Source organism: Aspergillus pseudotamarii, assembly GCF_009193445.1.
Source record: "Aspergillus pseudotamarii strain CBS 117625 unplaced genomic scaffold BDV38scaffold_6, whole genome shotgun sequence".
Taxonomy (NCBI): Eukaryota; Fungi; Ascomycota; class Eurotiomycetes; order Eurotiales; family Aspergillaceae; genus Aspergillus; species Aspergillus pseudotamarii.
Genome location: NW_022475020.1, coordinates 249,452 through 382,864, shown reverse-complemented (window position 1 = coordinate 382,864; position 133,413 = coordinate 249,452). Strand labels below are relative to the sequence as shown.

Here is a 133,413-nt window from a genome sequence, read left to right as displayed (position 1 = left end):
CCGCTCACGGGAGTTGTGAGGTATATAGCAAATGCCTTTCATGATTTCTATCGTTGCAATATCATTTAGAATATCAGCTCACTGTGGGAATTGGCAGGGTTGCTGTTGTGTTGGTCGACTTTCCTGATCAGAAGATGTCCAGCAACGCGGTGCAGCGTTTTTGGAAGTTATTTTTCTCGTACGGGAAGGTTCCTACTGGAAGTGTCACGGAATACTTCTCTGAGGTTAGTAACAAGAATATATCCTTGGATGGTGAGGTAGTCGGTCCATTTGGTATGCCGCGAACACTTCGCGAGTACGCCAATAACAACAATGGGACATCGTCAATGCCTCCAAATGCTAGAACACTAGCCGCCGATGCTCTCGATGCAGCAAAGAGCAAAATTACTAACCTTAAGCAATATGACAATGACGGGAACGGTTATGTTGATGCGTTTATTGTCGTCCATGCTGGAAGAGGGGCAGAAGTGACGGGTACCCGTAACGATATCTGGTCCCTAAAGTGGGTTTTGCCCAGCGTTGTCTCCGCCAATGGAGTCAATATATATGGGTTTCTCACCATTCCAGAAGATGCATATATTGGTGTTTGCGCCCATGAGCTTGGTCATCTCTTGTTTGGTTGGCCTGACCTCTACGATATTGACCAGAGCTCTGAGGGTATTGGAAATTGGTGTCTCATGGCCGGTGGCTCATGGGGAGGCTCGCCACCTGGTGTTCAGCCTTGCCACCCATCTGCCTGGTGTAAAGTGTTGCAGAAATGGGTTACGGTCCAGACCCCTACTACGGCCGAGAGTATTACGTTGCGAGACGTAGCAACCAGTCATGAGGTCTACCGATTATGGACAGCAGGAAGTGCTACCAGCAAGGAATACTTTCTGCTGGAAAACCGCGCTTTTAGTGGCTTTGACCGCTCTCTACCAGGGTTCGGTCTGATAAGTGTGTATTCCATTCAGGCTACTGCATACTCAGTGCTAATACCCCGGCACAGTCTGGCATATAGATGATTCAAAACAGGACAACAGTGATGAAACACATTATTTGGTTGCCATGAAGCAGGCCGATGGTCTCAACCAACTTGCAACATCGACTGCAGGCAGAGGCGACCCTGGCGACCCTTACCCTGGGACGGCTGATAACCGATCATTTACAAACACTTCCAATCCGAATAGTCAGTCATATTCAGGGCGAGCGACCCGGGTCTCAGTGACCAATATTTCCGATGCTGGAGCAACCATGACAATGGATATTAAAGTTTAGTGTATTTAGGTAGGGTTAGAGGTACGGTGTGGACGTTTAGTGGGTTCTAGTAGTAACCGTACTGACACTGTTGCTTTTGATTGTGCGTGGTAATATGTAATCCAAAAGGTTATTCGGACTTCACAATAGTCAAAATTGAGTACAGGTATCGTGTAGGACATATCCATATTGCACACACTAAGTATGTATCTGTTTTTCATGATATACATTGGATCAACCACAACATATCAAGTCAAATCCATAGCGACAGAAGCATATATGTTCCTTGGAATAAGTATATATATTCTATATATTTACCATTTGACTGCATATTCAAATAGAATTATATTATTTAGTCTACTACGGAGCAGATCGAACCGCCAAATGGAGATAAGAATGACCTCACCACCCCCCTGAGCTTGCGAATCCATCAGATACCTTGTTTAGCCCAATATGAACCACACGATTACCTAGAATCACATGTCTTTATATTCTTTTATAAGTTAGATTGTCTAGATTCTGTACTTTTGTATTATACTGTAACAAACTTTCTTGGACTACTCCAATTTGACCGCAAACGGCCGTCTCTTCCACCGACCAAAGAAAGCACGAAAGGCCGACAAACCTTAAGTCTGCAGTTATGATAATGATCTAATTCTTTTCGCTAGCTGGATCTCGTGGCTAGCTATTCAAAAGGTATGTTATATAATACTCAATCCTGGTTTCACAGTTTTACATCAATATTAGATCTGTTTCTATGGTTTTAATACCAAAAACAAGGATATTTTAATAAATAGTAAATTACTTTAGTAGACTTGACTGTGATTGCGTACTATTTTTATTAATATATTTATAGTCATTTACTTTGGGGGAACAGACTACAGTATTTCTGCTATTTCAGTTATGCTTTTACTTGTAAGTGTTCATGAGTTGCACTTTATGGCCTCCAAGAAAAGGCCTGCCTAGTCCAATCGACAAACTGTATTAGCGAAAGCTTTTAGAATTTCTGATTATCTCCAAATATACTGCTCAGACAGAATAAAATATAATGTATTTATACTGAATAGACTTGTCCAGTATAGTTTTCTTGAGCTGGTGCAATAAAATAAGTTACTATTGTTCTATACCTATTTGTTATGTATCAAACACTCCCCTCCCCTGGTCAACAAATATACACAGTATATTATCAGTGAGCTAACCTATTGCAAAATATCTCACAAACAAATATAGTAGATTCGGCAAGTAAATACTGTCTTTCTTTACCTAGCTGTATTAGATAATATTGGACCAGGATCAATCACTGAGCAAAAAGCGGCCGTCAGCTACCTAGTCTTATTCTGGAAAGTCGCAAAGTTTCCCAAGTCTACACAAGAACCATTCACAAGTATGTACGTATACATACATTGATATGATATATTGCTTATAGGTGTAGTTCTGTTATTGATAAAAACCTTGTCCTGTCCTGTAGCCATACGCCTTAAATACATTGCCATCCCAATGTCCGTGCATTACGGCCACCTATAAACTCCATGTACTGCTTCACTCTCGATACAATTCCATTTGCGTCTAAGCCGAAGCGCTCATAGTTGCTCTGATTTGAAGCAGAATAGCCATAAGTCTTCATCCCAATGCTGGCCGTGACGTATCGGGCCCATGTGGTTGCGACATACTCCTCGACACTCACGATAGGTTTACCATCCAAGGGAAAGACAGATTGCCGATACTCTGCATTTTGGTGGTCAAACAAATCAAAACTGGGACAGCTTACCACTCGACTTCGGATTGAATCGTCTCGCAGCTGCCTCGCAGCGGTGACAACGTGGTGTAAGTTGGATCCACAGCTGACTAGGGTTATGTCTGCTTCTTCATCCTCCTGGATCACATAGGCCCCTAGTAATGTTCGGAATCTATCGGTATTAGGTACCTTTCCAACTGGATCGCGAGCGAGGGATATCATTGTCGGAGCCTTCTTCGACCCCATTGCGTGAATCCAGGCGCCCAGAACTTCTTCGGCATCACAGGGGCGGATATATGTAAGATTAGGCATAGCCCTATAGAGTGAGTCGAGTTCGACTGGCTGATGAGTGGGCCCGTTTTGGCCCTCAGCTAAACAGAGTTAGCTATGCCCATTCTATTGCTCCTAAGTGAACCATCCCTACCGAAGGAATCATGTGTGGCGATGTGGATCGCGGGAAGGTTACTGAGAGCTCCCATTCGGACTCCGGGCGCAGCCTGTATCGATTTGTTATTAGCTTGACTCCATCGAATCCAAACCTCCGAATAAGGGTATCTCGTACGTAAATGTAAAACATCAAGAAGGTTGCGGTAACGGGGATGAAGGTTCCTGGGCTGAAGGCTGCTATGCCGTTGGAAACCGAAGCCATTGCATGTTCTCTAATGCCATATCTGATGTATCGGCCATGGTAGCTAACGGTCGGATGGAAGACATCAGAGTCGGAATAAACTATTTTGTTTGAATTCACGAGGTCCGCTCCTCCTCCAATGAGTGGAAGACATTCAGCCCACAATTTATGGAGGATTAAACCGTTCGACTCGCGAGTGGGCATACCACTGAAAAGGTTGGTATCCATCTTGCGGAGAAGCTCATCGTATCCAGTGACTGTGCCCTGACGTCGAGCAGTAAACTCCCGTGCTTTCTCCGGGTGAGCTTTAGAATAGTCATCCAGAAGCTTCAGCCATTTATTCTCTAACCACTTCCCATGCTCTTTTCGCTCCCGGAAGAACTCTAGGCCCTTTTCCGGCACGACATGGGTAGTCGAAGGGTCTAGTCCCGCCAGGATCTTTGAACGGGCAACGCTATCTTGGTCAAATGCACCGTGATGTGCCTTAGCCGTTCCTGCTGTATTGGTCCCAACACCGATAACTGTCCGAATATTAATAAATACCGGCTTTCCGCGCAGGGTTCTAGCATGCTGTAAAGCTGCACATATGGCCTGGACATCGTGGGAACCATCTATAACATCCAAGACATGCCATCCAGAGGATCGCATTTTGCCGTTGACATCTTCAGCGTTGATCCATGAGAGCGGACCGTCACATGTCACTCCGTTGTTGTCATATATTAAGACCATGTTATCGAGTTGAAGATGTCCCGCGAGCGAAATGGCTAGGGAAGCTTAGTATGATGTGATGTGCTTAAACCTGTCAACAACAAACCTTCAAGTGCAACGCCCTCCATCAAACATCCATCGCCAGTCATACAATAGATCCGAGAAGTCACGACATCATAACCAGGTTCATTATACAAGGCACCCAAATTTTTCGATGCAATAGCAAGTCCGACTGCGTTTGCAATACCCTGTCCCAGGGGCCCTGTAGTGACCTCCACACCGGGACACTCGATTTCAGGATGCCCATGGGCAAGGGTACGAATACCATTTAGCTTTGCGTCCCCGTAGTGCCTTAACTCCTCCATCTTCCAGGCATCAAAGCCTGTAAGGTGATTGAGAGCATAGAGGAACATCGCACAATGACCTGCTCAAATTAGCAACATCCCCTTAGTGAAGGCCTATAGAAATAGTGTTTTACCGTTTGATAGCACAAATCGGTCCCGATCAAACCAGTCTGGGTTTGAGGGACTGTAACGCATGATGTATTTCCATAACGCGACACCTATAGCAGCCATTCCAATGGCTGATCCACCATGTCCACCCCCATTTTGGTTACATATATCAAAAACTAGATTCCGGAGCGTCAGCACGGCGAGGTCGTCCTCTGCCATGCCTCCTGAACATGAGTGGTCTCCCATGGTGGCCGGCAGGTATGCTAGTTAGGAGTATTATGGAATGGCGCGCGGATACTGCTTTGGGACAAGATGCAGGGGTGAATGGATACAGGAACTTGCCAGTAGAGTTAGGCGCAATGGATCTTTAGATATAGATGCTCAAGAGCAAGGAGGACCTGATCCGTGGTAGACAAAGGGGTCTATCTTCTCCGGAACTATTTTCCCGGGTATCGGGGGTAGCACCCCGGTTAATACGAATTGAACAGACCTAGAAAATCTATGGTGAACTTATGCCTGAATCGGAACTCTCGCCCGAAGCAATTGATGTATTCTCTTTGTCTTCAAAGAGGGGTAGACTGGTAACTTTCGTTCGTCTCAGCATCAAACTCTACAAGTGGACCATGGCTGCAATGGGTAGAAGGCACGAATAGGACTTAACTGAGCTTTCGTATAGATAGGTGCTGCGCTGGACTATACGTACTAGGGTACAGATGTACCATAGCACATGTATGAAATGGATTTATAGTGTTATCTAGTCTAAGAATGCCTTGTAGAGAAAGTGCGCCTCTACCTTCAATGTAAACGCTATCAAGTTATAGTATACCACTCTCGGCTAACATTCAGGATCATATAATTGTTACTCTATAGATTGACTACAGCCTTAATGACTAACTTCGAACCTTCGTCCCGTGTCTTACTCGCCATGTCATATGCATTGGGGATTGACTCAAGCCCACAAAACCGGTGCGTGATAATCTTCCTGATGTCTGGCCCAATTTCATGCCGTGCTACTGCCTCCATAATTTCGATGGCCCGTGGATAACAATTTGCATAGCGCCAAACGGAGATAATATCAATTTCTCGTCCGGTAATCTCTGAAATGGGCCAAGACTGAACGGGCGAGCCCATACCGACAAGAATAACCTTGCCCCCGCCGTCGACGGCCTGGAAAAGTTAGCCCTAGATTTCTAGCGAATGTGATAAAGAGGTGGGTGGCTCACATAGATAGATGCCTGTACACAGGTCTCGACACCGGTACATTCGAAAACAACGTCCGGGCGATCGACTAATGTTTCATCCGGCCATTTGGTCTTGCTAATCGCTGCAGCCATTGCTTTGGCCTGGCTGAATTTGTCAGTGGACAGGGAGCTCATTGGAGTAACAATGAATCCAGCGTCAGCATAGCCCTCATCAAGAGCGAATTGTACCCGGCCAGGATCGATGTCGGCAATGACAACTCTACATTGGTGCTCAATCTTTGTTACAGCGGCGCACATCAAACCCACAGCACCAGCTCCGAGAACTAGGCATGATGATCTGTCCTGAAGAGTAGCCTTTCGAGTCGCATGGATACTAACGGCAAGGGGTTCCAGAAGCGCTCCATCATCACATGAGAGTGCACCAGGCAGCCTGAAGATGTTATTAATGATAGGAAGCAGATGTCGCAAACTAGGACTCACTTATAACACCAACGTGCAGGATGATCAACGAACTCTTGAAGTGTTCCCTGAAAGTGTGGAAAGGAAGCACCACTGCTTCGAAAACGCAACTTGGAACAAACATTGTAGCGCCCATTCTTGCACTTAGCACATTCCTCGCAAGGTACCCCACTCTCTATAGCAACAATGTCACGTATCTGTAGATCTCCACTCTCAAGGATGGATTGACCAGCGGCAACAATGACGCCTGCTGCCTCATGTCCACCACACAGGGGCTCTTTAATCTTGATGGACCCATTTTGACCGTATTTGAAGTAATGGACGTCAGATCCACAAAGAGTTGTAGATCGTATCTGAATGCGTACATTATCTGGGGATAAAGCGCCTAATTCTCGAGCTTCAAGCCGAAGGTCCTTAGGGCCATGAAGATATTGTCCCCTGCTCTGAGAGATTGTAGACTCCATCGTCAAGAATGGAACACGTGAAAGACTGCAGTTACCTATTGTATGAGCTTGCTCTAGTTATCGAAGGTATAAAAGCTGAGGAGAATGGACTCAGCGCCTTGAAACCGTGAAATGAATCCCGGGGCGGATGGGCATATCACAGCAGGTATGGCATATGGAAAGGCAACGCCGGAATTAAAATTCCTGCTCCCTTTGATACATATGTGGGATTGATAAAGAGGACACAAAGAAAGCACATTTGTTAACTGCTATAATTTCTCCTCAAGCACAGCGGCGGAACTTACCGTTTCTCCGAGTGACAAAGGTGTACCGAGCATGGCAACAGCGTATTCTCCTAGTGCAATCATTATCGGGGCGGGCCCTAGCGGTATTTCACTTGCGTATCGACTGAGGCACGAACTGGGGTTTGACGACTTTTTGGTAAGTTATGGCTATTCTCTCGACACATATGAGAGATCCGATATCTAAAAAAAAACTGTTAGATATATGAAAAGCTAGATGGTGTTGGAGGCACTTGGAGGACGAACACTTACCCTGGATGGTAGCTACCCAGTCCTGGTGTCAATTCAGAACAAGAGAATTGCTAACATGCTTGACTACTAGCGGATGTGACCTCCCATCCCACTTGTACTCGTTTAGTTTCAACCTGAATCCGAACTGGTCGAAGGAGCTATGCGAGCAGCCAGAGATTCTGCAGTGTAAGCTTGTCCAAGAACGCGTCCAAATGTGCTTCACTAACTGCAATATATTAGATATTGAGGATACTGTGGACAAATTCGACCTCCGCAAGCATGTCATCACCTCGGTGGAGTGCTCCGGCGCCGTATGGGATGAATGTCGCGAAGAATGGGCTGTCTCTTTACGTGATCTCAAAACAGGACTGAGCTTTGTGCGGTATGCGACCATTTTTGTGTCAGCCGTCGGGGCAATTTCCTTCCCTCGGGATGTGAGGTTCCCGAATATGAACCAATTCCGAGGCCCGATATTTCACACAGCTCGATGGGACCACTCAGTCGACTACAGTGGCAAGCGAGTGGTAGTTGAAGCCTTCCATCCCTGAGTGCAAGGCTTTCGGTTGACACTATACTAGGCAGTTATTGGAAACGGCTGTAGCGCCGCTCAAGTCGTACCTGCGATGGCTGAGAAGGCCTCTTTCGTGCAACAGTATGCTCGTAGCGCTCAGTGGTACCATCCTCGTGTATGAACCTCCGTTGATCCATGTGAAGCAAAGGGTGTGTACTAGAGTAATACTGACGAGTATACTACAGCCAAATCATCATTTTTCCAGAGTGGAAAAATGGGCTTTCCGCTGGATTCCCTTGTTACAACGCTGGCTCCGCTTACGAATTTTTCTCAAGGCAGAGACGGAGTCAAACACCTATTTCCCGTCCCCTGAAGGGGTGAAAGCCCGTATTGAGGCAGAAAAAGAATCAAAAGAGTATATACTTTCTAAAACGCCAGAGAGATACTGGGACTTTATTGTGCCCAACTTTCCGCTTGGTATGGCATATATCGCACGGTTTTATTGGCACGAGGGAGTAACTGATTGGGCCGATCATAGGATGTAAGAGAAGAATATTTGACCCAGGCTATCTTGAATCTCTCCACCGGAGCAATGTCTCGCTCCGAAATGAGGGAATCAAGGAGTTCACTGAATCAGGAATTATTGGTTCCTCCGGTGACGAGTATCGTATGTAGCATGGTCCTTGGAAGTTCACATTCAATCGCCCTAACCTGCTTATTAGATGCGGATATTATCGTCCTCGCGACAGGCTTCCAGGTGTCCCAGTTCCTAACTCCAATGGAGATAGTGGGAAGACGCGGAGTTTCATTGAATAAACAGTGGGAAGAGTCCAGAGGGGCACAGGCATACTACGGTACACACGTGCACAACTTCCCGAACATGGGCATAATGTAAGTAGAACTGTGTCCCAAGCAGCATATCCTAGACCTGACAATGAACCTAGCTTTGGACCCAACGTTTTTCCAGCGAACAACTCAGCCTTGTTTGCCTGCGAAACACAGGTTTCATATGCAGTCAAGTCGCTTTTCATACCTATCCTGGACCGCAGGGCTCGTGTACTAGAAGTGAAACAATCAGCAGAGGAAAAGCACACGAACCTTATGCAACTGCGACTAAAGGACACTGTGTTTTCTGGTGATTGCTCAAACTGGTACATGGGTAAGTATGGCCGGAACGCAGCATCATGGCCGGCTAAGGCGGGTAGATTTTGGTATGAAACCTACTTCCCTGATTGGGATTCATTCACTTGGAGGGGTGGTTTCTCTCTTTGGCCAGTCTACCGGATACAGAGATGGCTGAGGGCATATCCACGGTCGTCCAAGATACTCTTGATAGTCGCAGCACTCGCTATATATTCAGCCCACAGTGATCAGGCAATATCATATGCGTTCAGTGCTCGGAGCCTGTGGGCGTAGGGATATGGATGCCCTCCTTGCTCATTTGTCATTTTAGTATAGCTTTGAAATGCCAGTTCAATTCGTTGTGTGTTGTCTCTGGGAATAGCCCTTGGTAATGAGTAGTCTTTGATGTAACCAAGGAGTGGATAAATATGCTACCATATATAACCATTTGTGCCCGACATTCTTTGCTGCTCTCGATCAGTCTTCCCTATATTGGTTCGGTAAGTGGCTCTAATTGCTTCTAGCCCAAGTATGTAGCCAAACGGTGCTCGAGCTTTGGATACTTGACATGTAGGCTTAAAAGACCGTCGTTTCCGACAGCTTGGCTATCAGTGGCTTAGAACTGTATGCACCACCCAGCCAACTTGTTCTAAATGGACAGTTCCAATAGTGCAGACAAGACTACCATAGTTGGAAGACCGTTGTGCTGAAGGGTATGGCCCAAGTAACCCCGGACAAGAATAGGTGATCGGGCATTGTATTCTTCTTAAGCATTGAGTGGCAAAGGAACGTTGGTAGGAAATGGAGGGTAACAAATCTAAGACAATATGGGATGATATAGTATCAGGTCCTGAACTGTGTATTATTGGAAGGATTCATAGGTAAATATATAAGGAAACTCAAGATACAGGCCACCGTGTGTGACACATCTTTTACCCAAATTTGTGTTTTCATGTTTCGAGCGAGTGTACACTGTTGTGCCAAGCAAGACTGGCCAAGTTCATCCTTAGAAGCTTCAAGTCGCATGTATACATGTGTGACTTTCGAATTATAAAAAGAGACAAAAGAAAAAAAAGAGACAGGAGCGTAACGACTGTTATAAACAAACATAGTTCGACAAGATCGACAGAAACAGCAATGTAAAGGCGTTGGTTTCCAGTCAGGTATATCACCGATTTATACATAGCAAATCACGACGAGGGGATATATTGAACATAGTAGATAATTCCGGGTATGAAAATAGCAAAGCGACATATCGGTTCCAGCGTATTAAGGGTGTAAGATAAGAGTGTCGGGTAAGGTGCGTTCTGATTATGACGATTGGTAAACTAATTGGCACTCTGGAGTTTGAATCCAGTCTGACTGAGGGAAGGACGTAAAGTGGGCTGGCTGGTGCACGAACATGCCGGAGGGTGAAGTAGTGTAGAGCCGCGTAGCAGAGTCATGGGCCACATCCTCTGGTAGCATGCCGTAGCTCATAGTCATAGGCCATTGTGATGATGCCAATTCCGCTCTTGGCCGCTCTATGGCTGGGTTGTAAAAGTCGAAAGTGGGATGTGAAAACCTGAAATTAGGCGTTAGCCACCATTTTGCGTTTGGAAGTTTGCTGCCCAACCTGGGTACTCCATAAGAGTGACCCAGATTTCACAGTATCTAATGACATACCGTGGATAGTATCCAGGGGAAACTTCATGATACTCCCATGATGGGTTGACTGCTGACATGGCTGTTGCAGAAGAATGGAAAGAATCATGTGGTATAATTCCACTTGAGGTTTGCGTGTCAGGCATGATATCGCCTCGTTCAGGTGTATAGAAATCTTCCTTCGTCGTAGAATGGCTCATGGTTGTTGAATGTGCCGTCTCGTCACCACTATAAACTGGCGACTTGAAGCAACCTTCATTGCTCAGACCTTCATGATGGCTCATGATGAATTTGTTCTGACTGCGACGACGAGATAGCTTGGTGACACCCCATTTTTTCAAGCGACTCCGCAGCTGAGTCTCACTGTGGAAGAGCAGTCGATCGGTCAGGGCATTTGTCTTTCTCAGGGCCCTCTGGAATGCCTCACCTTGGATTGAATGTGTCGGAGCGAATCCTTTTAAGCACTTGTTTCAGAGGCCACTCTTCTTCTTGGTAAAGCTTTATGATCAGGCCTCTCTTCATCTCCCACATTCTAAAAGAGATTGTATGTTTCATATTGGATGATTATCGTTCGAATGCTCAATCTATGCGAGGCTGAATGTCAGCAAAGCATAGTGCGATATCAATGGGTTCCCTTGAAACATATATAGAACTCTGAGCTTGGAACACTTCGGGGAACGGAAGATGGGGACTAGATAAAAGCCCCCCTTGAGCCACAAGCCACCAGGGTTACAGGCCGATCGCGCAGGCACAAAGTCTAAAGCAAGGTTGTTGACCAGGGTAAGGGTATGGCTCGCCACGTGTGATGAGCAATTCAACTGTGATAATCCCGGGGCCCACCCTTGGATGAACGGCCCCCGTTTCATCTCCAAGTTTTAGACTTCCTGGATGCCCTACTCTAACAGTCTTGTCCGGGACGTTACCCACTTTCGTTCACACGGCGCCTCGCCCCTAAGTCTCGTAACTCTTGAGGTGGGTACGCACTCCATCACGATTTAGTGGATTGCTTTTCGATCTTGAGCCCTTTTTTTGCCCTTCAAATTATACCGAAATCAAGTCGTATGAGACGGTGATCCCCCGGTAGATCCGTGGACAATACTCCCATGATCGCCCGGATGTCCCCATTATGAAGGGTTACCAATGAGACATATCTGTGATCGAGTCGTCTGCTGACCTTTCGGCCGGAATTGACGATGTACGCTTGACGACACTAAGGGTGTTAGAGTGGGTCATTGAACCATGGAATACTTTTCCTCTATTGTCCTCGGCTAAGTCGCATTAGAACATGGTTCAGCATGCGGGTGATTGGCTACTTCACACTTTTCACGCATCACTCTAATGTGGGGGTCTTCGGGCACGGTTATCTGTCCACCCAAATGATACTCCTGTCAAGGCTTCTCGGCTGCCCTTTTCCGGATATGTTCGGATTCCGTCCGCAACTTAGTCACACAAACCATATCCTGTCCATGTCGCTAACAAAGCATCCATGGTGTACTGCTATCTTTCGACCTTCCAAAACTGTAATACGTAAGGTTTGCCGGGGTTTGGTGCGCGTGGGGGGGGGAGGGGGTTTACGCGGGATGGGGTGAAAGTTGGGACAGTATCTTCTGCCTAGTTTCAACAATAAACATACGGCACATCTCGCTAGATAGACTTCAGCCCAGATTTAGCACGACTACCTAGGTCTAGAAGCCATGTAGGAAGATGTACTAAAAATGTAACTATCTTATTGGTGTTTCAGGAAGTAAGAAGGAAGTCTTTGCGAGTGGGAATGGTGCATAATGATTCATATCCTGTAGAATCAATTAATTATACCAGCTATGCAACGAGGGTCTTCCCACTCTACTTCCAAAACGATCTAGGCTTATTTGACTTCATGTGGTGTACAGTATTATGGGACTTATTTGCGCGATTCCCCCGCCTACTCTACTCTTACTGGTCTGTCCAATCCTTGGCCTTCTCACACCAAGGCAAATAGCATTATCAAGATAGATGAAGTAAGACAAAATGTTCTATGGTACACTACTCCGAAAGAGGCTGTGTCCAAGCGGTTAGCATTTGGTAAACTAAGAATAGTCCAGGAGCTACTGTATTAGTCTCGCAGTCGAGGAATGTTCAACCATACGAATTCAATACGCTCGCAACGTACGATCCATATCAATCGTGTGATGTAGACCTTGCCATAATCCCTAGAACCTTCTATATTGTACAGCTATTTAAACCAAATAAATGGCACATTGAATAGGATACATGGTAAGTATTCAGTCAAATCACCACAGCAGCGTACCACTCATCTTCTATCTTTTGGCAGCGGTGGCAGAGGAGGCAAATTGTCCTGGACAAAGGGTCTTGGGCTTGTTACAACGCGAACACTGGTTGTCTTCATTATTTTCATGTCCTCAGTCTCGAACCCCTGTTGTCGTAGCTGGGCGAACTGCATATGCCTCAAATTCCTCTTTTCTCTTACCTCATCATCGCACTTGATATAATGACTTTGTGAGTTGAACCGGGTCGGGAGGTTCATTGATGCTTCATGGATTTCATTGTTAATGTTGCTTTCCCGGGCAAGCTTGCGGATGAGTGAAGCCATTTTCAACTCGATGTTCAGCTTCACGATGTAGGTGACTGGATGGAATTGGATGTAGACCATCGGGTTGGGCAGGAACATGAGTCCAATGAGGATAGCCTGGGCATAAGATGTGAGAATTATTCCAGAAACAGGACAGCAAATTGCCTCATTGTGCGGTGGCCTTACGTCCATGAGTACGGAAATGAACATCATTCGCATGTTGAACCGAACTAAGGGCCCGTATTTCTTTAGTCCATTTTGGCGAACCAGTCGCACACGGACAACCCGTAGGAACCAAACATTCAAACATGCATCGACGATGCATATTAGTAATTTGGAGATTGGGTCCCAGAAACGATTAATCATGACAAACCTACACAGCAAGGTCAGCGGTATACCCGGAACGAACAAGAAGAAGACACTCACGTATGATTAACCGGGGGAGTCATATGTGCAGGGATCCAAATGCAGAACACCGCAATATTGATTGCTGTGATGAGACAGGCAGTGCCCCATTTGACTTTTCTCGCGGTCTTCTTCTTTTCCACCACGACATAGATGCGGTTAATGATGATTTGCATACAACATTGGATCTGAAGGGCCCAGCAAAATAGTAGCAGTGCCAGAACAGGTGCACTGGGGAAGACTGTCAGTGCTACAGCGAATTGCATCATATCGCCATGTCGCAGGGGGCTTACATGACCGGTACAATGCCTTCCAGCACAAGCCACCCCATTACTCCGATTACCACATTAGACAGTATCTCAATCCAGATAAGAATAACGAAAGGGCTCTTGTAGGGCTTCTCAACTTCCGAAGTCTGCTTAATTGCATTCCAGACTGTAAGGAAACCAAAGCCTAGTGTGAAACCTGCCGCCAGTCCGACCAGCTTGAAGTCGCTGACCGAAGGCTCCATTGTTTGACAGGGGCTGAATTAGCACTATGGTGTGCTGTATGTAAATAGGATCAAAGTCCGACGTATAGTAACTACGTCTTGGATAAATGTAGACTGATACTGATGGGGTTTATGTGTCGCATACTGACTCAAGTCTGCCGGGTTCCCGTGGACCCTCCAATCTTAGTTTACTAACTTTTGTAGTACGATCCTGCTATCCCTGGCATCGTTCCTCAAGGGCCTCTGGTGAGGCAAGAATCGAGAAAAGTCAATTAGCATGAAGTAACAGTATGAAGACGACGAATGAGTTATCCACAAAATGAGACCTACCAGAATTGAGGAAAAAGAACCACCTGGGAAAAAATAACCGAGGTGGTATTCCTTCGATAGTACACGTGGGAAGTAGGTCTTACAGGACTGTGTTTATGCCTGACGAAGATTTGATCTGCAAAAATGAGCCATTATTTGGAAACTTAAATCCTTAGCGAATGCCAGGTGATAGATTGCACCAGACCGTTAAAGCCCAACAAGCTATCTGCAGGTATGAACGGGAAATCGGCATGAAGAACCTCACACCTGTTCAACTCGAAACCCATTTTTCCGACTCATTCAAAAATGATAGGAAAAATGGGGCTGCCTTGTAAGGCCTGTTGACGGTTGGAAACACGTGCCGTTGACTGTATACCCTCTAGGAAGGGTAACTGATGATCTCTCTGTTCATGTCCCATTTAACCTTGCTGTAGATACTTCACACTAGAGAGTTAGGATGGAAAAGCCGGATGAGCTTAAGGGTGGAAAATGAATCCATAACCATGGAATCCAAACCGACCTGCCAAATCGATAACGAACTATCCCATAAAATATGGTAAACAATTAAACCACGCACAACTTCCTTGTTTTCGAAGTGGATATGCTGCGCGTGTCTTTAATACGCTAAGTTCTGTGTAGAGTTTATGTCCAAAAAAAGCAACCGGCCTCAGAATCCATCCATGGCTGTACCGGTGGATCTCGGGGGATTGACTGGTGGGTTAGACTTTTCCGCTGAGGGTCCAGAACACGGACGTTGGTCTGTCTCCGTTCCTTCAACCCACCAGGGCTTGGAGTTCGAACAAATCACAATTAAATGCCTTGGAATGATTTGCTTCATAATCCAATGTCAGCCCCATTGTGGCAAAACGATCGACCACACCTCCTATCATACTTACTATCTATTGTGGACATATTAGCACCTTCCAGTATAAGGAAAGGCCAAGGAGCCAGACCCACTGACCTAGTACTTTCTCAGTTAACGGTCGAATCTACCTTATCACTGAAGGGCAAACGATACACGGGGGTTGTCCGTTGGAATCTTGGACCTTTGACTGATACTGCCTACGCTACCTGTCGGACATGCAGTTGATCACCAAAACCCACAAACTAGGCTATTATGGAGTATACTCCGTAACTAACTTCTTCGGTCTTCATACTAACGCCTTGAAAAAAATAAGAAAACAGCAAAAAAGCAGGAGAATAAGCTAGCTAGGCGAGTAGCAATGCCGATAACAAATTTAATTACATTTTGAAATGGAAAAGCGAAACCTCACGAAAGCTATAATCAGTATCAAAAAAATTAAAATAGAATACGTAGGTAAATACATAAATAAAAATAGAATCTCAAAAAGAATGAAAAGAAACTGACAAGAAGAAAAAAGACAACAAGACAGCCAACTTCGATACATGGAGTTAGTTTGTCCACCCCAACACTGTAGAACTATTATCGACCCATTCGCCTACAGCTTCGACACTCGAGACCCAAATACTTCCCCACGGGCGAGCTTCATATGGCTCATAGTAAATGTATCGTTAGCAATTGCTGCGCTTGTGCTGGCATCCAATGCCACTGCAAAGGCAGCAATCATGCCAGCCAGCCTTCTCTTCCCCGAGGGCTCCGCACACCCCAGCATATCCAGACACTCCTTCTGCGATGGGTACAGGGTCCCCCCACCCACGGTACCCACCGGTAAGGAGGGAAAATACAGAGTCATTTTTAATTCTTTGGTCTCGTAATCGTATTCAGATGTGAGATGACTCCAGGAAGCCTCTGCTACGCTGCCCGCATCCTGCCCCGTCGACACGAAGATAGCGGCTATAATATTGGCGGTATTGATATTGCAGCCGAACTGGCCATTGCGTATTCCTCCTTCCTTTAGAGCCATTTGGGTCCGATATAGACGTTCCGTGCTGCAGCCTAGGATATCTTGGCAGGCAGCGTTGGTAATAGTGCCCCACGCTAGCACTTCAACTCCCCTAGCTCTCTGCACATTGCCCCAAGAAGGCTTCTTGTCCGACGCCAATTGACCCTCAATGAGGAAGTCTTGGATCTGGAATTGCTTTGCACATCTGTGGGTCCGCAGCACCTCGCACGCATGCTGTGTGGCCTTGCTGACCATATTCTGACCTGCAGCATTGCCACAAAAGTAGCTGCAAAAAAGATGAACACTGGAGCCAATAACCGAAGCTTGCAGCTCCTGTAGCCGAACGTATCGGCTAGTCGACTCGGCCCATCGGGCAAACTCGTTTCGGAATGATGGGACTGCCCGCGCAAACGCTACCGCATGCGCCGGACTGGCGAAAAGAAACATCGGCGCACGAGACATGGCCTCATTGAGAACCTCGAACTGTAGGCCTCCGCATGCATTGAAGACTTTACAGCCCCGACTGCAGCTAGCGACCAAGGTCGGCTCACACGTAGCCAATGGGGCATAGTATTCACCGGTCGTCTCAGGGCCGGTGATGCGCAGTGGCCCGGCGATGCCAACCGGGACTTGCACGAAGCCTATGCAGTTCTCGATGCGGACATGTTCGGCCTCATCGATGTGGCGTGTAAGATGTTGCAGTTGGGGGCTGTCAATATCCAAATCAAATTTGACCCGTCCATCTGGCCGCCGTTTGATGGGCTGATCCTTAGACATAACGAAGAACTAGTGATAAAACAATTATTTGAGGTACGATCTTTGATATAGTGTGCTTAAAGCCTAATTCATAATTTGGATGTGTTACAGATATACTGCTGGGAGCCCCGTTGTAGAAATAAGATGCCTTGTCTCAATCTACGCTGGCATAATTATTATCCAAGAGCCCCCAAGCCATTCTCCAGTTCTTGGACCTGGAAGGATTGTCATTGCCGACAATCGCCAAATAAACTTTCTGTTTTATGGAGCCTGTTACCCACAAATGTCCCGAGGATGCTTAGTCTTGGACCCTGGGTCTAGCCACACCGTTCACAACGGGTAAAAGGTACCCGTTAACAAAACTAATGCAAAAAAAGGAGAAGTATTCTACCAATCACACTGCAGGAGCTTAGTGTTTCCGGTAGGGTGGGCCTGGGCATAAAAAGCAGCTGGCGACATAGTGATGGGAAGTAGAGCGACGTATGGTAGCTCAAACCTATTCAGATCGCCAGGCTGACCTCAACAAATCAATGATGCTGCTCCCTTCGCCCCACCCATGGTTCCAAACGCCCTTGACGTTCCGCCAGTTGCAATCAGCGGCAGAAGATTCCGGTTCCAGCCATCCAATGTCTGGCTCGTCGTCCCTTTCACCTCGGAGCCGTGTCGGAGCCGCCAAGAGGCTCAAAAATGAGTTCCAAAGACGCCAATCCTCTTGTGATGTCGTATATACCTTCACATGAAGCTAACTATTTTAGTTGAGTCAGTGGCTGACGCCTCAATATTCACCTCATGCGCCTCAAGCTCTACCGAACTTCTTCTGAATGTCAATGCAGATCGTCAATTCTGGGATCGATGGTCATCATGAACGGTTCAAAACATACATATCTTGGTACCATGGTTAGTAAGACATTGATCTGCACGCAGAGCTTATTTTCTTTTCTCAGCCGGTAACTCTGAATCCAAAATTGAAATATGTCTCTCCATAGTATTTGGTACTGGGATTAAGATTCAGAAATTGAGCTGCCTATTTGGGACAGTGATAAACCAAAAAGAGACATTACAAATCCCTGACTAATACTAGAGACCATAGTTTGGACTGAATGATTCTCAGAACTTGAGGTAATACTACGTTGGACTTCGCATGTCTAATTACTCTAGTTACACTAACTAGCACTGGATGTCATCCTGTCTGCTCTCATGTTTCAGATTATCCATATTGGCAGCAAGACACAGCCTATCCACGAACATGAAATCGGGCCCCAATGTGGTTAAAAAGCAACACCATATTAAGTTTTAAGGTATATAGGGATAGATCGTAGGGCTGGCACCATAACGGCGTTCCCCGATCCCAGTTGACCCAAATCCATTGTTTTTTGGTTGATGTTCCCTGGTACGCATTCAATATTCTGCGTTCACAACGCGGCGCAACGCCTCTTGGGACCCAATAGCATACACGGGATCGGGGATGAGGAGAATTAGATCGATCGCGTCAAAGAGAGTGAAGACTCAGATCGATGATCGATCGGCGGCCGAAAAACTGTCACAGAAGAAAACAAGGTTGTTCTTCGCCACACCCTCTTCTGGCTGGGTGTCTAAACAGCTCGTTCCATGTTACCGACAGGAGTGCTGCTATGCCAGCCTCTAGGCATTTACACGTGGACTATCAGTAGCCTACATAGGTAATGCTCCGACTTCTGGCTAAATAAAACAATGACGGTGCTGGAATTTATGTCAACGTTTAGGAAGTCTGATATAAACATAGAAGAGAACAATAGCTATATCGGTGGTAGCCTCCACATCAACAATAGATAACGATAAGCAGCTGGCGGACCACATTAACTAGCACACATAGCGCCTTGCCTGCGAAGGGATACATAGTCTCCCTCAATCAAACCAATAGGTATTCCATCGTAAACAGGTTTTGAATTGCTCAGCTGCATGACTTTTACCAAGCGCGACTGGTGTCTCCTGGTCCGCATTAGCTTCGTACATCAGGAAGGACGTAGCGGTTTAACTCACCTGGAAGTAAGCCACCTAGCTTCTCTATTATGCATTCATCATCATCCAAATCGGGTAGCTCCATATTCTCGATGGCTCTCGCAATAAGGTCTGGGGTTACGTCTCTTCGAAGCAGCCCACCTAGACCACCTAGGCCACCGAGGAGGTTACCAATGCTGCCCAGGCCGCCAGCAGCATTACTAATAAGACTTGTGAGATCTCCAAGTCCACCGCCAGCGTCGCCTGCAGCGCCAGCAAGGCTACTGAGGCCCTTGACCCCTTCACCAATGAGGTTGGTCAGGTCACCTCCTCCACTACTTTGGCCTCCTCCACCACTCTCGCCGCCGCCACCGCCGGCAGCCCCAGCAATAGTGCTAATTAGTTTGGTGATCCCTTGTACACCCTGTCCTATGAGGTTCGCGAGATCACCCAGTCCACCGCCAGCAGCGCTACCACCTCCCGATTGCCCTCCAGGGGCAGGTGCTTGAGGGGGAGCGCTGGGGGCGGGAGCTGCCATCGCTTTGACACCAACGCTCACCTCGGACGGTGCAGAAGGAATCACACTGTTCGGCTGGCGGCGGTCGAGCGTCTGTGTGGGCGCTGCCAGGATGGACGTAACGAGAGTAAAGATGACGAAGACCCTCATGGTTTGATAGAGCTTCTTACCAGAAGTACAATAGTAAATAAAAGAGAGGGTAAAAAGAAAGACTAGAGCACAGCTCTGAAGAACGATATCGGGTTGAAGAGAATGAACGATAAACGAGTGATTTTTGGTATACTAATATCCGGTGAGAACGCTCTTTTATATACCATCATCAGCCAGACTCAAAAATCAGACTTCGTATTGTTCACCCCTCAATATAACATATCAGTTTCATATCCCTCAGGGTTGCATTTATCTAGCGAAAGTCCATCTGCGACGTAAGTTCATAGTGAATTAGATATACCGCAGTTGGCCTCTCAATGAGAAGAAAGCCAAAAAGAGATGCAGACCCTGTTTCACTATTAGATGGGGTTACTTCTTCCAACGGACCATACATAATGGGGTATGTATCAGTGCACGGCTCGGCACCATAACAGCTTAGGAACTACCATGTGCTTTGCCCTGGCAGCTGATGAACTTGCATTCATGCAGGTGATTCACCTAGTCCGTGGGTAGCTCGACCAAGTCCGTCTTTCTGTAAGTCACCATGACCCGGGGGTTGGCGATGTTTCAGGATGAGACGGGACATGTACAACATCGCCGCCTGGCCCAGTGGAACGAACCTAATGTGACTGATTTTCGTGACTCGATTTTCGTGATTTCGCCAGAAGCATATTGTCCATGTGGTGAGCAAAGGCACCAAGCATAGATCGTCGTTTCAACCCAGTTCTTCTTAGAGTTTGTAGGGCTCGGACACAGGGGTCGCATAGTTCTGAGCATAGTATTAGTTAGCCTTTGGTTACTTTAAAACCAATAGTTGGTTTTATCTCCTGTGTGCTTATCAAGACACATTCTCTTTCTCACGTGGCACAACGACCCCTTTTTTTTGTGAGTACTATGTTTGTTTCAGTCACCGGAACCTAGTAGCTCTTAATGGACTGTAACTATCCACCACAGACCCTTGCTGCTGCTTGTACATTGTGTGGTGTATGAGTGTGGATGCCACTGCGAAGCTAGCGAGGATTGGTAGTCTCTCAAGAGGCCCTAGCAGTAAGTGAGAATGATAAATGAGCATGAAGGAGTAAGGGTATCGCGTATTGCAATATTGACTGATCATGATGGCAAATGACTCACATGAGCTGAACATTTGCCGACTTTTCCGATGGCATTTTCAAGGAGGGCCCGGGCGGGGGGGTGTTCTACACAAAGTGAAGCCCTTTTGATCCCGGCATATATTCACACAATTGAGAGATATCACCATATCTGGACATAGTTTGTTGTCACCATGCAAGAGTCATCCCTTTCCTTTCTGATCCTAGTTAATCGACTGTCCCAGTTGCAATGACTAGGCTCCCTGATCTCCAAGTAAGACATTAATCGACATAGGTTAGCGGTTAGTTGCAGGGAACATAAGATGTATAGTTTGCCAAGGCCCAAGATCCATGACAACCCCCTAGTGCATCGGTGCGTAAATCATACTGGGGGCATGAAATGATTGCCTTGGAATGTCAACTGACAGCCGTTGCCCTAATCTTGCCCATGGTTCTGTACTCCGAATAGGGTACGCCAAGCCCACAGGAATTGAACTATATGATACTAACCATGTTGACTCGAACTCAATTGCCTTTTGGTCCCACCTGAATGCAACCCTACTTACTAGTCTTTTAACAGTTAGTCTGGTTCCTGCCCATTTGATCATAGGGCACTAGCTCAGGAAGGGATGCTGTGCGAAATGATGCCCGAAAAGGTGTATAAGGCAGATGAGTGTTCAAATCCGTGGAAGCTGGCCAACAACAAACGAAATTATTCCTAGCAAGGGCCCAAAGCTTAAGCTTCCTCATGAAAAGGGCCCAATATAAACAGTACGATTCATCATTTAACTTCCCGGAGTCGGATTTAATTCTCCGGCCCCTCAAACCGGATGTGCCGGTTAAGCCATAGTCCAGCCAAAAACCGTTTGGGCTGAATAACCAATTTTTGGGCACCTTTGAGAGTCTACTTTGAAGTAGACGCTCGTTCAGAAACTTTAACTTCGGGGGCCCTACGCTAGGACATCGATGCTCCACGGATCCACCTAATCATAGTATCCACAATTGCCTGACAGCATCATATGGTTACATTTCATGTGTCATTGGACTCCTTGGAATCCCTTTCTGGTCGTGGTCTGTGGGTATCGGCAAAACGGTGATAGCCTACTAGCGGAAAACCTAAACGCCGTCCTCCCTTTGGTGCCCTGGTCGAGATCTCCACTGACGCACGAGGGTACCCTTAGCCTTCTCCAGAGACGATCTTGTTCTGTCCTTGGTTGTTGTTCCGAACTATGGTTTTCTAGTCTCGGTGATCCTTTGCTAACTGGATATGCTAGGCCTTTTCAGCTGAAGATACCGATTGTTATGTTTGACCAGTGCCTCACCTTTTCTTTTGGCCTCCATTCTATTCATATGTCAAAAGATATGTATACCTGATGTGTATCCAGGTACGTTTGATATTGTAAAATGCTGAAACTCACTAAACTAGTCTCAGGCTAGTCCTTCTTTCCTGATGTTAATTATCGGCGGATTTTATTGGCTTCGCATGACGATCATGAAACAGGGTGTCGCGTCCAATACGGGACTTACATGCCATCACGGCTATCACACCTCCACAACTCAGGAAGTTACTGTATAGTAAAAGTGTTGAGAAGGGCCTATGTGTCTAACTTGTTCATATCATTTCCCAACGGGCTTAGTGAGGACCTGGGCCAGTGTGAGACTGTATTTATAGTAGCGTTGATTCAATCATACCATGCAGCGGAGGGTTTTCTGGCGCTAGAGTAGATGGCTTCGGTTAATCTCCTTAGCGATCGGCGTGATATAAATGGAAAGAAACACACAGCTACCAGACCCGAAATGGTTAACACGATAAGTCCACACCCGATGAAACATCATCATTGCTGCCATGGAATAACCCCCTGGCAAATGAAGTTTGTCTCGATATGGCCTAGTACAACGAAGATAGTCGATCCTCAGACCTTCGTAGTTACTCCGGAAATACGGCATCATATGAACTTGGTGTGTCAATTGTCGCCCCTTGATGTCTATTTCGAAAACGATTTATGAATGCATTTCTTGATAATTGCGCAACGTTGGCCAGGCCCGTCTTAACCGTCTTATCTCTAGAACAAATAGAAAGCTCGGCACCAAAGTGATGCGATACCGCTACACGAAGTGTGCAAGCAAGTGGAACGGGGAAAGATTAGCGAGCGCCAACTAGCGCCCGAAGGATCAATCGAAGAATTTACATTTCAATAAGTCAGCCACTTTTGGTATTTGTTTCCCCTAGTTAAAGTGGGCCTTTCCTGCGGAGCGTTTGGCTCGCTTAAGAGAAACGATGCAATTAAACGAAAACGAAGCTGTTGGAGGCAGCCCATGGGCAGTAGGAACGCCACAACAATACTTGTGAGAAAAGAAACTAGGAACCAATAGGAACCAAGCAATGCAGGTCAGGAGTTAAAGGCGTGCCCCCAGGAGTAGGAAAGAAGCGATCAGCGGGAAGGTGCCGTAGAATCTTCCTTTGCCTGAGGCATCAGAGACATGCTCATAGAAACACATAGATCAATTATAGGGGGATATAGATGCAATCCACAAATATATTTGGGATGTGGCTTTCTGTCAAAGCTCAGAATGCCCCATGTCGGGTGGTTACTTTCTCCAAGATATCCTTCCTGCAGGATGAACTAGTTAGGGCATCAAAATACCCCTGACACTACGCATCCGCCGAGTGACATTGCAACACACAAAGGCAGATATCTATCGTTCGGCTTCAATTCATATATTTAGTCTTAAGCCTGTTATCAATAGTATGTAGATACATAAACAGCCCGTTACTTTATACAGTGTCACGGTAGTGATCATGTTCGGTGAGCTGAAAATAATACCAATTCTTCTGGTATTCCAGTTGCTAGGCTTAGCTATATTGGCCCAGGGGCGCTTTGTGACACCTAGGTGTATGTATCAGAAAAGCATTTCTCTTCTATTGTAAAGGTAATGAGAACAACATACTAACGGCCGCGAGTCTATAGCTCTTTCGAATGACCATCTGGCCAAAATTCAACTGTTTGCGCAGTACTCTGCTGCCGCTTACTGTGACCATAACAACGACGACGGTATCCTTGGAAGCGTACGGTGTCTGGAAGGGGTTTGTCCGCTGGTCGAAGCTGCTGGTGCCCGAACAATAGCAGAGTTCAATGAAGAGGACATCCGCGGCTTCGTAGCTGTGGACGACACCCACCGACTTCTTATCGTATCGTTTCGCGGTAGCAATTCTGTGCGAAACTGGATCAAGAACTTCCAATTCTGGAAGATAGACGAGCCAGGACCAAGGGGATTCTGGGACAAGCTCTTCGGGTCAGACAAGCCTCAGCGTGGTAACGACATCTGCTCGTGCGGAATACACTCTGGATTCTATCGGTCCTGGCAGCTCCTGAAAGCTGAAGTTATGGACGCACTCACCCGGGCTAGACAGACGCACAGTGACTATCATGTGGTCGTTACTGGTCACTCTCTGGGTGCTGCTATTGCTACTATCGCTGGCGCGTACCTTCGCACGATGCAGATACCCTGCGATATATATTCCTATGGTTCCCCACGCGTCGGGGACACGCGGTTTGCAGAGTTCGTCTCTGCTCAGCCAGGCTTCACAGCACGGATAACTCACGGATATGACCCAGTGCCATCACTACCCCCAATGAGCCTGTTCGGGGTTTATGATCTTGGTTATAGACATATCTGGCCTGAGTACTGGATTTCCGGTACATCCCAAAATAGCACTGATATCATCCAGGTGTGTCGTGGGCTGGAGAATCTATCATGCAATGGCACACGCCAAACAGGGTTCAGCTTTAATATTGAAGATCATCGATATTACCTAGGCCATATAACCGCATGTGGACCGAAGTTCACATACCGTGATATGGAGGAAAGCTGGAGCGCCGAGGATCTAGATCGTCTCCGAATGCTCGCCGGCAACGATAGCTTCTTCGCAACCCATTATATCTCCAACAGAACCAGCGCTTAACCTTATATCTGCTCTAGGTGCCGGATATTGGAAATTCGAGTACTGCATGGTTTGCTCAGAATGAGCCTCTCATTCTGATTTGTTGTGATGTTTCCGATATCCTCTTCATCATTTAAGCTTCATGGCATCCGGTAGACGTGAAGATAGCATATACTACATAATGTAAATTACTCAATATTGCTATGTTTTTATTAGCATTTATCACCACCAAATCTTCTACCATACGGCTACTATAGGTATACAGGTTACATCATATTTTCATAGTATGTATTTTGGATATTATCACGTACGACATATGACAAAAGTTGCGTTTCGTGAACGCGAGTTGAAGGATATATCACCGCCACGAGTTAACAACGCAGCATTGGTGAATGCACCATTGAGTGAGTGGTCTTATTATATATGTTGCTAATTCAATTCTTTAGCAGCATATTTCAGGCAGGTATACTCAAGGCTCCTCTCTATTACTAAATGAAGTCAGCCTTTCTTCACCTGTTGACAGAGCCGCGGGATTTGAAACCCGGCGTTCAATGAGCGCTTCAATATCCCACCAGATACGGCTCAAAATTTAAAAGGGTCCAGATGTGCTTTACATGGAGATATCTGTCTTACTATTGTTCTGTCACTTTCCGCAGCAATCACGATGAAGAGTTCAACAGACCCAGCTTCCCTTAGAGTGCCACCACAACTGAGCCTAGATGGACGAGTGATTATTGTTACAGGTAACCCCTATGATTCTATGTTCACCTGGAAATACATGTCAAATGACCGGATTCAAATAGGCGGTGCTCGTGGGATTGGTCTATCTCTTTCCAAAGCGTGTCTAGAAGCTGGCGCAGTAGTGGCCGTCACAGATATTCAGGATCATCCAGCTCCTGAATTTACGCTCACCAGCGCGAAATTTCCTGATCGCCTCTATTACTACCGGTAAGCTGACATTATGCACAGAATGGCAGTAAGAGGTTTGAGATGTTGATCAACTCAGTTGCGATCTCACCAACGAGGAAGAATTGAACCAAACGTTCACCCGAGTCTACAATGATCTAAATCATGTGGAAGGAATGTAAGAAATCACATCACTGCACATTCACCATGATGGTTAGGCTATTAACCTCCTAGAAATACTCAGTATTACCGCAGCAGGAATTTGCATTGACAAGCCCTTCATCGAGCATACTTGGGAAGATATTCGGAGGCAGCAGTTGGTCAATGTATGACATAAATACCATACTCATACCTCAGCGACCGGGTTTCTCTGATGCTGAATTTATACAGGAGACGGCCACTTTCTTCGCAGTGCAGCATGTCACCCGAAAAATGAAAGAACTGAACAAGAAGGGAAGCATAGTGATGGTCTGCTCTCAAACCGCGCAACATGTTTCCCCCGGACACGAGCTTTCCGGCTATGCTGGCACAAAAGGATTCATTTGGTCGTTCGCAAGGAATATCGCACACGAGCTTTCCGCTTATGGCATTAGAGTGAACACAATATCTCCAGGGTAAATACTCGCTATGGGTACCAAGGTCTTATGGCTGTGTTGATATTCTAACATTTTCTGGTCTAGGTATATTGCAACCGATATGAACCTGAGTATCGCAGCCCATAGGCCGAACCTGCTTCGGATCTTTCGTGAAGCTCCTCCCCTTGGTCGAGTTGGCAGCCCGGAAGACCTGAACATGGCGGCGCTGTACCTACTGAGCGATGGATCGTCATATGTTACTGGCCAAGATCTAGTTGTTGACGGAGGTATGCAGGTCTCCTCAGGAAATTACAAGTCCCAGCTCTAGGTCAATGTCTATAGTGAATGGTCCCAAACGGCCCAGGCTATACTTGGGCCACCAGGAAACTCTGTGTTAATTACCTCTAAAGTATTAACATAGGTGCAGACATCAAAGCCTTGATCTCAGCGGTAGATATTTTTCATGCACACAGCTTGCACAGACAATGCCATCCATAGTTTCCATCACCGCGCGAACTGTAGCCATTTTTTTCCCTGCCTCAATTACTGTACAGGTGAGCTTCACGCTCAAGCCCGCAGGCAGAGGGCGATGGAACCACACTGCCAATGAGCGGCTCACTCCGAGGCTCTCCCAGTACCCAGGTTTGCCAATAGTGAACAGCGAGGTTGAGCTGAGGTTGTCGAAGAGGGTCGAAGCAGCACCACCGTGTAGAACGCCATCTTTGTTGCACATGCAGTCGGCAACTTCGAAGTGAAATGTCGTTCTCCTTCTCTCAACGTCAGCGCCGATATAGCTAACAGCTGCCAGCATATGAGTGTCAAATCCGGAGTAATCGGTATCTGATGTAACGCTGCCAAGATAGGCACGAATGCGATCGTCTAATGGTAAACTGAAGTCTGTCTTCCGATACGCATCTGGAGCCATGGTTGATGTGATAGGCGACTAGTATACGTTACATTCAACGTAAGCTTTGCACTGGGAATTAGTTGGAAGAATAACCTACTCGCTCTGGATATATGCTGTTTGTGACTTCGTACGCTTTTGCGTCTTTGTGCTCGTTTTTTACATCTCCATATAGCTTTCCCCCTCTCTTCCTTTATGCCATCGCACGGAATTACACTTCCAGCCAACTCAGAGTTCATTCCGGACTACATTTAGGACAAAACATCACATGATGCTATAAGGCTACGCTTTAGAAATCCTCGGGTATTCCTAGGATGAAGGTTCCATTGCTCCACCTTCCTACTCTCTTCGAACACCATTCTCGTCGAATTCAATCTTGCGTCCTGTTCTGAGGCTTTCCTGCAGGGCAAGTGCTATATGCAGTCCAGAATATGCGGATTCTAGCCGCAGAGGAAGCTTTTTGCCTTCTAAAATCGCATCCGTAAACTGGTTCAGCTCCGTTACAAATGCTTCACGATACCGATCAATCCAGCCCGGGGTCGCGTCCTGCACAATTCCCGAGGAATTCGATATTTGTACCCTGTTGCTATGCGGCACGAGATTGATCGAGATTTTACCTTTTGTGCCGATAATTTCAGTACAGTTGTCGTACCCATGAGCCGTAGTTCGCGAGTGATAATAGTGTGCAATCCTTCCACCCCAGAATTCCACCACCCCTACTGCATTATCTGCGTCCTGACAATCTTTCAGCTCATGATGGTGTACTATGAGACCCGTTGCCCAGAGCGCTTTGGGCTTGATATCCTCACCCAGGAAAGACAAAGTAAGATCAATGTCATGGACAACTGTATCGACAAAGATCCCGCCGCTTTGTCGAGCATATTCAATGAAAAACCCAGACTTGTCTAATTTTTCGGCCCCTTGTGAGCGAACAATAATGGGATCACCAATGGCACCTTCTTGAATCTTTTGAAGAGCTGCTTGATACTGTTCATCAAATCGTCGAACAAAGCCGACCATCACTTTTGTGTTCGGGCTTGTCTCCGCGACCTCAACTAGCCCCCGCATCTAAAAGCACAAGGTGTTAGCCTTCTGGCCCAAACAGCCTCTGCCACGCGAATGTAAGACAGGACTCACTGATGAGAGATCTGTGGTAACTGGTTTCTCGCATAATGCATGAACTCCTTGCTCAACTGCAGCCAAGGTATGCTCAACGTGCAAAGCCGTAGGCGAAGCGATTACTACAGCCTCCAAGCCTTTCATGCGTATCATCTGGTCGTAATCACTGAATATAATGACTCCTTCGGGTTGTAAATGATCCTTGGCCCACTGAATCTCATGCGGAGCGACGGAACACACACTATGGAGTCGCGCCCGGGGAACATGATGCAGGATATTCAGGGCATGGCGTTGCCCCATCCGGCCCAAGCCTACAACTCCAATGTTGAGTTTTCTTGATGGGACAGCCATAGCCGATTTGTGGGTTCCTACTCAAAGACTATGCCTTTAGGAAAGAATTATCTTGTTTGGCTCTGAGAGAAATTGCAATATGGACGTAAGCACTTAAAAATGAATTGAAGCCAAGCCAAGACGACTACTGGAATTTGAATCCCGGTATGGCTGGCCACAATCCGCTATTCATAATCAAGGGCTGTTTGATTGCATCGGGCGGGGTATACATAGTAGCTTTTGCTTTAGACTATAATTATTCCATATTTTCTACGTTACTGTTGAACATGATGTGGTAGTTTGATCATACACTTTGACTGCAGTGCTGGGAGATACCACTCAAATGTACCCTATTGACCTATCGTCTAAACTTCGTACTCCTTGTGATTTGTCTATGTATTTAGCCTAATAGTTCGGACAAGAAAGAATGCTTGGACTATATTTAAGTTAGAGAAACTGCGTTATCATCGCCTGTAGAAATATTTCAAAAGGAATATTTTAAACTACGATGTATGATTATAGTATCCTTGGCGGAGAAGTCATCCTAATGATAAATTTAACAATCTTCCTTGTATCGTTGCTGTCATATTTCCCATACTAAATCTAACAAACTCATTCTCTTCTCAGGAATGAACCGATGGTATTATATTCGCCTGAACCATGCGATCAAACACCGTTGTGTACCCGACAACTGTGGCTATTGACTCCTTAAAGCCAACGTCACGGGCCTTCTCAAGAGAGTATTCCCTGTCAAAGTCAAAATCAACCAGCATAAACTGAGTGTGTCCCCAATTCTGGTTTTCAATAAGCCCTCTTTTCAAGCCATGTCTCTCCATCAGACGGTTCCAAGTACCATGGTGCTCATGTACAAATTCCTTCATACTGGCCTGGCCGTCACGGGGTTCAGTGCCCACGAGGCCAAAATAGGAGCATATACCAGGCCATACCTGCTCCCACGACACCGTCTCACCGTCTGCACTGTTAAAGGATGATCCATTCGGACATTTGTCTCGGTTCAGGGCGGCGAAAATCTCCATCTTGGAAAGAATGTCTTGGAAAGTGTCGCTATGTGTGGATCGGTATCCATGGGGCTTGCCGGGGAACGCAACAGCTGCTCCGGCCCCATAGATCTCCCGGTAGAGGGTTAGATAGAAAGCAATTCCATACGCCATGTTCATGGCATTCGAGCTGGGAGCAAATCCCACGATACCATCAGGTCGGATTTCCGAAAAGGTCCATCTGGAGCCCTTGGAAAGCTCCATCAGGAGATCATACTGGTCGTAGTAGAAGATATTGCTTTGCCAAGGCTCAGGAATCCGAGGCATTTGTTCATGGAGAGGTGGCTGAATGTTAATCTCTTTAGGAAATTCCAGTCCGTAGCCTTTGCCGCCAGTCTGGAGGATGACGGCCTCGAGGTTCGGCGCGGCGGCACTGATGGCAAGGATGGCAGCGCGGAGAAGGTCGGTGTTGACTTTCTTCAGGGACTGAAAGTCGTTTGTTTGGATGTATGCTTTGGAGTTCGTTAGAAAGACATATTTCTGGTAGCCCTGAATGAATCATACCGCAAAAGAACACAATATCGACCGTCTCTACCTCCTCGACTTTCGACTTCAGCTGGTCGATGATCTCCTCAACTGAACTGGTCAGGTCAATCCCACTGATGATATTAAGGCGCGGATCATTGGCCAGGAGAGTATCTTTCTTGGACAATGGTCGATTGCACAGGCCAGTTATCCGTCGGAATGTTGTTGGAGTGGGATAGGTAAGAGTCTGGTTCATCAGAGACCAACCCGATATCCCCGACGCGCCAAAGATTAAAGCATGCTTCCCTGTGGCTGACATAGTGAAGTGATATTTGCTTGACTCGCGCGTTGATTCACAATCCATGTTGTCTGTCGATCTGCCGCAAATTTCTATTCTTTATCCGGGATTCATTTCCCGGTACCGATTCCGCTCATTAGTAATTCGCCTCCAAAAGGCACATCAAGAATATGCGGAATCGCGGAAAGAGTGTTACTTTCATACGATCAATTAATAATGGCTCGTCCAATCCTTATACTAAATCTAACTGGTTGATAATTGCTGTAACACTATAGAACTCATGGTTAAGTCCAGTATACTTAGGTTCAATACACGAGAAAGTAGGGAAAAGGACCAATAAAGGCTAGTTCTATCATAGGATTGTAAAAATGATCTGCATCAGTTTACAAAGACATACATTGCTGGTGCCTGAGGTTGGTAGGCTCGGCTCACTTCATTACTCTACATGATTAAGAAAGGCATAAGTGGTGCACTAAAACAAGAAGACAACGGGTAGGTTTCATAGGAGAGTTTCCAAGAAGATGCGCCATGAGTCAGCAAGTTCAATATTCTTAACTTAGCCAGCTTCTTCATATTCAGTTCGTCATACAAGCTTACTCATTCATGAAGCACAAAGGCTGGAAGTGAATTGCATGGTTTCTTCAACATCAATTCAGAAGGCAACGGCCTTGGTGAAGGCTAAACCGTACAGCAATCACGGCGTACTTATTTTTTAGATCAGCATTTGACATCTTCCTAGAGCATTACATGAGACTCACCAATGCCAGTTTCAATTGCCAAAGCTAGCAAATCGACATATTGTTGCCGATTGGCCGTCGAATAAAAGGGGTGAAGATCTAGTCATCCTACTTTCTCTTGTCCTCCAGATGTTGTTTTGTAGGTAGTGCTTGGGTACCAGGATCTATCGACTCGTTGATTGTTGAGTCTTGATAATCATCGACAGGTGCAGTACGTGGCTTAGCCAAGTTTCCTGTATCCGACCTCACATTTTCCGCTGGCCCTTCTTTGCCGGCGCCAAATTCACCCTCTTTTCTGAGCTGTCCAAGCCCGACCTCACCCTCAAAGTGAAGCTTTTTCTCCGTTGACCATGCCGGACGACCTGTCGGCCTGTCTAGTACTGAATCTAGCTTATCTTGGGCATATGTGGCGTCTCGAATGTGCCAGTCGGACTCCGATTCCACATACCCATGACTAGCGATATGGGTCCCCTTACCTATCATTTCCGTGTCTTTAAAACATAGAGTTAAGTGCGCTCCTCTCGGATCCTTCTGATATCTTCCGCCGATCCAGGTGGTTTGATAAATTCCACACTTATCACTTGATCATCGTCAGAAGCCGGGTCATTTCCAGAACGGATGAAAATGGCCATTGGATTAAGCCCCTGGTCCGTCGCGGTTTGGTATGCAAGAGCTGTGTATTGCTTGATCAGGTCAACGCTCTTGGGTCTAATTAAGACGTAAATCTTGACCAGGTTAATGGTTGATATGGCAAGAGACAAATTCGACATTATTTCTCGATAATAATCTGGTCTTGAGAACAACAGGGTTCTTATTTACTTGAATAAACTTTCTTTCCTTTCGGCTGTCCTGTATATTTGCAGCGTACTTTCAAAGTAGATATCGTTCCCCCCGTTATGGTATTTGTTCTTCATTCTACAGACAGGTCTATCAACCTATCTTTGTTTCTTGTGCAACTTTGTGCTCCAGTACACCTCTGCATTCGTAAGCACCAATCCCTGTGCACGACAGATAGACACGCTAGCATAAGTCTAAGGTAGGCAGGACAAAAGATTATCGAGACCGTACTACAAAGCCTGGCTAAAATTATGTTATTGCCCATTCAATGTTCCTTCTTTTTCGTTCTTTTCTTTTTACCCTTTGACCATATAAAACGACAATGCCTGCGATGTGTTCCTCAGACTCACCCTGAGAGGCCCGTCGCGTTCGGATGTCAAAAAATCTTTCTGTCAAAGCTTGTGAACTTATCTAGTAGCACGCGAAACTGTGTATGGCTACCTTGGAGATTGGATTCCTATGTTCCTCGTAGCGATCAGCTCTTTTAGATTGTAGTAGGCGCGATGATGCCTGATATATATTTACACATAAGTCCATAGCACACATGGACATTTCGATCCCTTGTTGGACCAATTGCTACGGCCGTAGAGGTAGAAGGAAAGTCTGAGGTAGATAGTTGATTTCTTTCTGACTAGCTACTGTTTGACAAAAATCTATCGTTCACCATTGGATGTCGAAGGTGCGTCTAACATGAACGTGTGAACGGTACACCAATTAACTAGCCAACAACTGTAGAGCCTACAAGACACAATATCCCTTGAATTTTTTATCTTCAGATTCCATGCATGAGCCGGCCACTTCTCATGTCCGGGTTCCGGGAGAGGTGGGGCTTGGAGAGTACGAAATAGAGCATTGAATAGTCCATCCAGAATTTAAATGTGGGGCCATCAAATCGAGACAAGACGTGAGAAACGATGGCAGTTTCACCATATTTAAAAATATCCGTGGTCGGAACGAGGATTAGGGCTTCTTTTCCGGGGATCGGCACTCCGAGCATTCCTCGTCGCATGTTCCGGGGAGGGAGCCCCAAGACTCCGTATATGCCGGCAGTTAAGTAGTACTCTAGCTCATCCCGGTTCTTGTAGTTTTAGATCCAGCGTAGGATTTCATGCATCCTGAGCCTCCAGGTGCTTGGGACAATCAGCCCATCTCGATATTGGTTTCACATGCCAAAAAGGTCTGGACTTGGCAGTTAGCCCTAAGCCGAGATGATGGCGAGGAACTAACAGGAAACCATCGCTTGTTCCGAGGCGAGGAAATGGAGGAAATTGTGAAATTGCTATGCTCTTGGTGTATCTTGACCGCCTACCGTAAATAGTAATTGAACAACACATGTTCAGCGCTAGTTCCTCTATTTTTAGGTGTCGCGTACGGAGGAGGCAAATCCCGTTTCTAGCTTCGACTCTGTTAGATTAAGAGTTCACCAGGCCTCGGCTTAATAGATTGATTAAAGCATTTCTCTTCTCCTCAAGCTAAGCTGTTAATCTCGTTGGAGGAAGAAGCAGGTCGAATTCCAGGGCATAAACACAACGCGACCTAAAACTGGTGCTCTCTCGACCACCATTATATATTTGAGTCTTCATCTACGCAGTTGTTTGAGTCTACCAGCAATCACACCCAAATTTCATAACGCGGAGAAGCCAAGCGGACATATTACCTCCAAGAGACTAGCTGCCTATCCTACAACAACGGTGTCCTTATCTTATTACCTGTAGGAAACAGTACAGCCAATAGCCATTTGCAAAAGATGGGCCACCAACGGCTGACGGGGTCATAATCCGGCCGAAGAGCGGGGGCAGCCGATAGACAGTTCAACGGTCTCAAGGCTAGTGCTTAGCGGGCTGCATCAGCAATGGTGACACTTGTACAGAGTACCCTCACTCGAAAAGCCAATAGGGGCTGTGGAATTACCTTATGCTTTTCCTGCCACTGGCAGGGACCGACCCCCTGCTACAAAATAGAAAAAATAATAATAATAGTAATAATAATAACTGACTCAGTAAGAATTTTGTTGTTCCTTCATCTTTCTCTGCAAGTAATGCAACCGTCATCATGGCCGTGTTGGTGATATTAGGGATAGGTCTAATTACGTATTTGGTGATTCAGAGCATCTACCGCCTGTATTTTCACCCATTGAGCCATATTCCCGGCCCAAAGCTGGCTGCGATTACTCATGGCTACGAATTTTACCACAATATCATCAGAGGCGGCTTGTTTATCTGGGAGCTCGAACGTCTGCATGAAGTTTACGGTAAGCTTATTGAATTCCTTCACTTACGTTGTAGGTCCAAGGCTGATCGCAAACAGGCCCCATTGTCCGTATAAACCCCCGTGAAGTCCACATCAAGGACTCCGATTACTACGATGAAATCTACGCCTCCAGCGCTCGCAAACGCGAAAAGGACCCGGTCCTCGTCGCTCAGTTCGGCCTGGAAGGATCCGGATTCTCAGCAATCGACCAGGAAAGTCACCAGCAGCGGCGCGCACCGGTGGCAAAATTCTTTTCCAAGCGCGCGATCGAGAACCAGGAGCACCTGATCCGTGACAGTCTGGGTAAGCTCGTGGGTCATTTCCAGGAGGCTTGTCGTGCGCACACGGTTGTCAGTCTGGACGCGGCCTTCGCGGCGTTAACCTCTGATGTCATCCACCAGTATGCCTACGGGTTTAACCCCAATAACCTTGATAAGGAGGGGTTCAATGCCAAGGTCCGAGATGGTATCAATGGTCTTTTCCAGCTGGCGCATCTGCTGTATTTCTTTCCCATTCTGCAGACGCTTATGAATGTCATGCCGCTTCCCCTTTTGCAGCTGTTGAACCCCCCTGCGTTCGCGCTGGCGAGCCAGAAGAAGGAACTTTATGAGCGGGGCGCGGCTGCGCTGGAAAAGGCGAATGCTAAGGCTGGGAGTGGGACTTTGATCGACACGCTTGCCGCGCCATCCATGCCGGAACATATGCGATCCGCGCATAGGCTCATGAATGAGGGCTTTGCTTTGGTGATTGGAGGTACCGAGACAACTGCCAGATCGCTTGCGCTTGGGGCGTGGCATTTGTTCACGAGGGAGGATATCCGAAACAAGCTCCGCGAGGAACTGAAGCAAGTGATGCCGACACCGGATTCTCAGCCGACATGGAATGACTTGGAGAAACTGCCGTACATGGTATGTCTGACCTTGCTCTCGCTAAATCTTGCAAGCTAATGCCAGTTCAGTCCGGCGTTATCAGCGAATCCCTGCGTCTTTCAACCGGAATTGCGAATCGATCATCGAGAGTGGCGCCTACCGAAGCGCTGGTGTATAAAGACTATACTATCCCACCTGGAGTGAGTTAGACCCCGTTTAAGTGGGGAAAATGTGACGACACTGACAGCAATCTAGACCCCAGTCAGCGAAACAAATTACTTCACCCTTATGGACCCCGAAATCTTCCCGGATCCGCACGCCTTTGATCCGGAAAGATGGATCCGAGCCGCTGCTAAGGGACAGCGATTGGACCGCTATCTGGTGAACTTCTCAAAAGGGAGTCGGATGTGCGTAGGCTTGAAGTAAGATGCGAAGTACCCCTCTACCGTGTTTGTATTTGCTAATTGTGGTATAGCTTGGCCTATGCGGAGCTCTTCCTCGTCATCGCTACGATCGTGCGTCGCTTTGATATTGAGCTGTATGAGACACCGAAGAGCAATATTGATTTTGCTCGCGATTTCGGTACTCCATACCCGGATAAGGGTAACTTTAGTGTACGGGCATTGATTACGGGCGTTGTTAGCGAATAAACGTGTAAATAAGTAGTAATTTGAATGCAGTAAGGGGAATCAACAAGGGCTAGATGACAACACATGACCTGACAAAAGTAGACTATCCATGCGGCTAACTATCTCACGGTTACGATGATACAAACTTTTCAGAAACGGCCCGCCTATTGAAAAAAAGTAAAGAAGAAAGAACAAAGGAAAAACTCGATATTTATAGATGGGTATACAGTCATAAGACATATGATAGAGATGACAATGACCAGACAGAGGTAGCCGGCTCCATCACCTGAAAACAAATTGCGCAGCGCGAGGTCAAAGGTCAGACACTGCGTCGTAGATCATGGGTGGTCCTCTCTCCAATCGAAGTTCTGCTTCACCCTAATTTGCATGGCGATAGGTTCCTGGCTGGAAGCAGTGGAGCCGTTGGACGGGATCACGCCTTCCTCTCTGCGAGGACTGCTAGCACGCCCTACGTCGGTAGTCAGGTAGACTTCATCCTCTTCCGGCCAAAATCGATGCTTCTTACCATTCGAAGGCCGATAGGCTGACTGGTTGCCGGTACTCTGCAGCCCCGTGCCCGAAGTGCCCTCGCCGCTCATTTTATAGTCCCGCGTGAGGCCACTGCTGCTGAAAAGCCCCCAGAGCCTCAGTTGGGGAATTTGGCGCAGTAGTGGGCGAAGGGTTGGTAGACAGGCGCTGACAATACCGATGCAGGGCTCGACGTTGGACCAGATCATGGCGTCGCCAATCACCCAGGTGATGTCGACGGAATCTTTCATTTTGGTGATGGCGCAGATGCGAACAATTGTCGCTACGCAGACGCTGCAAGAACAGTTCTGTTAACTTCTTGTTTAGATGACGATGGGGCGCGTAGCTTACAATCCACCGAGCAAGAAGATACCGCTAATGGCCCATTTTTGACCCTTGGGCATCTGCAGGCTCCAAACGATCGGCATGGGCAGGCATAGAATGATGACATCGGTGAACAGGTTGGCGACACCGTTCCACAGATAGAATTGGTACAGATTGATCCGACAGTGCCCTCCACTCAAAGGATACACCCATTGAGTCCAGAAGAAAGATGATGGGACGCAAGCGACTGAGATGGTGGTAGAGACTGAGATAGCATATCCGATGGAGAGAAACGCACAGACATACAACGACCAAGTGAGGCGGAAAATTCGGCGATAGAGAAGAAGCACGGATAATTTGACCATGGGCACGGTTATGGCATACAGGATAACATAGGCGAAAATAATCTGTGAATTTTCCCCATTAGTTTCATAGGAAGGTATTATAGGCGAAAGCGCGGAGGCATTTACTTTCATGCTCATTAGCACATCATTGTCCTCCACCACCCATATGTGTTTCCCTATCCCATATGCGCCTCCTGGAAACACTCTTTGTTAGTTTCAACGTTCTCGGGGGATTTAAGTAGGCAGCTGGCAGTGATATTACCTAAAATACAACAAACGCCTGTCCCATATGCGAATGCCTATGCAGAATGTTCAGTCAAAAGTTCAATGACTCCCATGAAAAATCTGGGATACATACCAATGCTACCAAAACAAACCAGTCATCATATGCTAAATTAGCACTTTTATTTGTCGTTCGGGCCCAAAATCGCAAGCCCACAAAAATTGTGGCAATTGCCATGACAGCCCCAACCGTGCCGTCATTCTGAGCGATTCTGTCGGCGGACAAGTCTAGACCCTCCGGCGCAGTCCCGATGACAAGGCTTGACATATTGTTTCACAGAGAGGTCAGTTCATGGTCCAGTGAAGTGGTGATGAGAATCTGGACTGCCGAGGTAGTGCTGAAGTGTCGATAGTACGGCGACACGAAGAAGAGAGAGGGAGTGTGTGTGTATGTAGCTGAAGGCGAAAGGAATAACCCTATCACACCCCAGGTAAGAACCAAAGAGCGTATAGCTATCCTGTCGCAAGAAGAAAAGCGAAAAGATCCGTTTTACATGGCAACCAGAGGGGAAATAAGGATACAAATGACAATGACAGAAACAGGTTGGGATCTACAACGATGCTGAGCTTTCACGAGCCATGAAACTGCTAGGGATCGAAACATTCTTAGCCTGTGGACGGCACAGATCGAGTCATGAAGGAATGGTTCCGGTGGGGAACGAAGCCTCCCCGGGGGCAGATCTAGCCCTACCATGGCTGAGAAGCGAGGTTGCCATTCCTGCCATCCATGGCTTTCCAAGAATTCAGCTACCGAAATCTTCTCGATTATAGAATTAAGATTATAGCGGACAGGGGTCTTCTATTTTTCTAAAATAAAATTAATTTGACATACCCCCACTTGTCAACGTCGAAAGTTAAGTAGACAGCATATGATCTGTCAACGGACATACACCAGACTCTTCCTGTTGCCCTAAATCTGCTGTCATTTACTAGTCCCCATCCTTCGACTGGGCCTATTTTAGTGCTGGTGAGATTTTCCGACGTTGCAAATCAAAATTAGGGAATTTTTTCGAGTCTGGCCCGCGTGTAATCCGTATGTACTCCGAGGTACTGAGTAATGCGAATCCCCACATCTCCACCCAGGCGAAGTAGCGTCACCAATAGCCGAAATCGCTAAAAGTCTCAGGTACCAAGCGGGCCCTAACCTTTCATGAGACGCCCACTGGCCGAAACATTTTCTGATCTAAGTTGAAAGAGGAAAGTCCTGCTCTAGCTCAGAGCCTTCAAGGGTCCACACTTATGATTCGAGTCAATATCTTGACTAAAAGCCCACAGCGTAATTTCCCATTCTCTCGGTAGCTGCCTCAGCCCCCTCAAATTCCAACAAGGTTAGCTAGGTCAGGACACAAGAGTTAGAGCATGGCTCATGCTGAGTAGTTATCATGGAGTGGAATCAAATTATCAATGCAAGCAACTACCGAGTACCGACATCTACATCTAATATTGTGGGACCGCGGCAAGAGGGCCCTCGGCATTCTACCTCTCGATGGTCCCCGACACCCAACACTAGGAGTACGTACTTTATCTCTTACATGGACAGGCAAGGGTAGTTTGACGAGGTAACCGGAATGCGGCTCTCGAACGAGCGCAAGTTGTCCAACCACGCAGTAAAGTACTCTTGCATTAAGTAAATTCTCTGAGTTCGGCAGTTAAGGCGAAAGTAAGGCTTTTTGTGCTACAGTTTCCTTAAGTTTGGAGGGTACTATTCATTTTGACCCTCTTCAAAACCAAGTGATGTCTCAAACAGCAAGTCGCTTGTCGGGATTTGGAGAGACTATACGTGGCTGCGCCGATAGGAGGATTTCCGGGGCACCTAGCTCGATGTCATACTGCGGACATTCTCAACTCGCTGCTACGGAGCAGAACTCCTTCCCTTTCGGTTGTCAAGTGGTACTTTCTTTCGACAAGTTCTTTCGAGGCGGCGTGTTGAAAAACTGCAAGCCCAAAACTGGCCAAAATGCAGCTCCAATTCGATGCAGTGCTTTGTTTCCTCTGGTAAGAAGCACAGTATCCAAAATGATTAACCCTTTTTGGTGATTTCCTTGCATCGGAGACAAGGAGTATGGGAGTGTTATGATCTTCATTGAGCATCGCATCCGCGGAAAGTGATTGCTCTCTTTTTCATACACCCTAGAATAAAGTTTCATAGTCCATTCGCTTAAAATACCATAGGATATTGTGTACTCCGGAGTTGAATTCCGGTCTATATATACTCATCGAAAGTTCTGCAGCCCTCGGCTAGGAGTTCTTGCCCCACTGAGCCCCACGATGAAGCTCTCTGGGTCAATGAGTTTCCATGAAAATACAGGCCACCCTCGTTTCCAGCCCTACAGCTTGTGGAAAGCTCTTTAGTTTTGCAGTATTGGGGGAATCGGTATCCTACATAAATCTTGAAAACTAAATTATGTTGCGGCAAGGGAGAAGATTTAGTTTCCAAGCCTCATCCAGAACGCTGGCTTGCCGAAAGGCTGAAGGTTGAAGAAAAGGAAAGAAAAACCTAAGCATGCCTATATATTCCTGTCCGAGAAAAACCGTAACCACGCAAAGATCCTCAAAAATGTGTGATGGAGATGGCAATTCCCACGTGGCAAAAGCCTACCTCGATTGATATACTCGGAGACCCGGCCGGTGGGTTCTTATGATGTTAGCCATTCAACAGCTGGACCATATAAACAGATTAAATCTTGTAACTTCTTCATATCGTCTCAGCGATTCCCCACTTGCCGCTTTCCTCTACCATCTCAGCACCGATAAACGCATAGGTCTGGTTGAACCATGCAAATTTTCCTCAATCTACATTAATCTCACCTCGGAACTTGGTTCGTGCCAAGCTCTATAGACGAGCTTCTCGGTGGGCTTATGGAGTACAATGCCTGTGGCAGGCTGGCAGCATTTGCAGTAGCGCTGTAAAGTCTGAAATTAAAGGGCCATGTGGAGAACAACCGAGACTGAACCTGCATCATTAGAACAGGGAAACTTAAACCCATATTGCTGAGGGATGTCATAGAAAATAATTGCATGGGCCCAACACTTGTTGGCCTTATACACAGTACACGCTTATGAGGCTCTAACACAACAATCCAAATTCTTCATGACGAAGCTCACTAAAACTTGAGTAATTTCAGTGTGGCAAGCCGGATTGGGATGATATCCTTGCCGTAGTATGCTTCAGAAAGCTGAATATGGCGATTGTGGTGTGGTTATAAGTTTATAGAGATTTTTTCTGGATAGCAGACTCTCGAATATGTGCACGATATCCGGGGAATATATTTTTGGATGCAGTACTAGTACCGCAGGACACCACAACACATTTAGTAAGATAGAGTGACCGGACAACATAATATTGGGGATAAGTCTTTCAGATTGTAATATTATTTAATCGTCCTATTATTGGAAATTATAAGTTATGAATCCTCTTTTCAAATATATTTAGTATGTTACCTCCTCGCGCTCAAGGAACGTGTCATCACATGACCATGGTCAACGACTATTATAAGAGTCATCGATAATCTCCAAAGCGCCGGGATTATATGGGCTAGGATGACTTGAAGAGTCGTGCTTATCTAGAATTAGGATAGCAGTGTATCAGTATTTCGAAAGAGCAAGCAATCGACAAAGTTCGCGTACTTCCACGCCATTTCGTCCGGAGAAATGATTCTTCCGGTATCATATCCTGTATATTAGACTTTATCTTTAGTAAACAAGCACATACGACCACAGGGTGTGGAGAACAGGGCTTCCCGTCCGCTCAGCCGTACTTAAGCCACACGCCGGGAGGTTAGTAGTTGGGTGGGTGACCACCAGCGAATCCCTCCTGTTGTATGTTTTTTTATCCCTTTGCAGGCAGTAAGTAGTACTTGGCGATTTGATCTGAATTGCGTGTACGGTGTATGATTGAACATGTTCGATAGTCTCCAGACAATCACTCTTTGCGAAATATGCACGCTTTTCACAGCGTTGATACTAATGACTGTGTTTTGACATATTTAGCTCGGTGCTGGCAAATGGCCTACTCCGTAGCTCCTGTCAAGCCTCATGTCACTCATCACATTGCAGATCGTGGTGAAAATCCCCCCGGAATCCGGGAAGATCAACAACCTACCGACTGATAGTTCAGCCACTGAATCTTTGAAGGAAGCATAGTGTGTGGATAATGAATCCTTGTATACGTAGTATGCTGCCTATAACTTAATACATCAGGAAACATCCTGCAATAGTAACAAAGATTGTGAAGCTGGTTGCTGGGCCGGCGAATAACATAACCTAGAAGAAGGGCAACATTGATTTCATGTGCCGGTTGGATAACCTATAGAATTTAGAAAGGGTTCTTTACGCTACGTGTTCTAGAGTTATAATAGTAGTCGGGAGGGATAGTGTGTGTGAAATCAGTTATCTTGCCTACGCTGTCTTCACTGACGGATCCTAATACTGCCAACGACAGGTGTAGGAACTATCGAGTTAGAGAGTAGGAAGATATGGTTCAGGATCACCTTGAAGTGGCTTGAATCGAGTTAAATTGTTCATAGGTATACCTTGAAGTATGGTTTTATTCAAATTCCCATGATTCGATTGCAATACAGGCAAAGCGTATATTGAGGCTATTGGCAGTTATGCCTATCCAGACGAAAAGAAAATAATGGGTATAAATTCCAAAACACGTGTATACGCACTTTCATTCGTATCTGTCCCTGATGTGGGTATTTACACTGTCTCCTCCCCGGCGGCAGTTTCCACTAAAACCTTCATACGGCAGTTAAGTTAGGAGTCATGATAATTTCTATTAATCTAACCATGAGTTTCTTCCTAATGTCGCGTACGGGAAAGAATATTGTGGGACTAGTGGAGGTGTTCGTGGTATCACTTCCTTCCTAAGCAGATAGATGCTAATACAGGCAGTGATCGCTTGCCACAATCGACCTGTCGCCATGTATCCACAGACGATCTTTTCGCAACCTGCTACGGGGCACAAATGTCAGTGGGGCGCAGTACTTTTAACTGTTGGTATTAGAAATACCCAAGTCGGTACCGAGGGCTGTGTAGATCAAAGTCCTGGATAAGAACAGGCTCTTGTACAATTCCCGAAAAGCCACGTAACCCCCGGAGGAGAGATATATTCCTATATAGTGAGTTGGATATTTTAGTATATTTTGCTGAGGTGGCAGGCGGGTTACTGCTAGGTACTAGATACTCGTATTGTTCAGGGCTGCTGCTTGGGTAAACCCATGTCACTTCATGCATATCAGATGTGCCTAGAAAACCTGTGGATGTGATCATCTAATGTTGTATAGAATAATAGAATATCTTAACGTACACCCTAATATCTCCTTTTATCATGTATTAATGTTGAGACACTGTGGCTCATTGAGCCTCGAGAGGTGAGTGTTCATGAATTGTGCGTAGCAGGAACAAGCCACAATCTAGCCAGCCTCAATTTAGAGGAGTTGCTGTTGCGTGGTTGAGACCCTACCCAAACCCTATCTGATTCCCTGAGATTGGCGATTATATAGGAAAGGTATAGAAAACGGATTGGTCTTACCATTGGTGGGCTCTAGTCGGATTAGCGCTGGTACTATCGAGCTGATGGACGGCTCAGCTTAATAAAGAAAAATTGCTCGAGACAGGTGGGATGCCTCGGGTTTGGCAATGAAGTACAGCTAGTCTGGTATTTCATTCTGGCGTTTGCTTTGGGCAGTTGTAAAGTACACAGAACCCATATCTTTGGAACTAATAGGTGGAGAGCACGTAGATTCTGTATCTCGAGGGTGTCGCTCTGATCATTCTCTATGTGCTGTGGGCTCGATGGTGGTTCCTCTTCATAAACATCTTTTCTCTGGATGAGTACACTTCCGATCAGATAATTTTTGGGACGCTGAGGAATTTGTTAGACGATTATGCGTTGTGCGTGGCGTCTTTTGTTGGATTAGAATGGCTGTCTTTGTTGTCTCGGTGTATGGGGATTTGATCATTTGATATTATCTTCCGCTGTACCTATTATTAAAAAGAACTGCATAGCAGTTGTGGCTCTTAATAGTCTTTGGGAAGGAAGTCGATCATATCTTGCTCCGGTGGGTTTAGATCAGAAATCAGATGGCCTGAAAATTAGGGGACCCAACGATTTCAATATGATAAAAGGACTATGAAAGACTGGAAACATTGTGATACAATCAAATAAAACGCCAGATTAATCTGTATGTCGCCAACGGAGAACATGTAGTTGAGCCCCAGAAGTGAAAGAACCCGACACTGCGCCAGCACTTAGACCATCGCTAGATTGCTGTTGTCTACCTGCAGATTTGAAGAGTTATCAATGAGGAACGATTCGATCTATATATTGACCATCCTGCGCTCCTCAGGGCTAGCACAGCTGGCTTTGTGCTCCTGCCAATGGCGGCGCTGGCACTCCTACACAGGATCAGTCATGGACTTAAACCAGAGATTGGGGGCTGGATTGTGCTTGCTCTTACCTTGTCACAGTAGTAGGCAACATAGCATCTTGCGCATTGGACTAGGTCGTGTTCGATATCAGCCTTAACCTGTCCACACTGAAAGCAGCTGCGACAATGCCATCAGCACACAATACTACCTCCCCACAACCTATCCGAAGAATGATGACCTACCTTGGCTCCTGATAGTTGCGTGGCACACCGGCCTGGTAATGGTCTAGAGCCGCGAGAAACTGAGCCCGACCGGGAGTACGGAACCCTTCGTCGAATGATGGCGACACAAACTGTGAGTTGCAATGAACCTGCGGGACCAGGTCCTTCAGGTGTTGGAGATCCTCAGGCCTGATTCTGGCCCCAGCACGCATCATGAGCGCTCCCAGGACGATCGTCCTATATTTTGCGGTGGAAGGGACTGATTGACCGTTCTCCTGGGTGCGTGAAGTAGCAAAGAGCCTGTAGCCAAGGTTGTCAGTGTCTAGTTTCGCGCGGACATAGGGCAGGATATCGTTCTCCAGCTCGCGTTTGTACTCCTCTGTCCTGTAGAACGCGCGTGCAGCCTCACCAGCCAGCATATCGGTCTGGTGCACCATTGAGCTCATTGAGTATTCCCAGTCGTTGGTTTCAAATCCCAGGGATGCTGCCAGGCAACAGGCGACATCCAGATCCTGATCGCCCTCGAAAAGGCCTATCGATGAACAGGGGTCAGTCAAGCTGTAGCTTCACGGCAAGGTGATAGTAGTTGGTGGCAAGACTTACGCCAACCCCAGCGACCCATGGTGGTATTCTTGGGAAATTGAATGAGAGACGTCAGTCCACAGCGCCAGTAGCTTTCAAAGGTTTTTGGTCTCTGGGGATGTGGCTGATGTGCTTGATATGTCAACATATGAGGGTATTTGATAGTACTCAATCGGGCAGGTAGGGAGAGAGCGATGAGTGAGATCGGGATCATGAGAGAAGAAAATAGACGAAAAGAGAGGAAGTGAGGAAAAGAAGAGGGTGAGCCAGTTTGTCTGGCTCAAACAAAACCCACAGACAAAGAATAACAAAGAACCCATGACAGTGAATATGCATCCTCCCGCTCCTTTTGGATTCACTTGGAGACGTGATTCCCGCAAGCAGTACAGCAGTCAGCACTACCACACCAGAATAGCTAAAGTTTCATATGTAGGATATCTCACAGTGCTGGCTATATGTAGGGTTAGTGGGAAGACATAATATCGACAATAAAAAAAGGAATGTATCCCTTGGCAGGATATATAATGTCCGAAACATAGACAGCAGCGCAATATGACCACAAGGAGAAGGCAGCGCTTCCAGGAAGGCCTGCCAGGCTGGTTCGCTCTGCGGACTATTTGAGCGACCTCTTTCCTGAGCTGACATGCCGAACATAGACTTTGGGATACTGTCTCATTCTAGAACTACGAGTACCTAGTAGACTGATTCAATGATTTCACGCTGTCACCTCCTTGTTTAGAAAAGGTGCAGAATTTGCCTACCGACTCTCTGGCGAACATTCCACAAGCGGTAATCCGGCTCTGTTAAGGGTCTCTGCCGACTGGAACCCTAAACGTTTAACAGCTTAACTTTATCTCAAGGGCAGGGCCGCAGGGGGATATCGGGCCGCCCAGATAATTGCCAAAGCCCTACTATAGGGTCGCAACCCGACCGAGTTCGGGGATTTGACGCGACTTCTCCTCTTATCACTGGGCCGATTTTGCTCGAATCATCCGCACATGTGTTGTTATCGGGCTTAGCAGTGAGTGGGTTTGGAGACATTACATTAGCTCACGGTATTGAATTGACCACTTTTCTAAATATTATGATGTTGCTAGCATAGGTGCTCGAGACCCACCGCTAAAACCAAGTCCCAGACTCGCAACAGCGTCGAAATAGTAAGCGACAAAATTATAGTATATAGTACAAAGGCTGCTTGGCAAGAATGGTGTGGACTTTTGGCCTTAGGTCAAGCTTTACTAGCGGTGTGTTGCTAGAACCCAGCACAGTGGGCGGAATTATCAACATATGAGGACATTTTGCAGGTTTGTTTAATGTCCATGGAAAGCCGATTGGGCTCAGAAACCTGGTAATTTGGAGTAAATCGCTCCACGGATATTCACTGGAGCCACACGTTCATAGCCGTATATGGCATTTGTCTTGCTGGGCGAAGTTGACTATACTCAAAGGGGAACGTGCTATTGAAGGAGAATCGAGAAACTAAGTATTAGCATTAAAATATACGAGCGATCCGTTATCTCTCAGAACTACTAGTATCTACAAAAGATATAGAAGATATATAGACCAGTGGATCTGGTAAATAATAAACCATAGTGCATAGTGAGGTAGTGATATATGATGGGAGCGAACTGTGTGAACATACCGAAAGTTGGGTTTTCCTATGTTGACAATGCCCCATGCCTTGATGCCTCAGGCTATAAAGGAGATATTGGATGTTCTAAACAGGATTAGCGCTAGAAATAGGTCACGTGGATAACGATCGCATCGCCATCGACGGACAAACAAGTTCGAGGTCAATGAACCGACCATTTCGACCATTTTACAATGCGAGCCCTTCCGATTCCGGGGTTTGTTCACCCCTGGGGCTACCATGCCTCCCCTTTAGTCCCCCGTTCTCCCCCGTATTCTGAAAAGTAAATATACACACAATATGTGAGAATAAGATGTTCTCACCAAGTACTACCCACCACGTATCATCATCCTCCCAACGCCTCTCCAGACTTCGCTCCCAGCTAGACCAACCACCAAAGATGGCCCCGAATCTGGCGTCATGGCACTTCAAACTGCCCGTCACATGAGCCCATTCTCTATGCGATGCGACAGGTGTGGCGAATACAACAAATGACTTGAGTAGAACTGCCATTCCATCCCAATATACCGCTTCTACATTTGGTGCACTTGCTAATCGGCCGAATTCACGTTCAGGTCTGACCCCAAACAAACGGACTGCAAGCGCGAGCGCGACGTCAAACCATGATTTCAAGCACTGGCGCGAAGGGAGTCTAGCGAGGGAGATCGGGGAAGAGCAGAGCACTTAGACTGGTTAGAGCGAGATGTGGGCCAGCCAACGTGATGGCGTATCTGGAATAGAAAATACTAGATGGCACGTGTATGTGGTATGCCCCGGGTTGACCACCAAGAAATACGTGCTGCGGAACGGGGAATTGGATTTTGAAGAGGCTGCTGGATATAATGTGTAGTAAACTTCCGATCTACTCAAAGGTATCTATTTCCAGGCAGTACTAAGCCAACGAGGCCCTCAGACCTACAGGGGTAAGCTAACAGCTACGGGATAGTCATACGCGTAGTGATAAGCAAGGTTGATTTATCCGTAACAGACTATTTAATATGCGTTTCCTATGCTTCATTGATAATCTCATAAAGAGTGACAGGAAAAAGGAAAGAATGGGCAGCAATGCTGGTGGAGTTCCTATCGTCTTTATTGAGTAGGTCAGCACTATTCGTTCCAGTATGAAGCTTAGCCTTAGTATAGTTTACTGCCCGTCCGAAATCCTGTTTCTTAAGGTGGTTGGCTCATTGGTGGCTGATCTAAACCGCCACTATAAATTAGATTGTCTCATGACAGTTCTTCAAGCACCGGTATTGGCTATTATTGTGGATCACTGCTATTAGCTATGAAATCGAACCAAAGGCTGGAACGAGCACCAGACTTTTTAGATAATCTGATGTGATAAGGTGACATGGAGATGCAGAAAATCACAGGAAATCAACCACCCCGGACACATTACTCAAACCAGGTAGCTCCTCCGACAAACCAAGGGCGAGAGGAGACGTTTCAGTTAGAAGGTGAAATCATGCAGCATGCAGTGCCATGGTGCCTTGGCCATGGACCAATTGAAATAATGGGATAACCTGTCAGGTGGAACTTTTGACAGTAGACCATACTAGTGGGCAAACCCCGCACGACATACGCTTGCTTATAAGAAGCCACATATTGGGCTGGTCGTGTTTCGTTTCTAAATTCGTACTGGAGACCAGAAGATGCGTCCGCCAGCCACGGTGTAGCACCATGACTCTACCCTTGTTTTGGACCGGGCTGTTTACTACCGTCAGCTACCTGGTCGCCAGGAGCATCTATCGCCTTTACTTTCACCCTCTTAGCAAGTTTCCCGGGCCAAAGCTAGCTGCTCTGACACATCTGTATGAATTCTACTACGATGTCGTTAAAGGTGGGAAGTATCTCTGGGAGGTGCAGAGAATGCACGATCAGTATGGTAGGTGCCTCGGCCAGGGGGTTCTTTAAGCTATACACATGTCTAACAACAGAATGAAAAGGCCCCATTGTGAGAATCAATCCTCGTGAGCTTCATATCAAGGATCCATATTATTTTGACCCTATCTATACCTCAAAAGGGCAGGCGAAAGATCCTTATATAGTCCGAACATTTGCTACTCCCCTGTCTACCGCCGCCACAGTCGAACATGATCGTCACCGCTACCGCCGAGAATTAATGAACCCATTCTTCTCAAAGCGGTCTGTAATGGGTATGGATCATATTGTCCAGGATAAAGTCGAGAAAGTATGCCAGCGACTCACGCAGGCGCACGAAACGGGAAGCGTGGTCTCTCTGGACGACATATTCGCTGCTTTAACGGCAGATGTTATCTCACACTATGCATACGGGGAGAGTCTGGGGTTTCTAGATACAAAGGATCTGAAAAATGAGTTCCGAGACGCTGTTGCTTCTGCGGGATTCTTGTGTCACTTCGCACGTTTCTTCTTCTTCGTGCAGATGGTTGCGGATGCCGTCCCAGGACTGGTAGAATGGGCGCAGCCGAGTTCAAAGGGACTGTGGGAAGCTAAACGCATGATAGAACAGATGGCCAAATCTGCTCTGGAAACAGACCAGGGGAAGGATGCCAATTCGAGGAAAACAATTTTTGATGCCCTCTGTGCCGAGTCAGTGCGACCGGAGGAAAGGACGGTTCCAAGGGTCCGGGATGAGGCCATGGTTGTTTTCGGTGCAGGTACGGAGACGACAGCAAGAGTGTTGACAACCGGGTCCTACTACCTCTACCGAGATGGACCACGTCTAGAGAAATTACGAGCGGAGCTAAAGACGGTCATATTGGACTCGACCGGCCACGCCTCTCTAGCTCAGCTAGAAGCTTTGCCATATCTAGTATGCCTCTTTCAAAATAGCTCGAGAGTATTGATAGGGAACACTGATATCATGTGCCCCAGACCGCGGTTATAAACGAGTCTCTCCGCATGGCGCATAGCGTAACGCTGCGATTGCCGCGGATTTCGCCAACAGCACTGGCATATAAGGGCTATACTATTCCTCCAGGGGTAAGCTGCCCAGAGCCTATGGAACTGCTGTGATCTAACACGATATATTTAGACACCAGTCAGCCAGTCAATATATTTCATGCATATCGACCCGACTATCTTCCCTAACCCAGAAGTCTTCAATCCTGAACGGTGGTTAGAAGCATCGAGCAGGGGTGAACGACTGACCAAATTCTTGGTTCCTTTCTCGAAAGGCTCCAGAATTTGCCTGGGGATGAAGTAAGTCCTCCAGTCATTAATGGGTATCACATAAAACTGACTTTCACAGCCTAGCATACTCTGAGCTGTACCAGATGTTCGCTGCCTTAGTTCGTCGCTTTGACCTTGAGATCTACAACACACCACCAGAGAGCATGCGTATAACGCGAGACTTCATGATCGGATTGCCAGATTCGGATGCCCTCAAAGTGCATAGTCTGGTCACTAATGCTCTGTGACTAATATATGCGATCACTGAGGGTTTAAGAGAAATGTTTCCTTTAGGCACGCGTTTTTCAAGTCAACCAAAGTACCGTAGTATACCATGCGACCAGTTGCATACCGAAAGCATATCTTCAAATAACCTGATCTGGGGTTTAATTCATATTATTCTTTCTTTTGTGTGTATTTCTTCATGATCATGTCAATCAATCAATCAATCAATCAAGATTCTATTAACCTGTTCGAGCCTAACTATTGTACATCTAGCTATGCAGGTGCTTCAAAAGAGCCTAGAATCTAAGCGTAAAACGCCATATGCCCACAAGGAAGTAATTGAAAGCTTTTATCACAACTAGACCTGTCCGCCACCTAACAGTCTGCTGAATCCTATCTTTCCAATCCCCATCCTGCGTCTCTGGCCCCTTCTAGTGTCTTCTGGTACGTAGATACTGGTGCGCGTGCTGAGAGGGTTTGACCACATCCTCCCTGGTGTGACCGTTTACGCGTCATCTTCCACATCTGTCCCCCTTTTGTAGTGACCAGGTTGCTCGACGTCTCAAAACTGACTGAGCAATCCTGTTTGGTGCATAAATTCGGCGACGTAGCGCATCGCCTGCAGATGGGATAGAATCCTGTTGTAGTCCATCTTCTTCATGAACATGCCTAAGCATTACGGATACACCGTGGAAAATTATATAGCCTGGATCCAGAGTAACACCGAATACCCCTAGAATACATTAGCATCAGCAGAGAGTCACTTCGTGTACAGGTATCGATTTTCTCGTGCTTGATGGAGGATTTCAACACCTGTGACAAGGCCAGGAGCGCTATATGTCCTATCTCAATATAGAATACCTGAAGGCGAGATATATAGACTCCGCTCCGAAGCTCATTAACTTAATAGAAACACGGCGGCACATGACCCTTGGCCTTTCATCTTGCAATATATTCATCCAATGAAGCAGTTGCTAGGAGACTGATTCAACAGTGGATATTATATACCGGGTAATATTAAATAACCAATGACCAGGATCCACGACCATTCTACAAGCCTTGGATTGCCGAATATTTCGAATTAAGCCAGGTCCTGCTTTTTACCCTTTATCGCGGCCCTGCATGTTAAATTACCCCAGGCATAATTGCTTAAATAATTAACACGAACGTGGTGGGCCTTGGAAAAAAAGAAGGGTCAAACATGCGGTCCCTTTGTCTGCTGGACGACCCTGCGCGATCCCTGAGCATCTTCTGATCTGGCCAAGCATTACACGTTATCTCATCCCAAATATCACCTAAGCTATGACGTACTCAGAAGTGTACAACAGCTGTCGAGTCAAGTAGCCCATTTTCATAACATGGTCGTGTCACACAACATCTGATATGCGTGCCTTATTGGCCACATAGGCGGGGATGGGTAGCCTTAACCAATTGATACGTATCCTGCCCCAGACCGCTATGTAGTAAAAAAGCAGTAAGAAGCTACAGGAGTCTTGGTTGTTCTTGTGCCTTCCGTATCCTCAGGCATGTCTTGCATTGGAAGAAAGTATCGGAAATGGTTATTTCTAGGTTGCTGTTGCCCTTTGACCCAGCTGTTGAAGGGTATAGCCCTTGGCGGGACCACGACTAAGAGCCGACATATAGCGTCCACCTCGATGGAATAAGCTCTATGCGGTTCAAAATAGTATTCGAGCCTGATGTATCGAGGGGCGATCCTTAAATTTTACCCACAAGTCTGATAAGCAACTGCAGTGTGTAAGATTTAAGTTCTCGTATGGCTCCGCATCGCCGGATTGCTTAAAAAAGGGTTACTTTTACTATAATTCATTCTAGATACCGTGATTACCAAGGGGTATTTAGCAAGCAGAAGAGTAACTCACCCTACCTTAGCCTACCAAGGAAAGGTTAGGCCTCCAGCATAGATCATGGTTTCTTAAAAGTCACCAATAGCAATCTCACAGTTCACACACAGTCATCAGTGTAGAAAGGATGATCCTTGTACGAGGTTACATACTCCCTAAAAGGATCCTAGCCAAGGCCTGCTGGTGACGTGTGATTTAACAATATATACTGTCTTGTGTGTACTTTCAAATGGCCACGTTAAATACAAAAGGACCGGCTTACCGTAAATTTTAAGTAGAACTCGAATCGCGCAACAATGAATCCAGGTCTTGAGATCCCAAATATTATCTTTCTCATCGCCTTTGGTGTGGGAGGGTGTGCCTGGTTGAGGTACCTAAAGGTTCGAACTATTGGTTCGCGTGTGATACTATTTGTTGTTGACATCGCTCAGCGTCCTTTGCCTCGCACGCCACCAATTGTATCGCTTACAGTCCGTGTTCTCCCCCGTCCATTGCCTGTGCTTGTATAACCTTCATATAGCGGGACGAGAGGAAGAACAGCCTCGTCGAAGCATTGGAAAGGAAAATTAAACAACATGGTCCAGTGATTGGGTTGCATAGAGACGGGAGAGTATGTTCATTCCTTAGGTATTACTGATATATACTTTCAAATACTCACAACCCTGCAGGTTGAATACCTTGTGTCCGATGAACTAACCCCAAGAGTCCTAACAGATGAGGCAACGTTTAGCTTTGAGCTTGGGATAGCGAAGGTTGGCCTATTTTATAAACACATCAAAACTAATCACAAGATAAGTACAGTTGCTAAAATGTTCCCTAGATCTTGAATCTTGAATTTCTACCCAAGTTGTTCGGCAATTCCATTTTCCAGGATATCGACTCTGTGGTTAACACTCTCTTGACAAAACATTTGGACACGATGATTCATCGCGGTAGAGTATTCATGCTCGCCTATCTGCCCCAATCTAACCCTGAAGTAGTGTCTCCTATATTCGAAAGAAATGCAGCCGAGATCTTAAAATGCCATTTAGGAGATCCCGTCAACTTGCTACCTCACCTGCAGAGAACAGTCGCAGAGGCAATGATGACAATAACTTTTGGCGATGAATGTACCTCAACCCGACACTTTACTTTAATGAGGCTAACTATCATCTAAAGGACATATTACCATCGTTCGAGAGAGACACTGTAGTTGACACTGCTGAAGGCGTTGCAGAGCTGATAGGGACCTTTCGGAGCCGCTCGATGCTAGCCCAATATTTCCCCATCCTATGGCAAAAAGTAACATGGTACGTTTAAGAAACTCACTTTGGTCACCGACACAAGTAACCCCAGACCAGTATAAAGGTTGTGATATACACGATCGTGATTCGGTTCGGGATCGCCTTTGGACCTCTCATCTGGAAGCAGATATCGGCCGCTTTACAGGACTCCAGCAAGAAGCCTTCTAAGAACGATGTAAGAGAACACTTTTATCATGATATTCATCATCTATTACGGCATACATTAACTTCTCATTATCAAGGTATCTCTGCTTCGAATCCTGGTTCAAACAAGTGCAGCCACGAATGGCCACATAACCTTCAGATCCCGACTTTGGATATTCGGACTAGTTGTCATGTTCATTTTCGCCTCTGTACATCAGACGTGAGCACCCCCACAGCTTTGTTCATACGTACGCTAATTAATAAACGCCAGTGTCTCAATCACAATGTGGACAGTATTCCAATTAGCGCTGCACCCCGAATATCAAGACATCATACGACAGGAAATCCACGATCTCACCAGCCGCGACACTTCACCGATCCCTATCTCCGAGCTCGACATGCAAACGCTCAGGAAGGCTTCACGCACGGACTCCTTTATCCGCGAAGTCCTCCGGATGAAAGGTGACGCCGTGAACCTAGTACGAATGGCGCGCAAGGATGTCCAATTAGGAGACTACATCGTTCCCAAAGGTGCGTTGATACGTAAACTCTCCACATACAGGCTCCTAAGACAGGTGGCAGGGTCCCTCATCTTACCACTGGTATCATTATCCAATCGGTCCCCGCGTTATAATGAAGGAGATCCGAAGAAATTCGATGGTATACGCTGGGTAGAGAAGCAGAAAGCGGCTTCCACTACTGATCCCGGCCATCTTTCATTCGGGCTGGGCAGGTGGGCTTGTCCGGGGAGGTTTCTGGCCGTTGCCGGTATGTTCTGGAGAGGATTGGAGTCGATGGGGAAATGCTGATCTTGCTTTTGCAGAAATCAAATTGGCGGTTTTCGCACTGCTTGCGGATACCCGTTTGGAACTTGTTGGTGGGAGATACGATGTAGCTGACAAGTTCAATATAACTGGTAATCCGCCTGAAGGGAAATTAGTGTTTAAGAGGATTAACGCTTGTTGAAACGAAAGGTGGTCTATATGTTTGTGCCTTTATCTGGGTAATAGGATGGTTGTGCATCAATGTGGATTTTGTCGAAATGCTTGTGGCCAAGGTTGATACTGTGCGAGTGCCACTCCCAAGATAGTCTGGCAGCTAAAGAATATGCTGTTGATGTAGAATATGTCGATGGCGTTTATTGAGTTTTTCTATAATGATCTATTAAATCAATTACAATCTATGCTATTTAGTTCTATACAATAAGTCTGTTATATAGTGGGCAGAAGCTATATTCAATATTCAAAAAGAACATATTCAAAATAGGTTAACCTTCACAATCCTTCTTTGTATGTTGACTATATTATTAGACTAATTCAAGAACCAGAGAATTAGAGACATGTTATAGCAAAACTTGAAGAAACGGGCCTGTACGAAGAGCGCCGGTCTCATTGCAAGGATCAGGAGTTAAAAGTCGAAGACACAAGCTCCATTAACCAGCTATCAAAAAGGTTATCATCTCCAAAGAATGAAGCATCCGGCATACGAATCCCATTGATATCGTGTGGAGAAGGCTCAACAGAGCCTATATCATCGGAGCCCAGCTGCGCTTCCCATTCAGGGCGAACAGATCGAAGAATCTCGACAGACCGAGAAAAGATGTCCCCATTAGGATAACTGCTATTGTTAATGCCAACAACGGCAGGAACTTGCTCTAGAACATTGACGAGCCGATCCAAAATAGAAAGGGGATTTGCAGTCTGTTGAACATGATTCTTATCCCAGTTTGGAGCATCGAGTGTTGCAAGGCGGTAGAGGGCGAGAAGGCAGCGAGAGATCTGGGAAAAAATAGCGAAAGTGAACGAAACATATTCTGCTGGGGGTATCATCAGAAAAATATTGAACCACGAATTAATAGATGTGAGAGCCTGATAAAGATGGTCTTGTTGGGATGTTTTGACATCGCTGGGAGTGAAAGATAAGAAGGAGGCGGTGATTTCGAGCTCATTACTATAAAGATGGAGTAAAACCACTGGCTGGGGAGTTAGCTTCGGGTGAAACGTAGGGATGAAGAATATAAGGCGTAAAGTGCGTACCGTCTTTCGGTGAAGATCTGAATATTTCAACCTTCACGTCAGAGAACAGGGCGGTTGCGTCTTCAGCGAGTCCAACAGCTCCGGGTGTATCATTCAACCATGCCCACTGAGCTCTTTTTTTCTCAACTATGAGACGCATTCGAACCAGTTGGACCAGGATCTCATCGTTGGCACATTGCTTTTGTTCGTCTAGAATTTGCAAGGATTCCTCCAAATGTGGTGTCCATCGAAATATTTCGATCTGTTGAAGAAATGAAGATATTCTGTTCAGATAGGTCAAAGAAATATTCGTGTTGTCCTGGGAATGTATTCACCATACATCGATGTCACCAGGTAGCAACCCAGTGCTGCTCTGCGCTCTTCCATAGTACGAGGTGTGGAAGGTCGCGGGCACTGGTTAAGATTGAAGGTCGATGTCGTTACTTGGACTGGTTTGTTCAGACCAAGGTCAAAGACCAATGATGTCGCAAGATGTGTGAAGACAGATAGAAAAGGCTTTGGATGGAATTGGTGGAACTGATAGCTCGCCCTTTTGCTCAAGAGTCAGACCATGAACTTCTTCGGATATTGATATGGCCATCTTACCAGCCAATAAATGTGAGCAGTCCTAATAAAAGATCAATACTTTTATCAGATTGAACTACGATCTCCTGTGCTACTATTTGACGTATTCTAAGACCAAGATCATGTTGACGAGCGGTGGACTTGGTACTGATGGCCATGACACAAAGCCAAAGAAAAGGTCGCTCTTTGTGAAGTTGCACAGCACTCTTTTCGGAGGGAATGTAAACGAATGGAAAGTATTGTAACTTAAACGTCCGGAAGTGATTGAGGCATTCTTCTGACTCATGTGAGGTGAGCTCACTTATACCTGGTGAGCATATTGAGCCTATCGTAGCTGGTGTACATGTGTTATTTTGGTCCCCATCGGGGTGGTTTAAGGGATATCCATGTTCCGAAGTTGGTACCGGATCATTCTTCTGGTTGATGCCTTGCTTTGAAGAGGCCTTTGCATCATTCATCAGAGATACGAGGTAGTCTATCTTTTCTTCCAGTCGATTTGCTTTCGAGGTAGCGGCAGGCTTTTTCGTAATTCCTCGCCGTCGTACCGTCTTTGCCGGTGTACATTCTTTCTTCGTTTGATGGCACCTGGCGAGATCAGTCTCAATGCTTGCTTGCTACTATAGTAATTAGGGTGTTCGGCCTACCGTTGACACGGGCCGCCCGCGGCGCGAACAACGCATTTGCGCTTGGACTGGGCGCAGGTGGCGCAAGAATAGCCATATGCAGCTGGCTTGCCAGCCACAGAGGGAGGTTTCGGATCCATGGAGAGAGATAGGAGTTCCCCTTCAAAAGCTACGTGGAAAGACTTTATACCGCATCCTTTCCCCAGACTACTGATTTAATCCACGTCACATCGGATCTATGATCTTCCGCGCCCATGACTTGAATCACGTGCAACTGGTATTTAGCCCTGGACTGGAATGGAATCTCTGGTCTGAATGGTAGTAAATAGCCCAAAAAAATCTATTTCAGGCCGTGGGCAAGTAAAATTAGATGAGTTGTGATATTGTTGTATCAATAATTTGAACAACTGGTAGTAAGAGCCTGGTAATGCAGGTGGGGGAGGGTTATCTACGACATTTATATATCCTTTCACGACGAATTCAAACAAAGTTGTGAACAGAATGAATTGACCGAATCAAGCCTTTGAAATTGCCTTCTTCTTCCGAATGTCCTTCCAGCCCATGAAGCAAGAAAAGAAAAAGCATCCGCAAGCCGTTCCAGTCGTCAAATAAAAAACTCTATCGACGCTCTTGGCGTAGGCCAGAACTACTCCTGCTAGTTGCGATTCGGGGACGTATGAGCGGAACTCGGTGGCTCCTGCATGGCTAATTGTCTGAGGATCCACAGAAGGGGCATATGTGGGAATCAGTGTTGAAAGGCTGTTGGTGAATATAGTATCTGAGAAGCTGAGGAATATGGCGCCCGCAAGGGTTTGACTGAACATCACCAATGCAGTGGCTATAGGGATCTGTGAAGGTGGAAGCTCATTCTGGACCGCAATAACGGGCTTGGATGAAAGTTAGCGCCATCGGATTTCGCAAGAAACATAATGTCGTTTGCGGACTTACTATCTGCACGCCCAAGCTACGAGATGCCCCGAGAAGGATCTGGTATCCGACCCATTTCCCTGTTGATGTATGAGGTGCCAATGTTGACAGCAGACCATTGGACACCGCCGTGAGTGATGCAGAACAAAGCATTACCGGGAGATAGTAGCCAACTCTTTCAACTAGACACAAAGTTAACGAATAGAGTGGAGGTGAAAAGAGCCTGAAACCTACTAATCTTGCCCGAAATAACGGCGCCGCATAAATGAGCAAGAATACTGGGGAGAAGATGGACACCGCTGATTAATGGGCTGTCGTTTTTCACCCCCTGGAAATACTGAGGAAGATACCATAACACACAAAAGACCTGAGCCATGAGTAGTCCGTAGGATAGGCTGCTTGACCATATGATCCTTTTGCGAATCATCGAAAATGGTATCATAGCGTTATCTCCCTGCCTGTAATCCCAGAGAAGAAAAACAATAAACGTGGCACCGGCTCCGCAGAAAAGTCCGATCACCTGGGAGCTATGCCAAGTATATCGATTACCACCATATTGAAGCGCGAGCAGTAGTTGGATTGCGGATGAAGCAAACAGAGCAAAGCCAATAAGATCCAGCTGACCTGGTAAAACTCGGATAGCGGTGGTGAATTTCTGATTAGGAAGAACCTCGGGGATCTTGACAAAGGCGAGCATGATTGCAACTAAGCCTCCAACTGGAAGATTGATGTAGAAGCCTGTGATGTAAGTATTAGCCTGAGAATTCCCTTCCATATGCTTTCTGAACGTACACCACCGCCATGATGTATGCTCCGTCAGTGCACCTCCAATCAGTGGACCAGCTGCCAAGCCCACCTGCGAAACTTCAATGTAAATCAGTATGGATACAAGAGCCCTAGGATAGGTGAGCGCTTACCTCCCATAACAAGGCCTATCATTGTGGGGCGCTTAGACATGGGTACGCATCCAGAGACTATCATGAAAGCTCCATTCAAGATGCCCGCGCCACCCATTCCAGCGACGGCTCGTCCAACAATCAACATTTTTGACGAGGTAGAGATAGCACATAGTAGAGAACCTAGCTCAAACACGAAAAAGAAGCCAACAAAGGTCCACTATCGAAAGTATTGGATTAGCAGAGAAAAGAGATACAATGGTGAGAAGAAAATGGAGAAGGTTACCTTTGTGCTAAGGTTCATATAAACTCTGCCTGTGAGAGGTTGAAGAGCGGCACTTTAAAGACTTAGTCTACATACGAAGAAATACAATCTGAGAATAGTACACACCTGGCAAGTTGATATGCGCTTCCATACCAACCAACGTCGGCAAGGGAATGAAATTCGCTCGTGATTCGAGGAATTGCCTGTCCTTCTTGATTAGCAAAGAGCTGCACTTCAGCATATCTGTGTTGACTGACCGTCGAAACAATTGACGTATCCAACAGCATCAGAAGGCATACGAGTGCGACGGCAGTGATGATAGTGAAAAGTTTGAACCCGGTTACCCACTCCTCCTTCTGCGTGTTCGGGCTAGATGCCGCTATCACTTCCAAATCAGTAGCCAGCTCTGGCTTGCAAATAATATATTCTTTGTCTTCCTCACGGAGATTTTGAGTTTGTGTTTTGTCTGAAGACGCGGTTCTGCGGGATGACATTTCCATATCAGTCGGACAACGAAAATGTCACCTTTAAATGTTTGAAATTGTAACTATGAATGTTGATCTTGTAGACTATATTAAGTGGGAGTCAGGGGAGGGAATAGAGAAAGGTGGAGGGTATTTATTGTCATTTATAGTACCAGTTGACTCAGACCAATGCTCTGTGGATTTTGGTGCGTGCGGAATTCAGCGAAGCCCGCAACCCCGAAACCCGCATCGCAGTGTGTTTATTGCTCTACTCAGGTCTTGCTTACTTGTCTTCGGGGGCAATCTTCTTCCAATTAGCTGGGGAAAGCATATTAGGGATGGTAGACTGGATATGTACCCTCTGGCCAATATTCCCATGCAGACAACTCTTGAAAATAGCCATGGTTGCGTGAAGCCGGGCGAAATGCTACTTGTCCATGGTCGGCTTGGGTCAGGGTACACAACCTTACTAAAAATGCTGTCAAACAACCGTACAGGATATGATCAAATATCCGGTGACATCTCATTCGGCAGCATGACGCATGAAGAGGCAGCGAATTACCGCGGCCAAATTATCATGAATTGGAGGAAGAAGTTTTTCTTTCCAACCCTCAGTGTGGGTGATACTATGTTGTTCGCCACCCGATCCAAGGTCCCTTCCCACCTCCCAGATGGAGTATCCTCAGCACAGCAATATAGTGCTGAAACTGTTGATTTTTACTAGAGTCCCTAGCTATGCTACACACAAAAGATACGAAGATCGGAACTGAACATATTAGGGGTGTTTCTGGTGGTGACAGGAAGCGTGTTTCAATACACGGAGTGCCTGGCCTCTCGAGCATCAATCTATTGCTGGGACAACAGTACCCGAGGCCTTAATGCAAGCAACGCAGCTCGTCGCTTTCTGGAAATACTGGATGTATTGGCTCAACCCCGTGACGTATCTGGTTGGGAGTATCCTCACGTTCACTATTTTCGACGTTAATATTGTTTGCTCGGGGGAAGAGCTTGCTGTGTTTGATCCCCCCGCCAATATGACTTGCAGTGACTACCTTGCAGCGTTTCTTCGCGAAACGGGCGCCAATCTGGTTAACCCAGACGACTCTGCGGACTGTCGGGCATGTCAGTATACAAAGGGTAGCGACTACCTCCGCACTATTAATTTAAACGATTGGTACTACGGATGGAGAGCCGCTGCGATCATTGTTCTTTTCGTCCTTAGTTCCTTCAGTCTTTTGTATGTGTTCATGAACCTGAAGACAAAAACCTCCAAGAGAGCAGAGTGAAAAGAGGGACGGACAGAGTCATTTGTATTTCGACTGATGATCTGACGCTATTCTACTCAATAGAGCAACAGAAGGAACGTGTATGGAACCGTTGGTGGAACGGGGTGGATGGTGTTTTTTTCCCTTTTTTCTCTGTTTTTTTTTTCTTTTGGTTTCTTCTGATCGTTTCCTCATTCGCCCCAAGAAAGCAGTTATATATTCAGACGTAATAGTTAGACCGTATACACTAAAATGCACTTATTATTTCCATCATTCCTGTGTATTATCTCTTATCCCCTATATTTTTGTCATTCTATATATAAATGCAAGAACTAGACGAACCTCGAAAAGAGTATATCCTCCAGGCTAATAATCTGCCACCGCCACAGACTTGCATCGACCGTGAAAGCTCCGTCCGATGAAAGATCCTCTCTCAGGCCAGAGTTAACTCCCCGAGATGGTGAAAAGAGCCCATCCGTCGAACTCACATTCCCAAATCTCAATTAACCTAGCGTCGGAGAACATATCCGCACCGTCTGATGAAGATCGGCATACTGGCTGGTCTAGCAAGACCTTTGAAGAAGAAGAAGATGCATGATTTTGGCCCCAGCCGCCGGGCTTTGCATTAGGACTGGAGCGGCAGAGCTCTACGATTTCTGGCCGTGTGAATTGCTGGTTAAAATGGGTGGAACCGACATATATGTCATAGAGCATCTGAGCTAGTCGACTACATACAAGGAAAAAGAATAAAGAATGTGTCCCTGTCATGGATTATGCTAGATATGAACCAACATACCATCGCTCTATTGGCAATTGGAATGGAACTCGGGATACGATTCTCGGTTTGGGGGCTCCTTTGTTGATCATCAGAACGGATTCAAGCAAGCCCCCAAAATTTGCACGGAAGCCATGAAAGCTATTTTGCTATAAAAAGATAAAATAGAACACTAAAAATGGTTTGAATACAATGACTGTATCGACTAAGGATGAAGAAATATGGCTGTAAATATACTGGGATCATTTTCGTTCCTGATGAAAGCTCGGTGGATAGAACATAATAGTCAAGGCAAAAAAAGGTGCCTGCTGCTAAACCCCCAAACCCTGTCCCTGCCACTCTTAATACCCTTTCCTATGTTCCTCATCCGTCCTTTGGCCATCAACCGGTGCCCAAGACCACAACTCCCGCAGATGCGTCACGGTAGACACCATCAATATCACTCCTATCAGGGAGGACACGACTAATCCTACCGGAAAAGCGACCAAACATATATATCGACCAAAACTTCCCTGGATATCATGGGGATCTGGCACAGTCTTCCATGCCAGCAACAATATTCGATAGAGTTCCGTCAAGATCCAGTATCCTTCTACGGGTTCTAAAACCAAGAGGATGAGATGAATAATGAAAAGGCGGCATGCATCTTTCTTTGTATGCAGATATCCTTTCTTTTCAAGCCACGAGATTGCGCGCGGTGGAGGCTCTAGTCTTGAACGATGATTTATTGTCGACTCGTCCCACCAGGACGCGTAGATCCAGATGAGGATCCAGTGCCAGCTATAATATACTAGCCAGTACAGCACATACTGGTTGAAGGTGCAATCGTCGCAGTTCGAGTACATGGCTCTTTAAAGGATATATGTGATATAAACCTTGCTTTGGGTGTGGAGTAGACGGGAGGAATCCAAGGTAAATTTCAGAAAGATGGTGATGATGATGATGGTGAGAGACACGCCACCTTTTATGTCGGGGCGCCATCACGTGGGTGATTATCCCTGTCGTTTGATGTAGCATCGCTTTGCTGCCGAGCACCAATGGTCAGTTCAAGTAGGTGTTGGTGTCGAATTCAAAAAGTTGCTCATGAGGTTGTTCCACCGTTATCTCATAATAAACCTCCGCCATATAGTCTGGTTACCACAGACTCAAAGCCATTATATGTATTCCAATAGTGGCTACTAATACATAGCCGCAACGACTGGATGCAATATTCACAGCACTATTAGGTACCCATGCAAGAGTCTGGTTGCCTTGTTGAAGATTCAGAGCGTGGGTTGAATTGCCACTGTCAAATTGCCCAGAAAAGGTAACCGTAAAATTAACTTTCAAGTCCTCATCACGACCAGCGTATGATTGATATTGAGTTGAATTCATATCAACCGAACCAGAAAACTTGAGCTCCAAAGTGGTGTTCGTGACAGACCCTTGCATCACCGTCGTGGCTGGCCAGTGCATATCTGTATCATGCGAAGTACAGCTCTCCGCTTGGAGACGGAACAAACCATCGGAATCACTGATCCGAGGATTCAGGTCAGCAACTGTTGTAGCGTTGAAGTCGACAGCACCCGCTGTTGTCATATTAGTTGAGACATTCATGATCATTGTGTCTGACGCTTCGGTGCGAGAAGCTGAACCTCTAGTTGTGACGATGCCAAAGAGATCAGGCTCTGAAGAGCACAAGTCTCCTTCCCACTTGATCTGCGTATAGGATGTGTGGATTTCGCTCACAGCCTTGGTAGATTCCCATGCCTTGAACCCTATGATGAAAGGGTTCTCAGGTCCAGTCGGGTAGGGAGGCTGTGGCCCTATCCACGCATATCCTAGCAACCGGAGTTGCTTCGTACTTTGACATTGGTTTGCACTCGTCATATTGTATGACAGATACCCTTCTCCTTGGAAGTATGACCCGTCGTATATGGTTGGGCTGTCGGTCGAGTACGCGCCGCTTTGTGATGTCCAATTCCACGCATGTCTAGGGACAAGATATGTCGTGCTAAGTGCATTGCTTGTACCTCCACTTCCACACCCTGAAGAACTTGAGCTGTCGTCACTTCCACCGCTGCCGCTATCGTTGTTCCCATCGCTGCTACTGTCACTATTGCTGTCGCTGTCATGGCCCCCTCCCCCACCTCTCCTAGCGACGACTTCCCCGTGGAAGCTGGCAAGCAGAAGGAGGAACCAGGCGAGAAACACGTGAGACACCATTGGAACTAGTCCAATCTATAGATACTACTGTGCACAGTATGGTGCTGCAGGGTAGAGGAAAAAATCCTATCGTCCCCACCGACGGGAGATTAAGAAATTATATGGTTTTGAGAACACCCGAATTTAGAATGCCAAGTGCATGTCCTCGTATTACTTGATCAGGCTGGACACTGCAGTGTGTGCCATTGGTGGAACAGGTTCTCTGGAAGATTATCAAAGTTCAAACTAAGCATAGCTTCTCCTTGGCGGGCTCTGGTAATTAAGAGTGAGGATGTGAGGTTGTAGAAATGTAGGCCTCAAATTTATAGATAGGGAACTTCATTAATAATGATTATAAGAAACATACTCTACTAAGGGTTGATGCTGGCAAAGCCACGTGTAATACATACGATATACGGACGACAGATAAAACACAATATCTTCATTAATGTGGCGCATACAAACAATGTTAACCTGATCTACAGAAAATTACCTAGATTGGCCAATTCGGGTCATATGACTCAGCATTCTCCTGGCGCTAGACTGAATCAAGATTTGAAGTCTTGAAAGAACGGGCAATGGGGGCTCGAGTGATCTTAATGAAGGTTGGTGTTAGGGTTAAACCTCCATGGTCCAGTGTTTCTCAGCACGGGTTGATCCGAAACCCCCTTGTTAAATTGGGAGCCTTTTCTTCGAACCTGTTATATAATCTAAATCATGGACCTCTCAATGGAAGACTGCGAGATCTGGTTAGCGAAAAAAGTGTTACTTTCTATAAAAATTTGTCTTGCCGTCTATTTTCAAATGATATCTGTCTAGCATCGTCAAGGTTGTTTCACTCAACGCTCTTCAACTCGAACCTTCTTGGGCACCCGCAATCGGTTACGAGGATGTAGTTCATGCGACGGCCATAGAGGTTCAAAGAGCTCCGCCAAGGCAGGGCTTCACTCTCAATAACCTGATGCCGAAAGCCATGTCTACTGTGTGGGTATACTCGTTAGCTAAGATAGTACAAACGGTCAATCTCGTACTCTAGAGGTAAATAAAAGTCATATCCTGGGTATTGAAATGAAGCCCTATTATTAACACCTTATGATTGTATGTCTTGGACTGACTGATAGGTCAATAACTTAGATCAGTCAAATTTGTATAGTATCCACATCTAAACATTGACAATTGATTTTCGTGCTTAATATTCAGCTTCATGGAAGCATCCCAGTTACCGGATGTGCTCAAACTCAAAAGGAAAAAAGCGGATAACTATGGATGATCGTTATTGGCCCTAACCAACATTCCATCGCGCGATGGTTTTGAAGAAGCGCACACTTTATTTCCACCACGGACCAATGACGTACACGACTCGCTTGACTTGTCCACACTTGACTTCATATTGCTGATGGTCCGCGGAGATAGCTATGCTGCTGAGACTCTTGATGCGTCGATCTGAATCGTTCTGCACTGCTGCTGGTCAATTACTATATCCAAATTCGGGAGGTGTATACTTTGGCTGATGGAAGTTTTTGCTGGTCCTTAAATCTGCGATCTGTGCAGGTATAAGTATTTATACACGTTCCATATCTACGCTTAAACATGCTTTTGGTGCCTGTTTGTGTATGATTAGTATTTCATTGAAGTGCTTGAGTTGCAATGTCAGCTTTCCACAAATAATAATAGAGCAGGAGAAGTATATAACTCACATGCTGTCAATTTTCACGAAGTGAAACATTTGCTAAGTGAAGATCTAGCTATCGTGCCGCAAAGTGATTCCCACAAGGGAGCCCTCCAGCTCGCCAAAATGGATCCGACTTTTGATCCTACCAAAGAGACGCTGAACCTACTAGTTAGCTCAGGTGTCGCAAAAGCACGATTACCCTGGCCAGACTTACTTCTCAAATCGTTTCTTGCCGGGGCTTTCCTATCCATCGGTGCTCTTTTCAGCCTAATCGTTGCGGGAGGCTCTCCCTCTTTGCGCGCCGATAATCCTGGACTTGCTACACTGTTATCCAGCTTTGCCTTTCCAACTGGCTTCGTCATTCTCACCATCGTCAATACCGAGCTCTTCACAGCCAATGTGTTTGTATTGATACTAACCACGTTCATGCGGAGGACCACGTGGCTCGACCTTCTACGAAACCTAGTCTTATCCTATGTCTTCAACCTAGCTGGCTGCCTATTCGTGGCGGGCTTTCTCTGTTGGTGGTCTGATACCCTATCTACAGATACACTGAAGAGTTTCGCAGTCACGCAAGCCGAGGGCCGGGTCAACGTGCAATGGTCCGTCAACTTTCTAAGAGGGGTTGGATGCAACTGGCTCGTGGGGTTGGCGATTTTCCTCTCAATATCGTGCAAAGATAAGGTGTCGAAGATCTACGCCATTTGGATTCCGATATGGACTTTCGTTGCAGTTGGCTACCAGCATTGCATTGCGAACTTTTTCCTCGTGCCGATTGGGATGTTCTACGGGACGAACTTTGGTGTTGGCAAGTTTATTTACCAGAGTGTGATTCCCGTTACACTGGGTGATATTGTTGGCGGTGCTGTTCTTGATGGGGTGTTTATTTGGTTTTTGTATGGGCATAGGATTATGAAAAAGCGGGCGGATGGGGAGAACGATAGGAGGGACCAGCTCCCGTCTTGATATGAGGTTCTATTGAGGAGATCATTCTGCGGTTTATGAATGTGCAAGAATTATTACGTGTGGAATTTTATACTGATTTCATTAATCTCATGGCTAACATTTCACTTGCTCAATTGCAGCAACAGAGGGGGATGAATAGCAGATAATGAAATACATTACAGCTTGCTGCTAGAAGAAGCAGCCTTTGGAATCCCAAACTTTGAAATATCCTCCTTAGTCTTTCCGTCTATTGCTAGTTCAGCCAGCGCGCGACCAAAGGCAGGGGCAAACTTAAAGGCATGTGCAGCGCCCAAGCCCACGATTATATCCTTATTGTTTTCCAGGGGACTGATGATGAACTGTCGATCTGGTGTGATCGTATACTGACAAGTCACTGTGCGAAGCGGCTGGCGTTCCTTGTCGGGTATAAAGCTCCCCATGAATGAGGAGAGCTGCTCGAACAACTGGGGCGATGGTACATAGGTCCGTTGCTCAGGAGTCATGAAGTTGTTCGAAGAATCACGACCGGCTTTGATCGTCGGCTCGCCATAAGATGGGAACCCATAGAAAGCTGGATCGCCGCCCCAGATCCATACGGGGAATCGGTCTGGCTGGAAAGCAGCTGGATCGGTGGGCTTGAAGTAGGTTACTTGTTCCTGCATCACTGACAGAGGAATGTGCACTCCCAAGGGCGCGAGTAGCTTATTCGTCCACGCATCGGTGGTGAGAATCACCTTCGCTGCGTAGAATTCTCCCTTCGGTGTCTGGATAGTGACTCCTCCCGCCTTCTTCGGAATCACACGATCGACAGGAGTATTCTCCTTCAGGACTGCACCATTCGAACGTGCCAAATACTGCATGGCAGCAACTGTTTTGGAAGCATGGGCTATACCCGTATCGGCCGTGTACACTGCATCGACCGTGTCGGGGATGTCGAACTGGGGCCAGCGCGTTTTCACTTCAGTGGCATTCAGAATCTCGTGGGGTAAGTTCGTGATATCCAGAGTCTTGATTAAACTTTCGAATGGTGAGGCATTATCCCGAGGGACGAAAACGAGACCACCGGTGATGGTAAGCAGCTTTTGGCCGGTCGCTTTTTCCAATTCAGCCCAGTCCTTATAGGCCGACTGAGCAAGCTTGACATATTCGGGTAAGGCGTTGGAAGTTCTAACAATGCGCGATGTGTCGTGCGAGGCCCCGTGTACGTGCCCAAATTCGAACTGTTCAAATGCGATGACTTTCTTTCCTTTCTGTGCGGCTTGGTAGGCTGCTGCACTTCCGAGGACACCAAGTCCGACAACTGCTACGTCGTATTGCTCCATTTGGAATCGTAATTCGCCAGTAATAATTTCTGCCCTTCTGGTAGTAGCTTTGGCATGTCATGCTTCCAATTTATATTCGTCTGTGTCGGTACACACGGAACGAAAGCCGCTCACGTGGTTCTTGAGGAAGGGTTCCAGGCCTTCATTGATTGACTTTGGCCAGCAGGAAGAGTAAAATTAAATTGAAGTGATTCTATTGATCAATTATATGCATTTCATGTACGGTGAAGTGGTCTGACATAAAGTCGAGCATACATTTGCCTCACATCGTCCTCTCCTCCAAATGAATAGAAGATACTAGTAGATCTACTAGCTACTGGACCCACTATATTCGACCGCCAATCAACTCTGATCCGTTAAGCATAGTTGCTACCACGTTTGACTGTTCAAGGGAGTAAGTTGTTACTGGAATATGTCGCAGTCAGTTGACCCGGGGCAACATCCGGGCCCAGTGTTCAACCCCGCTATAGTATCGGGTCGATCACCCGTCGTTATCAAAATCCACTCAACACGGGCCGCTTCCGTCTCGAGTACATGGTACTACCATTGGACGAAAGGGTATCACTCGGAGATCCCTAGCACTAAAACCTTGCGTACTCGGATATGATCCGTGTCAGAGTAGGTGGTCGGGTTTGCCGCTGTTTTGCTGGGTGGTTATTCATGTATTATTTTTGCGTCGGACACATTCTCGGTACTTAGTATAAATGCAAGTCAGGTACACAGGTACCGCAGGTCAATGTATCGAGGCTCGTCTGGAGCGATGAGCAAAGCGTTGCCATATTCTGGCTGGAGGTATTTGATGGAGCATTCGAGGCCGCTATGCATCTTGCTAGTGGGGAATACGATGCGAAAGTCCGCCAGAGGAGTGGATAGAAGTATCTGAAGGAGTTGATGTTCATTTCGAGCGTACTTAAACCGATTAGATGCCGATATATAGATGTCATGAGTACTAGTGGTCAATTGTGTTATTGCGGTAGGGAGAAGTGCAACAATAGAAAAATACAAACGTTCATAAAATCGGGAGCATGGAATAAATTTAAAAGATCCAACAGGTGTGGTAACATAATCAGAATCACTATTGCACGCCGTGTTATCCCAGGTCATAGGTCATGAACATAGGAGCCGGAGGGCCTATTGACAGATGGTGCACAGAGCACATATAAACTTTGTCTCATCCATTACCACCCCAAAAAAGGTGTGGATGGTTTAGCAAAGTATCGTACAAGATGCAACGGCAAAATTAGCCTCCACCACAAGCTACTCTGTCAATACCCCTTCCAGTTCGTTCATCGCGAATATGGTAGCCAATACCGAGGTTAAGCCACTCCTATCTGTCTCCCATCCTGTGGGACCTGGGCTACCAAGTCCCTCGCAGTAATCAAGCCTTTCCAAGCCTCAGTCCGTATTTAACCGGATGAAATGATCAGTACGTTTAAGCCCTGGGAGCCGTTGAGTCAATCGTTCCAAGGCACCATTGTTGAACTGCGGTTCATTATCAAAACGTATTTCTTCTACTTGAGGAAAGGCAGTCTGTAGTTGATAACACGTAACTCAGTTTATGTCGATGGAAGGCTAGTCGAGAGGACGTTGTTTAGCACTTACTGGGATCTGATCGAGAACCTGATCCATTTCATCTGGTGTTAATCCAGCCTTCCCTACACAACAGTAGTCGAATATCAGTGTCTTAATGCCATGCGACTCTAATCGAGGGATATGACATTCCCAATTTTGACTTTCTTTATTCTCAATCATCATATGGAGACATAGACAAGTGAGTCTTGGAAATCGTATTCCGCGTAGCATTGCATCGTAATGAGAGATGCTATGGTCTTTTATGACACACATTAGTGCTTGCTCGACAAAATTGGCGTAAAATTGTCGACGTTGTGGAGTGACCTTCTCAAGTAACTTCGGAAGGTCGCGGCAGATGGGCGACTTCCAGAGATAGCGCATGGCTTGATGAAACCATACCCAATTGACGAGTCCACAATCCAGCAGAGGAAGTCCTTGGTCGAGAACTTGCCACCCGCACTCCCAAGGGTTCCAGAATCTAGAGTCAAAATAAATGAATTCAAGAATAATGGAAACGACCTCTGGCAAGGCGAGGGCATGTTGCGCGGTTCTTGTCTCATTGTTGTCATTCATTGTGGGAACGAGGTGCTGTGATTGACGTGGTGATGTTGGTGTCTGTGGCCTCTCTCATAGGAAAGGCAAAGTGTGTTGTGTACCTTCTTTCTCTTTGATTCACTGACTGGTTGCTAGGGGAGCCTTACAACAACAGCTTTCAGGCATGAAAGGCTGGATGTCGCAGTAGCCTGTCCCTGGATTACCTTATGCAACACCACATGTCACGTTTTGGATCGTCCTCTCAATAGAAACTTAGCTAAAGTTTGAACATGTACAAATGTACAGGAGATGTGAATACACATGAATGTGTTTATTGTCGAGGCGCTATGATTACCCTGATCTACAACCTTGCTTGAAATCTGATACTGATTCAACTATTTCATAGTAACACACTATCAGGTACCATGCAGAAAGCCTCATTGACACTAAGACTAGTCTTCTTTCATCAACATCCTAATTTACTCCAATAATCCTCCATTCGCCTTCTTCACCATTACAAACGGCTCCCCGACCCTCTTCAACAACTTGACCTCTCTGGGCTTCACAAATAACGGCTCCGTCACAGCAAAATAATCATGGTAATATGGCTTTTTCAATTGTACCTGTTTTGCCATCAGTCATCTACCGCTTTACTTCTCGATGCCAAATGAACACGAAAGGATACTGTTAAGGTGTGAGTGGGGGTGGGTAGATGATATACGTACCTCCATAAGCCATTCTTTCGACGCAGACCTAAGAAAGTCTCATTTAGTCAAGGAAGTTCAACCCGGATACCTTTTTCTTGATTGCAAAGAGGGGAAAATAGGAAGATGCTAGGAGGAAGCTAAGCAGGGAAATGTACCAATTTTCCACCCACGAGATTGTGCCGGGGGAGTCTGGCTCCTGGTATAATTCGAAAAAAGTACATTCGGGTTCGCCGATGACGGCCTCGTAGGCAGGTTTCATTGCGGTCCAGAATTTTGGCAGGTCCTCGGGATTGAGGTGGATTGTTACTTGAAGGGAGATAGATTCTGAAGGGGTCGGCATTGTGGGTTTACTATGGACAGCTGGTCGAAGGGATGTAGTACGTAGGGTGGGTTGAGCGTAGGGCAGAATATCGGCGATGACAAATAATTTAAATACTGTAGTATGCGGGGATATCGGAATTAACGGCCGTAATTCTACAACAAAAGGAATGTTCCTTGGAAGGTGGATTTGAAGTAAGCACTAAGCACTGGGTTGGTGACTACTGATAGGCTTGAGGAGATTGACGCAAAATTAATGGGCAAGGGTGGGTGGCCCTAAGAATAACACGATGTGAGACTGCATAGATTATTGGCGATCGAGAGCTAGGTGAAAGAGACATTTAGCCTATCTTATAGAGGGCTGATATCTTACTCCACAACCCTTACCTAAGATGTAGTCCGCTGAGTGGCTATGCAGTTTGTCTTTATTGACTTCACCAGCAGTCCAATTCATCTATCCCTTCGTATCATAATCCCAGGTCTTTACATGAGTCACCTCCTCTGATGCCCCTTTTGTGAATACCATCTTCATCCACTCCCTCCGCTCCGGACTTTGACACTTAATACAGAGTACTCAACTAGACGGCCCTTACGACAATGGCAAGCAGGGGCACCATCCTTGTAACTGGATGAAACGGGTCGTTGGCAGTGCCCATGGTGGAGCATCTCCTTGACATACTCCCAAGTTACTCTAGTTTTGGCTGTACGTAGTCCCTCAGCCGATGATGTCAACACCAGGCGACTACTCGACTTAGTCGGGCCCTACCACTAGGGCAATCCTTATCGTTAGAACCACTCGCTTTTAGCAATTTCAATCACTGTAACCCATTTGCTCTCCCCGAGGACCGAATTAGCTATCATGCTACGGAGAGCTATCTCATGCTCTGCCAAAAACACGTCTAACTCATATCTCTCCCGTGATTGTCATATGCGACCATCGAACAACATCTATCCTAGGCCGGATATGTATTCCCGTACCCTAACTGCTAGAGTTGTCTTTGACAACCTTGCTTTTATTCGAACCGCGTCCCAACACGCCTTGGGATAGCTCTACGCTTGTCAGAAAAGGCTTGCAGTAACTACAGCTAGATAAAGCACTTGTTGATACCTTTCCCTTGTCTAAACTGCTACTAAACTACTTTTGCTATTTGGTCTTTGTACAGACCTTACTATACCAGATTAGGACTGGTTCGGGAGCGTGCCGGTCGGGCTATCAATTTTCCATTCGGCTCAGGTGCGAACCGCCTGAAAATCCGAACTGGTGTCGGGGTCGGGGCGGGATCTGCCGTTATGAAACCTGAGGCCGACTCGCTACCCGCTCTATCTCTACATAAGCTCGTGCAGACGCTGACAACTTTCTATGGGATTCGTCTCTGTTCCACACACACAAAATCGACCAACAGAGTGGAATCATCCACTTGAGGGTTATTAGATTTCCACCTCTCTACCAAAGCTGTACCTACTTTTTATTGAGATCATCATTATTGGTCCCTTTTAGGAACTACCGGGCCTACCTAGGCAAGTGCCATGATAGGGTTGTTTGGTCAATTGGTATCCTCGAAGAATGTGCAGTATCAGTCAGCGGAATTTCAATGTCCAGACGATCCGCCAAGATCCAGCGGGGCAGATTAGATTGCCTTGACCGGCGGTCATCATGTTTTATCTGATCATCTGATAGGCGAAAACTTGAGAAATGTGGACGAAGTGGAGACTCTGTATGAGATCTTCACTGCCGGACTCTTGGAGCCTCCTTACTAATGCACTTGTAATCATTCATGGACCATTTTATGTCCCCCTAATACCCAGAGATAAGATGTGTATGACTGCAGCACATTACAAATTCGTACGCTGAAAAAGGGGGTCCACAGTGGTGGCTGCGTATCATGATACTCACAGACCTACATTTGCCGACAGAATATACTACCTGTGTCCTAACAGCTAGCAAGAAAGGCCGTTTCTTGTCCTCCGAAGTCGGGGAGTTGGTTAGCCTGGACATACCGATGTAATGTATTGGCTGTGCACAAGGATGGAGCGCTATGTGAGCGATGAGTAGGGCCTTGTCGTTTGTCCTTCGATTTTGGTTTAAAATTAAAGGCATATGGTGCACTTTTAGTAGATTACTCTTTTTGCCGAAGTGCATTATAAATTCTGAGATAGCTCGAAAGATGGGAATGGTTATTAAATAGATATGATGTACAAATCATTTTCATACTCTATACTCTGTACATAATACAGTCTATAATCAAGGTGGTGCAGGTTTGATGCCGCACCTGCAACTCGGGCACTATGAAAGCAGACCACTATGGCAAGCTCACAAAAGCCAGGTAAATGTCATAGGTGGACTCCAACAGCATCCTCTCACGGTCACTATAGGTCCCATTAAACACAGGATCAGGGGTAATTGTACTCGCATCAATTGAGGAGGACAATATTTCCTGACTCACGTCATACACCTCCGTCGTAGCCGGGAGAGCTCCATCGAGGAGATACTCGCGGATCGTATTCGTCAGTCCTAAAGAACCAAGACTGATTGTGGTATGGCCGGGTCCCCGTCTAACCGCTAGCTGAGATGAAGTAGGAAGCCAGCGGTGTAGGCGTACCGCAGAGTTTATAGGAGTAATAGCGTCGTGCAGCCCATTAACAATCAAAACCGAAGTATTCTGCTTAGTGAGGATGGCGTTGGTCTCTCCGCTAATGAGCTTTGAGGCTCCTAGGTTCGGAAGTTTGGGGCGGGTATTTGGGAAATTGCGACAGAAGGATGAAGTGGACAGATCTGCATTCAACCATGGGGTCTGCTCAGCGAGAGAGATGTTGAGGACTAATTGCGCAAGTTCAGGTAATGTGGTATGGTTGGAGGGGGCGTTATCGGTGCACTGGATAGGCCATCCAGCGAAAGAGCCCGTATCAGGTGCACTGGCGTTCACTTCTGGACCAGCTGCACCTGTCAGGAGGCTGGCGACCGGGTCGGCATTTCCTTGCTCGAGCGCGCTCACTGCCGATACGACAGCGGGCCATGAGCTGGGTAGTTTCAAGTAGGAATACATAAAAAAGCTGAACATCCCAACTGTAATGGAGAATGATCCGTCCGATACCTCAATAGGGCTCTCATATAGTGATGCTTGTAAATTAGCAAGGCGCGTTGCGATGTCCGTAGTGCGATTTCCTGGAGCTTTACTCAAAGAACAGCCATCTTCGCCCGCCTGGGTACAGAATGTAGCCAGATCGTTGATAGAATCCCGCACATATAACTCATCATTGGGCAGCTGACTAGTATATGGTCGCGCATTCGCGGCAGGATCGAAAACACCGTCAAAGATAATCTTCCCGACTCTTTCCGGGAAAGTCTGGATGAATTCGGCACCGAGGATAGTTCCATATGAAAAGCCCCAGTAGTTCAGGGTTGCATTGTCTGTTCCTTCTAGGGCATCGATGATAGCTGCCATATCACGGACGACATAGGATGTACTGGATGTGTATAATGCAGGGGAATTGTGGTCAGCACATGCGCCGGCAAGCTCCGCAATGGCGTTGTCATAGTCCTTCAGCGCCGTGTAATATGAGGGCATGTAGCTTTGGTTGCGGAATTGGCTATACTCTATCTCAGCCGCTGCGGGAATCGCGGCAGATGCGTCAGCTTCCTCGCCTGCCGTGTCAAAACATTGAAGGAGAGGTCGTGCAGAGCCCGTCCCGCGTGGATCCCAAGACACTATGTCATAGAAGCCGCCTGTGATGTTGGACATCCCCTTTCCCGCGCCATTTAAGAGGAAATCGGTTCCGGCAGATCCAGGACCGCCTGGGTTCGTGAGAAGGGAGCCTTTGCGCTGGGATTTAGGGACGGTGGCATTGTAGCGAGCTAATGGAATGTACGCCAACTTCCCGTTTCCTGGATCAGTGTATTCGAGCGGCACTGTGAGGGTTGCGCAATCTAGGGATGGATTTGCTGTGCATGGTGACCACTGGATGCTCGCGAGAGCAGGGACGGCCTGCAAACAGCCGAGAAGGTAAAGCTTGGTAGACCACTGACCAGGCATGTCGAACATAACCAACCCTAAAGACTTGGAAAAAGCGGATGTTTTTTTGGGGGGGTGGTAATCGCCCTGATAATATATATAGTATTAGGTGAACGAGTCAGCTCCAACCAGCTGCTGAACATAAAAAAGTTTACCTTGGTTCAATAGCTCCACGCACCATTCATGATGACTCGACGATTCCAGAATATCTACTTCCTCATAGGTACAATCCAACAAGCTAGGCGGATCGCTAGTTCCACCCGATGCATAGATCCACGGCGATCTTTGGTTCTGTTCGGGCTAGCGTACTTCGCTACCAACACAAACCATGATTACTCGGAAGGTAGCGCGGCAACCGGAGATTCTTTCGCAGGGAACTATGGGCTAGTACACGGTATTTACAGCGCCAAGGAGTGGTTCTTGCCCGTCCTATGGCATCTTGGTGATGGCCGGTATCAAGAGATGGTAACGGACTGTATCGGATTTCAGCTCCACAAGAACTTAGGGTGGGTAACAAGACGAGAATTTATTCCGAGTTGCGCTCAGCCAGCACATCACAGTTTAAAGATTTGAAATGGATTTTTTCACCTACTTTTGTTTATCTATAATGTACAAAGCCTCCGATGGTATGATTATCTTTGGGCCTAGCTTATATATTATGCTAGTAGTGCAAGTATGGCTAAGTCCCCCAAAATATATAGTTGTACGTACATATTCCCCCCGTTGCAGGGGAATATAAGAGGTTCGACAAATTTGAACTAAGCACCATGATTGTATACTCAGTACTCTTCTTTAAAGTAGAATAGTTTCTCGCTCAATTTGAATCCGAGTCACTCGGCTAAATATCCACTATGATGTCTAGGCGGACAGTACAGTCTGGAGTTGGGGTAAACTGGCCATCGGGTCGCGTTCGGGTTCAAAATGTAGGACCCGCCCCCGACCCGAAGAACAAGCGTACGAGGCAAATAGACATGAGATTAAAGACAGTGTTACAGCGTTGAGTACTGTGTGACAGTGAGTGCATGTCATTATGTACAACTAAATTGCCATCTTGGAAAGAAATCTTCAGGAATAGAACTAGTTCTGAGCTGTGTTGGTTCGACTTATCTTAGTTAGCAGGGGCAAAACGATATGTTAGGGTATTTCTGAATCCCTGTCACAAACACCTCGATTGTCAGTTACTTATGCAAATCCTGGTAATAAAATCACTTGCTTAGAAAGCCTGGACGCCTGGCAGTTTGCATAACCTGATCTGCCTACATGCCTGTGCGTTAAGTTAGATTACTTCGAAATTAGGTTAGAAACAACATCACACATAGCAAGAGCATTCTCGCCAACCATGACATTTCAAGTTAATGCCCAGAAGTATGAGAGGAGGAACATACATATCGCAATATTGACCTTTCCCCTAGTCTAGAGTTTCTTGCTACAAGGAATGTGACCCTGTATCCTCTATCGTAGTTGGGCATATTATAACTAGAGTAAGACGCGGTTTACCTCCTAAACATTATGTACTAATAGAACCGCCGCTATCTTGCGTGTGCCTCGAAGGTGAATTCGACTTTATCTTACTCGATTGAGCAGTATCGCAATCCTAGCGCGCGGAACCTAATGAACTTCACCATAATACTAGCACATTTTTATCGTGTGTCCTCGTTGGCTACTATATCTGGCTCCCACTGAAAGCATATTGCAGTATTATATTCACTTTTTCTCGATCATTTAACCCTGAGAGGTTGAGTCCAGGGTTGTATCTTGTGGAAATGTTTCGAGCATTGAGTCTGGCACTCGCGTGGTGGGAGGCTCTAAATTTGTTTGGCTCAGGCCATTAGGTTCCCTCTTACACAAGCTCTCGCAGTGCATACATAACTGCCCAAGGTCCTGTAGCCTGTCAACTGCATTTCGTAAAGAATCGAATCCTCACCTAATTATCTCCGTAGCTGTATGAGAACGCGCTTCAGCCCCGGCCGATCCGTACGATGCCCTCGCTCTGACATTCCCTGTCGTTATGGATGACATATATACCAATGATAAATATCGGTATATCTTGAGCGTATTACTGGGGACTAGACCCGCACTCGCCGGTGTGGTCCTGGCCACGGTAAAGCTTAAAGAAACAAAATGTATCGAATACGTTGCAAGAGTTCAACCGGCCAATAAATTCTGGAGGTGGCTCCGGAGGTGCCTTTCCACATATATAAATATTTTGGCCCTGTTGTACATGGATCCTGGCATACAATCTTTACCAAGGAGTCCATAGGAAGGGTAGAAAGTACATGCGCATCAAATAAAGTAAAAGAAAATTGAAATAAAATAAAAAGAAAAAAAAATTGGAAAAAGAGATAAGGACATTTATTAGGTTGTATACATCTTATTAGATCAATGCAACTTATCTACAAACTTCATGACCTTGTTTCCAGTACTGCTCTTCTCAAAGCCCGACAAGTCATCGAGGAATGTTATCTGGAAAAGATGCTCGTTCTCCGCTAGAATGAAAAAGAATTTCTCGAGCTTCTCCACAAACTCCTCCTTGGTCATGATGTGTTCGTTATCCGCCTGACGAAGCAGACGAATCTCCAGCTTCGTCTGGGGAGATGATTCAAGAGATGCTAGAATCACCTGCCATTGAAGGATTCCGGTCTTATCGCCTTGCATAAAGCTGACAATATTTTCAAATTCAAAATACATGCCAAACCACTTGAAGCTAAACCGACGGTCGCGACCACGAAGACGGAGGACTCGAAGATGCTTCAGCTCGGATTCAGGAACGACCGCACGGGCTGTCTCTGGCAGCGGTTGGATTGATCCAACATCACCTGTGATATAGCGCACAAGAGGATTCCGACGACGTACGAGAGAGGTCTGAACGATGATACCCTCCTCGCCATCCGGCACGGATTTTATACCAGCGGAGGACTCCGCCTCAGAGGCGGAATGAGGAAGGATCTCAATAACAACCTGTCGGGTGTCAAAGATAAAGTCCATGGTGCCGGGTGGACGCTCTGAGGAAGTGAGGTCGGGGTCACTTAAAGCGCATGGGCCTGCTTCTGCACTTCCCCAGATAGAGCATATCTTCACCGGACCCAATGTGGCCGTGATGTGGCTCCGTTGAGTCTCGGTGAGTGGCTCAGACGTATACAGAACCTTGGTTAGCTTGATCTTTGCTCTCTCCTCCGCCGGAAGCGTAGAGATATGATGGACAATTTGGATGACCTGGCTGCCGTCACCAGTAATGACATTAACGTGGTAGTGGGCTAGAGCATGCACAACCTCGGCAGGTGTCATATAGTTTCCAGCGCTTAGAACGGTTGCTCCCGCATTTTCTAGAATCTCACTCAGAAGGTCGAGAGACCTGCACACGGATCAGAGAACATTCTTTAAACACGCCATATTATCAGATTTTCCAGCGAGTAATCAACATACCGGTAGAAGTGTCCGGAGACGTGGGTCGTCAGGATCCAATCATGAGGCTCAACCACTCCACAAGTGTTTAGGAATTCACCAAAAACAGCGCGCTGGTTGCGATTTTCTTTGGTGTCAGTCACAAACATCAGTGGTAGTCCACCAGAGCCTCCGCCCGTAATGCTAACGTAGGAGCTACGTCTGTACTCATTTTGGGGGCTTGTGTCGTCCGTAAGCCGTGCAATGGCTTTGTAACTAGATGGCTACGTTCAGTTGTAGGGAGTGCAGAATGTGGTCTTTAAGACTTACAGATCTTTCTTGCTAACCAAGGGTAGTGAACTGAGATCAATATCCGTCGACTGTTTGCCAGCCAATTCTACGGCTGACTTGATTGTTTCTGGGGTGGGAGGGTATTTGACGGCAGGGTTATAGAAGGGGTGGATTTCGGCGACGGCGAGAACCTCCCTGAGGGAAAATGTGGTTGGAGCCATCATTCCACAGACTCAGAATAAGCAACTCTACTAAAATCCTGAATGTAAATGACGTGTCTAGAGCGGAGACAGGGAGGATGACACATTGTGGTTAGGGCGCATCCCACATTCTTATACACCAGGAACTTTAACAGCTGTTTTCAGGTGGCGTACATTGCGGAGTACATCAGTCAGCTCACAATTGGCCTAAAGATTCTGGTGACTCGACAAATGAACTAAAGACATGGGGCATAAATCAGAATAAGCTGAGAGTAAACGACGTATGAACACCAAGACATTAGCGTATGCGGCACACCGGGCCCGGCCCGCTCGTATTGGAGAATCTGCAGCATGCCTCTCTTCAGCTGGTATGCATGTCTCGAACTACTAGTTCCGTATGCGCTAATTAATTTGTGACTGTAATTGTATTGTAATGAAATTATTTACAAGCAGATCAAACACTTAAGCAGCTAAACTGTCATGGTTTAATGCAAATCTGCGATGGGCGCCCTGAAGGATAAACTTTTCACAATCCAACTTAGGGTTCCCACCGGACTCTGGGTTCCCTGTCCAACGATTCCACTAAAGAACCACGTCGCAGTCTCACTCCTCCAGCTGAATGACCTGTGGCCACGATGGCGTTATCCGAGTCCGTGCTGAGCGCTAACGCATAGCACTAATCCCGGCTGCATGATGCATAATGAAGTGAACGGAACTAACTAGTTAAGGGGCAAGAATTACCTAATGAAAACCCGCCATCGACTCGATCAGTGGAGGAAATCTCCTGCAGATCAAAAGTCGATCAAGATCGGGCCAGGATACCAGCCTCGGTATGCAACTGCTACCTTGCTCTCTAACCGTAAAGATACCTGCCATGTTCCCTTCAGGTCTTTCTAACGGAATTTCCAAAAGCAATGAGGGATTTCAGCTAGACTATACACGCCGCATACTGGGGGTCTGGCGTGCCCCGTGCTCCGTATATCTATATAATATAAAAGCCAACCTTTGTAGTATATAAAATTAGTAGAAGGAATTCATATTGACTGTCGTTTTATTGATTGTTTTCATCCTTGTTTCTATTCCGAAGATGACGACGGACATGGCTTCCGATGCTCTAATAGATAGCATCATCACCGAGAGGATCCGAAAATTAAATCAAAATTCCGTTGATATTCAACATGACTTGCCCTTTTTGGTCGCAGACACAAGACGAATATACCAGCAACATGAGCGTTGGCTCCGATGCCTTCCTAATATTTCACCCTTCTACGGTGAGTTGTGGACACCATCTTCATCAACATTGGGTCAAACAATTGACAAGAATTCTGAATAGCTGTAAAATGCAACGCAGACGTTCGGCTACTACGTTATCTCGCACGTCTAGGCGTCGGTTTCGATTGCGCCTCATGGGGAGAGATGAAGCTCGTGCTGGACTTGGGAGTAGACCCCTCCAGGATTATCTTCGCTCATCCGTGCAAAGCGGTATCTGCCTTACAGATGGCTTCCAGGAGAGGGGTTCCACGGACGACATTCGACAACGTCGACGAACTCGAGAAAATAAAGGAGAATGTTCCCCATCTACGCCTACTTCTTCGTATATACGCTGAGGATGATACCGCTCTTGTAACTCTCGGGAACAAGTTTGGAGCTCCGTTAGATACCACCAAGGCATTGCTTCTGAAAGCGAAGGACCTTGGTTTGATAGTGGAAGGGGTCAGTTTTCATGTTGGTATGTACGCGTTTTTTTCTGAATTTCCCCTCCTTGCCCTAGCTCCACGATCTATTCTATCGTAGCTAACATATACAGGATCCGGAGCATCAAATGCTGATACCTTTGTCACTGCCATACAAAATGCAAAACGAGTTTTCCAACAAGGAAAGCAGCTTGGGTTCAATATGCATGTCTTAGATGTCGGAGGCGGGTTCCAAGACACCAACTTCGAACTAATGGCACTCACTCTCCAGCGGGCTATTGAAAAAGAATTTCCCCCTTCCACTCAGGTGATGGCAGAGCCTGGTCGATTCTATGCGCGCAGCTTCTACACTGCGGCATGCAAGGTCATCGCCCGACGCAAACAAATCGGGCAAGATAGGTTAACCCAAAGTGACATGCTGTACCTGAATGATGGGATATATGGGTGTTTCATGAATGCCGTGGCCGAGAATGAGATATACCGTCCTATCCTAGTCAGAAAGGAGACTGTGAGCAATATGGAAAGAGAGGCAGGAGAGCATCGGTATTCTGTGTGGGGTCCGACGTGTGATGGGCTGGACTGTATCGCCAAAGAAGCTACTATGGGGTGTGAAGTAAAGGTTGGGGATTGGGTCAAGTTTGAGAACATGGGAGGTAAGTCTGCCGTTCATCTAAGGGTTTATGTCACTTGGCAATTAACACGGCCGCAACACAGCATATACGGTAGCGACTTCTACACAATTCAATGGATTCCCGAACCGCTACGACATCATATATGTCGATGACCATATCACACCGAGATGCGATAGGGAGGTTATGGCTAGTACAACGCGCATCAGGTCTGAAGCTGTCCTATAAATATTATGAATCTATCCCTCATAGAAAACCAATTGCCGTGCTATCCATGATTCCTATTTGAGCTGTCATAATCGACTGCCAGGGCGATGGTATCGTATTTTGCTCTTCCTAGATTCTCCCTCGCCTTCTCGCTTAAATTGTGGGACTCATTGTTCGTAGCGTCCGTATCACTTCCCGAGTTTAGCGCCGTCAATCACAGGTTCGAGAATTGGGAGAACTTTCCATTAGACAAATCGGTGGGGACACACTAACAGACACGGGATAAATCTAAAAACCTACCAAGACGAGTGAAGTTCATATCCTATTATCCGTAAGAGGATGAGCACACATAATGTTTCGTGGTAATTGCTCTACGTCGTGCCCCGCTTCAAAAACCAATGGTCCAAGGTATCGGCCAAATGTGGTAATGTGAATCCACTCGGAAAAACCTTACTTATACGAGTCACAGGTTAAATGCCTCGCACTATGTAGTGGGTCTTGCACCATCCGGGTATCACAAGAGTGTGGAGGTGGTGATTTTGTTCTGAGACATTTCGTAGCTTCGATCTGCAAATTAGGGCTGTTGATAATTTTTCATGGCTCAGCTGAGAGGGGCAGCGATTTTAGGCAAATGTTCTCCCACTTGCATCCCCGCGGCCTAGATTCTCTTTTTTTTTTTATTTTAGTTTGTTTCTGGGTTTTCTTTCTTTCTCTCTTTTCTCCCCCTTTTTTTTTTTTTTTCCCCTCTCTTTCAAAACAGATTACCGACAGGCATCGGGGCTGACTGTAACTCCGCACTTGTAATTAGTTGTGCCTTCAATGGTACATCCAGCTATGCAAGTAGGTGGCAATGAAGCTTAGTGCATATTTTGGCAATAATAAAACATATTAATCTTGTAACGAACAAAGGACGAAGGTAAAAAGGACGTATGGGCTGAATTTCGCCCCAGCGGCAACTGGCACCCCTGTCTACCGATCCTCTGTTCTTAAATACGATGGCGCCGAAATAATGACTTTGTCTACTACTATGTTGTATTACATTTTCTCTTATCTTAAACCACTACATGATTATACCTCATTTTCCACATAATGAAGATTCCAACTCCCCAGCAGCTCCAACAACTCCACGTCTCTCTTGGCGGGGGGAATTATGAGCCCGTAGCAACTTATGACTCGACGAAGGCCACATATCTCCAAGATCAGGAGGCTCTGCAAGAAAGCCTCTTGCGATTATGTCCCGCCAACGGGTGGCATAAAAGTTCTAGAGCAGCCTGCTCTCCTCGGCCGGTTCTCGTCAGTTCGGAGCATCAGCGGCGATGGAGGGAGCTTCATGAAGCTCTAGTCCTAGCTATCACCGACATTGTCGAAAGATGGCTGACAGACTCCGAGGCTAGGTTCCCGGAACGGATGCCTTTGGAGCCAGAGGAGGAAGATCTACTGCGCGTATGATATCTAGAATACCCAGCATTGCGGTGCAACTGGCCTAATATCAAATTGATTTAGTGGATTGACCAGCAAGTGCCTCACAACCTTCCCCAGTACCGAGACTGTCGGGGCTCATGGAGGCCGGACTTCTTGGTGGAAGAGGACACCAGTGAGGAGAGCTCCGGGCCTGTCGAGAACTTTGCCATCAGTGAGATTAATGCCCGGTTCTCCTTTAATGGCTTTATGTTCGCCACGTGCGGACAACAGGCATTACACGACATGGGTATTTGCGACCATGGCAATGGCCTGGTAGGCGCCACTGATCCGGCGAAGGTAAGCTAACAATACAAGACTTCTAGCTTTTTCTGTGGCTGTCTTCACAGTGTTCGTGTGCTGTAAACTGACAGAGACCAGATCCTCAATGGCCTCTTAAGCCTCTTCCAGCCTAATCTTCCATTGCACCTTCTGAAGGGTGATGAAGCTGGGATTGACATCCACATGGTAGTAGACTTCCTCACCCGTTACTTGGGAATAACTCCCCGATTTGTTCTGCCTGCAGATCTGAGGTTGCTACCGGACCCGCAGGCAAAGGGAGGCTACAAGCTCTGCTGTGTGGTTCAAAACCTGGATAGCTCCCCGGATTCTTCCTCAGTAATCCACCATAATGGAGAGGCCCTAGAGGAAATTCATCAGGTCGGTCTGGAACTTCACCAACGGGAGCTCCGTGCCTTAGAGCCGGAAATGCTCCGGCAAATCAGTCTTCGGTGCTTTAACGACTTGCGTACCATCCTGCTCGTTCATGATAAGAGAATGCTTGGGATCGTCAAACAGGAACTTGACCGTTTAGTGGCAAGAAACGTTCTCACATTGTCCCAGGCCAAAGTCCTCGATAAGGGCATCCCGGAAACAATCCTCCCGGGGTCGCTGGAGCTTGACCAGGCAATCGCATACTGCAAGGAAATACCAGACTTAAAGAATGAGTATATTCTCAAGCCCATTCGGAGCGGAAAGGGTGACGGGATCGTGTTCGGCGAGGATTTGGACACAAAGGAGTGGATTTCAAGATTGGAGGGCCTGCGGTGCGCTGCATTGATTCCGGGTGGAACCTGTATTGTCCAACGCAAGGTCAAGCAGATTCTGTACGACGTGGTCTTGAGACCGACCGGCGAAAAAACCAGATATTCCCTTGTTGGAACTTACCACTCGATCAATGGTGAGTTCCTGGGAGTTGGGGTTTGGCGCAGCGGCCCGGATCGTATCTGCGCGATCAGCCATGGAGGCGCATGGACGATTTCTGTTATGCGTGATGAATAGAACTTGTTTGAACCTTACGAAGCATTGATTTTTTATTTCTTTTTATGAGCTATGTTTCTCCAATTCTATCTATCTTCTACTCTGTCTCCTTGGGATGGGGATGATTTGAATAGTTGTAAAGTATCTGTATAGAAGTGTGCCTCACATTTCCGAAAATATAACTTTAGACTTCCTTCACGTAGTCGAAACGTTCTGACCACTCGTAATGGACACGTGCGAGCTTTAGCTGAATGATCGTATTAATATGACGGCTCGAGCCATATACCAGAAGCTTTCCGGACTGTAAGCTCGATGCATCGCAAGAGCATGTCTTCGAGAGAAACGCGTAACGCATGACCGTAATTTTCCATAAGTGATATCTACGCAAGGGCCGTGTTCCGTTGTCACTTCAGCTTAATTCATGCTGAATGTATTGTTGAACGCAGGTATCTACTGTACCCTGCAACATGTCCAGGGTCTACATTAGCAGCAGGGCTAGTGTCGCTAGGGACTCAGCTGCAAGCACATGTCTCAAATCCCTGACTAAGTGGCAACCACTAGCGTGAAAAGGTTGATGTAGCTTTTTCAGCTCTTGGGTCCTGTGGATCCACGGGTATGTGGTGTCATATCCCATGCATGAAGCATACGATACAGGAGACCAATTCCGTAATGCGACCATGCCGTACTCTAGAAAAGCATTTGCTATCCACAGGAAGGAGCGGCGTACGAGAGCTTTCTTGGGCATAGTGTTTGGCGCCCATTTCAGCTACTTCCCGAGCATTTGCCCCGCTGGCCCTCAGCTGAACTAGCTTTTGGCTTGACCTTTAGTATATAGTGACCATCTCACTGCCGTACTTCAATTATTCGTATCTCATTTTTTTTTTTATCAGATCAGATAAGCTGAGCAAATCGACTGGCATCCTAGTCATCTTTACAAACACCCTATATTCCTATTTATTGTCTAATACCTTCAATTTGCTTGATTCGAGCCTCCGCGTCTCAAGACGAAGAGAGCTTCACAAAAGGAAAAATGCAACAATTTGTACGCAATATCCAACCTACCAGGATGGTGGACATAACTACACGTGAGTTCCTCACCTCCAAAGATCCTGGTTGCGATGAAAACACTAATGTAGAGAAGAGGCATCCCGTGCACTACCGCACTTAATAGCCAGTGACCTCAGTTGCGCAACGCGACCAAGCCATGTTGCAGAAGTTTCGAACACCCTCCGAAAAAGCGGCATCCTCAAAGTCAGTCTACAGTTCAAAGACGACGCTAGCAAATATCTCCAAAATCTCATTCTCGGGCTCCACAAAAACCACGGACACGGATTGCCCACTACACATAGTGCATCGCGCGGTTGGTTCTGGGACGTCCGACCAAATAGCACGACATTCCAAACCCCATCTCATCAAGCGCGGTCCGAGACCATGCAGGAATTTCCTTGGCATACGGACTGTAGCTACGAGGAGGCTCCAGCCAAATACTTTGCGTTACAGGTTTTACGGGAAGATCGATGTGGCGGCGGTACGCTCTCTGTAATGAATGTGGGAAAGCTAAGCTCCATGCTCTCTCCGTCTACATGTGCTGCACTGCTAAGACCCGAATTCCGCATTGATGTTCCTCCCGAGTTCGTGAAAAGCGACGCTAGTCGACACATTATTGGGAGCCTAATGGCTGCTGACTCGAGTGGTGCGCCAAGTATGCTGCGTTTCCGAGAGGACATCCTCACTCCTCTGAGTGTGGAGGCTGCGGCCGCGCTAACGGAGCTAAAGGATTGTTTGTTGGGATTGGAGGTGCAGGCGGAGACGCTCCATCTTACGCCAGACTGTTTACCTCGGGGTTCTATCGTGCTGATGGATAACCACCGGTGGCTTCACGCGCGAAATGAAGTTATGGACCCCGAGCGGCACTTGCGCAGGGTGCGCTGGCATGCGAGCCCATTTCCTGCCGTGACTATGTAGCCTTTTTCGTCGATTTTGTGGGTCAGAGCTGGATGTTCCCTGGTGGAGCCATGGCACTAGAGCTCGTAATGGTCAGGGAGTTTTATGTATGGAAAAGTTATTACTATGGAGTACAGTTATTAGTCAACAAGCGTCATTTGAGTTGAACTACGAATTCTACTTCTTCATTGTCGTAGGTGTTCGGAAAAGTAAACGACTCTAGAATCGTTACTTTTGCCAATATATATATCGCCAACCGCCCCACATAACCGAAGCGATGCATTGGACATTGCCTCGAATTGACGATTTTCTGCAGCTCTCCTCTCCTTGGCCTTCTCGTTAATTCCCCCCTTTTTCTGATATAGTGCGCTATTTGTATTTATAAGCCGATAATATACGGAGCGCTATAGCCGCTGAGCACTAACCTGCGTATATACATAATAGGTTATACAAATGAAGGATCAAGTCATTATACCCCAAAGTGGCCATTGTAAAGTGGATTTCGGGTAGGCCTCTTTTTTATACTGTGTAGGACGATGAGTCCAGAAAAAAAAAAAAAAAACCTAATAATGTGGAATGTAGCTCCGGCTACAACAATATTCATCGGTATTTGCTCTGGTTTACAATGTCGCCGGCTTGTTACGGGAAACTAAGTTGATTAACTTTACGTACTAAGGTGTTTTAACTTGGCTTCTTAAGATCAAGATCGTCGGTTCAGTAACTGACCGCTAACTCAAGAATGTTGAATCGATCGTCGAGCTGGCTCAGAGCTTGCCCTATCATCTATGTTCGAATCACGATGCCCCCCCACACATGAAGTGGCTACCTGGCGAATTTGCCAAGAAGCGTCAGCTCAGCTGTCAGCAAATTTTTCCTTCGTGCATGACAGTGGCAAGGTTATTTGACAATGCAACCTACGTCGGAGATTGCCGGCAAACGATCCTCCTAGTGATGCACAGTATCCATTCAATTGGAGATGAACACTGCAGCAGCAAGCACTATCGATAAAGGGAGCTCCACTTTTCTACAGCTACGGCTGGAAGCTCCATTTTAGAAAAGTGTATTACCGAGAGTTTCCGCTTTGTGGGAAAGGTTTGCAGATCAATTCCCCCAAAATTTAGACCCACACTCGAAAGCTCGTCGCCTTTTCGAGACGCTTTTTCAAGATCTGTGCGCATTTTGCACCAATGGCGACACTATATGCAAGCACTCGGCTGCAGCGTTCGGCCCGTCTTGCTCCAGGTGATGGAGAAGCAACCTTACGTCTGACCTGGGCGGGAACTATCGTTACTACGGAAACACCTACGTGTAAGGTGAGCACACGATTCCGAAGTGAGTCGAGCTTTTTGCGTGCCCGTGGTATTCAACGTCGGTCTGGTGATCACTAATGATTCTCTGCAGTGGCTCAGCTGTACTGTCCTACTGAAAAAAGACACCGGGTAAATATAACCTGACTATTTTAGCTATTGTAGCTTTTGGAGAAGTATAAGCTCCGAAGTAAGTTATTTCAAGTATGCTGAATTATCTAGAAAACATATATTTTTAAGCCAGTACCCTGTAAGGAATTATCTAATTCTAGACTCGGGTGGTATTTCCGAAACTTGTCTTTTTATCAGATTGGATGATTGCCGACAACTCGGCAGGCTCTTACTTTAACTAAATATGAAGCAAAAGGTAATTGAAAGAAAATTCGTACACAGAAATTAACGTCCGCGGATATTATCATATTCCACGGTTCGCAAACTACTTCATAAGGCAAAGGACCATGAAGCCAGAATCCACAGCCAACGCCAATCCAGGTCCTTGATTATGTTCAATAGTCCGCATTGGGTTGTGGCCTTGTGGATTTATGCGTACAATAATTTCACTAGAACTAAGATCTCCATATCCCCTAGCCTAGAACTCATCATTACATTGATCCATCTGAATAAGATTGGGGCCCATCAGACGCAGCTAGACCACGGTTCACCAGTAAGAGATTTCTAATTAAATCAGATCATCCGGCAGAGAAAGAGGAAAAAGGCAAAAGAATGCCTGAGACCCACAGACTTTTGCCGACGAACACAGTCTGATACACTACATCACGCACTAAGCCAAGCCACATGACATGACGTTTGTTTTCTGGAAGATAATGTTGACCTATATATGCATGCCCTTGTTCGCTTCCCTCAGCCCTAGCATAGATTAGTCTCCTTTAGGATAAGGTTTTCGCCAACGGACTACGACTACCTGACAAAATGCCTCTTTTGAAGAGTGATGCTACATCTAGACGTGATAAGTTTCCGAACGATCCAATATTTACTCGACTTTGCAGACGTTACGCAGAGAGGCCAGGAGTGCTGTTTCACGATGAACATGGCATTGATGCCAGCTATAGTGACCTGATCAGCGATATTATACACATGCGTCAGGTTCTGCGAGCGCAGCTCCCTAGCACTGTTTTTGACGAGAATGGTCTTCTACAACCGGACGCCCCTCCCATTGCATTTCTCGCATTCAATGGATACTATTTTATTGTGAGCTTTCTGGCTATTGCGGCCCTGGGAGGCATCTGTGTGCCACTGTGTAAGTTAAACACTCTGTTCAAAGTCAGTGTTGGAACTCTAACGACGACTGGTTATAGCAACGGGCCTTATTCCAGAAGAGGCCCTCTACCTTCTGAATAAGATAAATGCAAACTTTATCCTTATGGATGAAGGGTGTTCTGAGATAGCACTGGCAGTTAAAGATCATGCCTGGAATTTGGCTAATCAACAGTTAACCATACATCCGGTAACAAGAGCGGAGCCAGGTCCCTGCCCCAAGTTGGAAATTGATGAACAATTGACCTTTCCCCCAAATACTGGATGCCTTGTTCTGTTTACATCGGGAACAACTGCTTTGCCAAAAGGAGTTCTTCTCCCTCGCGAATTATTCCATTCCTTAGAGCTTCCACTGGACCTAGACGGTCTCTATCTATCTACCAGCGCTGCACACTGGGTAGGAGGATCAACAGGCCTCATAGACAGTGTTCTTTCGGGGCAGAGATTACATATTGTGAAGGGAGAGTGCGGAGCTGCAAAGTGCTGGGAACTTTTGAAGGCGGGAACAATCACAGAGATGTCTGTGCCCCCGACTACTCTAAGAGAGATGAGGGATTACTATAATGAAAATATCGCTAGTCTTGCTCCAGAAGACCGTGATAAATATATGAACGGAGCTCAAAAGCTAGAAGTTATATTTTCAAGCGGCTCGCCACTTAATCCTTCCACACGGCAATTTTTCCTAGATCTGATCAATATACCAATTATGAATGGATATGGAATAACTGAAATGGGTGGAGGTATTATGATTACGCCAGCTGATTCAGAGTTCACGGAAGTAGGTATAAAACCTTAGCTTTCTCTAGTTTCCTTACTAACTGTCAATCAGGGCTATATTGGCAGGCCTATAGCAGGGAAAACAGTGAAACTCTCCAACGGCGATCACGGCGAAATTCTAGTCAAACATCCCAAAATGTTTATAAAGTCAGGATATTCGATTTCTTTCTATTTCTGCGAAAATATTTACTTACACTGAATATAGATATATAAATGACGAAGCAGCCACACGTGCGGCATTTGACAAAGATGGGTTTTATAAAACTGGCGACTACGCCCGTCGTATTGGAAATGATTACTTTTTCGATGGCAGGGCTTCCCATGACTGTATGTATCTCTGCAATCCATATTTCTTGAAGATAATCTAATAATGTCTATCAAGGGGTTCGGTTTCATGAATACACAATATCTGTTCTAGAGCTTGAGAATCGCTTGATGGATCTTCCATATATTTCGGAAGCCTATGTTCTTATAGTTCCGGATGTTGAGGCTGGTGGATTGGTAGCAGCGCTTGTTCGACCTTGCAAGTATAGCCTGGACAGAAAAGAGTGCAGCGACATTACTCTTCGACGAATACGCAAGGACCTTGCTGCCGCTAACCTAGTCGCATACAAATTACCTCCCCTTTTGCGGGTTCTCCGAGACGAGGAACAAGTCCCCCAAACAACCTCCGGTAAAATTTTGAAAAAAGAGGCTCTCCGGAAGTACTTTAATATATCGGGATTCATGCCCAAGGACTATGCTGTTGAGGGTGTGGAGTACTGCGGAAATAAAATCGAGGAGTCTGCTTCATCTCGGGTATATGATTGGGGGTTTATATAAGGGTACTAGTAGGGTTATGTGGAGATCAGAACTGGATTCTGTTGGCATGTATTCATGTCCTAATTTTGGTTTGGGGGGGGGGTTGGATTTGCCTCTGCGTGAACTGGTGGGAACTTACCCGATGCGCTCGCAAAGCTTTGGATGGTCTGTATCAATGAGGCGAGAGACAGGTTGTAGGTTTTCTCAACGACGAATCCGTTCAGCGGTTGTCCCTGGATGGACACTACTCAATCTGTCCCATAGCCATTCTCCAATCCATTCACCTGAGCACTTGTCTATTGTCGTATCCCCTGAAAATTGAGCTCCGAAATATGTACTGAGCTACCATGTGGACGTACAACGTAATGAGGGAAGTGAAGATTGCAACCCATATGGCGACACCGGATACTTCACACACATCGTAGACATCTTGACAGGGATAAAGAGGGAGAACAGGGGTTCGAGAGATCCGCCTTCAAACCAGCCTCCGGGGTCTTATCTGGAGAGAAACCCAATACGCCCGCCTGTTCGTCTGGGTGGTGTTGTAACTCTGAAGAGCCCTCTAATATTTTGCCTGGAGCAAAGCTCGTTAGGCCTCGGCCTGGTGCCTGCTCAACAGGCTGTTGTGGTAAATCAGTAATATCTTCATGCACAAGCACCGAAGGAACGTCTAGCGACTTCATCGAGGTCATCTCGCGCACTGCTACAACTCAGCTCGAAAAAGGGAATGAGGGGCAAGGAGCATGTCGCTTTGAGTATATCTGGAATGACCTGTACCGGGTGTGGAACAAAACTTAAGCGAACCTTGGGTATACTACAGCCAGTCAAGAACCTGAAAGTCAGCTTGGTGTTCTCCCGAGTAGAGTTCGGTCTCGACGTGGGTGTTCAGTCACTGGATGAAGTGTTGAGCTATTTGGAAAGGACTACCGAGTTCATGTACAAGAGAGCCAGAGATCGAGGTTCTCGCGTCGACGTTATCGTCCCCAATTCTTCTGAGTTTATGAAGCAAGACTGACTCCGTCGCGTGACCGAGATGAGTCTCGTTGACGATGGAACCATCGGTGTCTCTATTGATCAGGAGCTAATAGGAGCACGAGATCTGGTCGAATATGGCCGGGCGAGTCCTGTCGGCCTGGCTGCTCCTAGGCCTGATCCGACACTGCAGGCTGGAGTCAAGCACGTTTGACATATGGGATATATGACTATTCTGTCCGTTATACTAACAGCGCCCGTCCTGGTCTTGGCTTGGGCTCCGTGATCTGGATCGCCGTCAGCATTGCAGTGTGAAAACAATCTGGATCACGAGCAACCACCGAGGCCATCACATATGCTATCACAGTCCTAATTGTCTCTTGTCCTTGCGCGATTGGTCTGGCAGTACCTACGGTCATCGTTATTGACAGTGGCATCGCTGCCGAGCGAGGCGTCATCTTCAAGGCTGCGGACAGCATAGAGCTCGCTTGCAAAACTTCCCATGTGGTATTCGACAAGACCGCAACTCGCACGCAAGGCAAAGTCACCGTTGCGGTTGAATATATAGATAACACGAGCAATTCCATGTCGCTAGTTCTCGGTCTCATAGGAAGTAACAAGCATCCCATCTCCACCGCCGTTACTGCACATTTGAAAGCCAAGGACATGACAGCGTCTACTGCCATTGACACAAAGCTGCTGACCGGGAAAGGCGTAGAAGGGTCTACACCAGACCTCATCCTCCGCGCAGGAAATCCACGATGGCTCAACCAATCATCTAATCTACAGGTTCAATCGACCCTTGAACGAGGCTATACACCATTCTGTGTCACAATCAACGACACCCTCGCTGCCGTCTTTGGTTTGGAAGACTCAATCCGTCTCGACGCTCTCGAAACCATCACAAAGCTCCAGGAACCAGACATATCTGTCCACTTCCTCTCAGGTGACGACGGCGGCGCCGTCCGCTCCATTGCAAGACAACTCGGTATAGCAGCTGAAAACATCCGGTCCCGCTGCATCCCAGCCGACAAACAAGCCTACATCTAAGCCCTCCTCACGCCGCTCGATCAATCCCCCAGCAGGAAGAGCCCAGCAACAATCTTCATCGGCGATGGCACAAACGACGCCAGCGCCCTCGCCACCTCCATAATTGGCGTATACATAAACTAAGAAACCGGCACCGACGTCGCCAAATCTGCCGCAGATGTCGTGCTCATGCGGCCCAGCCTACTCAGCATCCCGACGATGATCAGCATCGCGAGGAAGCGGTGCGGCAGATCAAATTCAATTTCAGCTGGAGCTTTGTGTATAATCTGTTTGCCGTCTTGCTTGGTGTGGGGACATTTGTGGATGCCGGAATTCCGCCAGAGTTTGCGGGCTTGGGAGAGTTGGTTCGTGTCTTGCCTGTTGTTTTTCCGGCTGTGCTCTTAAGATGGGCTAGGGCTTAGGCGTGTACAAGGATAAATACAGTAGGGGTGAGGATTCTTTATCGTGAGGAGTTGTTGAATGGTGGGTCGGACAAGACCGTTGATTCACCAGCATTGTCCTGCAACAGAACAGAAACTGCAAATGGCGCCAAGCGAACATTCAGTGGGCTAACCCTATCTATTGATAAGCGCCCCTACATATCGTACATCTGTGAAGAAGATCAATCATTGTTTCCGATCGTCAGATATTAGGTCCAAGATTTCATTACTATCTTACTTGGACTACATGGTGCTCCAACAACATATTTAACGGAGATTGGACTTAGGGCTCAATAGGGTATTGTTTGAAGCTAAATATAACTATTTCCAAATACTGCATCTAGTCTTAGGAGAAGTTAGGACTAACAAATGATCTTTACAAGGATACAGTCACATTCTGGCAGTGAGCTCTCTCGAACCAAGAACTAGGTATAGTTATTAATTACAACTTTAGTCAGTGATTTGTTGCTGGCGACGATCACTGAGCATCAATGACACGAAAAGACTTTATGATATGTAGATATGGATAGCACCAGGCACGATATATCTCGTCGAGGATCCAGTGCTTGCAAAGAGCCCTCAGGGTATAAAGTAGGGGTTAGTAGTTCATGACCCATAGGTACATAACATACACAGCTAGATTCGTGGTGAAGCCGCTGCGGTTTTTGGACGGGGCCTGCGGGAACTGACCTGGTACGGCCTTGGGCAAGAGGGGAATCGTGCATTTTATACTCGTCACATGTCGTAAAGCTTCTAGAGGTGATCATGGGAGCTTTCAGTGTTATACAAGTAGTTATGCGGTCACTAAGTATAAAAGACGGCCTCGATCAAACGAAGGGCGGCCCATGTCGAGGACTTCCCTTGGAACATCACCGTATTATCCTGTCCAGCGCCGTCTCCATCGTCAGTTACTATTAGTGTATTCATTGGACAATGCAGTGGAGTGGATCTTATACGAAAGACCTTGTCTGACACCTTCAAAATAAAGTTAGCTTTCCCCGAGATCCCCCGCTTTTAGCCTTCGGCACCACGTCTGGAGGAGGTTGCTGTCCTTCACAAATTTCGAAACTCCCAGGCCGGAAATCAATATCCGACTCTTGCACGTCGCTACATATCACAAGGAGTTTGATTCCTGGTGATTCTTCTAGACGTGAGGACGCTTCCACGACGATCCGTCTCGAGACATTGCCATGGAGTCCACTCCCCGGAAGCTCCGGAAGCGAAATGGCCCACAGGGTATTCAGAAACCCATCACCAGCCATGATCGCCGGACCGGGACAATAGCCTGTCAATCCTGTCATATCCGCAAGAGACGATGTGTTTATACTGCGCAACATCGCCGGTGCATGAATTGTCTTCAGGAAGACTATTCATGTGTACCTAGGGGGCATGTAATGCGGTATGCTGTTCGACCTTCGGCGAGGACACTTGGAATCGAGGAACTAATGTGATATCACCGTTACTCGCAGGGCCATCGAAGAGGAATATGAAGATAGCGCTCCCGACGATTCCCACCATACGTTCAATCTGCCCTTGCCGCATGGTATCGACCACGAAGTACCTCGTTGGGCAGCTGTCTATTCCATGGTTCAGGAGGTTCTGCATTTTCTTCCACCTGAGGATAGCATATCCGATCAACATGGAAACATAAATGTACCCGAAAGCGATGAAAGCCATCTGAATATGAGAGCCCCTGAAAGGGCCGCTGCTCAGCTATCATCCAACTCCACAATAAACGCACCAGGCGACCTAAATCACCCATCCACTGCACTCGAAAGCGAACCCGAGCTACCCATACATACATTATCACCTCCATGTCCTGGGAGCGATTCGGCTATAAATGAAGGCTTTGAGCTATTAGGTTATGTAAACAGTGGGGAGGGCCTAGATCTAAACGATATAGATGCCTTGCTCAGCTTTTGATGGACGTCCCATGGATTGGGTTTTCTTTATCCATGTCGGCCACTTCCAAGAGGATTTAGAAGTATCAGGTGTCCATTTAGCCTGTCAGAAATTGAAATATCGAAGGGGTAACGTACATGGGAAAGTTCACCAATGACTGATGAATTGATTATGGAAATGGTTTCTGGGGCGGACAAATTCGACGTACCAAATGTGTTCTGTTACTGTAAAAGGTCAGACAGTCAGCATCGATCCAAGTTTATCTAAAGTTGCTACTACATCATCGGATACTAATCTTATTAATTTATGAAATATTACTTTTGTCGCTTCGAGCCCGTATAGGTGCCTCCTATAAACGGAGCCTGCTGCTGACTCCGGATAGAGTGTATATGTCAAGGTCACATAATCGTCAAAACATCTTCGTTTGTTGGTTCACTCGAACAAGGCTGGCCTGGAACGCTTTGAAGCTCATTATATATTTTGTCTAGTCACATATGATTTCGGTTCTCGGCTCGGAAAGGATGTACCCGCCGGAAAAGCCCCTCCAGATAACGTTACCCCATCGACCTCAAATCCATATCGAGCCACATCTTGGTTGAAAGACTGGACTACCCTTGAAATATCCTTTGTACTGTCAAGGATTCCTATCCTCCTTCCACCGTTCCTCGGATCATCGATCTCTTGGCCGGAGGATCGTGAGGTGCAGCTGATTATCCCCAACCCCGCGTAAGTCAGCGAGGATGATCGCCTTGGCTAAGGCGTCCTGGGCCCACATCTTGCAGTCGACTGACGATGAGATACATGTAGTCGAGTTGAGGACATTTCCATGCTCCACACGATATGAATAACGGCATTGGATGGACTCTGTGCGTCTTTGAAATCGACAAATTCGGCTGCTCCCATCTCATTTGGTGGTTTGCCTTTCTGGGTGCCCGTATGAGCCACAACAGGCCTTGGCCGAGAGGCTTCTGCCAGCTGGACGATGCATACCCTTGTACCAACCCCACCCCCGCCGCTAAAAAGACACAGCTAAGCGCCAGCTTCCAAGTCAACTTCATAATCAATACATAAATGAAGCTTACATTGGACATAATAGGAACGACAATCTTGTCAGCCACTGAGCTTTAGAGCATAGCCGGTTTTCACCGAGGCTGGCGGTAGTGGAAAGCAGCTTCTGTATCTAAAACCCCTCTTTCAGGCGGCCGATGCTGTTGGGGCACGCTTCATTCTCCTGAAACCCCACTTTCGATTCACTGGTGGCTGGTCTGCTCGTCGAAAAGTGGGGAAGTAGAGTTTGAAGTAACTGCGGAGATGTTTCAGAGGCGGGCCTAGATGATAGATCTTGGCCTATTGTCATACGCATGCTATCGTTAACCGTAGTATAAATTAATCCCATAGGTATTAAAGCAAAGTTCCTATCGGACCTGAATCTCAAGTTTTACCATTTACCATTCAAGTAGTAGTTTCACGACGTGTAGACGCCTCAGAGTATTTGGTTACGACTAGGTGAACGTTGCCTCTCACACCATCACCTACTTTGATCCTTAGGTTTACGACTAGAATTGTCTTTACGTCTTTCCTCATGGCTCCTGACCTTGACGCTCTCGCAAAATTCAGGACAGATGGATATAAAGGCCTGAAAGAGCCTGGTGGCGACGCTTATGAGATCCCTGATATCCAGCCGTACAGCCCCTTGGCACGAAAGATAAGAGTGCTGTCCATCGGGGCCGGTGTGACGGGCATTTTAAATGCCTACAATATCCAAAAACACTGTCAGAATGTGGACCATGTCATCTATGACAAGAATGATGATATTGGCGGTACTTGGCTTGAAAATCGATATCCCGGTAAGTGCCAGGTTTCCTCCTCCCCTGGAGACAAGGAGAGCAAGTGACACTGACCATATGGCAAAGGGTGTGCTTGTGATATAGTGAGTCGACAATCGGCTGTCAGCCAATTTGAACTATGCCCAGTGTCGATGCAGTCAAGATCTTTTCATATCCTTGTCACTCCTCCCTCGGGTCCGTGCTACTTGAGCTCTAGCAATGCTGGATCTTTGGTTGTAGGAATGAGACCCAATTGGGACACAGAGAATGTGGCCTAATATCACTCGTTCTTGCCTCATATTTCCATCTTGAATTGGTTTATGCTGTTACTAATGAGTCCAATATCTAGCCGAGCCACGCATATACCTACCCCTTTGCTTTAAATGTAAGTAATGGGCCTGATATCTACTCAACAACAGAAAGGTGCTCTTTGATCGAAGGATGCTAAGTTCCTCTGTGGTGTAGCCCGACTGGCCTCAGTTCTTCTCTCATGCACCCGACATTTGGGCGTACCTTGACAAAGTTTGCTCAGTTTGGGATCTTAGAAAGTATATGACGTTCAATACGGAGGTGGTGGGTTGCTACTGGCAAGAGGAACAAGCTAAATGGCAGATCAAACTGAAGCGCACAAACCCAGATGGCACAACTCAAGTCTTCGAGGATTGGTGCCATCTTCTTTTACACGGCACAGGCGTCTTGAACAACTTCAAATGGCCAGATGTCCAAGGCATTGAGAAATTTAAGGGAAAGGTAAAAGGCCCTGGCGTACTGTTCAAGTCCAAAGGTTGACGGAGGATTCGTACAGGTTATGCACACAGCAAGATGGCCAAAGGACTATCAGTCCGAGCAGTGGAAACAAGAACGTGTGGCGGTAATAGGATCAGGAGCAAGTAGCATTCAGACCGTTCCTTCCATGCAGCCACATGTCAAACACATGGATGTATTTGTCAGAACCGGTGAGTTAAGACCTTCCCTTCTGAATGTATCTTATTATGCCCCTCTTGGCATGACATCTTATGCAACCCCAGGCAACAGCTCAGACTTCCACCTGAGGAAGCTAAGCTGTGAAGGACTGGGTACCTACTGACCACTATAAATCTTTACCACTTTCCATCGCTGCGATACTGGAGTTCTAACTGAGTCTTATTCTAGGTATTTGGTTTGTCGACATTGCGGACAATTACGGCCAGAATCATGTGTATACAGACAGCCAGAAATCCGATTTTCATCGGGATCCAGCTAACCTTGTCGAGCACGCAAAGTCAATCGAGGATAAGGTCAATGGTATATGGCCAGCGTTCTATAGCAACTCGACGGCCCAGGAGGAAGGCAAGAAGATTTTCCGGAAGAGGATGGCGGAATTCATCAAAGATGAGCGGCTGCTCGAGGGATTCACGCCGAAGTTTGGCGTTGGATGCCGCAGGGTGACACCGGGGGATCCCTATATGCTGTGAGTCCCGCCAACCCACTTACAATGAGAAATAATTCCAGACGTACGAAGCCATTAACATCACTAATCGATCAATTAGGGCGATTCAAAAGCCTAATGTCGATGTCCATTTCACGCCTGTCACACGGATCACGGAGAACAGCGTCGTCGGTGGCGATGGAACCGAGGTCGAAGTCGACACGATCGTCTGTGCGACCGGGTTTGACGTCTCATACCGGCCACGCTTCCCCATTGTGGGAAAGAATGGTGTCAACCTCGCCGACAAGTGGAAGCTGTGTCCCGAAGGTTACCTCGGGTTGGCCGTGCCGGAAATGCCCAACTTTTTGACGTTCATCGGACCGAACTGGCCTGTTGAGAACGGTAGTGTTATGGGACCGTTGTACCACGTCAGCCTATACGCGGTCCAGATAATTAAGAAGTTACAAAGCGAGTTCGTGGGAAGTCTGATGCCTAAACAACATGTCACAGATGCCTTTAATGAGCATTGTCAAGAGTGGGTCAAGCATACAGTCTGGTCGGAGGATTGCAGGAGCTGGTACAAGAACAACGAAACCGGCCGCGTCAATGCAGTATGGCCTGGAAGCAGTTTACATTATATCGAAATCATTAGGCAGCCGCGATATGAAGACTATGAGATTGAATACCTTGGTCCCGCCAAGAAGAACATGTGGGCGTTTATGGGTATGGGGACGCCACGGGCATTAGTCGAGAAGGCCGACATTAGTCCTTACTTAGCCCTTGGAAACTTGGATCCGGAATGGATGGAGGCTGTCGGTATTGGGCTATGTAAATCGAATGAACCAAAAGTGAGCTCGGAATCTGGCGCTCCGGGAAAGGAAGGAGAGAAATGTACAGACCAGGTGTGTCGGCCGTTGGAGACTCACCCAGAGTTGGGCAAGTAAATTGCTCCGTGTAGAATTGTCTTTATTTATTGATTCTTGTGCATTGAGTTAGGTGTTGGACCGATGAGAACTACAACATATGTGTCTAGTGTTCCTCGCGTTCTAGAAAGCTTCGTCATCCTGCCATAGCCCTACCTTCTAATGATCCACCTTATATATACATCAACGCGTTGATCCAATCACGAATAAATCTCAAACCCAAGCCGAGGCGGGTTCCAGGTAGATATAATCGACCAATTCAGCTTTCCAATCGGATGTCTTGAAAATCCTCCCTAAACCCGGCCGGGTTGGTTAGAGATGTGTGGGGTCAAAGCCCGTCTTGACAACAACTGCACCACTTCCCAACTAGACTAGGGCAGGTTAGCAAGCAGTCGTCTAGTGCCCATTCTGCGACATCGGAAGTTGGGGAGCTGCGAGGCCGGTTTGGCTTTCCGTCGTATCAAAGTTGTCACATGTTCATGTCAATGCAAACAACAGCTGATGACCGTCTGCATAACAAGAATCCGCTCCAATGGTGTTGATTGAGCTATAGGCTGGGTAGAAATTAGGCCCATTATGTCGATAAGAGACTACCAGTAAGAGACAAGTCCCCGGACACTGGTGCCTATCGCCAAATATGGCTTGATTCATAGGATTGCCCCTCCGAGGCCTTTAAAATGCAGTGGCCATGCTGGCTTGGATTCAGGTTTAACACGACTTTTTTATTTGACTGCGACATTTGCTGCTCACATTTAACAGGGGAAAAGCATTATGAAATTGATCGCAAACATTGACCCTTCATAGATATAACTGCCTAACATCGCAATGAGGCCTAAGCGGCTAGGCACAAGACACTGTGGGAGTCTACTCATCCAAATCCGAGACAAGCTCCGCAGCGTCCGAATATTCGTATCGGGTCGACGCGCGTTCTACTTCTGTGTTTTGGGCCAGCTATGTGTACAACCCAACCTGGCCTATTCTCTCGCATCTCATACGCTAAGAGCGACTTATTAAAAGCACAGAAAGTGAAGCTACCACTATGATTTGTCTCTTTCGTTTGTGCGATTGGTGTTACAACACTAATTCTTTCAGGCAGCGATCTTCACAGGTTTGAGCGCAAGAAAAATATGGTGAAAGTGGCGAAATAAGTAGGATAATGGCTCTTGCAGACACTTCAAACGCACAAGCTCTCCGAGAATAGGACTAAATGATAATGGCGCTACTTAACATATAAGTTGTGTCTCAAGCATTGGAATGCCATTGCCCTGGCGTTTATCATTTACCTCTTCGCTTTTGGAAGACAAGAAGAGAAAAGGAAAACCCCATCTTCTTCTACTAACATGTCTTACCATCGAATCCTCCCCAAGCCTGGTAGTTGGGATAATGAGTCCCTGCAAATCGATCATACTCAGACGACTACGAACCTTGCTGAATTTCAGTCGAAAGATGGTGGCATTCACAAAGCGTCCATCTGGGAAAGTCAGGTCGACTTCAAATCAGAAGGTGCGTTTTACTATACGTTCAACAACACAGGTTGTACCTGTCGGGTTGACCTTCAATGGTCCCGAGAGGATATGATCGAGTGTAGCTTAGGAACCATTCCGCCGTGGAACATGGAAAGATAACCAATCATAGCCTTTTCGCGGTACTGTCAATATTCCTTTCCTGCGGCGGCGGCGGCAAATCCAGGACTTCTACCGGCCGCTATTACTAGGATAGTAGAAGAGCAATGGAGGCGGCTTTCCCCGGCGGAAATGGAGCGGTGGCCGACATGGGGTGAAGTAAGTCTCGCCATCTGCTATGTGGAACATGAATTTAAGAGTAACCCAATGCTGATTATTTGTAGTCTCAGAACAACAAGAAACGACAATGTTATACCGGAGATGGGTCTCAGTCGCGGGTGCAGAATGAAGACAGTGAAACCCGTAGTGGAAGCTCAGCTGATGGATATAACAGCCCAGTGCCAAATCGGAGAGTTAGGTCCGTGGGTGAACACGATACATATTCACAGACATTATTGCCATCTTTGAAGTCCTTGTCTTGGGGTACCAATGATAGTTTTGCCCATTCCAATGATCTGCATGGGATGAAGGACTTAACTGATGCCGGTCCTACAGCAGCGGCGCATTATTGGGAAGCGCCTCGTTTGTGCCAGCCTCAGTGTAACAGCATGGCAAGAGAGCTTAACAGGCTGGATACACATCCCGTCGAGGCTCCTCCATCTTCAACCACTGAGGGATTGAGTGACCAGAGGTTCTCATCTCTGACAGATGCTTTTTCCGGGGAACACGGTCCTGAAACTATGTTTGGCCTTGCACAACCATCGTCGACGCCACAAAGAGCTAGAGCGTACTTACAACAAAGGCACCCTCAATCCCAGACTTTAACGGCGACTGGCCCTACATCTACACCGGAGATCACGGCAAAACTACTTTCAATTTTCAATAAGATTGGCACATTAGCATATCGTTCACCGCCCATCAATCCCGCGTTTCAAAGGAGCGGCTCTAGAGGTCCGGTGATATCAGTAGATGGAGACGATGCCTTCACCATAAAGTCGATAATCGACTACCTACACAGTACCTTACCCATTGAAGGATTCCGCACCCGGGTTTTCAAGGGACCAGAAGCCAGTCCCGGACATATGTCACGACGGAAAAACGGACCAATAGTTGAATATCTGAATAACATCCTAGCATGGCATCCGGTTTCGGCGCAAATTGTCGACTACATCCAGCATCCATACCGAGGGTTACGGGCCAAAACGAAGCGTGGCGACGAGCTCGGAAACGGGTCGGTGCCGGCCTCGCGCGACGTAGGCTATCCACTTCCTGTGGCTCTGATTTCCCGATATCAACTTACAACTGTGGATGCATTTGCTTGTGAGATAGCCATCGACGATCCATATTCACAAATGAGCCATCAGCAATGGATGGAATCTCTCTGGCGTGGCTGTGTGGGTCCCGATATCGTTGTGTATATCCAGGACCACGACATTCCGGACATGGGACCATCCCAGGAGCTCGTCTATAGTGCGCGCTTACAGGACACTCTTGGAATTGTCATCCCGCGTGCTAGAGGCTCTTCCAAAGAGCCCAAAGAGAGAGTTCTGAGACATGTCGTATGGGCTATTGATTCTATCGTGATGAACACTCGTACGCAATGATATGTCATTGATTTCCTTCTTTGTTGTATTTCTTTTATTGTGGCTACTCTCTTTATTCTGCATAAGAAAAGATGTATCTACTAGCATAGTATACGGGTGCTATCCAATCATCAGTGGTAAAATCAGTCTTTCGCAGTCGGTGTATTGTTGAACACTTGAGTACCATAGCTTGTGGGGAGTGACCACACCTCACCTCAGAATAACGACCTCCCCTCTTTCTTCCCCTTTTAGGTTTCACAAAGACAAACGAAAAGAAGGGTGGCAGATATCTAGACGAGGCTGATAATGAAGCGACCAAAGAAATGCAAAGGAAAAGTTTTCCTTCACGGGAGTTCCCTCCCGACCTTTCTTTTCAGGTGTTATACGAGGTGGCTGGTAGATATTCTAACGCCACGAATCATATGTGTTGGAATTACTCTGTACCCTGATTTGGCTGGCTCCCGCTCTATCACGGACAAACGCATGTCATGTTTGGGGTAAGGAACCCCTGTAGGGGGAAACATCTGCCTATGTGGATTATTGCAGAACAGTCACACGGTCGTGATCAGCGCGTGTCACAAGACTAATACTGACACGGAGCCATCTTGGGGCGTTAGGTAAAAGTAACTTTCCGAGAGTTATGTTGTATAACAGCTCCCAAGTTGAACACACCAATAAAGGATTCATGTCACATTACACGACCTGCAGGGCCGCGGAAATATTGGTCTCCGGTATGTCTTCTGCTCTCGCCAAAGTTGTACAGCTTTGAAAATATAGAGTCTTCTTGGTCTTCTCATAGAGTTTACTATGTTTTCTTCACACCTATCATGTGGTGGAGAGGACAAAAAGTGTTGTACAACGTTACCATGGCCTACTGTTGTCTCGATAATATCCGACATACTCGCTAGTGATTCTAAGTGCGATATACAACAAGGTAAGTGATACACTTTGACATTGTAACTCGGATATTCTTTTTCGTTTTGTTCTACTAGATGTTCTTTTTTCTGAAGTTTTACGCTACAACAAAATAGTCATATGGCAAATGATGTCTGGTCTCTCTACAGAAGCAGTATGAGTCACGCTCTCGATTAACCGCTGCGATACAATTGATAAACAATACATTAGGACGTGGAAATACCACGATGTAACTGTTGTACCCATGGTTTGTCTCACAATAACCGCGTGTGATGGGAGTTACATCCGGCAGTCATGCTGTAACATCCACACATCCACACCTCTCGATTGGTTTGTGTTCCAAGGCGACTGGCCACTACCATATCCTTGCTAGCATAACACCCGGGATATACTCTAGAGGTATTCAATTAGTGGGCCTCACGATCATAGGGAAGCTTCTTTATTGTATTGGGTATGTATTGGAAAAGGAAGACCTGGACGGTGAAATTCGTAAGGCGAGTGGGCCTTGCTCGAGGGGACGATCATTCTACATGGATAGGCTAACAAAACTCAGACACAGTGGAGAGATTTCACGACGTATATATCCTCCGAGATTAATGACCAGATGAAGACTAGGCAGAGAGGGTATCCTGTTTAAGGAACAGCTTTATATTCGTGGATTGGAAATTGTGTACCACCTTGTATCTCATTTTTGTCTAAGAGGTCATGGCGACTCGGCTATGTATACCGAATTTGTATCGAGAATGACAGTGTGCAGTCGTCTCCTTATTGGTCATTTATAGCGGCTAGGGTTATTTATTTAATGGTCCACATGACGTCTAAGTATCGAACAGCTTTAGATCGCCCAATCATGGACGTACTAGTGGTCGTGATCTAACTTGGAAGGTTGAAGGCGGAATTGTGCAAGGGATTCTTTCGAGGTTGTGAAGGGTTCCCAACCTGCGAGGCTGGATGTGTCGGAGCTGCTTCACCACTACCAGGAATACCACTCGTCCGATATTAATCACTCCAGACCCCTGTCGCAGTCGTTGCACCCAATTTTCAGCCTGAAGCTCGCCACCTGCAAACCCGCAACCACGACAATATTCAGAGAAGACACCTGTGGAGAGACTTTCAACCCAATAGACCGCAAATGGACAAGTACTCTTCATTACGTGAATAGATCTACTGTTTCGCTACTCTAATATCGCTCAACTTTCAGCGGCCTCCAGATTGCATAGATTATGGTGATCTCGGTAACGATAAACTGTGCAAGGAACCTGAAAAAGGGGCCGACAAAGAGCGAAATAATATCCTCAACAAAACAGATATCAAAGACGAAGTGACCACGGGTGATTCAGCAGTCACTCTTATCATCTTGAAATAACGGTCATTAGATCTCCTTGGTGGTGTCCATGGCTAAGTTCAAAACACCAAACGCCGGTCGGTATGGGAGAGGAAAGAAAGCCCATGCCAATCTTGATGCAAAGTATGTCTCGAGTGTGTCTATGATGGTAGACATCACTCTTCAGCGTGTAACATTCCTTTGCTCGAATAATGGGAGCCTTAAGTGGAAGATGAAATGTTTCCAGGAAGACTTTGAGAGCTGCTATCTTTTTATTTTAAGATATGGTAAGTCTTTACACCTTATTTTAGCATCAGGCTTAGGTATCTAACGAATATTAGGTAAAGGCAAACCGATCAATCGGAGGTGTTCGATCTCATCATTAAGCGTAATACATCTCGAATTAAATATTTCTCTGTCGCACATCGAGACGCATCTAAGCAGACCTCTAAGCTCAAATTGTCAGGTACGCTCAGGAAAGGTACGATAAAAGATGTGGTACTTCAGAAGTTCGAGGCAAGGGAGTGGCAGGGTCTCATCATTAATATCGATGAGAGACAGTCACCAGTTTCGCAGGAAATCCCACACTTCTTCTCGAAGAGAGAAATAGATAAAGCTGTGGTAGAGTGCAATAGCATCTGTACTATTTATACCATTCTCCCTGAAATACCTGGTCTGATAATGAGATGTTTGAGAACCACCAAGTGATTGACACCTGGCAATGCACATGCTCCACCAAAGCCCTAGGTTCGTGGTACTATTCCTCAGGCATCAAATTCCTTTGTGTACCTGCCCCTAGTCCATACGCAGCTACGAAGAATACGGTATATGGCGTCACTCAATCCCTTCATGTGGAACCAAGCGAGTAGCGAAAGGGTGGATCGTTCCTGATCGTATCGAATTAAATTGTGGCGATGCCAGCCGAATATGACTAATGACAGGCAGACCGCCATTTATCTACAGTCTTAGGTATCTTAGGTATCGCACTTGAAACCGGTGTAATTCACCTGCACAGCTTCTACTCAAAACATTATCTCCCCGAGCTGAAACGGCACCGTGATCCTAATTTAGCAAGATACCTAACTGTTAAATAACCAAACTCGTACCTGGAGTTATAGAATAAGTTATGGGTATAAACCAGACCTAAACATTCCTATTGAGCCTGACTAATGGCAGACTAGGAGAATCCGAGGTCCGTTACTGTGTGTTCAGTGCACACAGCACATTCTCACTGACATTATTGCACAGTTCCGATGCACGCTATGTGGTACCAGCTTCAACATCGCGCGTATCCGGACCGTCGATGAGCCCTTTTCAGCGGCGTGGTCCATAGAAGACCCCCGACATTTTATTTGTGCCCTGGACGATGATGCTGATGTGAAAGACAATGACTATGGCGACTGTTCCACTGCAGAGACGGGCTGTATTTGGGCTGTTCGCAACTGTCAGGATATCCGACATGGAACTGATGAGCAGAACGCGCCAGCTCACAGATACCAGTTTTTTGATATGGATGACGGCCGGCTCCCTAAGTTCGGACAAAAACTGCCGATGGGCAAACCATTGGACGAAAAGGCAGGCCGCATTGGCATAAGAAAGCTTTTTCTTGAACATGTCGCTGGTCCGGGATGTCGTTGTACAAAGGGATATTCCGGGGCCAACATCTCTCTGGAGGAGATGCGAGGCTGCAAGACTGGGCAGTGCCTGGTCTACGATAACGGGGACGAAGAGGCCGCGCCGGACGACCTGGAATGTGAAACTGACAGTGATTACTTTCTCACGGGGCTTGCCGACTGTATGCCATTTGTTGAGATTGGGGGTACGGGAGTGTCTCCCGCAAGGCATAGTCTTGATTGGATTGAACCGGGAGACCCGTTCAATAACGTATGATTTTCTCGCAAATTGTTGTGCCCTGCAGTACTGACAGTCTGCGGCAGTGGTTTGAACCCTACATGGCGGTGCCATTTCATCCATGGTGTTTTGGGATATACATGAAACTCAGCAAGCTACGACTTGGCCGTGTCGAAATCAACCATCTTGTGGACTACTTTGATAATATCGAAAGCTACCCGCGCCAGTACCGCGATGAGCCCGATCCAGCCGTCCAGAAAGCCACTGGTGAGTCCTGGGTCCACCTGAAGGGTGATGAATGGCTCGCTGCAAACCCATTTTACATGCCCAAACTTCGGGAGATCCTGAGCCGAGCGATGGAGACTGGCCCGTCCTTCAGCCCCCAGAATGGCGCCTTTGAACCCCTTATATCATTGACCAAGATTACAACCGACCCCTTTGCTCGAATCCCCCGAGAAATCCTTGATATGATTATAGACAATCTTTCCACGAAAGACATTGCGTCGCTACGTCTCGTCTCGCGTCAATTCTACCAGCTCCCCGTCTCAGTCTGGCATCGCCTTATTCAAGAGGATATGCCTTGGTTATGGGAGGTGTGGTCCTACGAGAAACCTTACTTCTGGGCGACGGTCACTGAGGGTGATATACAGCAGAATAGAGGGGAGACGAGATATGAGCTTCACGAGGAGCAGATCATAACACATACAATAAATGTTGATGAGCATTTGGCTAAATGGACGATGCCGATGCCTACACTCAGTCGAACCAATTGGTTTCTCCTGTATAGAGATATTAAACGGCATTGGAACGAATTGAGAGGCCTGCGGAACCGGCGAAGAATTTGGAATTATCAAGAGGGATTGATTGCATCGTTGAGGATGCATGTATTGAGTAATGCTGATAGTAGTAGTATGCGATAGATCATATCATGTGGTGGTGGTACAAACGTTACCTTCGGTGAGGACAGGTGTATATACATGCTAAGCCCTTGAGAAATGAATTAGAAATGAATTAGTATCAATCTGCATGTGGCTCTTCACGTCTTGAAAACCTAGAGTACTTTGGCAGAATCAGCAAGACAATGACGAGCAGCCCTTGAACTGTTTTCCGAGAAACTTTCTCTTGATGGTAACAAGACTGTGGCTGCGAGTCGAAACGAAGAACCTCAAGACTGGAATTTATTCTGGGGAGTTTCCGATATGCTCAGCGGAGAATTGGGAATGTCTGATCTAGCCCTTATCCCCTCAGTCTTGATGAGTTTATTTCGTTTGAATCGATGCCTGGACCTTGTGTCCTTATCTCGCCGCCCCATGGGACATAGATCACCGCCCACTGTTCATATAACTACTAATCAAATTCTCGTCTCATTTGCTTTGCCATGAGTAGTTTATCCCAAATTGTACCGACATGTGTCACTAGAACCCGAAGTTTGCAAACGGATTCCACCATGGGCTGCCCGAGCTTCCTATATTGCCTGTGCTACCTGTACCACCTAAATTTCCCCAGCCTGACCCAGATGACCCGGACTGGCCATTACAACCAAGGTAAACAGCTATGTCTGTCAGTCAGCGTCCCTTCTAATTACAAGGATATTTGCACAAAAAGCAAAAGCCAAACGGAAGCACCTACACTTGGAGAAAAACGCATAACTCTCCGCATTCTTCAACGCCGTCTGCGAATCCAAACCAAGCACATTCGAATGCCCATACACCTCATACCCAAGTACCCCCTTTGTATGACATAACTCATGCAAACTCGACGTCCGCTGATCCAGAACAGAGCAATCGTCCGACACCTGTGGTAGCTGGAAATATGCAGGACAAGTGCTCACTTGACCTCGATACCCGTCCGTACTGGCATATCCCGTCTGCGTAAACGAACCAGATTGGCAAGTGATACTATCAGGCTGGCAGGAGTAGGTAACGAGACCGCTTCCTTGTTGGGATGCCTCCTGGGCAATTTCTTCAAGTATTTCAGCGACATGGTTTGTGGATGTTGAGTCGGTGGTTTTGAAGAATGTCTGGAAAAGTAATGTCACGTTGTTCGCGCGGATGCTGGCGGCAGCTTTGGCGGCCATTTCACCGGCGCTAGTTACTGCTGCTTGGGCCATTTCGCTTTCGGAGTTGTCGCATTTTACGAAGACTGCGCGTTGTTTGAGTGTGCTTGCTGTAGCGAGGTTGGCGAGAGTTAGTGGGAGGAGGAGGTTATTGAGATGCATTTTGAATTGGTATATTGTATCAAGGATTGGACACGGACAAGAAATAAATTAATCTCTATATCGGCAATCTGTGAGCTGGACGATGCTGCTTATATGCGTTCTGAGAATCCCAGATTGGCAGTCTAAGGGTCCATTTTTGAGACGTTTCATATTGTTTCACTCTTTCCTCGATTGGCAGTGTCGGGTGACACTAGACTCAAGGTGACACACCTTGTTCGAGAATATTACTTATCTAGTGGATATTCAAGCACTATGGCTAAGGTCCTCAGGATAGCTTTCGCATGCGATTCAGGTTTTTAACTTTCACTTACATCACCGGTTCCTTTACATTAGGGCATCGGCTAAGACCCGAACTATTCCAGAATAACGGGTTTTGCGTTATCTTGATCGATCTTATCATTTATAGGTCCGAAAGTCAATATAAAGTAAATAAGCATAAATCGCTGGCGTATTGTAAATAATATTAGGATGGTGGGCTATTGCTATAGAATACCATGTCTCTGAACATGTCCAAAATCGACTGGGATGTCAACATTATACTCCGTATTCCGGCAGCGTATAGACCATAGGCTTATCATGTTCTCATCTGTGACATATATGAGTCGATCTAAGTTTTAAAATAATATAAATGAAGTCTAAAATTGTTCTTTGCGTCTTTCATATTGTTCTCTTATTATTTTCCATACATATGGGTATTCCAATCTCTTGCCAGCAATATCTACTCTCCAAGTCTCAATCGATGCGCAAGAGGACACCTGTCATAGAAACTGGACGGACGACTAAGGTATTAGTTTTCAGTATTCACAGCGTTATCACTCTCGGTAATATATAATTAAGAATATAATGAGTCCAAGCTCATCGAACTAGTTTAGTAAACAAACGACAGCTCCACACAGAGCAGGATCCTCTAAGTGATCCCCTACTGCAACCTAGCGAAAGAAAGTCTAGGCACCAGTCCAAGAGTCCTGCTCAATGTTGATAGACTCAGCGTGCCAGGTCTTGCCACCGTCGGAGGTGGTGAAACCACTGGAGTTAGAGCCCTTGTACAGGAAGAGTGTGTCACCGAACTTCTCGTCCTCGGCGCTGAGGTGGATGGTGATGTTGTTCCAGCCTGTTTATGTTAGTATAATATGGGTCTCGCTGGGAATATATTTTGGAAGGACTTACTGTAGGCTTCGAGAGTGCCGCAGTTGCCGGAGCCGGTATAGCATTCGTCACCCGAGTAGAGGTAGAGAAGCTCGGCGTCGAGGTCTAGAATTATCCATGTCAGATACTACATCCGTGAGACATCAGTTTGCATCACGTTGAGACTCACCGTCAGTTTCCTTGGAGACGATCTTTCCATCCATGGTGACAGTCTGGTAGACCTTGTTGTTCTCAACGGTGACTGTGGAGTATTAGTCTTTCTGCGGGAGATAAGTCCTAGTCATCATCCAGAATGCAAGCTCACCCTCAAAGTCAACCTGAGTTCCGGTAGGAATAGTAACGTAGGCCTGGCCGTTCTGGCCGTCTATAATGATCTGTAAGCATCGCAACCTACTAAGGGAATGAAGAGATACTAACTGGGAGTATAAGTGCTAGCAGCAACACACCACTCCTCAGCCGTAGCAGGACAACCCCTAATTCTATGTCAGTTTCCGTCATCCACATACCGTATATCTAAATTTATAGGGAGTACACACTGAGACTCCTGGTCAGGAGACCAGTTCAGCAAAGGCTGGTACAAGTAGGAGCTGTCGTCGCCATTGGTATGTTGAAGACCGATCCAAAGAGAGACCCAGACTTGGTCGCTGGCGTCCTGAACTTCAACACCCTGAGGAACAGTGGGAGGCACGAGAGACCAGGTCGCCTTGGTAATGTGGGCGTTGGTTGCTGGACCGGAGTAGAATCCGTTGCCGAAAGCCCAGGAGTCCTTGGTTGTGGCAGCAGCGCGCAGGGCAAGAGCCAAAGGAACGGCGGCGTACGCGGAGCGCATTTTCAGAGTAGTTAATGAACAGGGAGAAATTAATTAGATATCGCGAACCGGTCGCGCAGAGAAAAGAATGAAATGTGGTAGTAAAGAAAAGCGAACGATAATTGGGGGTAACAAACTGGGAAGGGAACGACTGTACATAAGTAAAAACTCTCATGGCTGACACCCTATTTCTATAATTTGATTGCCGGATAATTTGTCGGCATATTAAGTCAGGAGCATGGTGGAGCCCGTTTTACCTATAGGGCCCGCTATCGTAATTCTTTCTGTGTAGGGCTAAGCTTCGGCATAAAAAACAAGCTTGTTTTAGCCCGAAACAACCAAGTGAGCTTGGTGATACCGGAGTGAGGGCCAAGTTACGCACGCAATGCCGACCCCCTTGAACTAGAAGAATTCGGATAAAATGGGGGGATATATGTGGTTGGATGGCTGACCAATGTCGGGGCTGAACCCGTAGTCTCCTTTTCCATATACCGTCTTTTCGTAAATAGGCCACACTCTCTGGCGATTAGATATCTGCGAACTGGGTCAGTCATAGTCGTGCCACTTGCTGTATAAGCTTGATGAGTCCTCCACCTCGACGGAAACCTTGGACATGTTCACACAACTGTTGACCTAAGCTTAGCCATGTTGGATGCTTGTAAGCTGCTATTGACTCCGCCGATCAGCTTTTCGCTCATAGAACGATACATCAGTGGTAACACGTATATCGCCTCATGATATACCGAAGAGGTTTCTATGTTTATACGTACCAACTTCCAAGCTTCATTCTAAGATTGTGGCTCCTATATGGGCTCGCTTCGGATATTCTTTACATCGGTCCTACTCCTAGCTACTCGAGTAAGGAATTTGAACATACAACGCCAGGTTGAGTTTAGGTGGGAAGCCGAGAGAACAGTGAAAGAAACAAGCGGCGGAAGCCGAGAAGCGATCTCTTGTGTGCTTCAACCAACCCTCTCTCCCTTCATCAGAAGCCAATGTGGTTTCCTCATAGGTTTTTGTTAAAGGCTACTGAGCTTGGTCCAAAGTAGTTTCTGCAAGAACTAAGCCGGTGGGTTCTTCGCAGAAGCTATGGCTATAGAAAGGTTAAATTTGATAGGGTTTGGAGCCGTCCGGGGATACTGTCAGGAGAGGAAGGAGATAGGGACTGAATGTTAAATAGTTCCGGGTAGTTGAAAAAAGTAAACAATATCATCAACCTCCACTAAGTTGAGAACCATAGCGATATCGGGCATGTTTTCATCATATCCCTATCATTTATCACACGGACGATTAGGAAACGTTCCCTACATGGCGTCCCAGGTGAGGAGTACCTAAGCTCGAGATCAGTGATAAATGAGCAGAGGCGCACCCCAAAGGACCGGGGTGGGGTGACCGATATTACACTGGAAGGGAACCTGGTGTGTGGTATCTGCCTATTCTGGAATACGAATAACTCTACACTGCTCCGTGTTTATTCTGATATCACAAATTAAGGGACTAGAAAAGGGGGCAAGTCCCTCTGATTATAAAGCTTTCGACGCAGTGAAGAAGAAAAATGCGTGTGAATAGAAGACAACGCCATCTCTTCAGAGAATTGAAAAGAGTTGGAGTTATCAGCTTCTATATCTTTACCTTCACATTCCTATCTCTTTTCCTTTTCTACCTCATCGTCTAGTCCTCCAACCACCTCGTCAGCATCCACGTTTGAACACTTCAGGGTGTTTAGAAGGAGCCCTTTGGTCCAAAAATTGGTCTCTGACGGATCAATAGGGTAGCTAAACAACACCACGTGGTCCAATCCCAGAAGGTCTCTAAAAAGTTGCTCACCCCTTGAAGGTTAAAACACGCTATGACCCCCGCCAGCAGCGCAACTTCTGATAGACATATCTGTGCGTAACCTCTGCAGGATATGCGAAGCGCTCAGCCATGGAAATGACTTGATCTACTAACGGTGTCTCTATGCCAGTGTTGATTACAGTTTTTAGCATTTGATTGCTGAACTATGTAATGAAGTACGAGCAATTTGCCCAACGGCATAGGCCTATGCTTATTTTGCACGCAGCTTAGCCTTGCGATAAGGCTAGCACGTCTCATCAGCATTATTCCCTCACGAAACAATTTTTGTGGAGTTTAAATAAGGATTTCGCCGCCTATTACGTGAGGATGTGGGGAGTAAACGGCTAGAAGTGTGGGCTGGCGATCTCACTCCACACTCTCAAACAATTGTCCATCCTCTTATTCCTCTTCATGGTCCGCCTTTGTTCCTTTATGTCTCTCCCTTTAAATTTTTTGATTCTCAGTTTTCGTTCCGACTGTTTATTTTTATTATTTCTTATTCTTCAAGTAGGGGAGGCAGGAAGGTGATTATCGGGTCGCATTTTCCTATCTTTAGCAGCTTGCCAATGAAACAAACGAAGTTGGAAAGCCTGCTATAACTTCAAGATACCGACAGCAAAAGGCACATCGCTCAACGTAGTAGATAGGCTACATGTGCAGCCAGTCCTATAATCAGTGCAATCATCTCCGGCTATGGAAGTAACGTAAGAGGTTGCTTTGCCTTGGAGTAACGATCAATGCGATTTGCCGGGGGGAAGGGAAAAGGTAAAAGACAGATCCCTACTCACAAAGGCCAAACAGAAAATATGAGCCTGAAAAGGTGTTAGAATGATATGCTATAACTGCCGGCAGGGGTAAGATTTTCCATGCTATGCAGATAACTTCATACAATGAGTATATGTACATGTCCAAAGCCATATCACGCAGATGAGCGAAGGTTCATCTAATGACCAGGATCTGTTAGTTTGGTATGTGACCGATTCGAGAAGGACTGGATAGTGTCGGTGAAGCTGAAGCCACCGACGTCCATCCGAAAGCGCATTAGCTATAGGGGGCGTACATCGTAGATATCTCATCCATATTGAGCAAGTCTACAAAAAGATGCCGGTCAGATGACTGGCAACCAGACATATGTCCTTGACTTGTGGTATTCATGGCTCAGATATTTTCGGTTTCCCTTGACACGGGGTATATTACTGCGTCGAGACTTTTAGCCAGCTCGATCGATCGTTCCATGATATCGAACTCATATTGAGTCAGATTCCTCGATTCACCCCCCTTCATACAGCTCATATCCTCCTTGTGAGCACCCTTCTCCCATTCGGCATCAATCATCCAGTTTGTGGGAACTTCATACTCATTGACCATGCTGCTCTTTCCCTTGTTCTTCAGCAGACTCCCGTTATACCACAGCAGCCTATCCTTTGCATCAACATGAGCGATGACAAAGCTACATACCTTGTGCCTGCCCCTACTATCCACTTGGTCCCAGCCAACAATCCCACCATAGTGCCCTGAAAACTCATAGGAAGCACCTGTCAGCTCAAGACCAAGCCACCACGTCTCCTTGTCTCCGTATGTTATCTTATAAGTGACCTCCTCGCGCACTTCATACGAATTCTGCCAGCATATGTGGAACAGAGCGACGAGTATGTCTGTTCTCCTCTTGTCAAGAACGACTAGTCCAGAGTCACCTTCTTCGGCATAATTCTTCGTCCAGACAAGTGATTTGTCCAACGCTGCACTTGGCTGTCGAATTTGACTTCTGTACCACTCGTTGCGCTGTGGAAACACATCTCGCCAGAGAAGTCGGTCATGAAACAATAAAGCCCCTGTTCGAACAAATGCCTCATGGTCCAACAGGACCTCTGGAGGCTGGAAGAATACGGCGTCGGCGTCGGCTAGGATAACTCGTTCGAAGCGCGAGCCCAAGGCTGCAAATGCCTTAATGGCCCAACCACCCGTCTGCAGCTGGAGTGTTGAGTCATCGAAAATGGTCAGGATGTCGAGAAACTCAAGGGGAGGGCCCGATTTTACGATGCTTGATAAACGAGCTCTGTCCTCCGGGCTGAGATCGTCATCACCGGCATAAACGATTTGGATCGGTAGCGTCGAATTTAGAACCGAGCGCAAAGTACCAACGAGGTGGGCCGCGAAGCGGAGAGTATGATTGCTGGTTGGGATGACCACACCGGCTGAGCCTGGCTCAAAAGATGCCCGGAGATCCGCTACTGGTTTATGTGTAGCATTTTGCCCCTCAGGCTTTCCCAGAAAGGGGTATAAAGAGACGGCTACTCTCTCCGTAGCGTTCAATAACAAGTTCTTGCTCGTGGGATCTTCGGACTGGTCAGCCAGTGTTATCCAGTCGCGTAAGACTCGGCTTCGCTGGCCTAACTCGCCGAAGTGCTCTTTATATGGTGGTGGGAGTGGATAGTCAATGAAGTATTGCGCAAGATGGCCAATCAATGTAGCGTCAGGAAGGACAAAGCTAGCAGTTACCTTGGTGGTACTACTGGCCACATAGGTTGGATCCGTCACGATATGGTTTACAGGGTCGGGCACTACTACTCTTGAGGTAGTAGTCAGCAGCCGCGGTGAGTATAAAAAGAATAAAGTGAGTACTGCTGCTGCTGCGACCGCGGTGATACCGATCCAGGCTGGCCGAAGGCCTTGCAGGGCCAGAACAGAGATCATGTTCCGCGAGACCCGGCGTGTGCGGTCCAAAGGAAACTAAATCAGACTGTTGTGTGAAAGTATGGACAGTGAAATATAAGAATGCACGGAGTTTACATAGAGTATTTCCGTACCCTCTTCTAGTGAGGAACGAAAATGTGACCATTTGTGACTCGATGGGTAGTGACATGTCTTAACTGAAGGATTCTGCTCATGGTCAGGGGCCAGACTCCCGGATTAACCAAACCTACGTAAGCCGGAGGCTGATAACAAGAGTGTGGATGGTACGCAATGTCACAACCCTGGTAGTGGATTTCAGCCCTGCATGATTGGCGCAGCCTGTGGGTAGCGGTCATTAGTTTTTGGGTAGTGGCAACCTAGAATCCACAGTTCTTGAAGGATGCTGTCCCTGCCTTACACAGCATCATTGCATAGTATTAAATATATATCGACATCATCAAAGCTAGGAGCTCAGCTCTGTCAATGTCCGTATCGCTGTCCACATGTTGTGGTTGCATTTACTGTGGCTATTTTGTAACGCAGTCTGTTTTCTTCAGGCATCCAAGCTTTTCGGGGTACAGCATGCAAATTTAATCTGTTTAGCTTATGCGGCTATGCCTGATTCGGCATATGGATCGGGTATAGAACCTAACTTATTACGTTGTCAATCATTAGATAATTGTGGATAATACAACATGGAGCTGCTGCGCCTCGAACTTCCAAGCCATTCCTGAAATGGGGGCCAGAAAACTTGCGGTTCTTAATTTAGAGCTGTAGGTCCTAAACTACTAATTCTTTAGTTGTAGCTATGCAGCGTTCTTTAAGCCAGTTGTTGAAACTGGACGGTCGATCTGATCAGAAACTATACCCCGAGGCCAAGAGATGAGATGTCTATCCTGTGTTTACTCCAGATGAGTCCTGTGAGTTTCTTAGTAGGGTGGTCCGGCCTAGGACCGCCTACTTAGATAGGATATAGGCCTAGAGCACAGCTTAGAATAAACCTACTCACAATTAGCGCACTAGATATTAACTACGGCTGCGATCGTGGATTGATACATGCACCAAGGCCAAGCTACTGGAGACCATGTGACCTCATATCTCCAAATCACTCATGAAAGCTATCTTGCACCCCGCCAGTCTTCAATAGCACCGATTTCGGAATAAAGTGACCAATAATCCCCTTCTGAATAATCTTCAGAATCTATATTAAACAAATATCTGCTTTTGATAGTTATAGCTCTAGGAGTTTCTATTACTAAGCATCTACAGAATTACAATACGTAAAATCTATTCAATTTCAATCACCTTAACAAAAGACAAATACTTTAAATTTTTTTTTATCAATGTCTCTGCAAAGATCATGAATCTCTTTTTAACAAAGCACTGACTAAAGAATTTCTCAGCTTTATCCAATAATAGCCTCTGTTTTACCAAGTTCAGAAGTTCTGCAAGAGATATTTTTTTTACTCTGGAGTATAAAACAAGCTATGGGAGGTAAATAATAACTCATTTCTAATATATAACAGGCTTAGACAAGTTGCCTTAGCCCTCGCCCTCATTTATATTCTATGGCCTCTAGTCTTCTGCTCCGTAACTCTATGCTCCATTGTATTAGGAGTATATCAACTATTCGGATCTCTTTTGTCACTTTTACAACGGTTCTAAGCAAGATTGCCTTCTTTCTAACATATTGGACGAGCAGATATTGATCTATTTTGTCTTGCTTACTTCGTCAAATTAACAATTTGTAATGTCGTCGAAGGCCTATTTTCGGCTCTGGAGATGACCTCAGACCTCATTGACTACGAAACATCTTTTTGAGAAAACTAGTAATTGCATTTGCGCGCTAGTTGGATCGCCGGCTGTGTAGGTGCTAGTGACAATCTCCCAGAAACCTTCATTCATTTCCATCTCTTTTTTGTTCAAGAGCCTCAATGATTGTCATGATACTTTTGGTATCCTCGTGGTCCCTGCCTAATATCCGCAGGCTACCCGGTAATGCCGAATTCAACCACTTCATTGCTTCATCATATTTACCGAGAGCGAAATAAATAACCCCAATACCACGAGTGCTTGCTAAGGTATCTTCATGGTCAGGGCCCCATGTCTTGTTTCTCCCTTCCCAAGCAATTTGCATCCATTCTAATGCCTCACTGTGTCGATTCAGCAAAGAAAGACTTTCACCAATATTATGGGCACTGTGTAATGTGTCTTCATGGTCGGGGCCCAATGTCCTGTTTCTCCCATTCCATGCAATCTGACCCCACTTCAATGCCTCAATATGTCGATCGAGCCAGAAAAGACTGAGTGCAATATCGTGGGCAGTTTGCAATGTGTCTTCATGGTCAGGGCCCAATGTCTTATTTCTCTCCTTCCATACAATCTGGTCCCATTCTAATGACTCATTGTGTCGATTGAGATGGAAGAGACTGTGAGAAATATAACAGGCACTGTGTAATGTGTCTTTATGGTCGGGGCCCAATGTCCTGTTTCTCCCATTCCATGCAATCTGACCCCACTTCAATGCCTCAATATGTTGATCGAGCCGGAAAAGACTCAGTGCAATATTGTGGACAGTTTGCAATGTGTCTTTATCGTCGGGGCCTAATATCTTATTTCTCTCTTTCCATATAATCTGGTCCCATTCTAATGACTCATTATATCGATTGAGATAGAAGAGACTGCGAGAAATATAACGGGCACTTTCTAATGTGTCTTCATGGTCGGGGCCCAGTGTTGTATTTCTTCCATAGAACACGAGTTGGAACCATTTGACTGCATCATTGTACCTCCCTTCATTGAAAAGCTGACGCCCAATAGCTTGGGCTGAATTAAGGGTCAAGGGATTTTCTATACCCAACCTAGCCGCTCGGCCTTCATATGCCATCATCCTTAGATCTAGTGCTTCATGGTACGATCCATCTCTTTCCAGTATAGAAGCTATACCCATGACAGCACCAAGGGTTGCATAGTGCTGTGGGCCTTGGACCTTTTGTCTGGATGATAGGAGCCATTCATACCACTTTCTTGACTCTTCAATGCGATCCTGGAGTAGTAGTATCCAAGCAATATCCCCGGCGATATATAGCGCACGGGGATGCTTTGGATGTAGTGCTTGGCTCGCCTCTGCGAATTGCCAGCGAAAGAGTTGTTCTGTATGTTCAAGCAGGGTGTGGTCTCTTAAAGTGACGGTCAACTTGTATGCAAGCCACCATATGTCGTTTTCGACTTGTTCTTCCTCGTAAAAAGCTGAGAAGAAAGACAACCTGATTTCTAGGATGGCTGCCCTCATCCAAAGAAGCCATCCTTCTGTAATTGCATACACCACTGAGAGTGGACGTGGCAGAGAAATATCACTGGGCGGACCGGAGGAGTTTCTAAGTTCTAAGGACTTGGTTTTAGAGGGCAGATTCTGAACATTCTTGAGGGCCGCATGAAGATGAGATGAGACTCGACTCTCAAAAAAGACATACTCTTGGCGTGAATAGCTCTTTTCTGTAAGACGTAAAGCGCGAGAAATTAGACGAAGGGCTTCTTCCGAGAATTGGCGTTTACGTGCCAGTGGCAAGCGCTGCTGAGCCCAATAATGTATGAGGGGGTGAATTGTGATGGCATCCATTGAGGCCGAAAATCGGGCGAGCGAATAAGATGAAAGGATATGCATTAGGTCCTGGAGTGGTATGTCTGGGCGATAAGCATAGCTACATGTTTGAACAGGTGTCGAGGGTGCACTCACTGTATTGCTGAAATCGACTATATGTGAATAGTCCCTCGAAGATATCATTGTTTGACAAAAACCCGCAGAGAAGAAGCAGCTCAGAAGCTTCTGGGATATCCATCTCAATTCTTTGCAGTGAGACTTCCCAAGTAGTAAGTATTGTGTCATTTCGATAGTCCCATATTGACTGTGGCCGCTTGTGCTTCAGGAGCCTCTCTGCATTCACATGATATTCATGAATATAACGTTGGAGTGCCTGAGAGTAGAGGCCAGACTCATGGGGAAGAAATTTGTGCTGGACAGAAATGTAGGCGCCGGCCTGTTCTATAGCCAGCGGAAAAAACCCTAGCAACTGGAGCAGCTCCAGGGAGACTTCTTCTACGGGCAAAGTCAACAAATCAAACGGCGTTAAGAAGGTGTTAATTCAAACACACCATTCATATCCCCAAAAAATCCAGAGCTTTTCGCCAGTAAAGATTTCGCCTCATTCTCACTCATTCTCTCTACTTCGATACTCTTCCAATATCCCGAGACGTCCGTCCGCCGACTCGTTATGAGGATATTCCCGTGTCGAGAGCTGGGCATATAGCCCCGAATGTCAAATGAGTCTAGGTCATCTAGATTGTCAAATATCAAGAGCCATGCACTGTTTTCAGGCTGAGACAGCCAGTCAATTACTCCTTTGACAGCTTGATGGGCGGTTGGGGTACTGGAAGTCTTTCCATCTTCAAAGGACCCAACTCCAAACTCTTTGGCGAATATCCGATAGGCTGTTTCATTATGATTCAATATGCGCCAGCTTTTCAGGATTTGTCCTGCAGCAACGGAGAAGCTTTGTCTGATAGTATGTTCACTAGCCCCATCAATCCAAAACACAGAGTTATAACGCGATTGATAATGATAGGCATATTCAGCCGCGGTTTGTGTCTTTCCAATACCACCAGGACCATAAAGTGCGACGATGCATTGCTGCATATCTTGGCAGTCTTCCTGTAGATGATAATGTATCTGCTGTAAGAGAAATTCCCTGCCAGTGAATCTATCGTTCCTAGCCATTGGTAGCTGGAGTGGGATGGAAAGTTCAGCTTGATTGTTCGGCACCTGACGCAGCCTTTTAGGAGATTTCGCACTCATTGTATTAACCAGGATAGCCAGGATAGTCTGGTAACTGGAGTCTCGAGATCCAAACTTATTCAATCCTGAGTGGTCAACAGGGAGGCCAATATTCCTCACTTTACCCCCTCCATATTTCGCTGACTGCTCGCGGACACACTACAGCCAATATCAGTATTGCTAGTTGGATATGGTAGCATTCTCAACATACAAATTCTCTCCATCTGAGGAACCAAAAACTCAGGATCAAAGTCGGACGCTGCTCGAAGATATTGAAGACCTGAATTTTGTCCCCAACAGCTGCCTCAAATGAAGTATGCAGGTCTAAAAGGAAAGTTGAATCGTAATCCACTTCGGCCAGTAGAGATGGACTCGAACCAATCAGCAAAAGAGCACGGGCATACATGCGACCCCATATGCTGAAGCTCGATCCACGATGTGGAGTACCCAGGAAAAGGATCGCTTTTGTATACGTGGAAATACTTGCGAAGTTTTGATTCCCATTAGCCTGGACCAGTGCGTGCTTGACAACCAGTCCCCCATAGCTATAGCCCACAAAGATCAGGTCCCGCTGCTGCTCCTTGGGCGCACGTCAGTGGTGGAAGTTTTGAAATACGCCGGTATCCGATTTATTCTTACCACTTCTGATTGACGTATGGTGTTAGTGATATGCTCGAGTAGGTCATTGCCAATATTCGAGAGGCGTGTCTGGACCGCATCCCTCTTCCAAAATGAATCGAAGTTGAAGAAAAAGATCCGCACATCTTGATGATCCGGTGTACTGAGATCATCTGGAAGAAAGTCACTAACCCACGTCGGGTATTCTGTCGATGCGCTCGTCGTTTGTGTCAATTTTCTAGCCCTCCATGTCGTATCAGGATTCGACCCGAGGCCATGAACGAACACGATACTACGATGTATTAGCTATGAGTAGTTGCTGAGTTGCGAGGTAAAACTACTCGGTTCCACGTTTATGGGCAGGTAAACAATAATTCCGAGCGGGGACGATCCCCAACCCTGCTTTGTGAACTTGATCTGGATTAACTGGCGAAGGGATGTTCTTGATAATTTGGAGATAAATCAGCAATCCCAGGAATGACAGGGCCAGCCCGCCCGTGTAAAACCGGGCCCACATTGTCGTTTAAATCAAAAAGAAGGTTGTGGAGGTAAGGACATTAAATCTTTCTGCGGTAACAGGCTAATACTCCTCCGTACACTGGAGACACTACGTTGTGCTTGGAAATTCTTTCAACATGTTGTAAAGACAGCATAGGAATGAAAACCCTCCAACTCTTACTACAAGTCCAACTCATTGCCTACCCCCACTTTGAGGGGGATTTAGGTTTGCATGGCGTTTTCTACCCAATCACATCCCCTACCTAGGCGCCCAATATACGATCCCGCTTTTCGCGCTCTCTTTTCCCGAACCCCCATGACAATTGCCATACCAACACACCCAATGGAACTCCCAAAAGCAACACCCAGATTAACGCTGATAGCAAAAGGATCGCGGTAGAGAACACCCAAAATGCAAGTCTCATCTCCGGTAATCCCGCGTCTTCTAGCCGCTGGAGAAACGACCCGATATCCGATGGCACTGACAAAACCACCTGCATGGCTGAGAGAACGACTGAAACACTAGCGAAAATAAACAGAAGCGGGATAGTTGCCTGGGAAAGGTACGTAGTGATTGACCAATGGGGGACGTGATAAAACCACAGTGTGTTGGCGTGCTGCGGGCGAAAGATGCGAACCACCCAGTTGAGGCGTGAGAGGCGTAGCTGCCCATAGTGGAATCGTTTTGCCACCTGTTCGTCGCCTAGTTCCCGGAATCTTTGGATGAATTTGGACCAGGCAATCCAGTCAATATCCTCGGGGATCAAGTGAGATTCTTTTGCTATGATGAAGTCCAAGCGATGCGATATGAGAAAGGCATACGATCTCAGAAATCCCATGGCGATAGAGGAATCGAAGGTAGAAGACATCGGATGATTATTATTCTTTGTTGGACAAAGGTAAATCTCCCAGAAGTCATAGTTGAAAAGACACACCGGGACGGGTTTTATGTAAATCTGGTTATGATGCCAGACGAGGTGAAGGTTAGGGTCTTCGGTAGGAACGACGCTTCGGCCTTTGAGTCTTTGTGCATGAAGGGCGTCGATACTCCGACCAGAGCGTCTCCCAACAAGCCATAAATGGTTATAAAGCTCGTCTAGAAGATAGGTTTTGAGTTCTCCAGAAAGGTGATCATTAACCGTGGTTTCCTCCAGGCCGATAGAAGGATCCCCTGGAAGGTAACTGATTGCTTTCGGGTCTGTTGGTTGGTTTGATATACTAGGGTTTTTGTAGTCGAATATTGGTTTCAGTTGCTGTTTATCAAGCGCATGTGATGGTGAGAAAAGGATTTGAAGAGCTGGTGAAGCATTCATGATAGCAGATTTACCTGCCCGCTCTGCAATTCATTTATTAAAACCGGTACGGTTATATAGGGTGTTATACCGACACCCTCTTCTCCACATGACCTTTTGGTCTCGCCGATCGACAGACAACTTTACGTGACGCTGTGGATCAGTACGGGGTAGTTGGCATTTTCCGTCTCCTGCTGCCAAGGGAGCAAGAAAAAAGGTGTTACACGAATTGGGTAGCGATCTGCGTACAGCCCGGCTCTCTGTGTGCTGTGCACACAGCCTGCCATTCCATGTACAGCCTTTCTTGCTGAACTAGGTTAATATAACGTGATCGGCAAGCGAGCGACGCATGGAAGCGGGTGACACAGCTCTGTTTTCCATATAAATCAGCCCTTTTTGCTACTTGGATATCTCAGCAACCAGAGATTGCAAAGATATAATATTTTATATATAATATATTATAGGATAAGAAACGCTAAAAATATTTTTCTCTTATTTTTTTATTTTTAGTCTTACACTTTCCAGTAGAAATATCAAAAATACAGGTGTAATATTTAATACTGAAAGAAGTATCGCTTATATAAACTTCTCTACTTTATAGATTAAAGATAAAGTATTAATATATACTATCTTCGAATATTATATTACTATAGCTTGTGATTGCTAAGATATTCCAGTAGTAAAAAGGGCTGATTTGTAGGGAATATAGAGCTGCGTCGCCAGCTTACATGCGTCGCTCGATCGCACTAATGTAATCGGTATTCGAGTGGGCCACCGTGATATACTCTATAAAATCACCTCTTATATCTCAACAACCAGACCCAGTAGGTAGTACACAGAGCGTATATACAGTCGACACCATAGTACTCAGTAATCAAGCTCAGATTAAGGGCGCGCTAGTGATTACCAGTCTTCACAAGGCTTCCCGTATCGTTTTCCAATTAGAAGGGGGGCAACTTCATCTTTAGGTGCAAATCCAGCCAGTCTCACATCTGCTGCGGGATATCTGAGGTCATTTGTCTCCATGCCCAGCCTGGATCTATCTGGTTGAACCAATTCTCCAAACTGAACCTCCAGGCTTTTGAGTTCAGCGGACTCGTTATGGTTTCCTCCCAGGCAACCTCCCATCGCTAACTGATCAAGTTTGTGGTTACCCCGTGTAGTCATTGCGACTTGTAAGAATCCATTATCTGTAGCTGGGACACCGTTCTGGCGCAAGGACCAATAGCCCAAAGCTGCCAACGGTAGCGCAACACCTAGGGAGAGGAAATAAGGCAGAAGGAGGTTCAGCGGCCGAGACCACACATATTGTGTATGTAGATCCTGTCGAGTCACGTTGACTGAAGTTGGCCAGAGCTGAAAATGATTGATTGCGCTAATGGTGACGTTCGCCAGCATAGAGTTAAGGATATCTTCATTCACTGTGAATAAGTTGTACCAAACAGTGAGTTTTCCTGCCCAAGAATCGCTGAAGCCATTGAAAAGACGGGTAGATTGGACGAGAAGATTGTCTTGCATCACTTTTTATATAGTTAGTCCATGAGCAAATACACGTTGGGGGGATATCGGCACATGCATTGCGTTGAAAACACCGCCTCCTGTGAGATCGGCTCGACTGAATCCACACCGTATACCATTGCCCCTACATTTCCGGATATGCCTTTGGTCATTGCCATAATTAGGGCCATTATATTACGATCACGAATTGTGTCGACAACAGCTTTGGTCATGTTATTCTTCGAAAAATAGAATTTCTCATCCATCGGCACTAAGTCATGCACGTCTCCTATGGTGACGGTTGAGGACTGCTCACCGTTGTGGAATCTCTGGACGACATGATATTCGGCCCGACGAGGACTACACGTCAGTACATGCGACACGTATTCAAATTGAGCAGTGCCTGTGGTATCATTTCGAATCCAATTATATACTTCCGCATTCTTCATTTGGAAATTTTTCAGAGCGGGGGTGGACGTTGAGCCCGCATTCGGTGTCACAGTCCAGTTACTTTCAAGTGCATAGAACCAAGTAGCACTCCTGTTGAGCGGCGGGCTCATCTTATCAAAATCGGTATTGTTGCAGCTTAGGTACGGTCCATCGAACGAAAGTTCATAGGAACAATTCATCCCACAAGGTGAGCTCATTCTTCGCGGCTCGCCGTTCACGATAGTTTCTGTAGCCAGCTGGTAGATAACAGGCTTGATCTGAAGCCCCATATCTGCAATGGTCAACTGTTCAGCACGGAGTACCTAAAATGTAGTCAGTAAGATTCAGATCCCTCCACTCGTTCAATAAGAAGATGGTTCTACCTCGACGTAGTCAGAATCATTCTGCTCTCGCCAATTATTCGGCACAAACAAGGCTAATTCTTTATCCTTCATAATCGTCGCGTTACCACCCCAGGTCTGCATTGCGTAAAAATTCACGATTAGATGACTAGTGTCAAATTTGGGTTGAGTGTACTAACCTCTGAGAGATTCATACCTGGCATTTGAGTCTGGGATACCTTGTGTGTCCTTACAGCACTCCTAACAGTCATTGAGCTCGATGGAAAACTCATAGCGACAGGAACAGCCCATAGGACCATTGTAATAATAGCTAGCAACCATCCCTTTTGAAGTACATTTAAGGAGAAGAATGACATTGGGCTTCCCCTCATAGTATAGAGAAATTCCAAAGTTTCAAGCCGCATAGAGGATATCCGGACAAGATGCCAGAAATATTGAGTAAACGCCGCTGCCAGGCAGATGCGAATACAGAAGCTAATAACGTTGGCCACAATGGTTGAGGCGGCCGTGACATAGGTTTGCGACGGGATATTTGGATCATTCTCAAGCTTTCCATCGAGATAGCGGAATACGGTTACATGAGTGATAGCTAGTGCGAGGGCTGCGGGTGAGTGTCAGCATCTCTTCTAGATTCAGATTCGTAGGCACAAAATACCCGTACCTAAGGAGAAACTGCCACAGAGGATGAGCGTGGTTTTCCACCCAATACCCCATTGACAGATGTGATCCTGCTTCTGTGTGAAATCATTTAAGTCGTGTGTTACGATCGGTCTCTCCGATTGAGACGGGCACTTCCCCAAGGGAAGTTGATCCGCTGCATTGGCAGGTTTGTACCGAAACCACATACCCGGTAAAAAAAGAAAATAATATAGAATCCCGAGGATATCGCGTGCCTTAAACTTTTTGTTCACGGGCGACAGACTTGAGAGGACTCCTTGGCCCTTTTTCAAGCTTGATATTAAGATTTAGCCGCCGAGCTGTTTCACGTCTGGGCGGTCGACCTGTCACCGCTGTCGCCTTCTGGATGGCCAACAGACGTGGTGGAACGTGCTAGCACGCTGGTCTTGGGGGCCATTTGCTGATCCTTCGCCTCTTTAGTTGTCAGAGGCTAGGTTTGGTTTTCATGACAAGGATCTATTGGCATGGCCAAGGCATGAGCATATTCTACTAGATGTTAGACCGATACAGAGCGGCTAGTTTTAAGCACATCCATATTTTTCCCTGACAATGGCAGCAGTAAGTAGCCGTGCAACTTTGCATATACATATGTCGTTGTACCTTATTAGCCAGAAAAACTTGATGCACACCGTGCACGGCAGTCTACCGAGCAAAATCACTGCTGCCTCGAGAGGCCCGACCTCAAAAACACTCGTCTATTTGGCAGTGTTTACCTACAGGATCTTGACGCTCATCGGGGCGCTGAACTCGGCGCTTAACATCCTGATAAATGATGTGGTTGCGCTAATCTCCGCTCCGTGATTGGTATTTGGCTCCATAGTAGTGGAGCCCTACAATTCCAGAAAAAGAAAAAGTCGCCGACTCTCCAGGGGATCTCGGTCACGTGGAAGTGCGCACCTAGTGAAACCAGTTGTGAAAAGATCACGTGTAAAGCCCTCCCCCCGATCGAAGAATTGGAAAATTATGTGGAGAGAAGTCTACAGGGTCTACAGATCTAGTGGACGTTATAAGGCCTGGATGTTAGCTTCGATGGATAAATCATATCGAGTGCCAATTTGCTTTCCCACAGGAAATAAGGAGTCCTTTTTATGTTTCCTGGTCCATGGCCTGCCTAAGGTATCTACCTTCCTATTTCAGCGTCATGGCGTGCAACACCTAGCTTTCTACAATAGGGTCGAGATTACGGTCAAATGCGTTATCTTGAATCCCTGAAATGAAAAATGCGTATTGTTAAAGAGCTCTGTGATGGCTGTTCTAGACGAGGCTTAATAGTTGTGTCTTTGCGGCCGGAGCACTTATGCTCGGGCTCTCTGCTATGACATTTCGAAATATATATAGTTAGCATGGACGATGGTTGGTGTGTGTTGAGTGGCACCACAATTCTAATATACTAGCACCTTAGCAAAAATACATTATACACGTAATTGGGCTACCTAAGTGTATTTATCTGTTCTATAGCTGGTCAATCCAGGATATCCTATCCCTCATCATAGGTTGGATCTGTCTGGCGAGATTCCTAATCTTTACTGGTTTGCTCGGGTGTTACCCGGAGCTTGGCATTCAATCTTGGTTCCCGGGCCATTAGCTGATCCCCTATTGCTACCGAACATCAACGGGAAATATTCTCTGTACTATGTACAGAGTACTAATCAACTATAAATTATCATGGCTATGGTTATGTCGATCCATTACTCAGTACCGGTTAATAGACTCTTATGGCATATGTACTAATTTAAGCTTTAGTTTGGCCCCTCGAGGTCATTTCCGAAAATTAGCCATGAATCTTCATGAGGCCCACTCTCTGTTTCAGGCGGTTTCAAGTATACAGTCGTGGTTAAGTCTTAAGGAGCATATTCTTTGCCATATATATCCATCCCGTCTACCTATCCCAAGATTTGCTCGGTTTAATAGCACTCGTTCATTTGTTGTTTAGGTTTTAACCGTGTTGCTTTCTCACTTATACATTCTTTTTCATCAACATGGTTCACCTCTCCCGTGCCCTGGCGGCCCTCTCCTTTTCGGCATCTGCCCTTGCCCTTCCTGCTCTTTCCTCTCGGGCCCAGGCGGCGAGTGAGCACTGTGGAGACTACGACTACGTTATTCTGCAGGACACACCATGGATCGTCTACAACATGCTGTACAATGCGAACCAGATCGTCGGCACGCAATGCACCAACTACGACCAGGTAACCACGTCTACCAGCGGAACTAAGGAGGTTATATGGAGTAGTGTGACAGACATCGAATATGTCGAAAGCACGTAAGAGTTTCACTTGGTATTTATAGTTTAGAGGGTGGAATTGACATGGTCCACAGGAACAATGTGCCAAAAGGCTACTCTTTCGTGGGTCTCACACAGAACCTTGAAACGAAGCTGTCGGCCATCGACTCGATTCCTAGCACTTACAGTTGGACTCGTACCAACACAACTGCATACAAGGGTATAATTCTATCCTATTGAGGCATATGCGGGATATAGCTTATGGATCTTCAACAGGAAATGTCTGCTTCGATTTCATGACCAACGACGTCAAGGGTGATTCCACTTCTTCCTCCTCTCGGGAGTTGATGCTCTGGCTGCAGTACGAGGGCGGACAGCTCCCCATCGGCTGGACTAACGGTGCTGTCGCCACGATTGACAATCTCTTTGGCACCTCGTGGAAACTGTATGAAGACGTTAACGAGGACACCGGCATCACCGTCAGCACTCTGATGCCCGACACACAATTTGAGGGAACCTTTACCGGCGATCTGAAGGACTGGCTTCTTGCTTTGTCCAAACTAGGACGCTTCACTGAGTCGACCTATGTGAACGTTGGTAATGCTGGGTACGTTGCTTTTCTCCGCCATTTCAGCCCAAAGACTGCTAACTGTCTGTACAGAACCGAGTTCTTTTATGGCAACTCTGTCATGAACGCCACCCTCGGATTGCAGATCAATCTTGCATAAACTATCGATATTCAATCCTGAATTGACTAGCTCCTACAAACCAACGATGAACCGACATCAACTTGAGGACATAGGGGGTGGTTTTGGTATCCTGATTTTCGGATGGGATATTCGAATACATGGTGTAATAAACGTGGGTTTGTGGTACATAAACTTTGAATTTCAGTCTATCTAGTATTTTAAACATAATTAAGGATATACTTATGTTAAAGATCCAGAACCGCACTCTTGAAGACAGTTTGGTCAAAGTTCGCACCGCACAAGACAATGACGCTAGTTTGGTTGGCGAGTTGTCGTGCGACTTTATTGAAGCCTGCCAAAGCAAGAGCAGCAGAGCCTTCGACATTCATATTTTCATCAAACACCATAGTTTTCATGGCTGCTTTAATCTCGTTCTCATCACATTCAACGACGTGATCTACCACGGACATTGCCAACGGGAGTGTGATTGTATCCGTATCGATGCCGCCAGCAACAGCATCAGCTAGGGTATCCCGATGTTCTGTCTCAACTACATGACCCGCAGCCATGGACTCGGCGAGAGCTTTCGAATTAATCGCAGAAACACCATAGACCTTCGTACGCGGACTGAACGCCTTCACGACCGCCCCAATACCGCTAATCAATCCCCCACCACCCATAGACACGAAAACATTATCCACCTCTTCACACTGTTCGAGAATCTCTAACCCAATAGTCCCCTGCCCGGCAACAATATCCGGATCATTGTATGGCGAAATATAAGTATACGAATCCGAAGCAGCGAACCGTTGAGCATATTGTTCAGCAAGGCCCGTTTCAGCTCCATGCAGAATAACATTCACCCCGTAGGACTTAATTTTCTCCAACTTCGCGGGTACCACCGTTTCCGGGAGGACAACAGTAAGATCTTTAGAGAGCGCTTGCGCGGCACATGCGGCGCCTATCCCATGGTTGCCCGACGAGGCGGTTATTAACCGCCCGTTCGCAGGTTGGCCGGATATCTTGGACATTGCGCCTCGGATCTTGAATGATCCCGTTAGTTGGAAGTTCTCTGCTTTGAATAGGGCCTTTGCGCCATGGGATTTGCCTTGCACTCGAGATGGAATGAGGAGCGTTTGGTAGATGTGGCTGCGGATGCGATTCCTTGCTTGGACTGCGCTGGCTGCGGTTTCGAAGACTGAGTTCTGCATTTTTCCCCCTGTTCTTAAATAGATGGTGTTCAGTGTGTAGTGGGAGGTGAAAAGTCTGTGATGGTTTGAATTGGAATGTTGGGGTGCGTTGTCCTCTTTAACACGTCGTGTCTGGCAATTTAGTCAAAAGCCCCTCATACCGGGCTAGAGCCTTGAATTTGGTTGTGGTTCGCCATGGGACAATCTGAGGCCCACTAATTATAAAGGTTGATTGGTTTAAACGCTTATGTTACCTGAAACGGTTTAGATCTCCCGATCAAAGGCCCATCTATGAAAAGAAATAGTACATGGCAATTTTTAGGAGCCTAGATCTCCACCAAAGAATTAACTGCCCTAATGTCCAATGCATTTCTACAAGCACTTATCTAGAGAGATGGATAGTCTAATAGTTATGGGTCCCTGTTTGGACAGATCGCTGTGGTAATGGGGGAACTCCCTGATATCCTGCAAGCATTAAATTTTCCCTTAGTATCAGCATGAGCTGGAAATCTGGACAAGATAACTATACTGAGGTTTTTGCTTCAGGATCGGGTAGGAAAACATGAATATAAATACCAGCCATATAAAAAAATCTATGAATTTTCGAATCTAAGATCTATTTAATAAGACTATTATAGTTCCCAGGTTCAGGTATGAAGGACTGAATCTGCTTTGACTCTTTACATCAGTCAGCCTTTAGATTTGAGACTAGATGATAGTAAAAAGACCCAGTAGACGATATACTGTGTACTGCCAGGTCAATTATCAGGCAAAGTATGACGTCACACATGCCAGTCCTCTCCCAAGCACACCCAATCGAGGGTGTTTGGTGGTACACAGATAGTACTAAGGAGGAAGGAAAATATACGTTGCCTAATATTATAAGCTACATTACATGATATGCGTGGCCGGTCGCCATGGAGTGAGTCATTATTTCTAGTTGAACAGTTTTGAACAGTAAAGCCGTAATCTACATCGCACTCGATCTAAATCTTAGATCGTCCCTCAGGGCCCAGCCGCTCGAGCACCTGCTCCCGAACATCATGCACGATAGTCGCAGCATCCTTGACATTATGAATCAACCCAATAGACGCACCAGCATAAGTAGCCAGCCTTCCCTCGGGACCCCAACCAGCATCACCAGCCTTCAGAGCCTGATCATGCTCCACCTTGAGCTCATCAAACGACCGGCCAGCCTGATGCTCAATGAAACTCTTGTTGATAATAGTACGCGGCATATACGGCTCAGGCCAGCCCATCGTACCTCGAAGATGATTGTAAAGCAACGTGCGCGTCGTGGAAGCCGCACCATCAGTAGCTCGCACAATTTCACCCTGATACCCGCGACTAATACGCGCCTCCTCGGAGGCCAAAAACCGTGTTCCCAGGACAACACCATCGGCACCCAGACAACGTGCCGCCGCAGCTCCTCGCCCGTCGGCAATACCTCCCGCCGCAAAGATAGGGATCTGACTACCAGCCAAGGCGTCGACGACTTCCGGGAGGAGCGTCATCAGTCCGAGTCCATCCTTATGTCGACCATGACCGCCGGCTTCTGATCCCTGGACAACGATTACATCGGGCCGCTCGGATCCCTTCAAGAGTCCCTTTGCCTCTGCTAGCGTACCGATCTGGATCCAGATCTGGGTCTGTGATGACGCATCGCGGATGCTGCGCGACCAGTGGTCGTAATCTTCTTGGCCACCTTTTGGGGCGAAGAGCCATGCAGCGCATGGTTTGTACTTCTGGATACCGGAAACGGCGGTGGCGAGGTCATCGCTCCAGAGCTGGAAACCGACGCCAATGGGCAGAACATTGGTAGACGATGAGAAAGCGGACGAGGACTTACGAGCCTCCTCGACTAATGTTGACACCTTCTCAAGATCGACGAGCATATCTTGTGTTTTAACAGCCGGTCCGAGGAAGCCTAGACCGCCGGCGCGCGACACGGCGACGGCCAAGGCGGGGCCGGACATCACGCGCATTGGGGCGCTGACGATGAAGGGATTGGCCACCCATGGATAAGAACGTGATAAACTCATGGCGAGGCGTAAGGCTTTTGACATATTTACTAGGATGTCTTGAGAGCGGCCAGGGGGGAATGTTGGATTATATAGAGTGTTTGGAGGAGGATCTTCAGGGCTGCGATTCAAGTAGCTTGGTCAACAAGGCGGGGCCGGAGCTAAGCTCCGCGGGGGGCGGATATTGCGGAGTTATGTCACATGTCCCTGTCACATGCTTGCTGGAACCCTTATTTGTTCTCTATTGCGGTCCATCTCCGGCTGATGTTCCTAGCAAATTATGCACCGTGTGGCTAGAATGTGAGGTTCAAAGGTGAAGGTGAGCTATGCTGGCAGAATCTGAGCCCGAAATTGGCCGTCGTGGTTACTCATACATGACATGAAGTTGTACTCCGCATATGATTGGGTGACCGACTATACCCGCGTAAGTTCGCCCAACAATCGATGGTCAACGAAAAGTCGGCGAAGGCTAGAACGGGGGTCAGTCATGAAGGAACCTTAAAGCAGGAGACAAGGAACTACAGTGATGTGCTAAGTTCCGTCCGTCCGTATTGCGGGCCGCACCCCCACTAAGACCGTTCGTGCTTCCGATCATATTCGTCATGCATGTGAAGAAAGCTGGATTTATAGCCTGTGCTTGTTCGGCCCTGATGAATGTAAAGAGCCGTGTTTAGCAAATCTATACTACCATGCAGGGTCATTAGTGCATTCTTAGTAGAGACAGTACGGCTCCAAAGATGGCACCAATCTTGTCTATGTGACGTCACTCAACAAGGCGTTAGACGGATTGTATAGAAATTTTGAATAATTTCGGAATAAACTACTCTTTCGTGAAACAAATTTTTGAAATTCTACCACCACCCTATTAGAGTGGCTAATGGTTAAGATTACGGTTAATTACTGACCTTAAAATAATGGTATTTATAGCCCTAGAACCATAAGTTATATTGTTTTTAAATTGAAAATTAATAAGGTAAATGAGGCCCTAATATTTAGGGTAAGGTTAGGCTGCTCACTTGGTATCTTATCTGTACGAGGTACTTCTACAGAGTAGTCCTACCTAAAACTACTTGTTCTGGTCCAATATCAGGACCTGTATCTATAGATTGGGTTTAGATACTGGAACAAAATCTAAATCTATAAATCTATCGATTAGGTATATTAATTTACAGATTATCTAGGGAAGGCTGCTTCATCAACATAAATATAACGTCGCGCCAGATGTACTGCCTTATTAAGCTCAGGTACCTGCAGATATCTCGGGCTTTACCATAAGACTAATATTGTGCATAGATTAAAACTAGATAGAACCAAGAGTGATGTGGAGTAACAAGGCAGTGAGCAACAAGTTTAACCAATCTGATCACCCAGGACAACATTGTGCGGTACTGCAGTCAATGCAACCAGGCCAGACCTCCCATAGATCAGGGCTATTTATTCGACTCGGAGTCCGCCTTTTCCTCAGAGTCATCCTTCGGCCTAACACTCCTTCCAGAACGAGAGAGAAACTCTTTCCAGGTGCCATCTTCATGGGCATGGATAGACAAGTATCTTGTCCCGCTTTTGGTATGATAGCTGACGGTAACGACTTTTTTGTCATCGGTCTTGTCCTTCTTAGATTCGTGAGGTGTAGTACCCCTTGGAAATGTGAGTAAGTCTTGCGAGACGCATTCGAACCAACATATTTGCGGTTTACGTACTAAATTTTACCGGTAACAACATTAGGTACTAAACGCATTGGTGTTAGCTTCACTTTTAATTATCAATCTGGGTAGGGAGGATAGAGGACTCACGCGTTTCTCGAGGGATGCACCGGCAGCATCTACTGTCTTGGCGTACCCTGCTCCCGCTTTTGCGGCCAGGGTTTCTAAGGAGATTCCTGCATACGCAACTCCCAAGACTTTGCTAGAATTAAACATCTTGTCTAGGAAACTTGACCAATGGAAAGAGAATGATAAATATATAGAACAGAGAAAGCTGATAAGGACATAAGATTTAGATGCGAATAGCAGAGAAGGGAGGCACAGGAGAAGGCTAACGGGGCCTAATATACCTTATCCAGGACCTCCACCAGAGTGTAAAGATGTAGCTATTGGATGCCATAAGTCTAGCTCTAACCATCTGCGTAAAATCAAAATCCTGCAGTTTTATTGGACGATATAGTTTTGGTTTCTTAAGATAGCACTGAGTTAGATCCTATTAGATTCTAAATAATCGATTGTCCGATCGAATCCAATGTTCTCCGACCAAATCCGATGTTTTCCAATCAAACCCAACACGTTTCAATATGTGCCAGTGAGAATGGGAATCTTTCCCAGCCCGAATAACACGGATATAAGATATTCCGGGAGCTACATAATAGACAGCAAATGGAACTGTGACCCACCGGAACCTTAATGATATTACCGGCCTTAAGTGAGAGAGCTGAGCTGTTCTTGTTTTAAAAGAAAGGTGCTCCTATGATTAACCTAGGAACAAAATATTACCATGTCTTTATTTCGCGCATCTCTTAGAGTACTGCCCCCAACCTGTGTAAAATCATCTCCAATACGTTTCGCAGCTTCTTTACATTGCACATCGACAAGAACAATGGACCGCGTGCCTTCTAATTCCCCGCGCTGCTTTCCCAAATCTGGCTTCGTGAAACTGGACTCCAGAGAGAAAGTAGAAGAAGAGGAGGTCCCCCTTTATGATCCACATAACTTCTATCCTGTGTACATTGGTGAAGTATTGGCATCTAGATACCAGGTTGTTTCAAAGCTTGGATACGGCACATCTTCTACAGTTTGGCTTTGCCGTGACCTTCAGTAAGTAATTTCCAAACACTATAATATATTATCCATTTTAACAATTGCAGAGGGAATGGTTACTTTACAGTGAAAGTTTGTATTCGTGGACAATGTCCTCAGCGCGAACTAGCTATCTCGCACCATTTAGAGAAGTCTGATAGCCATCCTGGGAAATATCTAGTTCGTTTAGTTCTCGACTCATTTGAAATTACCGGTCCTTATGGAACACACTTTTGCTTAGTTTATCAACCACTTGGAATGAGTTTTACTGATTTTCGGAAGTCACTTCCCGGCAATAAATTCCCGAAAGATCTTGCTCAGAGAAGTATCCAACTCTTATTAATATCACTAGCTTTTATGCACGATAACGGAGTTATTCATACTGGTAGGTTTATATATCCTAAGAAGTTAAAAATATGAGATACTTATTAACATCGCAGATATCTCATCGAATAATATATGCCAAGGGATTATGGATAGCAATATCCTATCTCAAATTGAACAAGACGAGATAATGCAACCAATTCCAAGAAAAGTTTTAGATGACCGTTCTATATATTACTCCCGCCCCATACCTGTATGCGCTAGCTCGCCGGTTATTTCTGATCTTGGCGAAGCTAGAATTGGGAAGGGAAAACACGAAGGCGATATTATGCCAGGAATTTATCGGGCACCAGAAGTAATTCTGGATATGGGCTGGGACTGTAAGGTTGATATTTGGTCTACTGGAACAATGGTAAATTACTCGTTGACTCTGCGATAATTTCAGCATGAGGCTAATTAAGGATTCAGCTCTGGGATTTGCTGCAGGATAGCCACCTTTGTTTTGCAAGAAGGAAAGGTCTGCTCGATGATGAGCAGCACCTAGCAGAAATGGTATCTCTTATGGGACCTCCTCCACCGGAAT

The 133,413-nt window shown here is 46.5% G+C and overlaps 45 protein-coding genes across 45 annotated transcripts in view; 18 read left to right on the top strand and 27 right to left on the bottom strand.

The window, feature by feature from the left end:
* The window catches only part of BDV38DRAFT_295719 (M6 family metalloprotease domain-containing protein), a gene marked incomplete at both ends in the record, with an annotated part of 1,512 nt that extends 255 nt beyond the window's left edge, over positions 1-1,257 (top strand). The window contains 3 exons of the mRNA XM_032062763.1: positions 1-20; positions 98-936; positions 989-1,257. The exon at positions 1-20 is cut by the window's left edge and continues 255 nt beyond it. Coding sequence (XP_031917957.1) covers positions 1-20; positions 98-936; positions 989-1,257 — 1,128 coding nt within the window. The remainder of the gene's footprint in view (positions 21-97; positions 937-988) is intronic.
* A 1,456-nt stretch (positions 1,258-2,713) lies between these two features.
* BDV38DRAFT_268172 (Transketolase, thiamine diphosphate binding domain-containing protein) lies at positions 2,714-5,686 on the bottom strand (the record flags this gene model as incomplete). The annotated part of the gene is made up of 6 exons (XM_032056725.1): positions 2,714-3,342; positions 3,396-3,468; positions 3,534-4,363; positions 4,414-4,731; positions 4,786-4,971; positions 5,680-5,686. 6 exons carry the CDS (start codon positions 5,684-5,686, stop codon positions 2,714-2,716), a joined length of 2,043 nt encoding a protein of 680 aa, XP_031917956.1.
* Positions 5,687-7,199: 1,513 nt separating this feature from the next.
* BDV38DRAFT_268170 (flavin-containing monooxygenase) lies at positions 7,200-9,799 on the top strand (the record flags this gene model as incomplete). The annotated part of the gene is made up of 10 exons (XM_032056724.1): positions 7,200-7,304; positions 7,367-7,425; positions 7,488-7,582; positions 7,637-7,920; positions 7,975-8,082; positions 8,153-8,384; positions 8,446-8,574; positions 8,630-8,798; positions 8,852-9,220; positions 9,769-9,799. The coding sequence occupies 10 exons, from the start codon at positions 7,200-7,202 to the stop codon at positions 9,797-9,799; spliced, it is 1,581 nt and encodes a 526-aa protein (XP_031917955.1).
* An 82-nt stretch (positions 9,800-9,881) lies between these two features.
* Positions 9,882-11,368, bottom strand: BDV38DRAFT_236606 (Clr5 domain-containing protein). Its single transcript, XM_032053476.1, has 3 exons — positions 11,101-11,368; positions 10,695-11,036; positions 9,882-10,593 (listed from the first exon to the last, which is right to left on the bottom strand). Exons 1-3 carry the CDS (start codon positions 11,226-11,228, stop codon positions 10,341-10,343), a joined length of 723 nt encoding a protein of 240 aa, XP_031917954.1. The 5' UTR covers positions 11,229-11,368; the 3' UTR covers positions 9,882-10,340.
* A 1,382-nt stretch (positions 11,369-12,750) lies between these two features.
* On the bottom strand, positions 12,751-14,158 carry BDV38DRAFT_295715 (uncharacterized protein; the record flags this gene model as incomplete). Its single annotated transcript, XM_032062762.1, has 5 exons — positions 12,751-13,107; positions 13,141-13,359; positions 13,429-13,615; positions 13,669-13,878; positions 13,941-14,158. The coding sequence occupies 5 exons, from the start codon at positions 14,156-14,158 to the stop codon at positions 12,964-12,966; spliced, it is 978 nt and encodes a 325-aa protein (XP_031917953.1). The 3' UTR covers positions 12,751-12,963.
* A 1,680-nt stretch (positions 14,159-15,838) lies between these two features.
* On the bottom strand, positions 15,839-17,098 carry BDV38DRAFT_236595 (hydroxymethylglutaryl-CoA reductase). Its single transcript, XM_032053475.1, has one exon. It carries the CDS (start codon positions 17,086-17,088, stop codon positions 15,907-15,909), a length of 1,182 nt encoding a protein of 393 aa, XP_031917952.1. The 5' UTR covers positions 17,089-17,098; the 3' UTR covers positions 15,839-15,906.
* A 1,764-nt stretch (positions 17,099-18,862) lies between these two features.
* BDV38DRAFT_174721 (uncharacterized protein) lies at positions 18,863-19,994 on the bottom strand. The gene is made up of 2 exons (XM_032051987.1): positions 19,087-19,994; positions 18,863-19,035 (listed from the first exon to the last, which is right to left on the bottom strand). The coding sequence occupies exons 1-2, from the start codon at positions 19,709-19,711 to the stop codon at positions 19,013-19,015; spliced, it is 648 nt and encodes a 215-aa protein (XP_031917951.1). The 5' UTR covers positions 19,712-19,994; the 3' UTR covers positions 18,863-19,012.
* A 3,605-nt stretch (positions 19,995-23,599) lies between these two features.
* BDV38DRAFT_268167 (lipase family protein) lies at positions 23,600-24,763 on the top strand (the record flags this gene model as incomplete). The annotated part of the gene is made up of 2 exons (XM_032056723.1): positions 23,600-23,635; positions 23,762-24,763. 2 exons carry the CDS (start codon positions 23,600-23,602, stop codon positions 24,761-24,763), a joined length of 1,038 nt encoding a protein of 345 aa, XP_031917950.1.
* A 643-nt stretch (positions 24,764-25,406) lies between these two features.
* Positions 25,407-26,551, top strand: BDV38DRAFT_268166 (SDR family NAD(P)-dependent oxidoreductase; the record flags this gene model as incomplete). Its single annotated transcript, XM_032056722.1, has 6 exons — positions 25,407-25,485; positions 25,546-25,690; positions 25,749-25,826; positions 25,893-25,974; positions 26,039-26,262; positions 26,329-26,551. The coding sequence occupies 6 exons, from the start codon at positions 25,407-25,409 to the stop codon at positions 26,549-26,551; spliced, it is 831 nt and encodes a 276-aa protein (XP_031917949.1).
* Positions 26,552-26,653: 102 nt separating this feature from the next.
* On the bottom strand, positions 26,654-27,148 carry BDV38DRAFT_278668 (uncharacterized protein; the record flags this gene model as incomplete). Its single annotated transcript, XM_032058802.1, has 1 exon — positions 26,654-27,148. The coding sequence occupies one exon, from the start codon at positions 27,146-27,148 to the stop codon at positions 26,654-26,656; it is 495 nt and encodes a 164-aa protein (XP_031917948.1).
* A 318-nt stretch (positions 27,149-27,466) lies between these two features.
* On the bottom strand, positions 27,467-28,597 carry BDV38DRAFT_278667 (uncharacterized protein; the record flags this gene model as incomplete). Its single annotated transcript, XM_032058801.1, has 2 exons — positions 27,467-28,195; positions 28,265-28,597. The coding sequence occupies 2 exons, from the start codon at positions 28,595-28,597 to the stop codon at positions 27,467-27,469; spliced, it is 1,062 nt and encodes a 353-aa protein (XP_031917947.1).
* A 602-nt stretch (positions 28,598-29,199) lies between these two features.
* On the bottom strand, positions 29,200-30,463 carry BDV38DRAFT_295712 (SDR family oxidoreductase; the record flags this gene model as incomplete). Its single annotated transcript, XM_032062761.1, has 3 exons — positions 29,200-30,086; positions 30,139-30,411; positions 30,457-30,463. 3 exons carry the CDS (start codon positions 30,461-30,463, stop codon positions 29,200-29,202), a joined length of 1,167 nt encoding a protein of 388 aa, XP_031917946.1.
* Positions 30,464-31,242: 779 nt separating this feature from the next.
* On the bottom strand, positions 31,243-31,904 carry BDV38DRAFT_278665 (uncharacterized protein; the record flags this gene model as incomplete). The annotated part of the gene is made up of 2 exons (XM_032058800.1): positions 31,243-31,625; positions 31,709-31,904. 2 exons carry the CDS (start codon positions 31,902-31,904, stop codon positions 31,243-31,245), a joined length of 579 nt encoding a protein of 192 aa, XP_031917945.1.
* Positions 31,905-34,001: 2,097 nt separating this feature from the next.
* On the top strand, positions 34,002-35,798 carry BDV38DRAFT_236586 (cytochrome P450). The gene is made up of 5 exons (XM_032053474.1): positions 34,002-34,222; positions 34,279-35,129; positions 35,180-35,290; positions 35,346-35,512; positions 35,566-35,798. Exons 1-5 carry the CDS (start codon positions 34,024-34,026, stop codon positions 35,738-35,740), a joined length of 1,503 nt encoding a protein of 500 aa, XP_031917944.1. The 5' UTR covers positions 34,002-34,023; the 3' UTR covers positions 35,741-35,798.
* Positions 35,799-35,871: 73 nt separating this feature from the next.
* BDV38DRAFT_295710 (uncharacterized protein) lies at positions 35,872-37,465 on the bottom strand (the record flags this gene model as incomplete). The annotated part of the gene is made up of 3 exons (XM_032062760.1): positions 35,872-36,541; positions 36,599-36,978; positions 37,274-37,465. The coding sequence occupies 3 exons, from the start codon at positions 37,463-37,465 to the stop codon at positions 36,058-36,060; spliced, it is 1,056 nt and encodes a 351-aa protein (XP_031917943.1). The 3' UTR covers positions 35,872-36,057.
* Positions 37,466-43,521: 6,056 nt separating this feature from the next.
* On the bottom strand, positions 43,522-44,415 carry BDV38DRAFT_278662 (zinc finger MYND domain-containing protein; the record flags this gene model as incomplete). The annotated part of the gene is made up of 4 exons (XM_032058799.1): positions 43,522-43,599; positions 43,662-43,749; positions 43,815-44,325; positions 44,397-44,415. 4 exons carry the CDS (start codon positions 44,413-44,415, stop codon positions 43,522-43,524), a joined length of 696 nt encoding a protein of 231 aa, XP_031917942.1.
* A 1,777-nt stretch (positions 44,416-46,192) lies between these two features.
* On the bottom strand, positions 46,193-47,013 carry BDV38DRAFT_236583 (uncharacterized protein; the record flags this gene model as incomplete). Its single annotated transcript, XM_032053473.1, has 2 exons — positions 46,952-47,013; positions 46,193-46,877 (listed from the first exon to the last, which is right to left on the bottom strand). The coding sequence occupies exon 2, from the start codon at positions 46,516-46,518 to the stop codon at positions 46,195-46,197; it is 324 nt and encodes a 107-aa protein (XP_031917941.1). The 5' UTR covers positions 46,519-46,877; positions 46,952-47,013.
* A 672-nt stretch (positions 47,014-47,685) lies between these two features.
* On the top strand, positions 47,686-49,406 carry BDV38DRAFT_278661 (cytochrome P450; the record flags this gene model as incomplete). Its single annotated transcript, XM_032058798.1, has 5 exons — positions 47,686-47,890; positions 47,952-48,799; positions 48,862-48,969; positions 49,022-49,188; positions 49,238-49,406. 5 exons carry the CDS (start codon positions 47,686-47,688, stop codon positions 49,404-49,406), a joined length of 1,497 nt encoding a protein of 498 aa, XP_031917940.1.
* Positions 49,407-52,956: 3,550 nt separating this feature from the next.
* BDV38DRAFT_268160 (cytochrome P450) lies at positions 52,957-53,638 on the top strand (the record flags this gene model as incomplete). Its single annotated transcript, XM_032056721.1, has 2 exons — positions 52,957-53,440; positions 53,496-53,638. 2 exons carry the CDS (start codon positions 52,957-52,959, stop codon positions 53,636-53,638), a joined length of 627 nt encoding a protein of 208 aa, XP_031917939.1.
* Positions 53,639-54,072: 434 nt separating this feature from the next.
* BDV38DRAFT_278659 (Zn(II)2Cys6 transcription factor domain-containing protein) lies at positions 54,073-56,035 on the bottom strand (the record flags this gene model as incomplete). The annotated part of the gene is made up of 5 exons (XM_032058797.1): positions 54,073-54,644; positions 54,709-54,971; positions 55,028-55,237; positions 55,294-55,857; positions 55,917-56,035. 5 exons carry the CDS (start codon positions 56,033-56,035, stop codon positions 54,073-54,075), a joined length of 1,728 nt encoding a protein of 575 aa, XP_031917938.1.
* A 375-nt stretch (positions 56,036-56,410) lies between these two features.
* Positions 56,411-58,477, bottom strand: BDV38DRAFT_268159 (MDR family MFS transporter; the record flags this gene model as incomplete). Its single annotated transcript, XM_032056720.1, has 9 exons — positions 56,411-56,782; positions 56,844-57,004; positions 57,057-57,560; positions 57,615-57,686; positions 57,740-57,938; positions 58,005-58,056; positions 58,110-58,186; positions 58,241-58,362; positions 58,426-58,477. 9 exons carry the CDS (start codon positions 58,475-58,477, stop codon positions 56,411-56,413), a joined length of 1,611 nt encoding a protein of 536 aa, XP_031917937.1.
* An 848-nt stretch (positions 58,478-59,325) lies between these two features.
* Positions 59,326-59,733, top strand: BDV38DRAFT_278657 (membrane bound transporter; the record flags this gene model as incomplete). Its single annotated transcript, XM_032058796.1, has 1 exon — positions 59,326-59,733. One exon carries the CDS (start codon positions 59,326-59,328, stop codon positions 59,731-59,733), a length of 408 nt encoding a protein of 135 aa, XP_031917936.1.
* Positions 59,734-61,162: 1,429 nt separating this feature from the next.
* Positions 61,163-62,692, bottom strand: BDV38DRAFT_268158 (uncharacterized protein; the record flags this gene model as incomplete). The annotated part of the gene is made up of 4 exons (XM_032056719.1): positions 61,163-61,267; positions 61,298-61,362; positions 61,472-61,485; positions 61,626-62,692. 4 exons carry the CDS (start codon positions 62,690-62,692, stop codon positions 61,163-61,165), a joined length of 1,251 nt encoding a protein of 416 aa, XP_031917935.1.
* A 1,754-nt stretch (positions 62,693-64,446) lies between these two features.
* On the top strand, positions 64,447-65,364 carry BDV38DRAFT_295706 (formate/nitrite transporter family protein). Its single transcript, XM_032062759.1, has one exon. The coding sequence runs from the start codon at positions 64,467-64,469 to the stop codon at positions 65,307-65,309; it is 843 nt and encodes a 280-aa protein (XP_031917934.1). The 5' UTR covers positions 64,447-64,466; the 3' UTR covers positions 65,310-65,364.
* A 100-nt stretch (positions 65,365-65,464) lies between these two features.
* Positions 65,465-66,610, bottom strand: BDV38DRAFT_295703 (putative sarcosine oxidase; the record flags this gene model as incomplete). Its single annotated transcript, XM_032062758.1, has 1 exon — positions 65,465-66,610. The coding sequence occupies one exon, from the start codon at positions 66,608-66,610 to the stop codon at positions 65,465-65,467; it is 1,146 nt and encodes a 381-aa protein (XP_031917933.1).
* Positions 66,611-69,195: 2,585 nt separating this feature from the next.
* Positions 69,196-69,763, bottom strand: BDV38DRAFT_278653 (putative quinol monooxygenase; the record flags this gene model as incomplete). The annotated part of the gene is made up of 3 exons (XM_032058795.1): positions 69,196-69,339; positions 69,442-69,469; positions 69,579-69,763. 3 exons carry the CDS (start codon positions 69,761-69,763, stop codon positions 69,196-69,198), a joined length of 357 nt encoding a protein of 118 aa, XP_031917932.1.
* A 2,278-nt stretch (positions 69,764-72,041) lies between these two features.
* On the bottom strand, positions 72,042-73,772 carry BDV38DRAFT_268155 (Alpha/Beta hydrolase protein; the record flags this gene model as incomplete). The annotated part of the gene is made up of 1 exon (XM_032056718.1): positions 72,042-73,772. The coding sequence occupies one exon, from the start codon at positions 73,770-73,772 to the stop codon at positions 72,042-72,044; it is 1,731 nt and encodes a 576-aa protein (XP_031917931.1).
* Positions 73,773-76,130: 2,358 nt separating this feature from the next.
* BDV38DRAFT_295698 (uncharacterized protein) lies at positions 76,131-77,726 on the bottom strand (the record flags this gene model as incomplete). The annotated part of the gene is made up of 3 exons (XM_032062757.1): positions 77,463-77,726; positions 77,175-77,408; positions 76,131-77,103 (listed from the first exon to the last, which is right to left on the bottom strand). Exons 1-3 carry the CDS (start codon positions 77,645-77,647, stop codon positions 76,131-76,133), a joined length of 1,392 nt encoding a protein of 463 aa, XP_031917930.1. The 5' UTR covers positions 77,648-77,726.
* A 984-nt stretch (positions 77,727-78,710) lies between these two features.
* Positions 78,711-80,174, top strand: BDV38DRAFT_278650 (type III PLP-dependent enzyme; the record flags this gene model as incomplete). The annotated part of the gene is made up of 4 exons (XM_032058794.1): positions 78,711-78,894; positions 78,957-79,352; positions 79,431-79,970; positions 80,032-80,174. 4 exons carry the CDS (start codon positions 78,711-78,713, stop codon positions 80,172-80,174), a joined length of 1,263 nt encoding a protein of 420 aa, XP_031917929.1.
* Positions 80,175-81,242: 1,068 nt separating this feature from the next.
* On the top strand, positions 81,243-84,836 carry BDV38DRAFT_268152 (Clavaminate synthase-like protein; the record flags this gene model as incomplete). The annotated part of the gene is made up of 4 exons (XM_032056717.1): positions 81,243-81,596; positions 81,657-81,911; positions 81,993-82,717; positions 84,056-84,836. 4 exons carry the CDS (start codon positions 81,243-81,245, stop codon positions 84,834-84,836), a joined length of 2,115 nt encoding a protein of 704 aa, XP_031917928.1.
* Positions 84,837-87,052: 2,216 nt separating this feature from the next.
* Positions 87,053-88,996, top strand: BDV38DRAFT_278647 (class I adenylate-forming enzyme family protein; the record flags this gene model as incomplete). Its single annotated transcript, XM_032058793.1, has 5 exons — positions 87,053-87,380; positions 87,439-88,175; positions 88,227-88,321; positions 88,380-88,501; positions 88,557-88,996. The coding sequence occupies 5 exons, from the start codon at positions 87,053-87,055 to the stop codon at positions 88,994-88,996; spliced, it is 1,722 nt and encodes a 573-aa protein (XP_031917927.1).
* Positions 88,997-90,008: 1,012 nt separating this feature from the next.
* On the top strand, positions 90,009-91,398 carry BDV38DRAFT_278646 (cation-transporting P-type ATPase PCA1; the record flags this gene model as incomplete). Its single annotated transcript, XM_032058792.1, has 4 exons — positions 90,009-90,155; positions 90,293-90,935; positions 90,999-91,105; positions 91,177-91,398. The coding sequence occupies 4 exons, from the start codon at positions 90,009-90,011 to the stop codon at positions 91,396-91,398; spliced, it is 1,119 nt and encodes a 372-aa protein (XP_031917926.1).
* Positions 91,399-94,799: 3,401 nt separating this feature from the next.
* BDV38DRAFT_295692 (flavin-containing monooxygenase) lies at positions 94,800-97,602 on the top strand (the record flags this gene model as incomplete). The annotated part of the gene is made up of 8 exons (XM_032062756.1): positions 94,800-95,165; positions 95,232-95,248; positions 95,494-95,529; positions 95,610-95,894; positions 95,950-96,100; positions 96,297-96,594; positions 96,674-97,368; positions 97,586-97,602. Exons 1-8 carry the CDS (start codon positions 94,901-94,903, stop codon positions 97,600-97,602), a joined length of 1,764 nt encoding a protein of 587 aa, XP_031917925.1. The 5' UTR covers positions 94,800-94,900.
* A 1,050-nt stretch (positions 97,603-98,652) lies between these two features.
* BDV38DRAFT_174608 (uncharacterized protein) lies at positions 98,653-100,746 on the top strand. The gene is made up of 3 exons (XM_032051986.1): positions 98,653-98,978; positions 99,111-99,256; positions 99,322-100,746. The coding sequence occupies exons 1-3, from the start codon at positions 98,816-98,818 to the stop codon at positions 100,639-100,641; spliced, it is 1,629 nt and encodes a 542-aa protein (XP_031917924.1). The 5' UTR covers positions 98,653-98,815; the 3' UTR covers positions 100,642-100,746.
* A 2,279-nt stretch (positions 100,747-103,025) lies between these two features.
* On the top strand, positions 103,026-105,630 carry BDV38DRAFT_278642 (F-box protein; the record flags this gene model as incomplete). Its single annotated transcript, XM_032058791.1, has 4 exons — positions 103,026-103,146; positions 104,041-104,051; positions 104,108-104,743; positions 104,797-105,630. 4 exons carry the CDS (start codon positions 103,026-103,028, stop codon positions 105,628-105,630), a joined length of 1,602 nt encoding a protein of 533 aa, XP_031917923.1.
* Positions 105,631-106,189: 559 nt separating this feature from the next.
* BDV38DRAFT_295688 (uncharacterized protein) lies at positions 106,190-107,026 on the bottom strand (the record flags this gene model as incomplete). The annotated part of the gene is made up of 2 exons (XM_032062755.1): positions 106,340-107,026; positions 106,190-106,236 (listed from the first exon to the last, which is right to left on the bottom strand). Exons 1-2 carry the CDS (start codon positions 106,926-106,928, stop codon positions 106,190-106,192), a joined length of 636 nt encoding a protein of 211 aa, XP_031917922.1. The 5' UTR covers positions 106,929-107,026.
* An 846-nt stretch (positions 107,027-107,872) lies between these two features.
* On the bottom strand, positions 107,873-108,903 carry BDV38DRAFT_278640 (uncharacterized protein; the record flags this gene model as incomplete). The annotated part of the gene is made up of 6 exons (XM_032058790.1): positions 107,873-108,039; positions 108,096-108,179; positions 108,244-108,315; positions 108,379-108,438; positions 108,492-108,547; positions 108,611-108,903. The coding sequence occupies 6 exons, from the start codon at positions 108,901-108,903 to the stop codon at positions 107,873-107,875; spliced, it is 732 nt and encodes a 243-aa protein (XP_031917921.1).
* Positions 108,904-111,609: 2,706 nt separating this feature from the next.
* On the bottom strand, positions 111,610-113,412 carry BDV38DRAFT_295686 (putative alpha-1,3-mannosyltransferase; the record flags this gene model as incomplete). Its single annotated transcript, XM_032062754.1, has 1 exon — positions 111,610-113,412. The coding sequence occupies one exon, from the start codon at positions 113,410-113,412 to the stop codon at positions 111,877-111,879; it is 1,536 nt and encodes a 511-aa protein (XP_031917920.1). The 3' UTR covers positions 111,610-111,876.
* Positions 113,413-115,288: 1,876 nt separating this feature from the next.
* BDV38DRAFT_268144 (uncharacterized protein) lies at positions 115,289-120,651 on the bottom strand (the record flags this gene model as incomplete). Its single annotated transcript, XM_032056715.1, has 6 exons — positions 115,289-115,302; positions 115,342-116,886; positions 117,128-117,487; positions 117,544-118,381; positions 118,862-119,132; positions 119,825-120,651. 6 exons carry the CDS (start codon positions 120,649-120,651, stop codon positions 115,289-115,291), a joined length of 3,855 nt encoding a protein of 1,284 aa, XP_031917919.1.
* An 882-nt stretch (positions 120,652-121,533) lies between these two features.
* BDV38DRAFT_278636 (uncharacterized protein) lies at positions 121,534-123,763 on the bottom strand (the record flags this gene model as incomplete). Its single annotated transcript, XM_032058789.1, has 5 exons — positions 121,534-122,150; positions 122,258-122,879; positions 122,940-123,035; positions 123,098-123,519; positions 123,580-123,763. The coding sequence occupies 5 exons, from the start codon at positions 123,761-123,763 to the stop codon at positions 121,534-121,536; spliced, it is 1,941 nt and encodes a 646-aa protein (XP_031917918.1).
* Positions 123,764-125,484: 1,721 nt separating this feature from the next.
* BDV38DRAFT_295680 (concanavalin A-like lectin/glucanase domain-containing protein) lies at positions 125,485-126,637 on the top strand. Its single transcript, XM_032062753.1, has 4 exons — positions 125,485-125,856; positions 125,913-126,037; positions 126,094-126,424; positions 126,479-126,637. The coding sequence occupies exons 1-4, from the start codon at positions 125,576-125,578 to the stop codon at positions 126,543-126,545; spliced, it is 804 nt and encodes a 267-aa protein (XP_031917917.1). The 5' UTR covers positions 125,485-125,575; the 3' UTR covers positions 126,546-126,637.
* A 114-nt stretch (positions 126,638-126,751) lies between these two features.
* Positions 126,752-127,717, bottom strand: BDV38DRAFT_278634 (threonine ammonia-lyase; the record flags this gene model as incomplete). The annotated part of the gene is made up of 1 exon (XM_032058788.1): positions 126,752-127,717. One exon carries the CDS (start codon positions 127,715-127,717, stop codon positions 126,752-126,754), a length of 966 nt encoding a protein of 321 aa, XP_031917916.1.
* A 639-nt stretch (positions 127,718-128,356) lies between these two features.
* BDV38DRAFT_236547 (nitronate monooxygenase) lies at positions 128,357-129,792 on the bottom strand. Its single transcript, XM_032053472.1, has one exon. It carries the CDS (start codon positions 129,760-129,762, stop codon positions 128,683-128,685), a length of 1,080 nt encoding a protein of 359 aa, XP_031917915.1. The 5' UTR covers positions 129,763-129,792; the 3' UTR covers positions 128,357-128,682.
* Positions 129,793-131,147: 1,355 nt separating this feature from the next.
* Positions 131,148-131,636, bottom strand: BDV38DRAFT_278632 (uncharacterized protein; the record flags this gene model as incomplete). Its single annotated transcript, XM_032058787.1, has 3 exons — positions 131,148-131,355; positions 131,414-131,445; positions 131,511-131,636. The coding sequence occupies 3 exons, from the start codon at positions 131,634-131,636 to the stop codon at positions 131,148-131,150; spliced, it is 366 nt and encodes a 121-aa protein (XP_031917914.1).
* A 670-nt stretch (positions 131,637-132,306) lies between these two features.
* BDV38DRAFT_268140 (kinase-like domain-containing protein) overlaps positions 132,307-133,413 on the top strand; it is a gene marked incomplete at both ends in the record, with an annotated part of 1,420 nt that continues 313 nt past the window's right edge. The window contains 4 exons of the mRNA XM_032056714.1: positions 132,307-132,524; positions 132,575-132,891; positions 132,947-133,242; positions 133,299-133,413. The exon at positions 133,299-133,413 is cut by the window's right edge and continues 45 nt beyond it. Of these exons, the coding sequence (XP_031917913.1) occupies positions 132,307-132,524; positions 132,575-132,891; positions 132,947-133,242; positions 133,299-133,413 (946 nt within the window). The remainder of the gene's footprint in view (positions 132,525-132,574; positions 132,892-132,946; positions 133,243-133,298) is intronic.

Coding starts and splice junctions, on each gene's coding strand:
- BDV38DRAFT_295680 (XM_032062753.1), top strand. CDS start 125,576: ATGGTTCACCTCTCCCGTGCCCTGGCGGCCCTCTCCTTTTCGGCATCT. Junction 125,857..125,912: donor ATCGAATATGTCGAAAGCAC/GTAAGAGTTTCA, acceptor CATGGTCCACAG/GAACAATGTGCCAAAAGGCT. Junction 126,038..126,093: donor CAACACAACTGCATACAAGG/GTATAATTCTAT, acceptor GATCTTCAACAG/GAAATGTCTGCTTCGATTTC.
- BDV38DRAFT_236606 (XM_032053476.1), bottom strand. CDS start 11,228: ATGAAACATACAATCTCTTTTAGAATGTGGGAGATGAAGAGAGGCCTG. Junction 11,037..11,100: donor TCCGACACATTCAATCCAAG/GTGAGGCATTCC, acceptor GCTCTTCCACAG/TGAGACTCAGCTGCGGAGTC. Junction 10,594..10,694: donor TCCCCTGGATACTATCCACG/GTATGTCATTAG, acceptor GCCTAATTTCAG/GTTTTCACATCCCACTTTCG.
- BDV38DRAFT_295706 (XM_032062759.1), top strand. CDS start 64,467: ATGGATCCGACTTTTGATCCTACCAAAGAGACGCTGAACCTACTAGTT.
- BDV38DRAFT_236586 (XM_032053474.1), top strand. CDS start 34,024: ATGGCCGTGTTGGTGATATTAGGGATAGGTCTAATTACGTATTTGGTG. Junction 34,223..34,278: donor ACGTCTGCATGAAGTTTACG/GTAAGCTTATTG, acceptor GATCGCAAACAG/GCCCCATTGTCCGTATAAAC. Junction 35,513..35,565: donor CGGATGTGCGTAGGCTTGAA/GTAAGATGCGAA, acceptor ATTGTGGTATAG/CTTGGCCTATGCGGAGCTCT.
- BDV38DRAFT_236595 (XM_032053475.1), bottom strand. CDS start 17,088: ATGTCTAAGGATCAGCCCATCAAACGGCGGCCAGATGGACGGGTCAAA.
- BDV38DRAFT_174608 (XM_032051986.1), top strand. CDS start 98,816: ATGTCTTACCATCGAATCCTCCCCAAGCCTGGTAGTTGGGATAATGAG. Junction 98,979..99,110: donor GGTCGACTTCAAATCAGAAG/GTGCGTTTTACT, acceptor AACCAATCATAG/CCTTTTCGCGGTACTGTCAA. Junction 99,257..99,321: donor GGTGGCCGACATGGGGTGAA/GTAAGTCTCGCC, acceptor GATTATTTGTAG/TCTCAGAACAACAAGAAACG.
- BDV38DRAFT_174721 (XM_032051987.1), bottom strand. CDS start 19,711: ATGAGGGTCTTCGTCATCTTTACTCTCGTTACGTCCATCCTGGCAGCG. Junction 19,036..19,086: donor GCTAGGTGGCTTACTTCCAG/GTGAGTTAAACC, acceptor AATGCGGACCAG/GAGACACCAGTCGCGCTTGG.
- BDV38DRAFT_236547 (XM_032053472.1), bottom strand. CDS start 129,762: ATGTCAAAAGCCTTACGCCTCGCCATGAGTTTATCACGTTCTTATCCA.